Source organism: Pongo abelii, chromosome 9 (genome assembly GCF_028885655.2).
Source record: "Pongo abelii isolate AG06213 chromosome 9, NHGRI_mPonAbe1-v2.0_pri, whole genome shotgun sequence".
NCBI lineage: Eukaryota > Metazoa > Chordata > Mammalia > Primates > Hominidae > Pongo > Pongo abelii.
Window position 1 is genome coordinate 115175337 of NC_071994.2, and position 117103 is coordinate 115292439.

At 41.1% G+C, this 117103-nt stretch overlaps 5 protein-coding genes, 1 non-coding gene and 1 pseudogene across 18 annotated transcripts; 3 read left to right on the top strand and 4 right to left on the bottom strand.

Moving 5' to 3' along the window:
• Nucleotides 1-1101: 1101 nt before the first annotated feature.
• Nucleotides 1102-38658, top strand: DLAT (dihydrolipoamide S-acetyltransferase). Of its 3 annotated transcripts, none has more exons than XM_002822464.5 (14): nucleotides 1102-2705; nucleotides 3150-3251; nucleotides 3794-3918; nucleotides 4071-4224; nucleotides 8688-8814; nucleotides 12045-12232; nucleotides 14012-14165; nucleotides 18241-18308; nucleotides 19950-20042; nucleotides 20672-20779; nucleotides 26021-26136; nucleotides 34666-34828; nucleotides 35817-35953; nucleotides 37186-38658. In XM_002822464.5, the coding sequence occupies exons 1-14, from the start codon at nucleotides 2427-2429 to the stop codon at nucleotides 37313-37315; spliced, it is 1944 nt and encodes a 647-aa protein (XP_002822510.2). In that variant the 5' UTR covers nucleotides 1102-2426; the 3' UTR covers nucleotides 37316-38658. The 3 variants fall into 3 exon arrangements, with proteins under 3 accessions (XP_002822510.2, XP_054381040.1, XP_054381041.1); XM_054525065.2 differs by having other exon boundaries at nucleotides 2468-2705; nucleotides 3235-3251; XM_054525066.2 differs by having other exon boundaries at nucleotides 2468-2578.
• Nucleotides 5124-5656, bottom strand: LOC112135466 (peptidyl-prolyl cis-trans isomerase H-like; annotated as a pseudogene).
• LOC112135568 (U6 spliceosomal RNA) lies at nucleotides 7793-7895 on the bottom strand. Its single transcript, XR_002916834.2, has one exon. It is a non-coding gene; the product is annotated as a U6 spliceosomal RNA (small nuclear RNA).
• Nucleotides 26171-49323, bottom strand: PIH1D2 (PIH1 domain containing 2). Of its 7 annotated transcripts, XM_054525067.1 has the most exons (8): nucleotides 49119-49284; nucleotides 48891-49008; nucleotides 48137-48344; nucleotides 46826-46949; nucleotides 46225-46470; nucleotides 45621-45886; nucleotides 42989-43208; nucleotides 27288-27490 (listed from the first exon to the last, which is right to left on the bottom strand). In XM_054525067.1, the coding sequence occupies exons 3-7, from the start codon at nucleotides 48311-48313 to the stop codon at nucleotides 43074-43076; spliced, it is 948 nt and encodes a 315-aa protein (XP_054381042.1). In that variant the 5' UTR covers nucleotides 48314-48344; nucleotides 48891-49008; nucleotides 49119-49284; the 3' UTR covers nucleotides 27288-27490; nucleotides 42989-43073. The 7 variants fall into 7 exon arrangements, with proteins under 7 accessions (XP_054381045.1, XP_054381042.1, XP_024111242.2 ...); XM_054525070.1 differs by lacking the exons at nucleotides 42989-43208; nucleotides 48891-49008 and adding an exon at nucleotides 26171-26508 and having other exon boundaries at nucleotides 27335-27490; nucleotides 49169-49323; XM_024255474.2 differs by lacking the exon at nucleotides 48891-49008 and having other exon boundaries at nucleotides 49169-49323.
• A 114-nt stretch (nucleotides 49324-49437) lies between these two features.
• Nucleotides 49438-59364, top strand: NKAPD1 (NKAP domain containing 1). Of its 4 annotated transcripts, none has more exons than XM_002822466.5 (6): nucleotides 49438-49548; nucleotides 50758-50834; nucleotides 53729-53829; nucleotides 55924-56073; nucleotides 57500-57553; nucleotides 57978-59364. In XM_002822466.5, exons 2-6 carry the CDS (start codon nucleotides 50766-50768, stop codon nucleotides 58483-58485), a joined length of 882 nt encoding a protein of 293 aa, XP_002822512.1. In that variant the 5' UTR covers nucleotides 49438-49548; nucleotides 50758-50765; the 3' UTR covers nucleotides 58486-59364. The 4 variants fall into 4 exon arrangements, with proteins under 4 accessions (XP_002822512.1, XP_024111246.1, XP_024111244.1 ...); XM_024255478.3 differs by having other exon boundaries at nucleotides 49458-49548; nucleotides 57981-59364; XM_024255476.3 differs by lacking the exon at nucleotides 49438-49548 and adding an exon at nucleotides 49970-50106.
• Nucleotides 59365-60649: 1285 nt separating this feature from the next.
• On the bottom strand, nucleotides 60650-62279 carry TIMM8B (translocase of inner mitochondrial membrane 8 homolog B). Its single transcript, XM_002822468.5, has 2 exons — nucleotides 62148-62279; nucleotides 60650-60967 (listed from the first exon to the last, which is right to left on the bottom strand). Exons 1-2 carry the CDS (start codon nucleotides 62274-62276, stop codon nucleotides 60800-60802), a joined length of 297 nt encoding a protein of 98 aa, XP_002822514.1. The 5' UTR covers nucleotides 62277-62279; the 3' UTR covers nucleotides 60650-60799.
• Nucleotides 62280-62330: 51 nt separating this feature from the next.
• Nucleotides 62331-71306, top strand: SDHD (succinate dehydrogenase complex subunit D). Of its 2 annotated transcripts, NM_001131900.1 has the most exon segments (4): nucleotides 62407-62467; nucleotides 63363-63479; nucleotides 64385-64529; nucleotides 70317-71306. In NM_001131900.1, coding segments are annotated over 4 exon segments (480 nt in total). In that variant the 5' UTR covers nucleotides 62407-62415; the 3' UTR covers nucleotides 70483-71306.
• Nucleotides 71307-117103: the final 45797 nt, after the last annotated feature.

Here is a 117103-nt window from a genome sequence, read left to right on the forward strand (position 1 = left end):
TTAAAATTAAATATGTATATAACTCAAAATCTTTCACTACCAACTAATTTCTCTTTCTCTCAATATCAGTGATATCACCATTCTCTTAAGTATCTCTATTTCAAACCTTTGAGTCTTGAGTCTCCTTTTCCATAATTTCCTTTATCCAATCTGTTTAGTGGAATTCAAGCTTGTTCTCTCAGGACTGATTTGACAAACCTAAGCATTCCTAGCCCACCTCTGGAGTAAGCTTGCCATCTCTGGACTGTTTGAGCTATGCATTCCTATAATTTAGCTACACTTAAGTCAAAAGTATATTCAAGACACAAACTCGCTATTCTTTGAAACATGCAAAACAGGGTTTAAGCAAGCATACCTAAGTGCACAGCAGATCCTGAAGATCACCTCATACTTTATATCAAAGGCTAATTTAGATCCAGTTATTAAGTTCAAATGCAGCAAAAGCAGCGAGATATTTTAGCCAACTCAAAAACATTTTTATAATAATTTATAAGTCCTGGGCGGGCATGGTGGCTCACGCCTGTAATCTCAGCACTTTGGGAGGCCGAGGCAGATGGATCACCTGAAGTCGGGAGTTTGAGACCAGCGTGACTAACATGGTGAAACCCCGTATCTACTAAAAACACAAAATTAGCTGGGCATGGTGGCACGTACCTGTAATCCCAGCACTCGGGAAGCTGAGGCAGGAGAATCGCTTGAACCTGGGAGGTGGAGGTTGCAGTGAGCCGGGATCATGCCACTGCACTCCAGCCTAGGCGACAGAGTGAGACTCCATCCCCAAATAATAGTAATAATTTATAAGTCCTTTCAGTAATTACAATTATTCTTCCATTGCTTCTTCCAATTGTTAATTCATAAGTTGTACATAATTGTAACAATATAATTGCTCTCTTCATATTAGGTAAAATATGCCTTTTCATTCAATCTGGAAATTTTATATTTCTCAGTTATATTGCTTACATATTATTCTGAGAGACAGCTGTACCTGCTTAAACATTCCAATTTAAGTAGGCATGAAATAGTACATCCAATCTGTTTTACTTTTCCAAATTAATTGTTAGCAAGATTAGCCCCCATTTTTTTTTTTTTTTTTTTTAAACAGATGGGAGTCTCATTATGTTGCCCAGGCTGGTCTCAAACTCTTGGACTCAAGTGATTCCCCCACCTCAGCCTCTCAAGCATTGCTGGGACTACAGGCATGCACCACCGCTCCTGGCTAAAATCTTGTTTTAAGTTTTTTCCGTCCAACTTCCTCTTGTGTTCTTGGTGTTGTCTAACCATCTCTACAGTGGGGAAGTGGTGATACACAGCACATGCTTCCTCCTTATCTAATGTCATCTTCAGTTCAGAAACGATATGTTTTCTAATTAAAAGACTACTTTACAAGAGAAGCGTGCCTAACAAAATGTGTAGATGACTTTTTGTTCATTGATTCAAAAGACATACATTCAGCCCCCGCTATTTACTGTATACTAAGCTCTGGGGCTACATGGAAGAACCACGCAGACAACTCTTCCTGCCCTCAACGGCTTACAGTTAAGTTTTTCAAACATTTGAAACATAACGAAGCTTTTGGTTACTTAAAAGAATTCTGTGGTATTAGGGAACAACACAAACCTGTTTTGTAAACCTATATCTTCATACAGAGAATATGCTTAATCTTGCTACAGTATACATTAATGCGGGAATGTATCTTCCTCGGGGCTGCCTTTCGTACCACTTGGCTGGGTGGAACACCTGTTCACTCCACTTTCCACTTGGCCTACAAACCTGAAACGAAATCTTTGCAACCAGTACAGCTCGCGCGGGGCGGGGCCCAGTCCATCCCCCTTCGGATGCGCAGAAGCAGAGGTCACCACGCCGGACCCCTCGATTCCCTCGCGGGCGGTTCCTGGCTCCTTCACCACCCCAGCGCTCCAAGACCCCCGCCTTTTGGCCTGAGGCTCCCATTGCCCTTGCCAGTTCCCGGGCTCACTTCCAGCTTTTCCGGAAAGCTTGGCCACGCCCCTCGTCCCAGACCCTCAGGCCACTCGACCGCAATTAACCCGCGTCTCTGCGCCTTTTTAGGCCCCTCCCCCTCGGTCGTGCCCTTGCCATCTCTTAGGCCCCGTCTCACCCTTTCGGATGCCTCCCCTAGAACCCCACCACTTTCCACCCTTTTCTGTCTGTTATTTCTCCCAAACTTGCGCCCGCACAGGCCCCTCTGGAACACCCCTGCCCCGTGAGTGCTCCTCGTCCCCGCTCCGTAGACAAAGAGCGTGCGTGCCGAGCATTTCTGGCAGGAGGAGCAGGTGGACTAAACTTGCGGGAACCATTTTACGACAACGTGCGGCTGTGCGGCGTGGCTGACGGCAACGCCGCGCTGCTCTTGGAGAGGTCACTCCGGAGACGGCGTTGGTTTTGGGGTGTGGGGGGTTGGTGGCACTATGTGGCGCGTCTGTGCGCGACGGGCCCAGAATGTAGCCCCATGGGCGGGACTCGAGGCTCGGTGGACGGCCTTGCAGGAGGTACCCGGAACTCCACGAGTGACCTCGCGATCTGGCCCGGCTCCGGCTCGTCGCAACAGCGTGACTACAGGGTATGGCGGGGTCCGGGCACTGTGCGGCTGGACCCCCAGTTCTGCGGCCACGCCGCGGAACCGCTTACTGCTGCAGCTTTTGGGGTCGCCCGGTCGCCGCTGTTACAGTCTTCCCCCGCATCAAAAGGTGAGCCCTAGACCCGCCTTCTCGGGACCCCGTTGTCCTTCAGAGCTGACTGGATGCCTGCAGGATCCTCCTTGAGAGGCCTCACTGATCCTCCACCCATTCCCAGTATCTGCTTTCGCCCTTTGTCCAATAGCCGGCTTTGCTGTAGCTCCTTAGCGTCCCTCTCATAATGTATTTCATTGAAAGGAGAGCTTCAAGACTGGGGCTGTATGCAGAATATCTGTCGAGGTTCATGCTTTGTCAGACCCATTGGACTGGAGGAGAAAGCCTGTCACTGGAAATTACTAACTTCTTGTGGACAGAAACTCCCTTGGCATCCCTAGTTCCCGATGTGTAATGGAACTAGATACACTTTGCATGAAATCGAATTGAATGAAATCTTAAGCCAGACTGAGAGTTAGGTAGCCCTTAAAAAATTTAGTGTTTCTTCTTTTTCTCTTTCAGGTTCCATTGCCTTCTCTTTCCCCCACAATGCAGGCAGGCACCATAGCCCGTTGGGAAAAAAAAGAGGGGGACAAAATCAATGAAGGTGACCTAATTGCAGAGGTAAGTTGTTTTAAAATAACGGAGATGAGTTCGAAGAGACTGGCTTTGCCTGACTGACTGAACATTGACTTTCTGGATGTGTAGCTACCCCTTTGTTTAAGAAACTGAAGTGTTTTTCACAACTTGATGTTAGACAAGATTGGTTGGATAAGTTGTCAGCAGCTGGCCAAACTGATGTTTAGCCAAGGCGTTTCTGAAGTAATTTCTTCTTTGAAATCTGTCGTAGTGGCCTTATCTTCACATGAACTGTATAATTCTAGACACAAAGGCCAGGCTGACCAACATGGTGAAACCCCGTCTGTGCTAAAAATACAAGGATCAGCCGGGCATGGCGGCCTGTTCCTGTAATCCCAGCTACTCGGGAGGCTGAGGCAGGATAATCGCTTGAACCTGGGAGGGGGAGGTTGCAATGAGCCGAGATTGCACCACTGCACTCCAGCCTTGGTGACAGAGTGAGACTCTCAAAAAAAAAATTCTAGACACAAGCTAATAAACTACATACTGACAGTACAAACCTGAGCTGCTGCTTTTTGTGTTAAAAGGTTGAAACTGATAAAGCCACTGTTGGATTTGAGAGCCTGGAGGAGTGTTATATGGCAAAGATACTTGTTGCTGAAGGTACCAGGGATGTTCCCATCGGAGCGATCATCTGTATCACAGTTGGCAAGTGAGTGGTGCACTCATAATTTGTGGAACTTCATTGCTTGGTGGAGTATTTTACCCAGAATTGAGAATTAGGAGTTAAAGACTATTTTTTAAGACTACTTTTGTGAAAGCTGAATCTGCCCATTATATTTATGCATTCTTTCTCTTCCTTAGGCCTGAGGATATTGAGGCCTTTAAAAATTATACATTGGATTCCTCAGCAGCACCTACCCCACAAGCGGCCCCAACACCAACCCCTGCTGCCACTGCTTCGCCACCTACACCTTCTGCTCAGGCTCCTGGTAGCTCATATCCCCCTCACATGCAGGTGAGGCTCAGCCTCTGAGTTTTTGCTCTAGGTGATTTATTACTTACTCACTTTTTTTCATAGATGGCTACTACATCTTGGAAACTGACATTAAATGTGGTTAGGTCTTGTCATTTGGGAGTATATAGGTTTAAACATGAAGATTGACAACTTTTCTTCCTGGTTGTTATTTCCAGTTATAAGAACTTGAACAGTTCCTATAACCTTTCTCAGCCTCATTGTATAGTACACAGGGTAATGCGTGGCACTTTTCATTCGAGAACATTACATTACAGATTTTGAGGATGATTTTTACTAACATCTATTCCCTGTATAATTAGAGTTTATAGTAGGCTGTGTTAGTCTGTTTTACTTTGGCTTAAAGAAATACCTAGGGCTGGGTAATTTATAAAGAAAAAAGGTTTATTTGGCTCAAGGTTCTGCAGGCTGTACAAGAAGCAGGGCGCCAGCATCTGTTTCTCTTATGGCCTCAGGAAGCTTACAGTCATGGTGGAAGGTGGAAGGGAAAGGGGAAGGGTGGTGTGTCACATAATGAGAGAGGGAACAAGAGACAGAGGGGAATGGGTACCAGGCTCTTTATAGCAATCAGATTTCCCCTTAAGTCGTTACTATGGGGCATGCAGCAAGCCATTCATGGGGGATCCTCCTCCAATACCCAGACACCTCCCACCAGACCCCATCTCTAACACTGGGGATCATATTTCTTTTTTTTTTTTTTTCCCACATACAAAAAAACTTTGTTTACACAATCTTGGATTCTGAATCTCCAATACTTCCAGGGTCTCTTGATCAAATGGGGCAGCAGTGGGCAGGGAAGCAAACACAGGAGCCAGTCCAGATTATCTTACTCAAGAACACCACCAAGAAGAAGGGAAGGCCTAATTCAGTCTTGGTCTGGACTACATCTCCCCGCACTTTGAGATCACCACAGTAGTTTGGGCTTATTGTTGGGGCCTGTGGGAACATTCTCAATCTTTCTCATCACTAGAAGTCCATCAATGATTTTTCCAAACATTACATGCTTCCCATCCAGCCAATCACACTTAGAGCAGGTGATAAAGAACTGACAGCCATTTGTACTGGGACTGCTGTTTGCCGTGGAAAGCAGGCCTGGAGCTGAGTGTCTAAGTTTAAAATTTTCGTCTGCAAATGTCTCCTGGTAAATACTGGCGACTCCAGTACCATCTCCATTAACAAAATCTCCACCCTAAATCATGAAATCCTTTATGACCCTGTGGAAAGTGCTTCCTTTGTATCCTATTGGAACCCCATCTTTTCTGAATTCTCTAGTGCAGAACTACCCAAAGTTCTCTGCCATCTTAGGCACAACGTCTGCAAAGAGCTCGATCTTTGTGCGGCCAGCTTCCTGACTGCCATTGCTGACATCAAAGAACACCATGGGGTTAGCAGGGCTTGAAGTTGCCACCACCATGGCTCTGACCCGGAAGCAGAAGTCAGGGGGATCATATTTCAGCATGAGATTTGGAGGGGACAAACATCCAAGCTGTATCATAGGTGTCAAGTGCTGTCTGTTGAATGAAAGTCCCCAGTTGGTGTTCTTTTGACATGTGGTGATCTATTTTCCAAGAGTGGGTGACGTAGTCCAATAGTATTAATAAATGAGAAGACTAACAAAGTTAAGTGTAAGATACACATATGTAATAGTGTTGCATCAAAGTTGAAGGCAGTGAATGTAATCACTGTTGATTGTGCTAACTGAATCAGTTTCTAAGAAACTAAGTCAGTTTATTAGGTATTAGGGTTATCTTCTGTATATTTGTGTGCTTTAGATGTTAAAAGTGGACAAAAATCCAGCCATCCTTTTCTAAATAATTCTGACTAGCATTTCTCCTTAATCTAGTTTATTTGTAGAAATTTTTATATAGGAATCGTTTTCTTCTTTGGAAATAATGTTCTACTCCGTGGTGTGTTAGTAACAGTCATTTAGGATTTTTGCCTGGTGTTCAGTTCACACATGTATTACATGCTGTTCAGCAAATTCTATCTCATGATGTAAGACTGACTTAATTTTCCTCTACTTTGTGTCTGTAGCTTTGTGTGCATGTGTTAGGGTTTTACCTTAATTATTCTTTAAAATACTGAATTGGATTCTGGATCTCTGATATTATTCTTTAAGATACTGTATAGAGATTATTGGCTTCACTGTTTTTTAAGAAGCAGATGAAGATGGCAAATTCTGCACAAAAAAAGTACTTAACAATTTTTTTTCTAAGGCTTGTCTTACTTTCCCCTCTCTGGAAACACCTTCAATTGAAATTATTTTCCTCTCTGCATAATCCTGTTGCTAATCAGATACAGAAGACAAAGAGGATAGCAAATGAAACCAAATTCAGTGGACACGCAAGCCATATAAATAGTAAAGCAATTTTAAATTTAGATAGGCATTCTGATGTTTGGATTTTATTGGGGTGGAAATGGCTATTATAAAAACAGGGCTTTTTTTACCCCTGGTTTTAAATTTTTATTTATTTATTTTTTGAAACAGGGTCTCACTCCATCACCTAGGCTGGAGTGCAGTGGTGCGATTTCAGCTCACTGCAGCCTCTGCCTCCTGGGTTCAAGTGATTCTCCTGCCTCAGCCTCCCGAGTAGCTGGGAGTACAGGCACACACCACCACACCCGGCTATTTTACTTTTTGAGATAGGATCTCACTCTTCACCTACGCTGGAGTGCAGTGGTACAATCTTAGTTCACTGCAGCCTTGACCTCCCTGGTGCGAGCCATCCTCCCACCTCAGCCTCCCAAGAAGCTGTGACTACAGGCGCATGCCACCATGCCCAGCTAATTGTTTTTTTGTTTTTTTGTTTTTTTTTTAAGAGACGAGGTTACATCATGTTGCTCAGGCTGGTCGTGAACTCCTGGGCTCAAGTGATCCTCCTGCATCAGCCTACCAAAATGCTGAGATTATAGGCATGAGCCACCATGCCTGGTCTTTCCTGTTTTTTTGTTTTTTTTTTTTTTGAGACAGTCTTGCTCTGTCCCCATGGCTGGAGTGTAGTGGCACGATCTTGGCTCACTGCAACCTCTGTGATTCTCATGCCTCAGCCTCCTGAGTAGCTGGGACTACAGGCGGGTGTCACCATGCCCAGCTAATTTTGGTATTTTTAGTAGAGGGGGGGTTTCGCCGTGTTGGCTAGGCTGGTCTTGAACTCCTGGCCTCAAGTGATCTGCCCCTCCCAAGTGATCCTTGGCCTCCCAAAGTGCTGGGATTACAGATGTGAACAGCTGTGCCTGGCCTCCTGTTTTATTTTTTTGAATGATCATCACGCCACTGCACTCCAGGCTGGGCAACAGAGTAAGACTCCGTCTCAAAAAAAAAAAAAATTATCAAATAAAATTCTGTGTAAGAATTCTATGGACATATATTATATACAAGTTGTTTCGAAATATGTATATATTGTGGAATGGCTAGATTGAACTAATTTATATATGCATTACTTTATAGACTTATCTTTTAGGCCACTTAAAAATCTACTCTCAGGAATTTACAAGAATACAATACATTGTTATTAACTTGTCACCAAATAAGGTTTTTGTTTTTTTTTTTTATAATATGGAATGCTTCACGAATTTGTTGTCCTTGCGCAGGGGCCATGCTAATCTTCTCTGTATCATTCCAATTTTAGTATATGTGTTGCTGAAGTGAGCACAGAACAGTTCTTAATATTACGTTTTTATCTTGGAAAGATATCTGGGAAGGTTGGGACAAATGCAGTTTCCTGTAGGTAAAAAAATAGGTAGATGCTAAGTACAGAGCGCAGTAAAATTTTAACAGAATGGTTTGGACCAAGGTCATTTTGTGAAAATGAAAAACTTCTTGGTTAAAAAAAATGAAGTCTGGGCGTGGTGGCTCGCGCCTGTAATCCCAGCACTTTGGGAGGCCAGGGCGGGCATATTACTTGAGGACAGGCATTCAGAGACCAGCCTGGCCAACATGGTAAAACCCCATCTCTACAAAAATTAGTGGGCATGGTGGCGCCCGCCTGTAATCCAGCTACTCGGGAGGCTGAGGCAGGAGAATCACTTGAAACCAGGAGGTGGAGGTTGCAGTGAGCCGAGATTGCGCCATTGCTCTCCAGCCTGGGCGACAGAGCAAGACTCTGTCTCAAAATAAAAATAAAAATAGATGAAAAGATGCTCCATACTTAGATATTGAGAAATTAATTTTGACTATCTGAAATAAATTTTTCCCATGTGCTTGTTGCATTTAACTTGGAGTGTGTGTCAAGAGTGTGGGTGAGAGTGTAAGAGTATGGGTCAGAGTATGAGATTTGAAGGATGATTTACCTGGTGGGAAGCTATTGAGGTGCGAAGCTTTTGCTGTGATGAGTATTTGGATTATCATAGTCACCATCATTCTATGAAACTATGTAAGTCTGCCAGACTGTTATTACGTAGAAGTCTTCCTGGTATTAAGCAATAATATGTGTTTGTTTCTACAGGTACTTCTTCCTGCCCTCTCTCCCACCATGACCATGGGCACAGTTCAGAGATGGGAAAAAAAAGTGGGTGAGAAGCTAAGTGAAGGAGACTTATTGGCAGAGATAGAGACTGACAAAGCCACTATAGGTGAGATTTCTTCAGCTCTTAATGGTTGAGGCACTGAGTTTCCCAATGAGGAAGAGGATTGCCATTCTTTCCTAAAATGAGTGAGTGATAATATGAAAACTTTATAATTCTTAGGATTCATTTTCTGGGACAGAATATTTTATTTAGTTATACTTATTCTTTAGTTTTTATTTATTTGTTTATTTGCTTATTTTTGAGACAGGGTCTTAATCTGTTGCCCAGGTTGGAGTGCGGTGGCAAGATCATAGCTCATTATAGGCTTGAACTCCTGGGCTCATGCCCAAATGATCCTCTTGCTTTAGCCTCACAAGTAGGTAGGACTGCAGGCCTGAACCACCACACCTAGCTGATTTTTAAAATTTTTTGTAGAGATGGGGTCTCACTTTGTTGTCCAGGCTCGTTTTGAACTCCTGGCTCAAGTGATCCTCCTGCCTTGGCCTCTCAAAGTGCTGGGACTCCAAGCGTGAGCCCCTGTTCCTGGCCCAGCATAATTTATAACAAAAATAATGCATAGTCAGATTTGTCAGTTCCATCCTGTGCTCATTGAATCAAATGCAATCAATCTGTCAATTCACAGATTATTTTTAGGCCCAAGTTTGCTCCTTGGCCTTATTATGTTACTGAGAAGCTATATCAGAATTGCTGCTGTCTAAACTAGGCAAAGGAAGGCAAGAAGAAACAGGAGAAAATCACTTCCATGGCAGGATAATAGCAAAGAATTTAAGATGACTTTGAGGGAAAACTGAAACCAGGGTTGAGATTGTTTTCATAGTTTGAGAATGACTGATAGAATGTATGTGTGTAATATATATATGTTCAGATATGTCATATGTCCACATATCTCCTTCTTAATTCATTTTTAGGCTAAAAAAAACCCATATAGACAATCATATATTTATTATTATTATTATTTTTTTTTTTTTGAGACAGAGTTTCGCTCTGTCGCCCAGGCTGGAGTGCAGTGGCGCAGTCTCGGCTCACTGCAAGCTCTACCCCCTGGGTTCACGCCATTCTCCTGCCTCAGCCTCCCAAGTAGCTGGGACTACAGGCGCCTGCCGCCATGCCCGGCTTGGCCTCCCAAAGTGCTAGGATTACAGGCGTGAGCCACTGCGATTTGTAGTATTATGAATTGCTTCTCCCTGCACCCCCTTTTTTTTTATTTTTTATTTTTTGAGACAGAGTTTTGCTCTGTCACCCAGGCTTGAGTACAGTGGTGCGATCTCGGCTCACTGCAGCCTCCGCCTCCTGGGTTCAAGCAATTCTCCTGCCTTAGCCTCCCGAGTAGCTGGGACTACAGGCATGCACCATCACGCCTGGCTAATTTTTTTGCATTTTTAGTAGAGACAGAGTTTCACCATGTTGGCCAGGCTGCTCTCGAGCTCTTTGACCTCAGGTGATCTGCCTGCCTCGGCCTCCCAAAGTGCTGGGATTACAGGCATAAGCCACCGCACCCAGCCTCTCTGCTTCATAATCACCACCAAAGGGAAGCCTTTCCCAAAGATGTAATGGGAAGTACTGGGCATCCTCTGCCTTGGTTGTTTTCAGATTGTGTTCTTCAAATCCCGTCATTCCTTTAAGGCACCTTGAGGCAAAGGGGGAATTAAAGAGCAGGACCTTACAGCCCTGTCTGCCTCCCTTACTTCCAGCAGAGCAGTTCTTTTCTTTTTGTATTTTGTGCTTCCCCATAAATTTTATTTGAAGAAAGGATTCTGTTTCTTAAAAACACAGAAACTTTGGAAACAGTAGTTCTGCTTCACCATTTAACTTGAATACCAGTGTCACTATAGAGACTAGTCACTAGAGAAGTGTTACCTTAGTTGAACTTTGAAGTCTATTGTGGCCCAGGAGCCTTTTCATTTTAAATGCTTTTTTTTTTTTTTTTTTTTTTTTTTTTGAGACAAAGTCTCGCTCTGTTGTTGTCCAGGCTGGAGTGCGGTGGCATGATCTCGGCCCACCACAACGTCTGCCTCCCGGGTTCAAGCGATTCTTCTGCCTGAGCCTCACGAGTAGCTGGGACTACAGGTGCATGCCACTACGCCTGGCTAATTTTTGTATTTTTAGTAGAAATGTGGTTTCACTGTGTTGGCCAGGCTGGTCTTGAACTCCTGACCTCATGATCTGCCTGCCTCAGCCTCCCAAAGTGCTGGGATTACAGGCGTGAGCCACCACCGCACCCAGCCTTTTTTTTTTGAGACAGAGTCTTGCTTTGTTGCCCAGGCTGGAGTGCAATGGCATGATCTTGGCTCATTGCAATCTCCGCCTCCCAGGTTCAAGCAATTCTCCTGCCTCAGCTGCCCAAGTAGCTGGGATTACAGGCGCCTGCCACCATGCCTGGCTAATTTTTTGTATTTTTAGTAGAGATGTGGTTTCACCATGTTGGCCAGGCTGGTCTTGAACTCCTGACCTCAGATAATCCACCCGCCTGGGCCTCCCAAAGTGCTGGGATAACAGGCGTGAGCCACCGCGCCCGGCCTAAACATATTTTTTATTGGGTAGTCTCAGTTGGGAAATGGAAGGATTCATCAAAGATGTGTTCAAGGAGAGGCACAACAGTACAGAAAGCCAATGGCTTCTTTTAGTTTTACTTTTGCAATCCTAAATGTTTGAGTTCTTTGCAAGGAAGGCAGTAGTTGAATAAAATATAAGTTGTCAACACCGTAGAAATCCCAGTAAAGCTGTAATTCTTCACATTGAAATATTTGGTATAATATCAAGTATAACCTCTTTGAAAAGTTCCAAAGATGCCTTTAGGGCTGAAATCCAACATTAGTATCTAGGTTGGTAGCTCCCTTAATTAGGCATGTATGTGGTTCTTATCTTTAGTGGCATAGCTGACACCATCTTAGAGTCCTGTGAGTCTGCATGGGGACTGTCCTTGGAGATTTTTTAATAACTTTGAGAACTAACCACTGTCTGTAATCTTTCATAGTTTTATTGAACAGATTTTTAATTGGCATTTACTTTGTACCAGGTCGTATTATTTCTAAGAACTTGAAAAATATTAATCTGTTTAAATGTATAACGTCCCAGTACCAATCCAGTCAGATTGGTACTATTATTATCCCCATATTGTAGGTAAAGAAACCAAGACACAGAAGGTTAAATAGGTTGCAAAAAAGGTTATATAGCTAGCTTGAATGAGAAAAATCACTTTACTTAAAACTGTGCTGTGAGTTTGGAGGGATAGTGGAATCTCTTAAGTCCCATAATGTTTTTTCTTTCTATTTAAGGTTTTGAAGTACAGGAAGAAGGTTATCTGGCAAAAATCCTGGTCCCTGAAGGCACAAGAGATGTCCCTCTAGGAACCCCACTCTGTATCATTGTAGAAAAAGAGGCAGATATATCAGCATTTGCTGACTATAGGCCAACCGAAGTAACAGATTTAAAACCACAAGCACCACCACCTACCCCACCCCCGGTAGGTATGCTTCTAGAATTCAGGAAACACTTACCTTATTCATCTCTAAATTAAGGAGTTTTGATTAGAGATATCCTAGGTTCCTTCCACCTCCAAGATTCTATGACTGAGGAGGGAGATAGTTTATTAACATTTGTGGAGACCTATAGTGTTTGTTGTACTGCATTGTTCACCTAATGGTTGATAGTTTGGGCCTTGTAGCTTTTTTCTTCGTGCTATCTAGAGTCCTGCTGAGAACAAAGCTAAGGGACATGTTCTCTTTCTGCTTTAGATATAGATATCATGCTTGTGGAAAGTAAGGCTTCATTGCCCCACCCTTTTTTTTTTTTTTAAAGAGACAAGGTCTCACCCTGTTGCTGAGGCTGGAGTGCAGTGGTGCAATCATAGCTCACTTCATTGCCCATTTTTTATTAAATTTACTGAATAATTTCTGTCACTTGAAATCCTCTTGCTATTGCCGTAGTAGGTCAAGCATGTATTTGTGATACAGTGGAACCTTGACATGACTTGTTTTGCCTAGAATTTATTATATCACCAAATGCTTTATACGCTATATAACTATAACCTGAACTTGTATTAACTCCAACCAAGATAACACTGACAGTGAAGCTTCCGCAGATGCTAGAATCATGTGAGTTTAAACTAGGTAAACATTTCTATAAGAGAAAAGTTGATTTCTGACTACTGTACATTTGTGGGAAGCTGGCAAGTAGCATTGTTGTTGTATTTATTTTGTTGTTGTTGAGACGGAGTCTTGCTCCGTCACCCAGGCTGGCGTGCAGTGGCGTGATCTTGGCTCACTGCGGCCTACGCCTCCCAGGTTCAAGCAATTCTCCTGCCTCGACCTCCCAAGTAGCTGGGATTACAGGTGCCAGCCACCATGCCCGGCTAATTTTTTTATTTTTAGTAGAGAAGGGGTTTCACCATGTTGGCCAGGCTGGTCACGAACTCCTGATCTCAGGTGATCCACCCACCTCGGCCTCCCAAAGTGCTGGGATTACAGGTGTGAGCCACTGCACCTGACCGTGTTTCTTAATATACTTTTCAACATGGGGCCTTCCAGCATAATTTTATATTTTGAAATTAGCTGGCTGCGTGTGGTGGCTCATGCCAGTAATCCCAGCACTTTGGGAGGCTGAGGCGGGTGGATCGCTTGAGGTCAGGAGTTCAAGACCAGCCTCGCCAACATGGTGAAACCCCGTCTCTACTGAAAATACAAAAAATTACCTGGGTGTGGTGGTGCATGCCTCTAATCCCAGCTACTCGGGAGGCTGAGGCAGGAGAATTGCTTGAACCCAGGAGGCGGAGGTCGCAGTGAGCCGAGTTTGCGCCACTGCACTCCAGCCTGGGTGACAGAGCAAGACTCTGTCTCAAAAAAAAAAGAAAAAAAAAAAAGAAAGAAGTTAGGATAATTAAAAATAAAAATCATGTTGGTGATGTAAAATAATGTGAATAAAGAAGTGGTAAGAGATTAAAGTGAAGAAAGGCCGTAGGATACTATACACTGATTGGCAATATTCAATTCTGTGCTTCTTCATGTTGTTATGGAATAAGGTAACTTTGTTCTGTCTTTGATATAGAAGTATATTGTTCTTGCTGTTCATATTACTACATTATGTTGGTTAAGCTGGAGAAAAGTACATTATGGTCTTTGGAAAAATGAAAGTTATTAATATTTAATTAAAAGTTTTTAATTTATTAATAAGATGTAAACTTTTAATCTTTCAGACCAGTCTTTGAAGTGGTGAATTAAAACAATTTGTAATTTTTTTTCAAAAGGTGGCTGCTGTTCCTCCAACTCCCCAGCCTTTAGCTCCTACACCTTCAGCACCCTGCCCAGCTACTCCTGCTGGACCAAAGGGAAGGGTGTTTGTTAGCCCTCTTGCAAAGAAGTTGGCAGTAGAGAAAGGGATTGATCTTACACAAGTAAAAGGTAAATCTGTTTCTATAGAATGGAGTTATAAAGTTAAAATTTAGTTGAATTTCCTCCTTAAGACTTGCAAGTACAACTATGTATAGCCGTACTTATAATTGGGATAGTAAGAACAATCGTTAATAATTCCTTCAGAAGGGAGAAATAGTTCTTTTGTTGCCACCACAGAGTAGGGAAACTTTTACTGAGCTTTATTTACTCTGCCTAGAATCTACCCATACACTTTAGATACCTGTTTTTTTCCTCTTCTATTCATGGAAACTGCTTGTTTGGTGAAAGTATATGTACTTGTTCAGCAAAATTTGGTTATGGGACTTGATTATGTAATAAGAAACCTCTGTTAGTGCTTGGTTGACTGTAGCAATAAGCAAAGCAAAATAAAATTTGAAGTTGGGGTGATTTGGAATGACTTAATAAAATTCATATAAAACAGAACTAGAGCTCCCTGAAGGCAAGGGAAAACGCCTTACTTGTGTGTCTGTCCCCAAAGAAAAAATATAGCTTTGTGATAAGAGCATGGGGCCTGGAATCAGACCACCTAGCATTTAATCCTGGCTTTATAATTTTCTATGTAATATGTTTTCCAGTGAATTACTTAAATTGTATGTCCTTATGTCAATTACTTTTCTATCTGTAAAACTGAGGTACTGTACATCATATAGACTGTGAGAGTTAAATGAGCTATAACAGGTGAAGTGCTTAGAACTGTATCTAGCGTATAAGTACTCAATACATGTTAGTTGTCATACATATTGATATTACTGCCTGGCGCTTAAATAAGTTTTTTTGAATTAAACTTAAGCTGAAATTTAGTGTAGGATAACTAAGGTACTTATTTGGAAAAGGGGGGAAGTTATTATTCTTGGAACTTGGTTTGATGGCTTGTACTATGTGCCAGTCATTTAACTTACCATACTTAATGTACACAACACTTCTTGAAGTAAGAATTATCATTCCTTATTTTCTGGATAAGAAAACAGACTCTCAGACACTTCAGGGTTCTTCCTTCCTGTTAAATAGTAAAGTTGCAGTGTAACTCTAGATTTGTTTAACTCTAAAGCCTGTTTCTTCACACTACCCTATCCTGCCTTCTGTTTTTATCCTCTGCCATCCATAATTACTAAAGAAAAATAGCTTATTTCCCCAATTGTCTAGTTATGGGTACTTAATGGTGGTTATCCCCTATCTGCAATTTGCTGTCTTGTAGTTAGAAGGCAAGCCAATCCCAAGACACAAGAGTAGAATGTTGTAAATTTTTTGGACCTCAGAGATTCTTGTAATATTGGAAGATTCTTTTTTTTTTCCATCTTAATGCCATTTCAGTAGTATATTGCTATTATTTATGTGTATATGATTAGAATCAGGGACAGCACTGTAAGTTGGAATAACTTTTAAAGGGAGAAAGGACTGGGTTAATAATTATATCTAAAGAATTTAGACAAGCAAAGAAGGACCATTTATTAGATATTCAGCAATACTTGTTACCTTACTAAAGATATAAGTGGAAAATCCCTTAGGTATGAGCTGAGAGGAGTGTTAAGAAAAAAAAAGAAAGAGAATCCCACTATTCTTACTATGCAGGCAGAGTTAGGTGATAAATATCATCAAATACTAACTACACATCAGACACTTGTTCATCAGATGGATAAGATTTCAGTTTCAGTTGCTTATATGAGCAACAATAAAGAATTAAATGAACAGAAAGGGAGTATAGCATAGTAGTTAAGAGTGTGAGCTCTGTAGCTGGAATGCTTGGGTATGAACCTCAGCTCCTTATACTAGCTGTGTGACCTTTTGTGTCACAGTTTCTTTGTATATAAAAACAATAGGTTTAATGGTTGTGAGGTTTAAATAAGTTAACCAGTGCCTGTACAGAGAAGGCTTATCTAGGTATTAGCTATAATGATAATATTTTTGTTATTAAATAAGATGATTTAAGTGCTAAGTAAGAAAGAAACTCAGCGATATACTAGTGAGTGAAAGGGTGGATGGATATATGTGCAGTCATGACTACTTTTAGACAGGGTGGTTGGGAGATCTTTTTGATGAGGTGACATTTGATTTGTTTTGAAAGATAAGAAGGAGGCAGCTTGAGCCAACCATGTGAAGAACTGGGGAAAGATCATTTTGGATAGAGAGACTAGCTGTACACAGTCTGAAATGGGAAAGAGTTTAGCATATCTGAGGAACATAAAAGAGGCCAGTGCTGGCTGGGCGCAATGGCTCATGCCTGTAATCCCAGCACTTTGGGAGGCTGAGGCGGGTGGATCACAAGGTCAGGAGATCGAGACCATCCTGGCTAACACAGTGAAACCTCGTCTCTACTAAAATTACAAAAAAATTAGCTGGGTATGGTGGCGGGCACCTGTGGTCCCAGCTACTCGGGAGGCTGAGGCAGGAGAATGGCGTGAACCTGGGAGGCCAAGCTTGCAGTGAGCCGAGATAGTGCCACTGCACTCCAGCCTGGGCGACAGAGCAAGACTCCGTCTCAAAGAAAAAAAAAAAAAGAGCCCAGTGTTAATGAAACATAATGAGCAAAGGGTCTAGTAGGAGATGAGATTGGAAAAAAACAGGGATGAGAACATAAATGACCTTATAGATTATGGTAAAGAGTTTGAATTTTATTTAAAGTACTTGAGGAAGCCACTGAGAAATTTAAGCAAGGAAGTGAAATAAAATGATTGTTTTTAAAAGATCATTTTGGTTGCTCTATGGAAATGGATGAAACATTTATCTAGTTCATGTTTGACAAGATCCCTACTTTTTTTTACCCATAGTCCAGTGTTCTTCCCTTTATACCATATTGCTTTATGATGGCCTGTTGTGCCGCCCAAGAGAGGTAGGGGAAAGGGTTTACAAGTTTCAACTAACTCCTAAGTCAGGAAATTCTTGTGGGTGGCTGAAGCTTAGCATAAGGCAGGTGGTACTATGGATTTCCTCCTCTTGAGGGGCTGTGGTGTCTAGATCAGCCTTGGTTGTAAGGGGCGGTTATGGTTTCTGTCTTTTATAACGGAGAGAAATCTAGCAGGGGTACTACCACCTCTGTTCTAGAGCTCCTAGTGAGGATAAATACAATCCTAGCCAACTCAGTTTTTGTAATGAAGGAAAGGAATTGGGAAGAACTACACACAACAAGAGTCCTTTCTAAAGTCTGCCTTGGGGGAAGATGAATCAATTTGACCAAATTTTTCCTAGAAGTGGGCCAGTGTAAAAGGTATTCTATAATAATAACTAAATACTGAATCTCCGTAGAATTAAAGGTCAAGATTATCTACTTGGGTCCGAAATTAAACCTAAGAGGCTGTAGGTGGGAGGAGGGAGGAAATTGAATATGAGTAAAATTAAACCTACTGAGAGAACTTCGGAGATCCTTCCTCATGTGTGACATTGCATCTTTTTCCTTTATTTCCTTTAACACGGGCCAGTTTAGAGCCTTGGCTACTGTGAAAAAGCTATGAATCATAGAGACCACATAAGGAATGAATGATTCTAAAGATAAGATAATTGCAGTAAAGAGTTATTCATGCTATTTTGGGGTGAAAAAATTGACTTGATTTGTCAAAACAATTATTGTTATACCTGTAAATTCTGTATAAAGGGAATTCTTCATGGTCACATAAATCCAGAACCCAAATGAGATCTGTTTCACGGCTCAGGAATGGTTTTTTGGAGCTAACCAGGAGGAGGCAGCTAGTTTCCCTTTTGGAGATATAAACTGTGCTCGGAATTATCCTTATGCCAGCATTTCCCAATTTAAAAGTAAGGAAGATGAAAAAAATTAAGTACAACTTGGATAAAACTCTAAAAGAGAAATACATAAAGGAATATTTGCAGTAGTTAAAAAGAAAAGACCCACTCCAGATCACACACTGGTACTTTGTGTGGATTAACATTAATAGTTGACAAAAGCTGGTATTCGTAGGTAGAACCTTAAGGGGTAGGGTTAAGGCTGTGAACCTTTCAGAATGTTTTTGGTAGTAAACCCTTAGGAGCTTGCAGTTTAGGCTCACAGTGTTGATCTCCTTGGGGAACCAATGGTATGTCGTTATGTATGTGATATTTATGTCTCTTACAGGGACAGGACCAGATGGTAGAATCACCAAGAAGGATATCGACTCTTTTGTGCCTAGTAAAGTTGCTCCTGTGAGTTATGTGTAGCTCTTACTTTTTTTGCAGTTTGTTGCTACAGCCTGTTAGACCGTTTCATACATTATTTATGAACGAAATAGCTCAACCAAGACTGTTTTCTTCTAATTTCAGTGGTTTAATAATACAGTCATCCCTCGGTACCCATGAGAGGTTGGTTCCAGGAGCCCCCTTGTATACCAAAATTCACAAATGCTTAAGTCTCTTATATAAAATAGTGTAGTATTTGTATATAACTTACCCACATCCTCTCAAATACTTTAAATCATCTCTAGATGACTTATAATATTAAATACAAGGTAAATGCTATGTAAATAGTTGTTATATTTTATTGCTTAGGAAATAATAATAAGGACAAAAAGACTGTACTTGGGCAGTACAGATGCAACCATCTGTTTTTTTTCTGGAATATATTTGATTTATCTTTGGTTGAATCCAGTGATGCAGAACTTACGGATATGGAGGGCCATCCAGTGATGCAGAACTTATGGATATGGAGGGCCAAGTGTATTTAGATATTTGTGTGCTATCGTTTATATACAAGATCAAAGATGATATACTACACTGACATGTATTCCACATTATGTTTTGAGCTAGTTAATCGGTTTTTGCTTTGAAATAAAAGACTTGTTCTTTTTTTCTTTTTCAAAATATTTTAAAGTACAGTTGAATGAGTTGTTTTTGGTGTTTGGTTTTTTTGTTTGTTTGTTTTTGAGACAGTCTCACTCGCCCAGGCTGGAGTGCAGTGGCGCGATCTTGGCTCATTGCAACCTCTGCCTCCTGGATTCAGGCGATTGTCGTGCCTCAGCCTCCCAGGTGGCTGGGACTACAGGTGCATGCCACCACACCTGGCTAATTTTCGTATGTTTAGTAGAGACAGGGTTTCGCCATGTTGGCCAGCCTGGTCACGAACTCTGGCCTTAAGAGAGCCATCGTGCCCAGCCTCCCAACCCCCTTTTCTTAACATTGTTTAGGATAATGGATTAGCTTGTTTACATTTATTTATTATTCCTTGCAGCTTAAGACTGCTTCCATTGCTTTTCTTGAACATAATTTTGCAAAAACAAAATTATTTTGACATAAACTGGTCATTGAACATACTCTGATACAAAGAAAAATGACATTTAAAACATGATTTCAGAATTCTAAGTAAAAAAATTAAAACTCTTAAAACAAGCAGAAGTCTCTTTTGCTCACTGGGGACAGAAATAGGTATTCTATAAAGCTTTGTTTTTAGACTGGACATGGTGGCTCATGCTTGTAACCCCAGCACTTTGGGAAGCCAAAGTGGGTGGATCACTTGAGCCCAAGCGTTTGAGACCAGCCAGGGCAATGTGGCTAATTTCCGTCTCTACTAAAAATACAAAAAAATTAGCTGGGCATGGTGGCATGCACCTGTAGTCCTAGCTACTCTAGGGGCTGAGATGGGAGGATTGCTTGAGCCCAGGAGTTTGAGGCTGCAGTGAACCATGATTGAGCCACTGCATTCTAGCCTGGGTGACAGAGCAAGACTCTGTCTCAAAAAACAAACAAACAAACAAACAAACAAAAAAACTGCATAGTCACTGGCAGTCTTTCCCAGGTACTTACGCTAAGATTGAGTCACAGTTACTAAGAGCTTTTTCTTTCCTCCCATAGGCTCCAGCAGCTGTTGTGCCTCCCACAGGTCCTGGAATGGCACCAGTTCCTGCAGGTGTCTTCACAGATATCCCAATCAGCAACATTCGTCGGGTAAGAGAATTACCATCATCTGGAATCAGCTGTTAGGGGCATCTTTACTCTAGTTGTTTAATTGCTTCCATAGTTTTTAACACATTAACAGAGGCTTTTTAAGTTGGAAATATTAGATGATTAAGGGAAGTTTTGGCCAACTGAATACTTGAATCACTTTGTTCCTATTAGAAGGGCCAGGCGCGGTGGCTCAAGCCTGTAATCCTAGCACTTTGGGAGGCCAAAGCGGGCAGATCACAAGGTCCAGACTTTGAGACCAGCCTGGCCAACATAGTGAAACCCCGTCTCTATTAAAAATACAAAAATTAGCCGGATATGGTGGCGAGTGCCTGTAGTCCCAAATACTCGGGAGGCTGAGGCAGGAGAATTGCTTGAACTCGGGAAGCGGAGGTTGTGGTGAGCCGAGATCGCTCCACCGCACTCCAGCCTGGGCAACATAGCGAGACTCCATCTCCAAAAAAAAAAAAAATCTAGGAGGTGTTATATTATGGTGGAGTCCTCCATCTTTCAATTATAATAATGCTTGAGGTAAGTATTAGCAGAGAGTAAGGTAAAGAGACAAACAGAGCCCTGAATTAGTTAAGGTCTTAACTCAAGATAATTGATTTTTTAAATCTCTTTGGTTTCAGGTTATTGCACAGCGATTAATGCAATCAAAGCAAACCATACCTCATTATTACCTTTCTATCGATGTAAATATGGGAGAAGTTTTGTTGGTACGGAAAGAACTTAATAAGGTAAAAGGTCTGAAAATTCCAACTTTCTAAGTTATAAAAATTTTGTCTTTCCCCACCAAACATTTATATTTTTGTCCATATATTTTGTTACAGTATGTCAGTTGGTGGCTACTTTCTTGATCTTGTCCTTTGAAGCACAAGATTTTAAATACTGGTTATGTCCACTTTTATCAATTTTTTTCTTCTGTGCTTTTGGTATTATATCTAAGAAACTATTACCTAGTCTGAGGTCATGAAGATTTATACTTTTGTTTCCTTGTAACAGTTTTATACTTTTATTTCTTATATTCAGGTCTTCGCTCTATTTTGAGTTAATTTTTTGTAGGTAGTGTGAGATAGGAATCCAACCATTGTTTTGCATGTGGACATTTATTCTTTCATCCCAGCACCATCTTTCCCCATCAAATTGTCTTGGTATCCTTGTCAAAATTAATCATATATGTGAGAATTTTATTTCCAGATTTTTTTTTTTTTGGTAGATCTTGTTATTTTTTGTTTTGTTTTGTTTTATGATACTTTAAGTTCTGGGATACATGTGCAGAACGTGCAGGTTTGTTACGTAGGTATACATGTGCCATGGTGGTTTGCTGCACCCATCAACCCATCATCTACATTAGGTATTTCTCCTAATGCTATCCCTCCCCTAGCCCCCCACCCCCCCTATAGGTCCTGGTGTGTGATGTTTCCCTCCCTGTGTCCATGTGTTGTCACTGTTCAACTCCCACTTACGAGTGAGAACATGTGGTGTTTGATTTTCTGTTCCTGTATTAGTTTGCTGAGAATGATGATTTCCAGCTTCATCCATGTCCCTGCAATGGACACGAACTCATCCTTTTTTTTATGGCTGCATAGTACTCCATGGTGTGTATGTGCCACATTTTCTTTATCCAGTCTGTCATTGATGGGCATTTGGTTTGGTTCCAAGTCTTTGTTACTGGGAACAGTGCTGCAGTAAACATATGTGTGCATGTGTCTTTATAGTAGAATGGTTTATAATCCTTTGGGTCTATACCCAGTAATACTATTCCTGGGTCAAATGGTATTTCTGGTTCTAGATCCTTGAGGAATCGCCACACTGTCTTCCACAATGGGTTGAACTAATTTACACTCCTGCCAACAGTTTAAAAGCGTTCCTATTTCTCCACATTCCAGCATCTGTTGTTTCCTGACTTTTTAATGATCGCCATTGTAACTGGTGTGAGATGGTAACTCATTGTGGTTTTGATTTGCATTTCTTTAATGACCAGTGATGATGAGCTTTTTTTCATGTTTGTTGGCCACATAAATGTCTTCTTTTGAGAAGTGTCTGTTCATATCCTTTGCCCACTTTTTGATGGGGTCATTTGTTTTTTTGTTGTAAATTTGTTTAAGTTCCTTGTAGATTCAGGATATTAGCCCTTTGTTAGATGGATAGATTTCAAAAATTTTCTCCCATTCTGTAGGTTACCTGTTCACTCTGATGATAGTTTCTTTTGCTGTGCAGAAGCTCTTTAGTTTAATTCGACCCCATTTGTCTATTTTGGCTTTTGTTGCCATTGCTTTTGGTGTTTTAGTCATGAAGTCTTTGCCCATGCCTATGTCCTGAATGGTATTGCCTAGGTTTTCTTCTAGGGTTTTTATGGTTTTAGGTCTTACATTTTAAGTCTTTAATCCATCTTCAGTTATTTTTTGTATAAGGTGTAAGGAAGGGGTCCAGTTTCAGTTTTCTACATATGGCTAGCCAGTTTTCCCAACACCATTTATTAAATAGGGAATCCTTTCCCCATTGCTTATTGTTGTCAGGTTTGTCAAAAATCAGATGGTTGTAAATGTGTGGCATTATGTCTGAGGCCTCTGTTCTGTTCCATTGGTCTATATATCTGTTTTGGTACCAGTACCATGCTGTTTTGGTTACTGTAGCCTTATAGTAGAGTTTGAAGTCAGGTAGCATGATGCCTCCAGTTTTGTTCTTTTTGCTTAGGATTGTCTTGGCTATACAGGCCCTTTTTTGGTTCCATATGAAATTTAAAGTAGTTTTTTTCTAATTCTGTGAAGAAAGTCAATGGTTGCTTGATGAGGATAGCATTGAATTTATAAATTACTTTGGGCAGTATGTCCATTTTCACGATATTGATTTTTCCTATGCATGAGCATGGAATGTTTTCCATTTGTTTTTGTGTCCTCTCTTAATTCCTTGAGCAGTGGTTTGTAGTTCTCCTTGAAGAGGTCCTTCACATCCCTTGTAAGTTGTATTCCTAGGTATTCTATTCTCTTTGTAGCAATTGTGAATGGGAGTTCACTCACAATTTGGCTCTCTGTTTGTCTGTTATTGGCGTTTAGGAATGCTTATGATTTTTACACATTGATTTTGTATCCTGAGACTTTGCTGAAGTTGCTTATCAGCTTAAGGAAATTTTGGACTGAGATGATGGGGTTTTCTAACTATACAGTCGTGTCATCTACAAACAGACGATTTGACTTCCTCTTTTTCTATTTGAATTCTTTCTCTTGCCTGATTGCCCTGGCCAGAATTTCCAATACTATGTTGAATAGGAGTGGTGAGAGAGAGCATCCTTGTCATGTGCCAATTTTTGAGACTGAGTCTCACTCTGTTGCCCAGACTGGGGTGCAGTGGCGTGATCTTGGCTCACTGCAACCTTGGCCTTCCAGGTTCAAGCAGTTCTCATCCCTCAGCCTCCCGAGTAGCTGGGATTACAGGTATGAGCCACCAAGTGTGGCTAATTTTAGTATTTTTAGTAGGGACAGGATTTCACCATGTTGGCCAGGCTGGTCTCGAACTCTTGACCTCAAATGATCCACCCACCTCGGCCTCCCAAAGTGCTGGGATTACAGCCATGAGCCCCCATGCCTGGCCTATTTCCAGGTTCTTAATTCCATTCCATTAATCTCTGTATACCCTTAATGCCAGTACCACAGTCTTGATTACTTTAGCTTTGTAATAAGTTGTAAAATCAGGAAACGTGAGTCGTCTTTGTTCTTTTTTCTCATTTTTTTTTTTTTTTTTTTTTTTTTTTTAAAGACAGAGTCTTGCTCTGTCGCCCAGGCCAGAGTGCAGTGGCGCGATCTTGGCTCACTGCCAGCTCCGCCTCCCAGGTTCATGCCATTCTCCTGCATCAGCCTCCCAAGTAGCTGGGACTACAGGCGCCCGCCACCATGCCCGGCTAATTTTTTGTATTTTTAGTAGAGACGGGGTTTCACCGTGTTAGCCAGAATCAAGATTGTTTTGTCTGAGTCCCTTGCAATTCTAGGTGAATTTTAGGATTAGCTTGTAAATTTCTGCATTGAAGCCAGTTGACATTTTGATAAGGATTGATTGGATGTATCTGCTGATCAGTTTGGCAAGTGTTGCCATCTGAAGAATATAGTCTTTTCATCCATGAACATGTAGATGCCCCTGTATTTCGTTGGGTGTTCTTCAGTCTCTTTCAACAATTTTTTTATAGTTTTTCAGAGTGTAAGTTTTGCACTCTAAATTTGCATTTGTTGAACTTATTTCTAGGTATTTTATTCTTTTTGATACTACTCTTAAGCGGAATTGTTTTCTAAATTTCATTTTCAGATTGTTCATTGCTACTATATAAAGGTTTTTTTTTTTTTAAGACTAGTCAGGTATACTAGTGAGAAGGGGGAAAGAGTAGAAGTTAGATTTATAACGGACTCTGAGCAATCAATTGAGATAGCAATTGATTTTTCTATATTGATCTTTTTTTCATATACCTGCTGAAATGGGATCTATATTGACCTTGTATCCTGCAAACTTGCTGAAGTCATTTATTAGTTTTTACAGTTTTTTAGTGTATTTCTTAGGTTTTTCTGTAAACAAGATAATGTTATCTGCAAATAGAGATAATTTTACTTTTTCCATTTTGACCTGTATGCCTTTTATTTCCTTTCTTGCCTAATTGCTCTGGCTGGCACCTCTAGGCAATGTTGAACAGATGTAGCAGAAGTGAACATCTTGTCTTGTTCTTGATCTTTGGGAGAATAAGTCTTTGATCATTAAATAGTTGTGAGGTTTCCCTAGATCACGTTGAGCAAGTTCCCTCCTGTTCCTAGTTAGTAAGAGTGTTTTGATCATGAAAAGGGGTGGTGAATTTTATCAAATGCTCTTTCTGTGTCTGTTGAGATGGTTATGTGTTTTTTGTCCTGTGTTCTGTTAGGACATTATTACATTAATTGATTTTCAGATGTTAATGGAAATTTGCATTCTTGGGATAAATCACATTTGATCATGGTGAATGATCCTTTTTATATATTGCTGGATTTTATTTGCTAGCATTTTGTTGAAGATTTTTACATCTATATTCATAAGAGATTAGTGTGTAGTTTTTTTTTTTTTTTTTTTCTTCTAATGTCGTCTTTGGTTTTGGTATCAGGCTAATACCGGCCTTATAGAATGTGTGGGGAAGTGTTTCTTGCTCTTCTTTGATTTTTCTTTGAAATAATTTGTGAGGAATTGATATTAATTCTTCTTTAATATTTGGTAGAATACTGATGAAGCCATCTGGGTCTAAGCTTTTCTACATGGGTAGTTTTTAAATTACCAGTTCAATCTCTTTGTTAGTTATAGGTCTATTCAGAGTTTTTGTTTCTCCTTGGTTCAGTTTTGGTAGCTTGTGTCTGTATGGTTGTTCATAGTATTCCCTATAATTCTTTTTACTTCTGTAAGATAGATAGTAATGTCCCCTATTTCACTCCTAATTTTAGAAATTCTAGTCTTCTCTCCTCTTCTTGGTCAGTCTAACTAAACATTTATCATTGTGATTGTCATTTGGTTGATCTTTTCAAAGAACCAAATTTTGTTATTGTTGAGATGAAAGAAAATGATGACATAACATACTGTAACTTATGGGATATGCTAAAGCAGTGCTTAGCAGAAAACAGCTGTAAGAGTCTGCATTTAAAAAGATGAAAGAACCAATGTTTTGTTTCATTTCTTTCTTTCCACCTCAGGATATTTGTATATTCTCTTTCTCCTCCTCCTTTTCTCAAGATTATACAGTTTTACTCTTTGGTGAGAGAATTTAGAAACTACAGTTGTCCGGGGAGGGACATCATTAGGAAAATTAGCTAATGCATGTGAGGCCTAATACCTGGGTGATGGGTTGACAGGTGCAACAAACCACCATGGCACATGTTTACCTATATAATAAACCTGGACATTCTGCACATGTACCCTGAAACTTAAAATTAAAATTAAAATTTTAAAAAAAGAAACTACAGGTCTTCTTGTTTTTCCAGATTTTAGAAGGGAGAAGCAAAATTTCTGTCAATGACTTCATCATAAAAGCTTCAGCTTTGGCATGTTTAAAAGTTCCCGAAGCAAATTCTTCTTGGATGGACACAGTTATAAGACAGTAAGTATAACTGGGGAAGATATATATCCATCGGTAGTTTTCTTGTATTATTTAATGTGTGAGTAGGAGTTGAGGGGATAAGGAGAAATGGAATACAGAGAGGCAGATGACTTACATAGGTCAAACAACTTGAAAACAGCACAAAAATGTTTATGAGTTACTGCTTTTTACTTTTTTTTCTTACTGGCTCCAATTTTCAACCTTGTTTTTGTTTTTGTTGTTGTTGTTGTTTATTTATTTTTTAAAGAGATAGGGTCTTGCTCTGTTGTCCAGGCTCATCTTGAACTCTTGGGCTCAAGCAATTCTACAGCCTCGGCCTCCCAAAGTTCTGGGATTTCAGGTGTGAGCCACTGTGCCCAGCCTGCGATATTGCTGGATTTAGCTAGTAAAGGCTATAGATTCTTTGTATGAGTTCAGCAAAGGGAGATTAGTGAACAAATATGTGTGATTAAGTTGATAATGACTGTCACAAAGCAGGGTTAAACAGATGATTTTCATTCACCCATGAGTTCTCCTGAACTTTAGGGGCAAAATTAGAGGTAGTAATTGTTAATAATACAATGGTATAGAGTAGTATGGTACTCAGTGTGTCTCTTTTATCTCATTTAATTCTCATGACCACCTTATGATTTAACTGCTTTCACTTCAATTTCTAGATGAAGAAACTGAGACTCAGTGAGTTAAGTAACTTGCCCTGAGTTAATAAGTTAGTGTTAGGACTGTGATTAGAACGAAGATTCTGACTCCTAAGCCTATTCGTTTTCTACTGTGTAGATGCTTTTATGTTATTCTTATTCTGAAAGGAAAAAAAAAACTTTTCTCCTTTGTACTTTGCTGTCACACAGCACAGCACCACTTCTGTGACCAGATGAGTAGAGGCAGGGGTGGGGAGGGTTTCCCCACACACCAACCAAGCAATTAGTTCTGCAGTGAATTCCTCTAATTCAATTCAATTCAATTCAATTCTGGTGCTGTCTACCTGTAGATAGTGTCAGATCCCAAAGATTGAGGGCTCAGTCCTACAAGACTGCCCTCACTTCAGATGCCAGTCAAAAGTGTAGGCCACTCATACTTGTAACTGACTGGCTACAAACTGGTTGCTGTGACCTCTTCCTTGGGTTTGATTAACTTGCTAGGACAATTCACAGAACTTGGGGAAACACTTTATGTTTATTATAAAAGATATTACAAAGGATACGGATGAATACCAGATGAAGAGATGGCTAGAGCGAGGTTTGAGGTGGGGTGGTGCAGAGCTTCCATGTCCTTTCGGGACATACCACCCTTCCAGCACTTCCACAGTTCAGCAACTGGAAGCTCATTAAATCTTGTTGAAGAGTCTTGATAGAGGGGGCTGGAGAGAAAAAGGAAAGGAAAAAAAAAGTCTTTGTAGAGTTTGATCTCCAGGATCTCCAGCCTACATCTCCCTCCGCTTTCCCTTAGGTCAGTGGGTAGAGCTAAAAGTTCCAACTCTCTAATCCTCTAGTCATTTTGACCCTTCCAGTGACTGGCCCCATCCCGAGGTTACTTAGGGATCCCACCCTAAGTATCCATCATGGAGCTTATTATATAAGGGGCTCATTATAAATAACAAAAGATACTCCTATCGCTCAGGAAATTCTGGTTTTAGGGGCTTTATGACAGGAACTGGCAACATGGGGACAAAGACCAAGTATATATTATACCACACTTAATAATATTTATTAATGTTTTAGGGCCGGGCTCACACCTGTAATCTGAGCACTTTGAGAGGCCGAGGCAGGTGGATCACTTGAGGTCAGGAGTTCGAGACCAGCCTGGCCAACATGGTGAAACCCCATCTCTACTAAAAATACAAAAATTAGCTGGGCGTGGTGGTGCACGCCTGTAATCTCAGCTACTTGGGAAGCTGAGGCAGGTGAATTGCTTGAACCCAGGAGGCGGAGGTTGCAGTGAGCCGAGATTGTGTCATTGCAGTCCAGCCTGGGTGATAAGAGCAAAACTGTCTCAAAAAAAATTTTTTTCTAATAAATATTAAATTTAGGTTTGAATACTGCTCCATGGCTTAGAGTGACTTGTTCTAACCCTTAATCTGAGGTCAGTTCCCAGGAGGCAAACACAACTGTTTGGTTTTTTTGTTTTTTGTTTTTGAGACAGAGTCTCTCTCTGTCGCCTAGGCTAGAGTGCAGTGGCATGATCTTGGCTCACTGCAACCTCCACCTCCCGGGTTCAAGCAATTCTCCTACCTCAGCCTCCTGAGTAGCTGGGATTACAGGCATGCGCCACCACTTCCAGGTAATTTTTTTGTAGTTTTAGTAGATATGGGGTTTCACCATATTGGCCAGACTGGTCTTGAACTCCTGACCTTGTGAACTGCCCACCTTGGCCTCCCAAAGTGCTGGGATCACAGGTGTGAGCTACCACGCCCAGCCCTTAAACACAGCTTTTAAACTATTGTTTCTTCTGGTATTTATTTACCTGCAGATTTCCAAATAACATTTTTCTGTTGCCTTTTATGAGTTTTTCATTTATTTTACTTTATTGACTGACTTCCCGTTAACATTAATATTTAGCTTTAGCTCCAGTCTTGGGACTAGAGAGAAAAAAAAAGGTAGCTTTGTTATGCCCTTCCTACATACACATAACACCATCCTCCCAAATTGATTATAGCACAAATTTGGATTAAATCTATATTTGGGGCCGGGCATGGTGGCTCCCACCTGTAATCCCAGCACTTTGGGAGGCCAAGGCAGGTGGATCGCCTGAGGTCAGGAGTTTGAGATCAGCCTGGCCAACATGGTGAAACCCTGTCTCTGCTAAAAATACCAAAAAAAAAAAAATTAGCCAGATATGGTGGTGCGTGCCTGTAGTCCCAGCTAATCAGGAGGCTGAGGCAGGAGAATTGCTTGAACCTGGGAGGCAGAGGTTGCAGTGAGCTGGGATCACGCATGCCACTGCACTCCAGCCTGATCAACAGAGCAAGACTGCATTTCAAAAAATAATAATAATAAATAAATATAAATCTATATTTGGTTAATTTTTTTAGAGTATGTGTGTGTGTCCAGTGTTAATATTTGAATGCCTGTGACAGTGATTGTGTATGACTAAGACATGTATTATACCATGAATGCTAACCTAATTGATTTTAATAATTGCTTTAGGGAAGGCTAGTTTTCTATGTATATGTGAATTCTTTCTGAAACTCCACAAGCGAGGAGAGGAGATTCAGAAACGATTAAACCATTTCTCAATGTGATCAAACCTATTGGGTAAACTCTTGGTTCTAACTTTTCCTTGGTCGTTCTTCTCTTGGAGAACATCTGGGCATCTAATATTCTTTATAAACTGTATAGTTTTCTAGGGCTGCCATTATTAATGACCACAAAGTTGATGGATTAAAACAAATTTATTCTCTCACAGTTCGGGAAACAAGTCTGAAATCAGGGTTTCAGCAGGGTCAATGCGTTCCCTCCAAAGACTATAGAGAAGAATCCTTCCTTGCCTTTTCCAGTTCTGGTGGCTCTAGGCATTTAGTGGTTTGTGATTGCATAACTCCAGTCTCTTCTTCCATGTTTACATGGCCTTCTCCTCTGTGTCTGTATTTTCTCTTCTTTTAAGAGGACAGTTGGCATTGGATTTAGGGCCACTCAGATAATACAGGATGATCTTATCTCAGGATCCTAATTATACCTTCAGAGACCTTTTTCCAAATAAGGTCACATTGATAGGTTCCAGGGATTAGGACAAAGACTTATCTTTTGGAGGGCCAGCATTCATCCCACTAAACAGACTTTAGTCTTCCTGTTTTCAGCATTATTCATATTACTGACTCGTGGAGAGTTTCCTGGAGCCTGGCAGAAATGGCTTGCTTAAGGCATTGACAGTCTTCTGTAATTCAGTCAAGGCCTTTTTTTTTTTTTTTTTTTTTTTGAGACAGTGTCTTGCTTTGTCACCCAGGCTGGAGTGCAGTGGCACAATCTCGGCTCACTGCAACCTCCGCCTCCTGGGTTCATACCATTCTCCTGCCTCAGCCTCCCGAGTAGCTGGGACTACAGGTGTGCACCACCACGCCTGGCTAATTTTCTTGTATTTTTAGTAGAGATGGGGTTTCACCGTGTTAGCCAGGATGGTCTCGATCTCCTGACCTGGTGATCTGCCTGCCTTGGCCTCCCAAAGTGCTGGGATTACAGGCATGAGCCACCGCGCCCAGCCAAGACCTATATTCAACTATTGCTCCTCTCTAAACCCCTCTTCTTGTGCCATTCTGAGTTAGCCACTGTTACTGAACATACCTTTCAGTTCTCTCCTTCTAGGATGCTGTTTGGGTTTTCCCGTTCCTTGCTTTTAGATGCATTCCTTTTCTGTGCTATGGCCACCGTGATGATCGTCACAGCAGCAAACATTCAAGGAATTTATATTCCTTAAATATAAGTACAGGATACTTAAAATCTAGATAAGAGGCAGGAATTTTTTTTTTTAATATTCCTTTAATTCCCCTCTGTGCCAGCATATAGACACTTTTTTTTTTTTTGAGGTGGAGTCTCGCTCTGTTGCCAGGCTGGAGTGCAGTGGTGCTATCTCGGCTCATTGCAACCTCTGCCTCCCGGGTTCAAGCGATTCTCCTGCCTCAGCCTCCCGAGTAGCTGGGACTACAGGCACACGCCACCACGCCCAGCTAATTTTTGTATTTTTAGTAGAGATGGAGTTTCACCATGTTGGCCAGGCTGGTCTCAATCTCTTGACTTTGTGATCTGCCTGCCTCGGCCTCCCAAAGTGCTGGGATTACAGCATGAGCCACCGTGCCTGGCCGCATGTAGACACTTTTTAACATTTAGTTTGCCATTTTACATATCATAAAATGTACCTGCTCTAAGTGTACAATTTCTTGATTTTTGTTAAAGGTGCAGAATTATGCAGTCTTTACCACAATCTAATTTTAGAAATTTCCATTACCCCCAGAAGATCACTCATGCTCATTTATAGTAAATTCTTATTTTCACCTTCGGCCTCTGGGCAATCTGTTCTAGTGCTTGAGTCTATAGATTTGTATTTTCTAGACCTTTTATAGAAATGGAATCATAAAATATGTGGTCTTTTGCATCTGCTTTCTTTCACTTAACGAAATGTTTTTGAGACTCATCTATGTTGTAGCATGTATCTGTAGTTTAGTCTTTTTTATTGCTGAATAGTGTTTAATCGTATCAGTATACCTCTTTATCATTCACCAGTTAACATTTGTTTTCCAGTTTTTTGCTATTATGAATGATGCTACTATGAGTATTTACATACAATTATTTGTGTGGACATATATTTTTATTTCTCTTCAGTAGATTCCTAGGAATGGAATACCTGAGTCATAGGGTAAAATTATGTTTAATTTTTAGAGAAACTTCTACATTATTTTTCAAAGTGGTTGCACCATTTTACCTTCCCACCAATAGTGAATAAGTGTTCCAGTTTCTCTATGTCCTCATCAATATTTGTTACTGTGTGGGTGTGAAGTGAGAACCATCTACTTGTGAGAGTATCTTGCTTTATTGCACTTTGATTTATTGTGCTTTTTTATAAATTGAAGGCTTGTGGCAACCCGCTGTCAAGCAAGTTGATGGCACCATTTTTCCAACAGCATGTGTTCACTTCCTGTCTTTGTGTCACATTTTGGCAATTCCTAGAGTATTTCAAACTTTATTATTATATCTGTTATGGTGACCTGTGATCAAGGATCTTTGATGTTACCATTGTAATTGTTTCGATGCCCCATGAACCATGCCCATATAAGATGGCAAACTTCATTGATAAATTTTGCATGTGTTCTGACTGGTTGATAGAATTGATAGAATTATCAACCAGCTGTTCCTCTGTCTCTCTCCCTCTCCTTGGGCCTCCCTATTCCCTGAGACACAATAAAACTGAAATCAGGCCAATTAGTAACTCTGCAATGGCCTCTGAGTGTTTCGGTGAAAGGAAGGCTTTCATGTCTCTTACTTTAAATCAAAAGCTAGAAATGATTAAGCTCAATGAGTAAGGCATGTCAAAAGCCAAGATAGGTTGAAAGCTAGGCCTCTTGTGCCAAACAGCCAACTTGTGAATACAAAGAAAAAGTTCTTGAAGGAAATGAAAAGTACCATCCTGGTGAACACATGAATGATAAGAAAGTGAAACAGCCTTGTTGCTGATACGGAGAAAGTTTTGAGTGGTCTAGATAAAAGATTAAACCAGGTACAGCATTCCCTTAAGCCAAAGCTTAATTCAGAGCAAGGCCCTAACTCTCTTCAATTCTTTGAAGGCTGATAGAGGTGAGGAAGCTGCATAACAGAAGTTTGAGGCTAGCAGAGGTTGGCTCATGAGGTTGAAGGAAAGGAGGCCATAATAACATAAAAGTACAGGGTGAAGCAGCAAATTATTCAGAAGATATAGCTAAGATAATTGATATCCCTTATCAGTCGGCAGCCATCAACATCAAGGCAAGATCTACCAGCAAAAAAATTACAACTCACTAAAAGTTCAGGTGATTTTTAGCATATTTTAGCAATAAAGTATTTTTAAATTAAGGTATATACATTGGTTTTTTGTTAGTCATAATGCTATTGCACTCTTAGTAGACAACAGTGTAGTGTTAAGCATAACTTTTGTATGTACTAGGAAATCAGAAAATTCGTGTGACTCGCTTTATTGCAATATTACTTTGGTGGTCTGGAACTGAACCTACAATATCAAGATATTTCTATACTTAGATGAAGAGATTGAGGTCTGTTGATTCTAACCAAACACCATTCATTTACTTGTTCATACACCCATTCAACATTTATTTAACATGTACTGTTTACTGGATTCAGTGGTGAACAATATAGGGAATAAATACTATCCTTACTGTCTCAAAGGGAAGATGATTGAACAAGCAATATTGTAATAATTTAATCAAGAAAGCAGTATTTGCTGTGTGATACCTTGGCTAGAGTCCTGTGGTAATTAATGAGTCACACACGGTATTTTTATTAAAGCAGGTCCCTGTGTTTGTTTGCAAGTGACAAAATCCTGCTCCAGCCAACTTAGGCAAATTGGGGGATTTGGTACCCGTTGATCTTTTTGGAGCTTGTGCCTAGAAAGAGCTGGAGTTCTTTGGAGGCAGAGCTGTGCCTTTGTTTGAAGCCTTAACTTTTTCTCAATTGCAGACCACTAGCAGGGGCCCTTATGCAGACCCCAAGGAGACCATGGATAAAATCCATGAATCCATGAGCTTGTGAACTTCAGTTGGGGCGGGGGGTGGGGAGGGGGAATCACCTTTTTTTTTTTTTTACTAACCTCTACTAACATTTAGCATTTCTTCCTTTTATAAATGTAGAGAACAGATCAAATGTTAACAGTACTTGTGTCTGGTGACCAATAAAAATCAGTTATTTTCATATCACATTGTAGTTGTATATATCTCAAAATGTTATTTTGTTCATCCCTGCTTCAAAATGATAGCCATTATTAGACCTGCAACAAGATCTTATTATTGAATGAATACAGAAGCACATTTGTCATAATTTTGCTTTTGAACCATTTGATAACTGAATTTTAGTACAGTTTCTCTCTTTTTTCTAGTAATTTGAGTATTTTCAGTGTTAAAAAGGTATTCTGAGATAAGATCCAGATGCATAGGGGCACCTTCTGTAGAAAAGATTGGGACTCCTTGATGACAACTGAAGATCTGATATTGTGTAAAAAAAAAAAAAAAAAGATTGGGAACCCTTACTTTTACGTTCTTCTGAGGTACCACCACCCATGTATCCTGAGCACTCCTATTTCTTGCTACAGTGCAGTTCTTTCCCTTCACTCTTCCTTTCATCTGCTCAAACTACTTGCAGAGACTCAACTCCAGCCAATGTACTTCCACTCAAAATCCAAGGAGTTCTGATTGGTGGGGTTTTCTTTCAGCTGCATTCATGTGTGGGTCAAGGCAGACGGCAGGGGATGTTAGACGATATGTGTGAAACCAACCTACTGCTGCTGACACATTTCTCATTCTTTTTTTTTTTTTTTTTTTTTTCTTGGCGGGCGGTGGAGTCAGGGGAAGCGTTGGGGGACGGAGTCTCGCTTTGCTGCCCAGGCTGGAGTACAGTGGTGTGATCTCAGCTCACTGCAACCTCTGTCTCCCAGGTTCAAGTGGTTCTCCTGCCTCAGCCTCCTGAGTAGCTGGGACTACAGGTGTGCACCACCATGCCCAGCTAACTTTTGTATTTTTGGTAGAGACAGAGTTTCACCATGTTGGTCAGGCTGTTCTCAAACTACTGACTTCAAGTGATCCACCCACCTCAGCCTCCCAAAGTGCTGGGATTACAGGCATGAGCCACCATTCCCGGCCCTCTCTTTGACTTTTAATAACTACAAGTCAAGGAGAGGGCACGGCAAAATGTAAAAATTAGGATAGACATCATCTTTGGCTGAACAATAACACACATTGGTTCAAAAAATTTTTGAAGTAAATATAAGAATTCTTGCTTAACCTGGCACATAGGCTCTTAATAAACACTGTTTTTTATTATATTTATTTTTCTTTTAAAACAGAAATCATGTTGTTGATGTCAGTGTTGCAGTCAGTACTCCCGCAGGACTCATCACACCTATTGTGTTTAATGCACATATAAAAGGACTGGAAACCATTGCTAATGATGTTGTTTCTTTAGCAACCAAAGCAAGAGAGGGTAAACTACAGCCACATGAATTCCAGGTAGGGTATTAATTATTGCTTTCTAATTATGTTATTTTTGAGGTTTGCATAATGCATTTATTGCATTTTTCACCTTTTGATTCTGCCACGTAATTTTTTTTTTTTTTTTTTTTTTTTGAGACGGAGTCTTGCTCTGTCACCCAGGCTGGAATGCAGTGGCATGATCTTGGCTCACTGCAAGCTCCGCCTCCCGGGTTCACGCCATTCTCCTGCCTCAGCCTTCCGAGTAGCTGGGACTACAGGCGCCCGCCACCACGCCCAGCTAGTTTTTTGTATTTTTAGTAGAGACTGGTTTTCACCATGTTGGCCAGGATGGTCTCGATTTCCTGACCTCGTGATCCGCCTGCCTGGGCCTCCCAAGGTGCTGGGATTACAGGCATGAGCAACCACGCCCAGCGTAATTCTTTTTTTTTTTGAAACAGAGTCTCACTCTTGTCACCCAGGCTGGAGTGCAATGGCGCAATCTTGGCTCACTGCAACCTCTGCCTCCCAGGTTCAAGCAATTCTCCTGCCTCTGCCTCCTGAGTAGCTGGTATTACAGGCATGCACCACTGCACCTTGCTAATTTTGTGTTTGTGTGTGTGTGTGTTTTTAGTAGAGTCGGGGTTTCACCATGTTGGCCAGGATGGTTTCAAACTCCTGACCTCAAATGATCCACCCACCTCACCCTCTCAAAATGCTGGGATTACAGGTGTGAGCCACTGTGCCTGGCCTGCCACATAACTCTTACTGACACATGGTTCTGAAAATAAAGTAAAATTCAATCATATATCCAAAAGAAGACATTGTCTGAAAATAAGACATTTTCCAGCTGACATTTTTGTTCATATTGTAATGGTTGTATATCTTCAGTAATGTGTATTCCATTCAGGCCTTTCTTAAGACCTTGCACCTTTTTAGCTTAAGGTCTTTTCACAGAACATTTGTCAAGTTTTCTGATTTATGTTGACAAACAATATAATTTATTTTTAATATTTTTTTCCTCTAGGGTGGCACTTTTACGATCTCCAATTTAGGAATGTTTGGAATTAAGAATTTCTCTGCTATTATTAACCCACCTCAAGCATGTATTTTGGCAATTGGTGCTTCAGAGGATAAACTGGTCCCTGCAGATAATGAAAAAGGGTAAGTGCCAAAATGGAGGGGAAGTCGTAAGCTAATTTTTATTACACTATACACTTGTCCTGTGGTATCCTCAGGGGATTGGCTCCAGGAACCCCCTCAAATATCGTAATCCACAATGCTCAAGTCCCTGATATGATATGATGTAGTATTTGCATATAACCTACACACATTCTTCTGTATACTTTATTCTTATAATAATACAATACCTAAACAGCACTTCATTCACATGGATCCAGTGTAGTGCCCAGTGTGCAGCACATTCAAGTTGTGCTTACTGGAAATTTGTGGAATTGTTTACTTTCTGGATATTTTGATCCATGGTTGGTTGAATCTATGGATTTGGAACCCATGGATATATGGAGGGTCAACTATACCTGTTTTTGAGTATCAGTGTTTTGTTTGTTTGTTTATTTGAGATGGAGTCTCACTCACTCTGTCACCCAGGCGGAAGTGCAGTGGTGCCATCTCTGCTCACTGCAATCTCTGCCTCCCAGGTTCAAATAATTCTCCTGCCTCAGCCTCCCGAGTAGCTATAGCTGGGATTACGGGCGTGTACTACCACACTTGGCTAATTTTTGTATTTTTAGCAGACATGTTGTTTCACCATGTAGGCCAGGCTGGTCTTGATCCTGACCTCAAATGATCTGCTCACCTCAGCCTTCCAAAGTGCTGGGATTACAGGAATGAGCCACTGTGCCTGGCCAGAGTCTCAGTTTTATATATAGTTATTGGCATGCTATATTGTATCTTCAAATAAAATTATATATATATAAAAAAGATGAAATTCTTCAAGGCAGCAACTTTTCTTTACTAAATGCAGTTAGTCCTATTTGAGGTGGAAAGCCTTATTTATTCTAGGTGAGGAGTCAGCATGCTTTTTTTTAGTCGTATAGTAAGTATTTTAGGCTTTCTGGGATATATGGCCACTGTTGCAAATACTCTGCCATTGTAATATGAAGGGAGGCATAAACAAGACAAATGAATTGCAGTAAATCTTTACCTAATAAAAACAGGCAGAGGACAGGATTTGGCCCATTGCCCACTCATACTCCAGGTATCTGGTCTGTTTCTTCAAGCTATAAATTTGAGCTAAAGGTATAGGAGACTGGAAGAGTAGATAGGAAATATTACCTGGTTGGGATTATAGGGTAGGAGTGAGCATTTGGGTGGTTACTGGCTGAAATGCAGTCTTTTCTTTCAGAATATCTAAAATGTCTTTTATCTTTTTCTAGGTTTGATGTGGCTAGCATGATGTCTGTTACACTCAGTTGTGATCACCGGGTGGTGGATGGAGCAGTTGGAGCCCAGTGGCTTGCTGAGTTTAGAAAGTACCTTGAAAAACCTATCACTATGTTGTTGTAACTAACTCAAGAATTTCTAAACTCTCCCAGGTCACACTGATTCATTCTTATCAAGATATTTATACGTTATTAAACAGGTGGTTCTTTTTATTTTAACCAGTTATTTTTATTATTGAGTCTGTCCAGATAAGTTATTTATAATGGGCATTACTGAATTTTTAAAATGCCGATTACACCCAAATATTGTGCACATTTAATAATCAGACACCAGATTTTTAGCTCTGTACTCCTAATTACGGGACATGTATGTGGCCTTGCCTAGCCCTTTGGTGATAAGTACTTCCTCTAGGAAATGTACGATAGGTAGAATTGTGGTTCCCTAAAGACGAGTACATAAAGGTGACCACGATGAAACCTTGAAGTTCTGAAATTTAACTGCCTAAAATGTTCTCCTTAGATGTGAGAGAAAGAGAAAGCAGGAAAATTAATTCTCTTGGGGGAAGGGCTTGAATTGAAGCTTTACTTTAGAATTTAACCCTGGTTTGAAATTTTGCATTACATGATCTTGGTTTATCATCGATGGGAAGGGTAGAAAACTTCAAGGAAAATAAGTGAAATTTTAAAAGTCAGCATTTTCTTAGACCTCTTCAGCTGATTGTTTATTTTTCTATGAATCCCTACACATGGTTGTTCGCCCCCCACTTGAGATAATCTAAATATAAACCAGCTACTTGATGTAAATGACAATTTGTGTAGATATTTAAACAAATGTGTAATTTTGAGTACAGAATTCAACAGTTACCTCCAAAAAAGAAACATTCTTAATATAATTTAACAGAAGTTGTGAAACTAAAATTTTCCAAGATTAACTGATAGTTCATTGTAAATGAACCTAATGAACAGAATTTATTACTTCACTGTGGAAAATGCTATCAAATAACTAAGGAATATATATGGAATAAGTGTACATATGTAAAATATTGTTACTAGAGTTAGATATGTGCCAAAGTCCATTTATCCCAAATCCTGTCTGAAAAGGAGGGGTACATTGGTAAACATTTTGGAGTGCTTAAAAATGCCAAAAACAAAATGGTAATTTCTACTTTGATAAAAAAGTTAAATGTGTGTAAAAAAGTGTTCTGTGTCCTTCTACTCCAGCATCGTCTCATGTAAAATAAGAAAGCCCTAAAATACTGTTGGAGAGAAAAAATTAACTAGGTTGCTACCTTATTAGCCTAAATACTTTTTTCCATTTTGTTAGATTTTGCCTTTCTTTTGGAAGGAAGGAAGGAGGTGATATTCTGGATTATAAAAATGAATTGGGAACATTATCACAATTCCAGACTTTCTATTGATATTTATGTGTTTTAATAAACGTTTGAAATTATTTATGACTACTTAAAATGAATCTGAACAGTGCTTCCTTGTATATGTAATATGTGGAGTTAGCCCCTGAAATTTGCTTTAAGTGTTTCAGTGTTGAATCTGTTTCTAAATATTCATTATTACATGGTGCACAAGTGACACTCCATATATTCCACACAGACTTTTACCTTGCTGTATTATTATGAAAATAATACATTAATCTGATTTTTCAGTAATTAGTAATTTTAGGTTGAAGATTATCCAAAAGAAACAAGCTTATCACAAGGGACCATCATCAATATGATCCGAATCTGGTTCAAACATTCAGAACTTCAAAGATAATTCATCTTTCGCTAATGCTTGTGGTTCTGTTCCCTTGAAAAAAATAAAAACAGTTGCCTTCTAGTAAACATTGTTGAGTTAAAAATTAATCTGAGCTATAATCTAAATCTGGATTCAGTCTCTTACCAGAACTGAAAGAAAAAAGTTAGAAATAGTGTTTTTGGTTCATATGTGATTATTTAAAAATTAAAGTATAAATCTTCAATATGTCTGGTTTAATTTTTGATCTGTTGGTAATTATTTTCACATTTAAATTATTTAGATCTAGGGACAGCCATGTATGTATAAGCTCTCAATACAGATAAATTTCGAGTTTATATAATTGGTAAAATATGGACTGCATTTAGGAGAATATAATCTAACACTTTTAAGTTCAAAGAGTTTCTGAAGCACTCCATGTTGGGGTGTGGCACTTATTATCAAGATGGAAAGTGTGGTCTGGTTCTGTTAGGTGATTTATTCCCAATTCTGAAGCTTGTGATTATGAAGTTAGGGTATCCCAAGGCATGATCTAGAAAGGAGTAAAACCAGCACGTTAGATAGGAGGAATGTTCATCATGTGTAACACACAAGTCCTGGAATACATGGGGAAATCATCATCACTACTGGTAAGTGATCTAAAATGAAGTCTAGAAATTCTGGTCTCCAAATTTCTTTTTTTTTTGAGACGGAGTCTCACTGTCACCCAGACTGGAGTCCAGTGGCGCAATATCAGCTCACTGCAACCTCTGCCTCCTGGGTACAAGTGATTCTCGTGCCTCAGTCTCCCGAGTAGCTGAGATTACAGGTGCCCGTCACCACGCCCTAATAAAAAAAAGCTAATTTTTTGTATTTTTATTAGAGACAGGGTTTCACCGTGTTAGCCAGGATGGTCTCTATCTCCTGACCTTGTGATCCGCCCACCTCGGTCTCCCAAAGGGCTGGGTTTACAGCTGAGCCACTGCGCCCAGCCTCCAAATTTCTAATTTTGAGAAAAAGAAATCTTAGTAAGATTCCAATTTAAACCAGTCCATAGTTCATTATTAGTTAATGCCCTTACTGGGCCCCATTTTGTTTTTTGTACAGAGGGGAAGGTAGAGCTGTTTTTATTAATATAAAATGAGTGAGAATATTTTGGAAAATAACTAGAATATAAATTTTACCACTTTAAGTATATTAGGTCTTGATGTGCATTTTAATGAGTATACAAACACAGATACTGATGTAAATAGCATCTAAGTGCTGAGTGCAAGGGTAGAGATTCAATTCTATGTGGTTAGGAGTTTTTAGGAAATACATTTTCGTAGTGATTTTGTAGGAGTAAAGATAAGGTGAAGGTACTCAGTTTTTCTGAGGGGTGAGAATAGGTTTGTTAATTTTAGGACATGATACAGTTCCAGAAATTTTTCAGGAGATAAATTATCCTGTTGCTAGTAGAATTTAAATCCAGGCCAGGCCTTCAAAAGGAGATTTGAGGCAAGGAAAAAAAAAAAAATCCAGACCAGGCTTAAGAAAATATTTGCTTTTAGGCCAGGCCCAGTGGCTCACGCCTGTAATCCCAACACTTTGGGAGGCCGAGGTGGGCAGATCACTTGAGGTCAGGAGTTTAAGACCAGCCTGGCCAACATGATGAGACACAGTCTCTACTAAAAATGCAAAATTTAGCTGGGTGTGGTGGCAGGCGCCTGTAATCCCAGCTACTGGGGAGGCTGAGGCAGGAGAATCACTTGAACCTGGGGTGGGGCAGGGGTAGGGGGCAGAGGTTGCAGTGAGCCAAGATCACACCACTGCACTCCTGGCCAACATGATGAGACACAGTCTCTACTAAAAATGCAAAATTTAGCTGGGTGTGGTGGCAGGCGCCTGTAATCCCAGCTACTGGGGAGGCTGAGGCAGGAGAATCACTTGAACCTGGGGTGGGGCAGGGGTAGGGGGCAGAGGTTGCAGTGAGCCAAGATCACACCACTGCACTCCAGCCTGGGTGACAGAGCGAGACTGTCAAAAAAAAAAAAAAAAATTATATTTGCTTTTAAATGTCATGTATCAGTTACTTCTGTTATACAACATTAGTTTCTATAGTTAAAAAGTTTTAAAAGTAGTAAACTTTGGCCTGTATGTTGAACTAGAAACTTTATTACAAGGATAATTAAAGGAAACTTGTATCTAGAAAAGATAATTAAGGGATGTTTAAAGTCTGCATATAGCTTACTTGATGTATAAATTGGATAGTTGGTACCTTTGTATTTCAGAGCTTAGAAGAGATGAATGATAGTTGAAAGTACATCACTTTTGTACTTCTGATCATTTCTTTAGGGGAAAAGCACTTGTCCCAATGTCAACTACTTTTTTTGTTCAAATATGAGATATATTTTGCAGGCCGGGCGTGGTGGCTTATGCCGGTAATCTCAGCACTTTGGGAGGCCAAGGCAGGCGGATCACCTGAGGTCAGTTCGAAACCAGCCTGGCCAACATGGAGAAACCCTGTCTCTACTAAGTATACAAAAATTAGCTAGGGGCGGTTGCGGGTGCCTGTAATCCCAGCTACTCCGGAGGCTGAGGCAGGAGAAATGCTTGAACCCAGGAGGTGGAGGTTTCAGTGAGCTGAGATTGCGCCACTGCATTCCAGCTTGGGCAACAGAGCAAGATTCCATCTCAAAAAAAAAAAAAAGATATATTTTGTTTGCTGTTACTATGTCATTGTATCCAATCTATCGACAAGTCTATATCTGATACTAAAATGTCTGGCTGGGTAGCTGGGTCTCCTGGCAGAGTTGTTTAACTTAAGTACAGAGGTTAGGGGCTGAGCGCCGTGGCTCACGTCTGTAATCCCAGCACTTTGCGAGGCTGAGGCAGATGGATTACTTGAGGTCAGGAGTTCGAGACCGGCCTGGCCAACATGGTGAAACCCTTTCTCTACTAAAAATGCAAAAACTAGCCAGGCGTGGTGGCACATGCCTGTGATCCCAGCTACTAAGGAGGCTGAGACAGGAGGATTGCTTGAACCTGGGAGGCGAAGGTTGCAGTGAGCCGAGATTGTGCCACTGCACTCCAGCCTGGGCAACACAGTGAGACTCAGTCTCAATGAAGTACAGAGGTTAAATAGGCTTGAGTATTATATTTGGCCCTGTATTTTTATTGTTGGAGGAGACTCACTGATACAGCCCACCCTGGTAATAAAAAACTTCTTGCACAGTCTGGAATTTCTTCCTGATAGAAAAATTTACTAGAGACTTTTTCAAGCAGTAAACCAAGAGTTCTCACTTGTTACTTGGAAACAATTAGAATTTTCCCAAATTATAAGTTACTTAAGATATTTTTAAAACAAGTGTGTCATAGCAATAGTTTTTAATTCTGGTCGATGTTTATTTGAGAAGAAGAAGTGAGTTAAAAAATATAAGACGTGGCCAGGCTTGGTGTCTCATGCCTGTAATCCCAGCAGTTTGGGAGGCCAAGGCAGGTGGATCACCTGAGGTCAGGAGTTCGAGACCAGCCTAGTCAACATGGTGAAACCCCATCTCTACTAAAAATACAAAAAAATAGCCGGGCGTGGTGGTGCATGCCTGTAATCCCAGCTACTCGGGAGGCTGAGGCAGGAGAATCACTTGAGCCTGTGAGGCGGAGGTTGCAGTGAACTGAGATCGTGCCATTGCACTCCAGCCTGGGCAACAAGAGCAAAACTCCGTCTCAAAAAAAAAAAATATATATATATAATATATATATAAATATATATACAATATATATAAATATATATACAATATATATAAATATATATACAATATATATAAATATATACTATATATAAATATATATAATATATATAAATATATATATAATATATATAAATATATATAACATATATAATATATATAAAATATATAAATATATAATATATATAAATATATATATTATATATAAATATATATAATATATATATAAATATATATATAATATATATATGAATATATATATATTTATTTAACAGGTGAAGAGAAAATCTCAGTCAAAATGAACTTAGAAAATAAAGGAATTGGTGTTTAAGATAAACTACCTCTTTAACCTCTTTAGCCAAAATGAAGATCCTTTAATTCACATGACTTTAGCACTGAAAACCCAAAACATATGATGCTCTTCTTCTACACCAAAGGCATTGTGATGATTAGCGTGGATTTTTCTTTGATAAATTTTGCTGTGGTCATTTCAGTATCAATAAGTTTTGGAAGATTCAGATGTAATCTGTACTTCTCAGATACTTCAATCAATAAATCATCCTAAGAATAATAAACCAAGAGATTTATTTCCTACTTAAAATTTGCGATACTAACTTATTGTTCCCAGTTTTATTCACTCCTTTGCCATAAAAAGATCCCATTTGTTGTCATGTGACTTGGAATGAGCAAAAAATTACTGTTGTAAATCCCTTAGATTTTAAGGTGGTTACTGCTGCTAACTACATCACATGTTAACTGATACAGTACCACAGTAGAGTGTTGCCATCCTAAATTATGTGGCTGACCAGCAAACAGCAAGGAAACTTATTGGAGCCTGGAAAGGTAGTGATCCATGTTTCATAATGATGAAGCCTTTAGTGAAACTATCACAGTAATTTGGATGACAAATACTCTGTGCCTAGTTGATTTGTGGCTTTAGGTGAAGAAGTGGGAAAACAGATGGTTGGTAATGTGTTGGTTCTGTTCACTACATTTAACAGGGTATTACAAGAAAGATAAGCTTAGAATGGACCATTTTGCAAGTCAAATTAAAAGGGAATTGGCTGAGTGCGGTGGCTCACACCTGTAATCCCAGCACTTTGGGAGGCTGAGGGCTGGTGGATCACTTGAGGCCAGGAGTTTGAGACCAACCTGGGCAACATGGCAAAACCCCGTCTCTACTAAAAATACAAAAATTAGCCAGGCTTGGTGGCACATGCCTGTAATCCCAGCTACTCAGGAGGCTGAGGCAGGAGAATCGCTTTAACCTGGGAGGCAGAGGTTGCAGTAAGCTGAGATGGTGCCACTGCACTCCAGCCTGGGCAATAGGGTGAGACTCTGTCTCAAAAAAATAAATAAATAAAAAGGACTTTATAGAGTCATTGAGCCATTCCAAGACTCAATGACTGAAAAGTGGAACTAATTTTTATTTTCGGCAAGTAAGGGATAAAATTGAGAAATTCTATCAACCAAGCTGATTAAGGCAATATAGAGGCAAAGATTAAATCTTTATGCTCTTTGTTAAAACCTCTGAATTTTGTTTTGTTTTGTTTTTGGGAGACGGAGTCTCGCTCTGTTGCCCAGGCTGGAGTGCAGTGGCTCAATCTCGGCTCACTGCAACTTCCGTCTCCCGGGTTGAAGCAGTTCTCCTGCCTCAGCCTCCTGAATAGCTGGGACTACAGGCACCCACCACCATGCCCGGCTAATGTTTTTTTTTTGTATTTTAGTAGAGATAGGGTTTCACCATGTTGCCCAGGCTGGTCTTGAACCCCTGAGCTCAGGCAATCCACCCCCACCCCCCGCCCCAGCCTCCCAAAGTCCTAGGATTACAGGCGTGAGTCACCCTACCCGGCCAAAGCCTCTGAATGTATTAAGGTGGACTTCAGTAAATCCTTATATTTGGCTAAAATGACAGCAATTTAAGTCTAAAGAGACAGGTAAGTCTTGAAATATGGGCAATGTCTAAAAAGGAATTATGGGTATCACTGACTGGAATCAAAATGCTTCCAGCCTGGACTAAAAGAAACTGACTTCAAAATTTAAAACAATCCTTTGAGCCCCAAGATTCCATGAGCAGGAACCAGGGTGAAGGGGCTACTTAGCATATAAGAATGGCACATTCTCCAATACTCTTCAGATGTGGCAAAGGTGGATAGTGGGAAAGGGAAAAAAAAGAAAACATCCTCCTGAAGACTGAAACTAAAGGTCGTGGAAAACAATGGAACTGGGGAGCTAGGTAATTACAAAACTTTCTCAAGGAACCTAAGTAAGAACATCCTCTGTCTCCAGAAAAGGAGCCCTCACAATGTCTGCTTACTAGGATTTCAGAATTGCTGTACACCAATAACTGCAGTGTGCCTCATTTCTCCCATTTCTGAATTGAGATGGTTAATTACGGTTATCTTCTCCCCATTCCACATTGCATGACAGATGGGACTGAGGGAGTACATAACTTTTTTTACATGTCTTAGTCCATGGTTCAAGAGGAAGGGAAAGCAAAATTCTGTCCTTTGGGGTCTGATACTGGGATTGGAGGTGTTTTCCTTCCAGAAAGAAGCAAATATTTGCAACCAAGAGTGTAGACTGGTAGACTGTAGGACTGACTCTATTTGCTTTTCTGTAAGAGGATAGTACATCCTTGCCATATGACTTCCTGTGACTGTGAGAATACACTTCTCAGTCCTACTGATGTAGAATTGGCCTTGTGACTTACTTTGGCCAATGGAGCGTGAGTAGAAGTGATATCATGAAGTGCCGTGTCTGAGTAGAAGTATTACGATCCATTGCATGGTTTGATCATTTCTATTTTCCCTTTGCTGAGATGTGAATGGCACATCTCAGAAGGGAATTGCTCCTTCACTGGGTAACCTGAGCAAATCATTGTAAGCCCGTGAAATTATGTAGTTTGTTACTGTGGCATTATATAGTGAATGCTGGCCAATACAAATTTACAGTGTTACCTATTCAACTTACCTCAGAAACACTAAGGTCACAGAGAGAGACAGAATTAATACCAGGTAATTCAACTTTCAACTCAATTTTCAGAGGTTTCTCATTGTGATCATGCACAATTTTTAGTTCATGGGCTGGCATCTTCATCTCCACCTGGATTTCAGTACTGGAAATCTCTTCTATCAGACACACTGCTTTGCCTGAAACTTGGTCTTTTGGCAGTAACAGTTGAGGAAAGTGATCTGGATTGCTCATAGTACTGCTTCGTATCTGTCCAAGAGTTAGTTCTTTATGAAAAAAAGGGTGGAGGGGACATAAAAAATAAATCTACAACATAAAATACTATGAGCTGTAATATATGTGGTGTTAGTAGAGATGGTAGCTAAAGCTGCAGTTAAATTAGTTTGGGAATCTTAAGCCAAAAGAATCTTAAATCAAAGAATTTGATTGAAAACTTTTCAGGATTTAAAAATCAAGGATATGATATTTCTAATATTTAATATTTGCATTTTTCTATCTTAAGTTTCTCACCTTTTAAAATAGAGATTTCCAGTTTGCAAAATGTATACAGGATCCAAAAACATCTTAAAGCAGTTTAATTTTCCATTTACAATCATCAACTTACCCCTTCTCATTTTTTCTCTTAAATCTATGGAATCAGTTTGGATTCCCATCAGATTTTGTTTCATCCTTTGAATGCTTCCTTTTATTCTAAATCTGGTAATATGGTAAGAGTGTGAGAGGGTGAACTGGAATTTTTCCTCAATGCATTTCATGGCCATCTGAATTAACTGATTTTTTTTCACTTGGTCCTTTTCTGCTGCCTGAAGAACATCAGGACTGTAGGCAACATCAATGACTGTGTAAGCATCTGTGTGTGTAATTGAAAGGGTATGAAATGAAGACAAATTGTTGCACTAATGATACTGTCAGGCAATATATTAAACCATATTCCTGATAAAGCTAGAGAATATTCCTGTATTTTTCAGAGGTAATCACAGTAGTGCGACAGCAATTATGACATTTCTTGGCACTTTTACATGGATTAAAACAGCTCATCTTATTACAAAAGTTAAACAGTATTAAATTTGCATAAACGTACACTAATTGTAATTATATTATCACCAAATAAAGAATTTTACTTGAAATGCTCTCAACCAAGTAAGATCTTGTCCATTCCTAATAAAATTTTTACAATGTGCTTTCTCTCACTTAATTATTTGTACCTGATGTCTCAGTTGTATCTTCTGGTTTGCCAACAGTTAGAGGTACTGGATGAGTGGTTGATTGGGGAGCTGGGATCCTTGTCCACTGACACAGGTTGATAAAAAGTATTTTTTCTTTTGGTTTCTGGAAAGCAAATAATTTTGCACATCTCAAAACCTAGTTTAAAACCATTTAAGGCCGGGCATGGTGGCTCACGCCTGTAATCCCAGCACTTTGGGGGTCCGAGGGGGCCGGATCACCTGAGGTCAGGAATTTGAGAGCAGCCTGGCCAACATGGTGAAACTCCGTTTCTACTAAAAATACAAAAATTAGCCAGGTGTGGTGGTGGATACCTGTAATCCCAGCTACTTGGGAGGCTGAGGCAGGAGAATTGCTTGAACCCAGGAGGCGGAGGTTGCAGTGAGCCAAGATTGTGCCATTGCACTCCTGCCCAGGTGACGAGAGTGAAACTCCATCTCAAAAAAACAAAAACATATTAAAAATAATATCCTAAAAGCCACTCACCACAGGAATGAAAGAATTTTAGCCTCCAAGTAAGTCATTTCATGTATTAAAACTGCGTTTGATTATACTGTTGTTATTTGATTTCCCCAAGGCTGCTGGCTTTTAATCAGGAATCCAGACCAGGGTGGTGGCTCACGTATGTTACCCTAGTACTTTGAGAGGCTGAGGTAGGAGGGTTGCTTGAGGCCTAGGAGTTCGAGATTAGCCTGGGAAACATAGGGAGACCCTGTCTCTACAAAAATCATTTAAAAATTAGCCGGGTGTGGTGGTGCCCACCTGTGATCTCAGCTGCTTGGGAGGCTGAGGTGGGAGGATCGCTTGGGCTGCAATGAGCTGTGATTGTGCCACTGCACTCCAGCTTGAACAACAGAGCCAGCAAGACCCTATCTCAAAAAAAAAAAAAAAAAAAAACCGTCTGCCAGGTGCAGTGGCTCATGCCTGTAATCCCAGCACTTTGGGAGGCTGAGTCAGGTGGATCACCTGAAGTCAGGAGTTCAAGACCAGCCTGGCCAACGTGGTGAAACCCCGTCTCTACTAATAATACAAAAATTAGCCAGGCATGGTAGTACACACCTGTAATCCCAGCTACTTGGGAAGCTGAGGCAGGAGAATCACTTAAAACCGGGAGGCAGAGGTTGCAGTGAGCCAAGACCACACCATTGCACTCCAGCCTGGGTGACAAAGCAAGACTCTGTCTCAAAAAAAAAAAAAAAAAAAATAGCAATACCTAAGTGTAAAGTATTCTCTGGTTATTCTGGGATTATTTCATTCAAGACCTCCCCATCCCTGGCACCAACTCGACATACCAGAATCCTGGTCTGTAGACAAAGCTGTGGTTCTGGGGCAGCACAGAGCTGTTTCCCTTCTTTCAGCTGGTGCTGAATAAACTTCTCATAGCGCTCAGGGTCACTTTCAGCTAGATCATCTAGGAGGTTCCAAAACTGAGTAACTTGGGTAAGCAGACCCTTTGAGGATGTCTCCATGACTGATGAGTGGTGAACAATTTTCTTAAGCCTGTGGAAAGACATGACTTCAGGAAGAAAACTGTCTGTGTAATTATTGATTCATTTCTGCTTTGGGGAGGTGGAATGGGCCAGGAATTGTTTTGGTGAAGTTAGGACAGCATTTGTGTCTAAAAGGTTGTGGATCAGCACCACTTTATGTTTTCCTTATTCTTTAATTATCTAGTACCTCTTCCTAAATTCTCACATTGTCCTCTCAGATAAGGCCTTACTTCTACTTGGACCCTGACAAGTCAGAGTAATCATTTTAAGTCTGGGTTTCCTGATCTTCTTGTTCCAACACCTGACTGGTGGCTCCCCAGTTCTGAAATTGCCAGAGGTGTGGTGTGGGGTGAGGGCCACATGAGACTTCCTTAATCCTCAGTATAGTTTAGTAATTCAAAGCATGGACTTGCGAGCCAGAATGCTTACATTCGGGTCTTAGTTCTATCTCTCACTAGCTGTGTGACCTTGAGCAATTAATGTATGTGTGTGTGTGTGTGTGTGTGTATATATATATTCCTCTTATTTGTTCTGTTCAAAATGAAGACGATAATACCTCTATCATAGGATTATTTCGAGATTAAGTAAGCTAATAGAAAGGCTGGGGCACTTCTCTACGTCTTCAGATAACTCTCCTTAGCCTCTTCTCCCACTGGAGAGGTGTCCCACAGCATCTTTAGAATGAGGAAAAGAGGAGGTTTAGATTCTTCAACTACTGTGTAAGGGTTACGCTAAATGGGAAACTTAACTAACGGATAATCATTCCATAGGTCTGCAAACCCACCTCTTCTCTCAGTTCTAATGGGTAATCATTCTATAGGTTGGCAAACCCACCTCTTCTTTCAGTTCCTTGACAAACCGCGACGCCTGTTACCAGGGTAACCAGCCTGGGTACAACATCTAATTGGGTCCGGGGAACTTCAGGGAGAAAAGTCTCTTCATATCTAGTTCCGGAATGTCCCCCTTCTGGTGCCAGGCTTGCTTTTCAGTTGGGCCTGACTCATTTCTCTTCCAGGAAAGCGCCCGCCTTCCTTCTGCACCCGTCAACCTCTGGAGTGTCCTGAAAACCCTCCCTTATGGGAGTCTCTGGGCTGCCTGTTGGTGGGACGATTTCTCAGGAGCACGACTTCCGGCCTGAAAAGGAAGTCTGCTCCTTTTTCTCCCAAACCCGCTTCTTCCCCCCTACCCCCCGCCACGCGAGGCTGCGGCGCACGGTATGGGTGTGTTTGTGTGTATTTGTGTGGGGAGGGCGTTTGGAGGGAAGGTTACCGGGAGCTCCGAGGCCGCTGGGGAACAGGGATCCCGGTGACAAAGATGGGGATATTTCCTCTGTCTTCCACTTCGAAACCTTAACCCCCGCTTCAGGCCCCCTAGATACTTTCTGGGGCCCAACCGAAGGCCGTTGCCATCCAAAGCGTCCCCAGCCTTTCTGGGGAGTGAAACTTACCCCCGGGGTTCGTCCCAGAGGAGCGTGAGCGGGGAATGCCCAGGTCAACTGGGCTGTCCGAATTCCGCGCCGGCTCAGCCTCCGGCCTCAGTCCGGGAGAGAGATCTGCCTGTCGATCTGGGCTGGGGGAAAGGCGGCAGTGGCCTGGGCCACAGGTGAGGGCAGAGTAACCAGTGGGAAGGCTGCGTTTTCACGAAGGACTCGGGTGAAGCTGCAGAGCTGCCTTTGAGCCCTGACTCCTTGGCTTCCTGGGTCGGAGGAGATCTTGTAATGGAGTGGTTCTTCGCCTCACTAACAAGATGCCTGATTTCCTCAGGATCAAGGGGTGAGTGAGCGTTGGGGTGGTTGCACAAAGCTCCTGTTAGCTACACACGAAAATATTCTTGTCATCTAGTTTTTGGAAGCTTCCGTACCAAGTAGGAAATAAAATGCCCCCAAATGGAGAAATTTAGGACATCTTTGCATTTGATGTTTTGAGTCATCAGTTTCTGTTACTGTTGACACCTGTGGTTCCTCACACTCTCAAATCTACGTATTTGCTTCAGTGCAAACTATATTGGGATTGGAGGTTTGATTTTTAATCTAGACAGTGACATACATCATTTGCCTGGGACTATGTGGCTTGGGACGTTATAGCTTTAAGGGAACTTCATCTACAAAATAGAGATGGAGATACTTGCCTCATATAAAAAATAGTTATTATGAGGCGTAAATAAAATGGTGCTCATGAAAGCACTTAATTTTATGTAGTCTTGTGCATTTTCAAAGAACTTTAATGTACATTATCTCTTCATCTCACATTAGTGTGTTTAGGCATTTCCCTCTTTTAATGGTAAAGGGAAAATTATTCTTTAGGATCTCTGACTTCTAGTTCAGTGATCCTTCCTGTACCTCATGCTTCTTTATAAAATTTAAGAAAAGATAAAGTAATAACAGAAATTATTACTAAACGTTATTTGTTGTTGATTCATTTCAGATTGAAGAATGTCCCGGATTCCACTGGGGAAAGTCCTCCTGAGGAATGTCATCCGGCACACAGATGCTCACAATAAGGTGGGAGGTACAACCTAGTTACTCCTCAACGCTTACTGAAGGCAAGCAGTGTGCCAAGCATTATTTTGGCACAACTGGGAGATACAAAGAATATTCTTGTATCTAGTTTTTGGAAGCTTCCGTACAAAGTAGGAAATAAAATGATGAATAAAATAGATAGTTATAATACAGTTTGATAAGTACTGTATAACAGAGATATTTGCAAAGTGCTTTGGAGCACTAAGGAGGAAATAATAAAATCTACTCTGGGGAATTAGAAAAGATTTTACAGAATTAGTGGTATTTGAGCTGCTGATCTTTGAACTGGTTCTTGAATAGGTATACGTTTACCAGGTATGAAAGATCATTCTGGATAGAGAGCATCATGCATTAATATGGCAGCGAGAAAGAGCATTAATCACTTGGGGCATGGCAAGAAATTTATCCAGAAAGCAGGGAAGGTAGGGGATAGTGGCAGAAGACAAGGCCTCAGTGGTAATTAGAGTTGGATTGTGATGTTTGGAGCTGAGACTTTTTCCTCTAGGCAATAAAGAAGCCATCAAATGTTTTTAAACAGGGTGTGGCATGATCATAGTTATATTTTAGAAAGATGGTTTGTCAGCTGGGTAGGGAATGAATCAGATGGGGAGATACAGAAGGGAGAGTAATTAGGAGGCAATTGCAGTATTACAGGTGAAAGATGATGAGGGTTGGCATGAAATTAGTGACAGCAGGAATGAAGAAGAGGAATTTAGGAGATAGAATCCAAAGAAGTTGGTGGCTAATTAGATTATAATGATAAGAATGGAATCTAATTTAGTTGACCCTTGAACAATGCAGGGGCTAGGGACATCAACCCCCTGCATAGTCGAAAATCCATGTATAACTTTTTACTCCCTCAAAATTTAAGTGCCAATAGCCTACTACTGACTGAAAGCCATAGTGATACCATAAACAGTGGATTAACACATATTTTTTATGTTACATGTATTATATACTGTATTCTTATAGTAAAGTAGCTAGAGAAAAGAACATTTTATTAAGAAAATCACATTGAGTAGGCTGAGGAGGAAGAAGAGGGGCTTGTTTTGCTATCTTACAGGTGGCAGAGGTGGAAGAAAATCTGAGGATAAGTGGACCTGCACAGTTGAGATTCCTGTTGTTCAAGGTCAACTGTGTAACCACCTATGTGACTGGGTAGATGATGACAATTCTGTTAATTGAGGTAAAGAAAAAAGGGGACAATTATGATAGGAAAGGTAATTAGTTTGGTTTTCAACATGTTGATGGTGAGGTGTCCAAACAGTTGAAAATTCAGACTTGGAGTAGAGGAGAAAAGTTGGGGCTGGACATAAAGGTTTCGGGATTATTGATGTATAAGTTGATGATAAGAGGTCATGAGAGTAGATGAGGTCACCTAGGAGAGCACATATAATGAAAAGAGGGCCAAGGCCCCTGGTTTAGTTTTCTTCAGTAAACTGTACTACTTTTGGTTTGATCATATTATTATTATCATATCACCTGATTCTTAAAATTATGGGCGAGGGTAAAACTGTTACCTAAGCTGCCTATGCAATTATGTTAACCTGCCCCTAGTTATGTAGTAAGCTTAGATTTAAAATGGTAGCTAGAAAAACATAAATCTAGCACAGATCTAATGAAATTATGCAGGAAGACTTAGAAATAAAATGTGTTCTTCAAACACCGCATATTCTCACTCATAGGTGGGAATTGAACAATGAGAACACATGGACACAGGAAGGGGAACATCACACTCTGGGGACTGTTGTGGGGTGGGGGGAGGGGGGAGGGATAGCATTGGGAGATATACCTAATGCTAGATGACGAGTTGGTGGGTGCAGCGCACCAGCATGGCACATGTATACATATGTAACTTACCTGCACATTGCGCACATGTACCATAAAACCTAAAGTATAATAATAATAATAAAAGAAAAAAAAAATAAATAAATAAAAGTGACAAGTTAAAGCAAAAAAAAAAAAAAAAAAAAAGAAATAAAATGTGTTCTTGTTGTTTGGGTAATCACATTCTGCTTTTCAAGAAATTCTCTAGCAGCCATACTGATTATTTTATTTTATTTTATTTTTGACAAAAATTATAACGTTACCAGAAGAGATTTAGCTTAGGGAGTTTAAAGACCTGTCCTTACTAGTTTTTTGACTTTGTTAAAATCTCTGAGCTTTTGTTTCTTTACAGTAAAATGTAATAATGGTAGCTGCTTTATTTTCCTCATGAGATTGCTTAAGGTTCAATTGAGATGATATAATTAAAATTACATTGCATTTTGGAAATGTGGCATTATCATTTTCTAATCGCAGCATAATTGCAAAATTGGTAAGGTGATGTTTGTCTATGCAGGGGTTTAAAAATTCTATTGGGGAAGAATTCCACATATTTGAGATTTACTGGATTGGACTGTTCAGCTACTTTCTAGAGAAACCAATTTGTTTTCCAGGTTCCTGATCATAGCCCAGTCTGTAGTCCAATAATTAGTGTCAGATTGTATTTTCAGCTAGTTGCTTTTTTTTTTTTTTTTTTTTTTGACACGGAGTGTCACTCCATTGCCCAGGCTGGAGTGTAGTGGCGCAATCTTGGCTCACTGCAACCTCCGTCTCCAGGGTTCAAGCGATTCTCCTGCCTCAGCCTCCTGAGTAGCTGGGATTACAGGTGCATGCTACCACGCCTGGCTAATTTTTGTATTTTTATTAGAGACGGGGTTTCACCATTTTGGTTAGGCTGGTGTCAAACTCTTGACCTCATGATCTGCCTGCTTTGGCCTCCCAAAGTGCTGGGATTACAGGTGTGAGCCACTGCGCCTGGCCAATTAGTTACTTTTCTGTAATGTAAAATTATTTTTAGTAACTTATTTTTATTTCCTTTTTAAAAATTCTAGATTCAGGAGGAATCAGATATGTGGAAAATAAGAGAACTGGAAAAACAGATGGAAGATGCTTACCGGGGGACCAAAAGGAAAATGCTACCCAGCAGTTCAAGGTGAAGTTGCAGCTCTGAGAACTGAAATAATTCTCATCTTTTTCAGAATCATCAACTTTTGTTTAAAAATACTTTGGTATATTAAGGATAAATTCAGTTCTGTGAGTCCTTAAGCCTTCCCTCTTTCGTAAATCTAGACCCAGGCATAAAGATAATGGCTGTGATGCATATGGCCCCACTCTTTGTACTTATTTACAATGGAGAGTTAAAAAATTCTACCTGAACAGTTATGAATGTGTAGGGTTCTGTGGATTCTAACCTTACCTGATAGCTTTTAACTGAAGATTTTCTACTGGAATCTTGTGGTCACTAAGCTGATCAGTCATTCCATTTTCTATTAATCTTTCATTCTTTTAGGCTTTTCTTTTTGTAGCTGGAACTGCAGGTGCATGCCACTATGCTTAGCTATTTTTTTTTTGTTTTGTAGAGGTGGTGTCTTGCTGTGTTCCCCGGGGTGGTATAGAATCCTGGGCTTATGCAGTCCTCCCACCTCAACCTCCCAGTGCTGGGATTATAAGCATGAGCCACTTGCCTGGCCTCAGACTTTTCTTCACCCTGTCTATTCACCCTCTTCACCAGATCAACAGCCTTTTCACATTACCTTAATAGCTTGAGTGTAAATATGAAGGATTATGCAGGCTTAGTTGTCTTCCTTGTGGAGAGGCCTAGGAATGCTTGAATAATTGGGAACATCCTTACATGCTTGTGAGTGTAAGAGCTACATATATAAGAAATACTTAAACTCTTTAGGAGCAGGGCTTGTGATTTTCTCATTTGCTGCTATATTCCTGCCAGCTAGACCAGTGCCTGGTACATAGGAGGCCCTTACAATTTTTTTTCTTTTTTTTTTTTTTTTTTTTTTTGAGACGGAGTTTCACTTTTGTTACCCAGGCTGGAGTGCAATGGTGTGGTCTTGGCTCACTGCAACCTTCGCCTCCTGGATTCAGGCAGTTCTTCTGCCTCAGCCTCCCAATCAGCTGGGATTACAGGCACCTGCCACCACGCCCGGCTAATTTTTGTATTTTTAGTAGAGACAGGGTTTCACCATGTTGGCCAGGCTGGTCTCGAACTCCTGAGCTCAAAGTGATCCACCCACCTTGGCCTCCCAAAGTGCTGGGATTACAGGTGTGAGCCACTGGGCCTGGCCCCTTAAAAATTTTTGATAACTGGTTAGCAGCTTACTGGCTAGTTAGTAGAAATGGTAAACAGAAGCTGGATCAGTGGTTCTCAACTTTTTTCCTACTCCAGTATTCCCATGGGTTAGACCTTGTTCCCACTGTTATTGGGACCTCTCTATAGTAAGTTGCTGGTTTGCACAGAGGGAAGTGTATTTCAGAATCTCTAGGGTAGTTTGAAGTGTCCCTAGCTATGATTATGTTCTGCTTCCCTCTTTGCATGCCCTCCTAGTTGAGAATCAGCGAGTGAACTATCACATGACACAGTCCAGAGTTGATTTCATCTCTCTATGCTTTGCAATAGGATGGGTACTAATTTTTTTCTTTTTTTCTTTTTTTTTTTCCTGAGACGGAGTCTCACTCTGTTGCCCAGGCTGGAGTACAATAGCATGATCTGGGCTCACTGCAACCTGTGCCTCCCCGGGTTCAGGCAGTTTTCCTGCCTAAGCCTCCCAAGTAGCTGGGACTATAGGCGTGTGCCACCACACCTGACTACTTTTTTTGTATTTTTAGCAGAGACAGGGTTTCACCATGTCCCCCAGGCTGGTCTTGAACTCCTGACCTCAAGTGATCCACTCGCCCCAGCCTCCCAAAGTGCTGGGATTACAGGCATGAGCCACTACACCTGGCCTGGTCAGATTTTTTTCCACTGGACTTTACAAATGTACAGAGAGGAACAGATAATCAAAGTGCTGGGATTACAGGCATGAGCCACTGCACTAGGCCTGGTCAGATTTCTTCCACTGGACTTTACAGATGTATGGAGAGGAGCAGATAATGTCTTTACCTTTTTTTTTTAAACAGTATCATGTTGTTTCCTCCCCCCTCAGCTTGTTCCATGAGTTTTGTGCATGATGTTCCATAAAGTAAACTCACAGATTGTTTTTACATCTAAAAGTTCTTCTGCTTTCTCTTTTAGCCGGATGCGCAGTGATGGTTTTGATGAAGAAAGTCAAAGAGACTATTGGAGGCCAAAGAATGAAATTTCTGGGACACTGGAAGATGATTTTCTTAAAGCTAAATCCTGGAACAAAAAGTTCTATGATTATGAAGCAAACATGCCAGACAGGTTTGTGATTAATTCCTGTGAGCATTAATGTTTGGCCTGAGAACATGTACTTATCAAAATTAATTGTCCCCACAAAAAACTTGTGTACAAAAGTTCATACCAGCATTATTAATAATGGCCCCAAAAAATAATGGCCAAGTAATCCAAATGTCTGTCAACTGATGAATGGGTAAACAAAATGTGATATATCCATACAATGGAATATTACTTGGCAGTAAAAGAAATGAAGTACAGATACATGTTACAACGTGGATAAACCTTGAAAACATTATGCTAAGTGAGAAGAAAGAAGCCAAGTCACAAAAGACCACATATTGTATGATTCTATGTATGTACTATGTCCATACATAACTGTATGATTCCATTTATGTGGTAGGCAGTTCCATAGAGACAGAAGGTAGATTAGTGATTGCCCTGGGCTGGAGGCACTACACTTTCAATTCCATGATATGTGAATTATACTTCATAAAGTTGTTATTTTAAAAAAACAGGCCAGGTGCAGTGGCTCATGCCTGTAATCCCAGTACTTTGGGAGGCTGAGGCGGGCGGATCACGAGGTCAAGAGATTGAGACCATCCTAGCCAACATGGTGAAACCCTGTCTCTACTAAAAATACAAAAAGTAGCCGGGCGTGGTGGCATGCGCCTGTAGTCCCAGCTACTCGGGAGGCTGAGGCAGGAGAATCGCTTGAACCCAGGAGGTGGAGGTTGCAGTTGAGCTGAGATTGCACCACTGCACTCCAGCCTGGCAACTGAGTGAGACTCTGTCTCAAGAAAAAAAGAAAAATAAAAAAATAAGGCTCGGCGCGGTGGCTCATGCTTGTAATCCCAGCACTTTGGGAGGCCAAAGCGGGCAGATCATAAGATCAGGAGTTTGAGACCAGCCTGGCCAACATAATGAAACCCCATCTCTACTAAAAATACAAAAATTAGCCAGGCATGGTGGCACACGCCTGTAGTCCCAGCTACTCGGGAGGCTGAGGCAGGAGAATCACTTGAAATCGGGAAGTGGAGGTTGCAGTGAGCTGAGATCACGCCACTGCACTCCTGCCTGGGCAACAGAGTAAGACTCCATCTCAAAAAAAAAAAAAAAATTGTCCCCATGTAGACAGCATGATATTATGAAGTGTTTTTGGAAAAGTGCTTCACAGCTAAAGAGCAGAGTGTAAGAGTTCGTTAGTGTTTCTTAAGGAAAGCAATGGCAAGTTCTCTTACAAATCGACAAAATGATCATGTATGTCTGAAGTAATAGTGTACAGTACAGGAAATGTAGCTGTTACTGAGCTATAATGGGGGCTTGGTTCTACCATATCTCTATTTGTGTTTATGTTTGTGTATGCATGTACTCCAAAGTCTTTCTAATGTTGCTTTAATTTCCAAAAATGTATGCATTGCTTTAACAATACATGTGATGTGTCATATTACAGATGGGGTCACAGTGGTTATAAAGAGTTATACCCTGAAGAATTTGAAACAGACAGGTAAGGAAAATAGACTTACTGAAAGAAACTAAGATGGTACAAAATCTGTATTATAAATTGATTTCCTAACTTTTACAAAGAATATACTTGCCAAAAAAAATGTAGCTAAAGAAACAATAGGTGATTTAGTTAGGAGGTGATCCCTGTTTTCCCATTCTCTGGTTGATGTTTGGCATGTCTGTAAGCATTTTGGTTTTTATATATAGTATTCCATACAGTAACTCAGCATGGCAGCTTAGAATTTTTATCTTCATTTTAAAGATGAGGAAACAACTCAATGAGAATATTAAAGTGTTAAAGTATATGTTAAAGTGCTTATTTAAAATTCAGATGTTAACCTCAATTTTTTTATCTAGAATGCATAATAGTAAAATAATATGCTTTTTTTTTACATAAAAGCTTCTATTTTTTACTTTTTTATTAGTAGTGATCAGCAAGATATTACCAACGGGAAGAAAACATCTCCCCAGGTAAAGTCATCTACCCATGAATCCCGCAAACACAAGAAGTCAAAGAAATCCCACAAAAAAAAGCAGAAAAAAAGGTCACACAAAAAACAGAAGAAAAGCAAAAAGGAAGCTACAGATATAACAGCAGATTCCTCGAGTGAGTTCTCAGAAGAAACTGGGGCTTCTGGTACAAGGAAAAGGAAACAACCACATAAGCGCAAGAAAAAATCCAGGAAAAAGTCTCTCAAAAAACCTGCTTTATTCTTAGAGGCAGAAAGTAACACTTCACATTCAGATGATTCAGCATCCAGCAGTTCTGAGGAAAGTGAGGAAAGAGACACTAAGAAAACCAAAAGGAAAAAGAGAGAGAAAAAAGTCCATACCTCTGTAGCCAACAATGAAATACAGGAGAGGACAAACAAACGCACAAATTGGAAAGTAGCTACAGATGAAAGGTCTGCTGAGAGCTCAGAGGATGACTAAATGGGAAATACTATTGTTTTCCACATGACTGTGGATATTTACAGTTCTTACTCCTTGTGGTTTTTCCAGTGACTCTTGTTCAGCACGGGGCCTGAGGTCAGAGCTATCTTGTGCCATCTGTATGTTCTGACAGACTTCTTGTCTTCTATTTTGGTGTTAAGCTTGATCCCCTTTTCTTGTTAAAAGGGAATCTGGTATTTTGTTATGAAGGTTTCTTGAAGAGATTATTTTTTTGCAATTAATTATGTTTAGTGTAGAGTGCATATACAGCAAATTAAAGGACCCAGAAAGCTGGATCCAATAGTGACCTGGGTACACCAATCGGAATATTGAATTTGGGGAAGTCAAGGGCTGGGATCAAGAGGTGGATTGGAACTAATGCCATGTAGGATGGTATGACAAGGCAACACTATATTGCTCTCTGTTTATATAGCAGGTGTCACAACTGACTTGTCTTTAGCCTTGGTGCTTTGATCCTTCTATATTTTGACCCCACAGGTGTGGTCCGGTTTACTTAATCAGGACATGGGCCTAAGAACAAACCTTTTCCCTTCATGATAACATCCATAGACAACTTATTAGAAGGGACTAGAGTTTCTGCAAATTTCCCTGCTGGACGGGGCCTACAGCTAAGTATACGCCTAAACATGGTAATTGGATATTAAATGGTTTTTTAGTTCCATTGCTGTATATTTGCCTAAATGGACTTGTGTTCAAATTATTTCTTCAGTTGTCATAGATAATTCTGTACCAAATGGGGAAGAATTAGGAAATAATCATGTTGTTTAATGGTACTCTGGATTCAGGGCAGCAACTGCCATTTAAATGTTGTCTTGTTCATTTCTAAATCTGTTAATGAAGTTTAGGTTTTCTCTGAAACTAAGTTGAATTATTTCCAAAATGAAACAGGCTTCTCAGGGACATATCCACTTCTTCCCAGTCTGCCTTTGGATTAAAGCACCAAGCAGAGACCACATTATTTCCCTTTGCTATACTGTGATCCTTAGTATGTTAATTCTTAAGAAACCAAAATATCACTGAAAGAAGGCTGGCAGAACACAAGTGCATTTTTTCACTATGGGAAGAAAGATCAAGTGACATATTATTTTTTCCTGGTTGTCACTTAATGGGCTGAGTAAAAAGCTTGAAAACTCAGACTTTTGGTCTTGGTTCTGCCACTGATTGGTTATGAGGAGGCCCAGAGCAGGTAAGTTCACCTTCCTGGCCTTACTTTCCTGATGTGTAATACGGAATTACTTCACAGTAGCATGACAGTATGACACCAGCAGTAGATACAACTATGATGACATTCCATGAGTTGGTATTTTTAGTTCTAACTGCTAAATTTGTTCTCTTTACGGGACAGATTTCTAATAAAGTGCTTGGTCTTAAAATACATGGTTGGACAGAGGTGCCCTATCCCTTAACTATGAGCAGGTGCTACCTTTTGGGATATTTATTTGAAATTTTAATACTTTGGTACTCAATTGTCAGTGTTCCATGGTGTGTATTTTCATTTTTGGGATTAGTGGGGGCCTAAAGGGAGAGGAATAGTCTCTAATTACTACCTCTTAACCTAAAGCAATTATTTTGTTCCTGGAGCAAGTTAAATCTTTGTTGGAAGGAGCTTTGGCCATATATTTTTTAGCATGCATTGTTTCTGTGCCCTGAAAGTACCTGAAAGGTTTTAAGCACAGACTCAGGAAAATGTGCCAGTAGAACAGGCCATCTCCAGGAAATTGGCTCTATTTGGGTCCTGACCTTCCCTTCCTCCCAAGTTAGCAGGCTTGTTCTTTCACAAGGAATACACATCTTGCCTTTTTTTTTTTTTTTTTTGCCATGTTTTCCTTTTCTTGGTCATGTATAAGCAATAAAGCTGTTTTTTGTTCTTCATCTTTCTTAACCCCATATTTTCTTCTATGCCTTAGGCTTTGATGGTTTTTCCAACCCCCTTAATACGGCTTAGGGTGGTTTTTCGAAACCTACAATCCCCCATTTGCACTACTGGCCATGGAACATTTATTTCTAGTGTTCCTGCCAATCAGAGATCTCTATATTAAATTCTAAAATGGGATTAAAAGAAGAGTTGGAGAATTCACACTTATTGAGTAACTGATGTCATACAACCTGGAATTTCTGAATTCCAAATAAATAAATTTCACTCTTTGAACATTTCATCTTTTACTTTTTAGCACCAACAGACTTGATAACAGCCTGATGCTGATCTGACAGTGGGTTGACAGCCTTCCCCCACTGGCCCTTAAGTCTGCTTAATAACAAGTCCTTTGCTTCTGTCATTCTCCTGGGGGATGGCCTACTGCCCTCCTTTCTGTACAATCTGGGCAAACCGACTGGTGATGGCAAGAGTGGTGTCAATGAAGCGGTCTACACAGCTGGAGAGACAATTTTCAGTGCGAGAGTCTAGGCGATTCCCTGGCTTCTCCACACATTTATCCCAACATAACTCCATGAAGTGATGCACCTAAAAGGAAAGAAAAACAATAACCATTGGGGTCTGCAGATAGGCCTAACTCTTGTTTATTAACTTCTCACTTTTTGACACCTGAAAAAACCATTCTTGAAATCAACCACGGAGTCACTTTGGGCTCTTCTCTTTCTTCATTTCCTAATTAGTCACCAATATTGATCCAGATCCTCGTCCCTACAGATTGTACATTCTCACATAGGACTAATAACCTTTTATATTCCCCAAAGTAGCTAGCACCAGTGTGAACAAACTAGGGAACCAATTAATTTCCCCAAACTATTGCACTCATTTTATTCCAAACCTATCCCCTAGACAAGGTAATTGTTCCATTAACCTTTTGGGGGTTATGGATCCACTCCCCAGAAAAATGCACATACAGGCACAGAAATTATGTGCACTTTCATTAGAATGTTCAGGGCCCAAAGATTTCTAGCCAGGGTTCTTGCTGGTCATCCCAGCACCCTCTTCCTCCCATCCAAAAGGAAAAAAATAACCATTTTACCAAGAGCTTACTATTTGTGGGGCTGGGTGCTAAGAAATCAGTTCTCTCTAAGGTCCTCAAGGATAGCTGTCATCACCTCCCATTTAAGAGGCGTGATTATGTAGTCCAAGGTCATGTAGCCAGCAAGAAGTCAGGCCGCGTTAGAACCATGTCCGAAGGGCTCCAAACCCTTGTTCTAAATCCATAGTCTACAGCGACTACTTCAGAGTCCACCTTCCTCCGATAATGTTCTAGTCGTTTTCAAATACATTGTCGCATATGATCCTCACAATCCAGTGAGGCAGTGAGGTGAAGGCGAAACCAAAACCCACAGTGGATGAGTATCTTTTCTACGGGCACGTGGCCTGCAAGGAGTAGAGGGAGGATGAGAACCCACATCTTTCGAATGCCAGCCCAGTCATGTCGCCGGCTAACTAGGCTCCCGTACCCTTGCGTCGCCCAAATCTTCCCTGCTTTACACCTTTTCTTTTCTCCACGCTACGCTTACATATCCGGCACCTGAGCACTACCGGTCACCAGGGACAGGAGAGCCATGACTTGTCTTTCGTGAGGGGAATGGGATGCAGCCGGGATCGAGCACCAGTGAGCCGCCAGTGTACAGACCTCCGAGCGTGCCCAGGACCACCAAGGAAGGTGAAACTTCCTTTCCCTTTACCCTCCCCGTCCCCGCACCTGTGCAGTAAACTGCGCCTTCTGCTGCTCGGCGGCTACCAGGCGCTGCAACTCCGCTTCATCCGCTTCACCCAGCTCCGCCATTGTTCGCCTCAGGCTCGCCACCTTCCGACAACCGTGTTTGCGCATGCGCGACGGGTGTGCACCGCCTCTCGACTTCCGGTTCACTCAGCATTTCCCTCCTCCCTGTTTTGTTTCGTCGTCGTGGTGGGAATTGTCGCGTAAGTGCTTCCGGGTTGGTGGATGACCTTGAGCCCTCAGGAACGAGATGGCGGTTCTCTGGAGGCTGAGTGCCGTTTGCGGTGCCCAAGGAGGCCGAGGTGAGGGGTCTTCGCGCCCTGAGGTGCTTAGCGCAGCCTCCAGCCAGGGAAGGGGATGGAAGTGAGGACTCATCTGCCGGGTGGGAGATGTCTTGAGGAGAAGAAAATACCGAAATCACAGCAATGGCCACTGTAGTCTAGGGGTCCAGATGTTTACCCAAACGTATATTTCACTTGCTGTGAGCTGACGAGTTGACGGAATAATCAGAAAGAGAGCTCCCTCTGGAAGTTGCAGTCCTAATGAGGCTAATCCGCATAGCAGTTCTGTTTTCTCCCCGTTCACTGTCCCTAGAATGCTCCCCACTCGCTCCCACCCTGAGTCGGGAAAGAGGGTTAGGAGCTTGCCCATTTCTTCTGGAGTTGGTGTGTTTGGGTGTGGGAGTGGAGGGGGGATCAGTTCGAAAATCATTTAACCTGGGCATTTGTGTTACCTCAGGCACTGTAGTAATGCTAGGATACAAATGTGAAGAAAACATAGTTCCCGCCCTCAAAGAGCTTTCATTCTGATGAGGAAAACACTGTCATAGTAGTCCGGGCAAGATGAGGTCCTGAACTAGGAAAGTAGCACAAAGAAAAGAAGATTGTCTCAAGAACTGTTAAAGAGATATGCCAATAGGATTTGGCGATTGAATTTAGGGGAAAAGTCTCATGATTTCCAGGTTACTGAGTTAGGTTAAAGAATGCCTGAGGTGTCATTAAATAAAGTAGGGAACATGCAGATGTTCCCTAGTCTTAACTTCAAAGTAACCCCAGTGAAATAGATGCTATCTTCATTTTACAAATAAGATGATATCCCCTATTTATTGTTAAGTAGCTTACCTATGGTCGTTTAGAAAGTTTGTCAGTCCTGTTAAAGGAGAGGTTCTTATGATCATCCTAATGATTCTTTCCTCAGCTCTGTTGCTGCGAACCCCAGTGGTCAGACCTGCTCATATCTCAGCATTTCTTCAGGACCGACCTATCCCAGAATGGTGTGGAGTGCAGCACATACACTTGTCACCGGGCCACCATTGTATGTTCTCTCCATCGCTGCTGCTTTCTGGGCTCTAGCCATCTTTACCTTCACTAATGGTCATGCCTTTAGCAGGACTTCCTACCTGTAGGGGGCTCTTGTGTCCAACTTTGTCAAATGAAGACCTAGTTTACACCTTTGGGCAGACAGTGCCATTATGGTTGAATGATGCCATTTATAATCATAGAAGACCTTCTAGCCTAAGTCTTTAAAAATTTTTTTCTTTTGTTTTCTTTTTTTTTTGGAGACAGAGTCTTGCTCTGTTGTGCAGGCTGGAGTGCAGTCGCGCAGTCTTGGCGCACTGCAACCTCCACCTTCTGAGTTCAAGCAATTCTCCTGCCGCCGCCTCCCGAGTAGCTGGGATTACAGGCGCCCACCACCACGCCCAGCTAAGTTTTGTACTTTTAGTAGAGACAGGTTTCACCGTGTTGGCCGGGCTGGTCTCAAACTCCTGACCTCCTCAAACTCCTGACCTCAGCTGACCTCAGCTGATCTGCCCACCTCAGCCTCCCAAAGTGCTGGGATTGCAGGCGTGAGCCACCACGTCCAGCCCACTAACTTACATTCATAAGGTATCTGTTCACTTCACTGAACCAAGACTGGCTTAATTCTGTAGCAATACAGCAATTCTGTATTTTATCCATCTTCTTGGATCTGTCTTCTAATCAATATGTAGGCATTGAGATACCCTTGTGCTAAAAGACTTCAAAAAACAGAGATAAAGACTTCAAAAAACAGAGATACCTTCTCTCTCAACTACTATTTTGATATTTTACTTCCTTTGTACTCAGAGTTATATCCTATATGTACACTGCCTGTCAGTTTGGGTTACTGTGTGGCATATGTTGAACATGAAAGATGTGTGTTTCTCACATCGACTTTTATGAATCTGGTCCTTTTTGTAGCTGGCTCCAAGGCTGCATCTCTCCACTGGACTAGCGAGAGGGTTGTCAGTGTTTTGCTCCTGGGTCTGCTTCCGGCTGCTTATTTGAATCCTTGCTCTGCGATGGACTATTCCCTGGCTGCAACCCTCACTCTTCATGGTCACTGGCAAGTATAGCAATTCCAAATATAGTTGTCTGCTCAGTTTGTTTGCTGTGAGCTTGTCTTATGTATTATATATGAGGGAGAAGTTGATTGAAATGCCCTAAATTTGTTGAAAACTTTAAAATATATATAAAATATGTATATGCCTAGATTTATATATCCGCCTGCCTATTCAATGTCTTTCAATTCGATTTCCGTGTCTAATAGCATTTTGAATGTAGCCTGTCAAACTGAGTTTCTGATCTCCCCTAATCTGTTCCTCCTGCACTCTTGCCCCGTCTGAACTAATGGCATTTCCAGTTTTCTCTTTGTTCAAATCTAAACCTGGTAAGCTCCAAACTTGGTCATTATCCTTGACTCTAGTAGTAGTCTCCTAGCTGGTCCCCATTTGGGTCCATTCCCAACACAGCAGACCCAGTGATCTTGTTAAAATGTTAATTAGAATAAGACATTCCCCTTCTCAAAACCCTATTTTGTCTCTTCATGTTACTCAAAGTCAGAATTCTTAGGGTTGTCTGTAGACTGTACATGATTGAACCACCTGTTTCTTCCCTCATTTTTAGCTGCTCTCTCTCTCACTCACACTGCCTTCCTTGAGATTCCTTGAACATGCCAGGGACATTCCAGGTCTCAGGGCTTCTCTTACTGCTTCTGCCTGAAACTCTTTTTCTAGCTATACACTTGGCTTGTTTCTTCATCTCCTTCAGGTCTTGAATGCCATTCTCTCAACAAAGCCTTCCCTAACCACTTATTCAAAATTGCAGTTTCTGTCCTGCCATTCCTTGTCTCTCTTGCTTGTTTTATTTTTCTCAATAGCACTTACTGCCTTCTAATATACTACATTATCTGTTTATTATTTTATATAGTAATTGCTTCCTTGCATTTTATCACCCAAATGTATATCCCTAAATAGTATAGTTTATTCTTGCCTCTTAAAAAAAAAAAAGAGATGTATATGGGTGGATTATTTTGTTATTTTTACTGTATTTGTTTGCTGTTGTGCCTCTAGAGCCTAGAACTACTCTCTGGTATGTGACGTATAGCACTCAGTAAATACTTGCTGAATGAATGAGTATCCAGCATCTGTTTGTTTGTTTGTTTGTCTATTTATTTATTTATTTATTTTTTGAGACAGAGTCTTGCTCTGTTGCCCAGGCTGGAGTGCAATGGTGTGATCTCAGCTCACCACGACCTCTGCCTCCCAGATTCAAGCGATTTTCCCTGCCTCAGCCTCCCAAGTAGCTGGGATTACAGGCGCGCACCACCACATCCAGCTAATTTTTTTGTATTTTTAGTAGAGACGGGGTTTTGCCATGTTGGCCAGGCTGGTCTGGAACTCCTGACCTCAGGTGATCTGCCCGCTTCAGCCTCCTAAAGTGGTAGGATTACAGGCGTGGGCCACCATGTCCGGCCCAGCTTTTGTTTATTTTATCTGGTATAGTTTATATGACTTTGTACGTTAATGAACCTTCTAAAATGAGGGTAAATGACAGGTTGGGTTCCTTGAGTTGTTCGTTTTAAGTTTTGCAGGGACAATATGTTGTCATTGTGGGGAGTAGGGAGGCACTTTCGGATTGTTGAAACTGGAAGTACTTTGAAGAGTATCTTAACCAACTCTTTTATTTTACAAATTTGGAAACTAAGACCCAGGGAGGTTAAGTGACTTGTCAGAATCATTTTCTAGCTAGTGTTAAAGATTTTTTTTTCTTTTTTTTTTGGGACGGAGTCTAACTCTCGCCCAGGCTGGATGGAGTGCAGTGGCGCGATCTTGGTTCACTGCAACCTCTGCCTCCTGGGTTCAAGCAATTCTCATGCCTCAGCCTCCCAAGTAGCTGGGATTACAGGCATGCGCCAGCACGCTTGGCTCAGTTTTGTATTTTAAATCGAGACGGGGTTTCACCATGTTGGCCAGGCTGGTCTTGGACCCCTGACCTCAAGTGATCCTCCCACCTTGGCCTCCCAAAGTGCTGGGATTATAGGTGTGAACCACTGTGCCCAGCCTAAAGGGCTTTTAATTATCTGGTTTTGTAGGACTGGTTAGGAGAATGAGTTGTTGTTGATGTTGTTTTTTAACCACATAGATCTTTCCAAATAAAAGATTCCAGTTGCATATGAAATATTAGATCACAAGTACGGTAAGTAATATTTCTCTAACATATCATCCCTCTTGAAGGAGCTGTCTATAATGTGCTCCACTTCCTCAACACTGAGTCTCTTTTAGCCTGTATTAATTGGGGTCTTATCCCAACTATATAACTTAGGTTATTCTTACCAAGGGCACTGAAGGCCTTCATCTTTCCAAATCCGGTTGTCTATTCTCTACCCTCCACTTCCTTGAAGTCTCAGCAGCCTTCAACTTAATTAACAATTCTCCCTGTAAGTCACTTTTCTATGGCTTTCCAGATGCATAGAAGTCTCCTCTGCCAGATCCTTCTCCTCTTGTCTGACCTTGAGATGACAAAATCTCCAGGGCTGAGTCATGGCCTTCTTAATTTCTCCATCTGTACCCTTTTTTAGGTGAGCTCAGATCTGACCTGTTTTTCTGAGCTGCAGACTTGTTTATCTGATTGTCTAATTGACATCCACTTGGATGTCTGATAGTTATCCCAGATCTAACATTGGCCAAATCACTCTTTTTTCCCCCCAAATCTCCCTTGATTTCTCCTTTAAAACCCCCTTCTCAGTTAAAGCTATGTTCAAACTAAAATTCTTAGGAGTCATTCTAGATATTTCTTTTTGTTCTTACCCCACTTATTCCGTCAGTTCTGTTCTTTCTTTAAAAAATAGTCTGAATCGGCCAGGCGTGGTCTCACGCCTGTAATCCTAGCACTTTGGGAGGCCGAGGCGGGCAGATCATGAGGTCAGAAGTTTGAGACCAGCCTGGCCAATATGGTGAAACCTTGTCTCTACTAATAATACAAAAATTAAGCTGGGCGTGGTGGCACGCACCTTTAGTCCCAGCTACTTGGGAGACTGAGGCAGAAGAATCGCTGGAACCCAGGAGGCGGAGGTTGTAGTGAGCCGAGATCATGCCACTGCACTCCAGCGTGGGTGACAGAGTGAGACTCTGTCTTAGAAAAACAAAACTCTGAATCGGGGTTGGGGGGAAGGGGAGGGAGAGCATTAGGATAAATACCTAATGTATGCGGAGCTTAAACCCTAGATGATGGGTTGATAGGTGCAGCAAACCACCATGGCACATGTATACCTGTGTAACAAACCTGCACGTTCAGCACAGGTATCCCAGAACTTAAAGTAAAAGAAGAAAAAAAAAGGAAAATGGACATTATTAGAAAAAAAAATAGTCTGAATTGTCACTTTACACCCTGTCACCAGCCTAGGTTAAGCCAACAGTCTCACCTAGGCTACTTCGGTTGCCTTCTAACTAGTTTCCTGTTCAGTTGTTGCTCTTTCCCCCACCCACTCTGTTCATTCATCACACTACAGCCATAGTGACCTTTTTAAAACGTAAAAATATATTCCTCCAAAGTAGATATACAAATGGCCAATAAGCACATGAGAAATTGCTCAGCATCATTTGTCATTAGAGAAATGCAAATCAACACCACAATGAGATGCCACCTGACACCCCATTAGGATGGCTGTAATAAAAGATGGACAGTTTTAAGTGTTCCTGACGACTTGGAGAAATTGGAACCCTCGTGGTTCTGCTGGGAATATAAAACTTTTCAATCACTTTGGAAAAGCAGTTACAACAAAAAGTTAACCTTAGAGTTACCATCTGACTCAGCAATCTACTTTTAGGTGTATACCCAAGAGAATTGAAAACATGTCCACACAAAAAACTTGTACAGGAATGATCATAGTGGCATTATTTATAATAGCCAAAGAGTGGAAACAATCCAAATGTCTGTCAGCAGATGAATAGCTAAACAAAATATGGTGTATTCATACAATAGAATATTCAGCCATACAAAGGAATGATGTATTGATAAATGCTATGACATGGATGAACACTGAAAACATTATGCTAAGTTGACACAAAGGCCATATATTGTATGGCTTTTTTTTTTTTTTTTTTGAGACAGAGTTTTGCTCTTGTCGCTCAGGCTGGAGTGCAGTGGTGCAATTTGGCTCAGCATGATCTCGGCTCGACACAATCTCAGCTTACTGCAACCTCCGCCTCTTGGGTTCAAGCGATTCTCCTGCCTCAGCCTCCCGAGTAGCTGGCATTACAGGCACGTGCCACCATGCCCGGCTAATTTTGTATTTTTTGTAGAGACGGGGTTTCTCCTTGTTGGTCAGGCTGGTCTCGAATTCCCAACCTCAGGTGATCCGCCCGCCTCACCCTCCCAAAGTGCTGGGATTACAGGTGTGAGCCACCATGCCCAGCGGTGTATGGGTTCTTTTATATGAAATGTCTAGAACAGGCAAATCCATAGAGACAAAGTAAATTTGTAGTTGGGTAGTGGGCTAATAGGTAGAGGGTTTCTTTTTGGGGTAATGAGAATGTTCTGGAATTAAATAATGATGATTGCACAACTCCATATACTAAAAACCACTGGATTATATACTAAAAAGGGTGAATTTTTTTTATGGCATTTTACTTACATTTCAATAAAACTGTTATAAAAATAGTAAAATTAAGTCACTCCTAACCTCAGGCACTCCCTGCTTAAAACGTATCAGTGGTTTCCTATCATATTTCATATAAAATTCAGATTCCTTATCATGCCCTTCAAGACCCTATGCAACCGACCCCTGCCTTCCTCTGATCTCTGCTTCACCCCTGTGCTCCAGCCACACAAGTCTTACTATTCATTAGAGACGCCACTTTGGTTTGGATGTTCTCATTCATGTCTTCCTTTCTAAAGTGTTTCTTCCCAGTACATATGTATTTACTTTTTCCTTCTCATTCACTAGTATATTCCATAAGGGCAGGGATGCTGTCTCACTTATTATACTCCCAACATTTATGGCAGATTCTGGCACATGATATCTACTTAATAAATTCTTTTTGAATTAATTAAAAATACTGTAGAGTTTTAGTTATTTTTAGTTATTGAGGCGAAAGGATCACTTGCAGCCAAGAGTTCAAGACCAGCCTGGGCATCATAGTGAGACTGCATCTTTAAAGAAATAAAAAACAGGCCAGGCGTGGTAGCTCACACCTGTAATCCCAACACTTTGGGAGGCTGAGGCGGGCAGATCACAAGGTCAGGAGTTCAAGACCAGCCTGGCCAATATGGTGAAACCCTGTCTCTACTAAAAATACAAAAATTAGCTGGATGTGGTGGCGGGCACCTGTAGCCGCAGCTACTTGGGAGGCTGAGGCAGGAGAATCACTTGAACCCGGGAGGCGGAGGTTGTAGTGAGCTGAGATCGTGCCACTGCACTCCAGCCTGGGCAAAAGAGCGAGACTCTGTCTCAAAAAAAAAAATAAATAAATAAAAAGAAATAAAAAACAATTAGCCAGGCATGGAGGCATGCTCCTGTAGTCCCGGCTACTTGGGAGGCTGAGGCAGGAGGATCACTTGAGCTCAGGAGTTCGAGGCTGTAGTGAGCTATGATCAGGCCACTGCACTCCAGCATGGGCAACAGAATAAGACTTTGTCTCTAAAAAAAAGTCACTAGAAATAGACTTACTGACATACACACGCAAAAGGCTATACAGAATCCCCTAAAGAAGCAAACAGTGACAGTGGAGTGGCAAATGGAGACATTGCATTTGAACTTGACAGATCGTTTTTTTGCAGCCAAGTTATCTGTATAGTCTTCTAATTTCACTGTGGTTTTTCATTGATGTTATGATTTTTTCTTTTTCTTTAGGGGCCTTGGACAAGTTGTTACTGACTATGTTCATGGGGATGCCTCGCAGAAAGCTGCCAAGGCAGGGCTTTTGGCACTTTCAGCTTTAACCTTTGCTGGGCTTTGCTATTTCAACTATCACGATGTGGGCATCTGCAAAGCTGTTGCCATGCTGTGGAAGCTCTGACCTTTCTGACTTCATACTTTGAAGAACTGATGTATGCCTCTTTGCCTCTGCTTTGTCATGCCATTAAGCTCACAATAAGGAAGAAATAACAGATAAGTCCATTGGTGGACAGCCTTCTTCTCTTAATCACAAGATTATTTTCAGAATTTAATCTTTGAGGAAAAGGTTTGAGAGGAATTATATCTAAGATGTGAGACTGAGTTCTGTATTCTCGTGAGTTAATGGGGTTGCCTCCCAGCTTCTTATAAGACTCACAGTATAACTAAACATGATATATCAGCTTTTGCCTTTTAATTTATTAATCTCTTAAAGAGAATCCAGCTTTATTACGATTAGTATATGATCAAACTTCCATATTTGCCTTGGGAATAATGGACAAAGGGAAATACTGTTAATTCATGAATAAAAACTTTGCAGAAAATTAGACAGTGTTTAATTTTCGAAAACTTCCCTCTCTAGTCAGTAGATACCACCTACTGATGGTTACATATACTAGGGAAATTTTAAAATCAGGAAATGCTGATATCTCATATTATAAATTTCTAAATCCTAGGAAGAAACGCTTGGAGTGCTTCTGAATATACAGAAGTTCCATTTAAGGGCAAGTTTCCCCGTAGACGTATCAAAATGCTACCAATTGTAAACTGAGATTTAATTCTCAAATGTATTCTACTTGTTTTAAAACAATCTGTCCACAAATATAAAACTGTAAGTAATAAATTGTTATTTTCGCACAATGGGAATCTCTAATGTGAAAATGTATTCTATGAAAATAATTTTTTTAAATAAAATGTTGTATAATAAAAGTGTCTTCTACGCTTTTATGTATTAGCTATCAGTAGTTTTATTCATTAGAATTAGGTGTCTGTTGCATCCACAGCATGAAAACAAAATTGGGTGTTTTTTTTTTTTTTGAGACGGAGTCGCACTCTGTCACCCAGGTTGGAGTGCAGTGGCGTGATCTCGGAGCACTGCAAGCTCCACCTCCCAGATTCATGTCATTCTCCTGCCTCAGCCTCCCGAGTAACTAGGATTACAGGCACCCGCCACCATGCCCAGCTAATATTTTGTATTTTCAGTGGACATGGGGTTTCACTGTGTTAACCAGGATGGTCTCGATCTCCTGACCTCGTGATCCACCCATCTTGGCCTCTAAGAGTGCTGGGATTACAGGCATGAGCCACCCCGCCCAGCCAAAATTGAGTGTTTAAATTTCCTGGGGCTTAACAGTTAGGTAAATCAGACACAAAGTACTGGAAAACAAAAAGGACTTACATGTAATAGGCAGAAATATACCAAGTGTATAAGTAATTTGATATAAATAGAGTATAAGATTTAATATTTAAGTAGGAATAAGAACTATGTCCAGATTATGGTGTTCTGTGAATACCAGCCTTTGGAATTCAGATTATATTCTATGTGTATTTAGTCTGGTCTAAGAGTTGAGTGTAAGGCATGATGCTGTCTTCTATCAATATAGAGTAACTGGGACTAAGCACATTTTACTCACCAAGGACCTTACTGGGAAGCTGAGGCAAAGGAAGAGTTTTTACTCACAAAGGACCTTACTGGGAAGCTGAGGCAAAGGAAGAGTATGTGTTTATGAATGTGTACTAGGGGTTAAAGACGTGCTCTCCTTAATGTGCCTGTGGTCTTGTAGGAGACTCAAGTGTACATTAGGGTTTAGGAAGAGGTGATTAATTCTGTTTCGGGTTTCAAAAGGGGGTGATGCCTGAATAACAGTGGCACACCAACAGATAGTGGTGGTGGGACCAGTCCACCCTGGTGGGAGAGAATATATAAACAATATTCTGACATTGTTTAGAATTGCTGATGCTTGATGATGATAAAAAACAAATGGACTAAAAGTCAATTTTATTGTTTTAAAATTCTCTATAGACAATGGATCCCCTCCCTACCTTGTAGTGTCATTCCTTCCCTCCCCTAGCCCTCAGTATACTGCTGCTGTAGAGTGGAGTGATGAAATGGAGTCTTCCATAAAGTCAAAATGGGGATGGCAGTGACTCTGGATAATATGGGAATCCGTAGCTATCTCCAATACCGTCAGATCTAATACCATCAGATCCTAGATAAACAAGGCTGTCTAGTGCTAATAAGCTTCATTAGATGGTGAACGAAGTTGGAGTGGAGGCTGGTTGGGCACTGTCTGCCCCATGTCCCTGCTGGTTTGGTCATTAGGATGGAGCTGAGCTGTCTTTGGGAAGTCAGTAGGTTGCTGTGAGCTGCTGGAAAATGAGGCAAGATTCCGGAAAGGTGCTGTGGCTCATGCCTGTAATCCCAGCACTTTGGGAGGCTGAGGCAGTAGGATTGCTTGAGGCCAGGAGTTTAAAACCAGCGTGGGCAACATAGCAAGACCCTGTCTCTACAAAAATACGATAAAACAAAAAAAAGATTAGCCAGGCATCACTAGCAGTGGCATGTGTCTGTAGTTCTAGCTACTTGGGAGGCCGAGGTGGCAGAATTGTTTGAGCCCAGGAGTTTGAGGTTACAATGAGCTATGATCATACCACCGCACTCCAGCTTAGGTGACAGAGTGAGACCTTGTCTCTTTAAAAAAAAAAAAAAATCCAAGGGCTAACAGCAATAGCAGTTTCTGATGGTAAGCAGGACATGATCAGAACTGTGCTTTAGAAATAATTTGGGTACCATTAGGTGGGTTAATAAGCTAGAGGCAGAAGGACATGTGAGGGGATAGAGACAGAATAAAGGGCCTGAATTTTGAGAGTAGCAGTGGAAGTAGGAGTCAATCTCAAAAGGTATTGTAGAAGTCAAAAACATTAATTCATTCATTTGATAGATACTAAGTACCTCATGTAATCAGCACTGTGCCAGGTACTGTGGATAAAGATAAAATTTTACCTGTCTTTGAAGGGAATTCATAGTCTAATTGGGGCAACAGAAGAATGACTGCAATACGATGTAGTAAGTGCAGTAATGGTGAAGCACATCATGCGCTGTGATGTAACAAAGGGTGCAGTAAGGATTTGCCTGCAAGTTTCCTGGAAGAGAAGATTTGTAACCTGGGTTTTGAAAGATAAGGAGCTGACAGTGGCCAGGGAAGCTGGGGTGAGGTGTAGGGTTGACTGGAGGATGGCAGATCAAGCAAAAGATGATACGTAGTTTGGTATGACCCAGCAGAGAGAGGGACTGATTGTACAGGACCTTATATGCCATGATAAGTAATTGAAACTTTATCTTTTTTTTTTTTTTTTTGAGACAGTGTCTGACTCTGTGGCCCAGGCTGGAATGTAGTGGCGCGATCTTGGCTCACTGCAACCTCTGCCTCCCATACTCAAGACATCCTCCCACCTCAGCCTCTTGAGTAGCTGGGACTACAGGCACCTGCCACCATCCCTGGCTAATTTTTGTATTTTTTGTAGAGATGGGGTCTTGCTCTGTTGCCCAGGCTGGTCTCAAACTCCTGGCCTCGAGTGATTCACCCACCTCCGCCTCCCAAAGGTCTGGGATTTCAGGCGTGAGCCACTGCCTGGCCTGAGACTTTATTTTGACAGCAATAAGGAGTTACCGAAGACTTAATTATGCGAACGGCATGATCCGATTTTTATTTTAAATAGGTTTTGCTGACAGCTATGTAAAGAATGGATTTGCGGGAGGTAAGCATGGAAACAGATTATTTTAGTGACCCAGAAAAGAAATAATGAATTGTGAAGGCAATTGTAGCTAGAATGAAGGAGAGAACAAATTTAAGAAATATTTAGAACTTAGAATCAATGAGAGTTATACTAAGATGTGAAAGCTTGAGGGAGGAAGGAGCCTTTGCTCAATTTTTTGTTGTAAATAGGTGGATGGGAAGTAGTGTCATTAAAGAAAAATGTTGAAGGAAAATTAGATATGGTACTGGAATCAGTAACTACTGAAGTTTTGGATTTGTGAGATAGCTAGGAAGAGACAGAATTTGTAGACTTCTATTTTTTGGCAATATGGCAGACTCAATTTTGGAAAGTATTTACTTTGATATGAAGCCTGTTAGAATGTTAAACAAGAACACCTTTAAAAATATTTCATTTATTTATTTGGGATGGAGTTTCACTCTTGTTGCCCAGGCTGGAGTGCCGTGGCATGATCTTGGCTCACTGCAACCTCCGCCTCCTGGGTTCAAGTGGTTCTCCTGTCTCAACCTCCTGAGTAGCTGGGATTACAGGTGCCCACAAGCACACCTGGCTAATTTTTGTATTTTTAGTAGAGATGGGGTTTCAGTTATGTTGGCCAGGCTGGTCTCAAACTCCTGACCTCAGGTGATCTGCCCACCTCGGCCTCTCAAAGTGCTGGGATTACAGACCACCGCACCCGGCCAAAACATATTATTTAGTTTGCAAAAAGAAATCCTCTGGAGCCAGACCAAAGTAAGTCTGCAGCTAGGGAGGTAAGCAAGTGCTTAGGGTATCAGTTGCCCCTAAGAGCATCTACTAAGCCCAGGCGGCCCAGAGTTCTAGTCTTCTTCTTCTTCTTATTATTATATATATATTTTTTGAGACAGAGTCTCGCTCTGTTGCCCAGGCTGGAGTGCAGTGGCGCCATCTTGGCTCACTGCAAGCTCCTCCTGCCAGGTTCACGCCATTCTCCCACCTCAGCCTCTGGAGTAGCTGGGACTACAGGCGCCCGCCACCATGCCCGGCTAATTTTGTTTTCATATTTTTAGTAGAGATGGGGTTTCACCGTGTCAGCCAGGATGGTCTTGATCTCCTGACCTTGTGATCCGCCTGCCTCGGCCTCCCAAAGTGCTGGGATTACAGGCATGAGCCACCGCACCTAGCCGTTATTATTTTTTTTTGAGTCAGAATCACGCTCTGTTGTCCAGGTTGGAGTGCAGTGGCATGATCAAACTCACTGCAGCCTTGATCTCCTGTGCTCAAGTGATCCTCCCACCTCAGCCTCCTGAAAGTAGCTGGGATTACAGACTTGTGCCACCATGCCTGGCTAATTTTTTTGATTTTTAGTAGAGATGAGGTCTCACTGTGTTGCCCAGGCTGGTCTCAAACTCCTGAGCTCAAGTAATCCACCTGCCTTTGCCTCCCAAAGTGCTTGCATTATATGCTTGCGCCACCGTGCCCGGCCGGATTCTAGTTTTAAGAAGGTGGCACATAGGCCTGGAGCAAAGCTTTGGGCTCAAACCAGGGAGTTAGAATGAAGATTCCCCTAAACCAGGAACCATAAAGAGTTTTGCCCTCAGAGAAAGGCTGAATTAGAAAAAATGATATTTGGCCAGGCGCGGTGGCTCACACCTGTAATCCCAGCACTCTGGGAGGCCGAGGTGGGCGGATCACCTGAGGTCGGTAGTTCGAGACCATCCTGACCAACAGAGAGAAACCCTGTCTCTACTAAAAATACAAAAAAAAAAAAAAAAAAAAAAAAGGCCGGGTGTGGTGGTGGGTGCCTGCAATCCCAGCTACTCGGGAGGCTGAGGCAGGAGAATTGCTTGAACCTGGGAGGCAGAGGTTGTGGTGAGCTGAGATCACACCATTACACTCCACCCTGGGCAACAAGAGTGAAACTCCATCCCCCCAAAAAAGAAAAAATGATATTTACCTGAAAAAGCAGAGAGCAGAGCAATGTGTGTATCTTGCCTTGGCTCAGGTTGGAGGAAAGAGTCTCTTCTGAGAATGTGTGGCTAAGAGCCAGTCCTCATGCCAGTTTGGAGTCTGAGTTCAAGTTACCTGCATATCTAAAAAGGTTACATGCTGCAAATTTAACTTTGACCTAGGTTTGTAGGGCATGGTAGTCAGCACAAATCCTCACCAGAGAGAGAAGGGTTACCCCAATACAAGCTTCAAAAATCCCCATAAAGTTCCAGTGAACGTGAACTGTCAGCAAAAATCACAGTACTGGAATGTCCTGAACAAGAGTCAGCACAAATAAACAGAACCATACCCACAAAGAATTCAGACCTTGGAATTTTCAGATACACATTATAAACATAAGATGAGATATTAGTCTAAATATGTCAGTTTTCTGCTCAGGGATCAGAAAGTTTTTGGAGAAAGTGGTATACACTTGATGTTATCGTCTCAATCCATAGAATCTTAAAAAGTAGATGTCTACTTAGGAGAGTTTTCTCCTCTGGACACCTGATAATGAGTGTCAGGGTCAATTCCCAGTGGGGCTGAATGTTCAGTTTCTGAGACCTAAGCACCACTGTGAAGCATGTATCCATGGCTATGAGCCTAGAGCTTCAGAACTGTGTCTATGAGATTAAAATACCCCAAATGGTCATTTCCAATGTGGTTCTAAGTCTAACTTTCATCAGTGACTCTTTCTAAACTAGTCTTCCAGGCCAGGTGCAGTGGCTCATGCCTGTAATCCCAGAACTTTGGGAGGCCAAGGCAGGCGGATCACCTGAGGTCAGGAATTCCAGACCAGCCTGGCCAACATGGTGAAACCCTGTCTCTACCAAAATATACAAAAATTAGCCGGGTGTGGTGGCATGCGTCTGTATAGTCCTAGCTACTTGGGAGATTGACGTGGGAGAATTGCTTGAACCCAGGAAGCGGAGGTTGCAGGGAGCTGAGATTGCGCCACTGCACTCCAGCTTGGATGACAGAGTGAGACCCTGTCTCAAACATATAGGGCCTGGCGCAGTGACTCACGCCTGTAATCCCAGCACTTTGGGAGGCTGAGGCAGTTGGATCACCTGAGGTCAGGAGTTTGAGACCAGCCTGGCCAACGTGGTGAAACCCCGTCTCTACTAAAAATACAAATATTAGCCGGTCATGGTGGCTCATGCCTGTAGTCCCAGCTACTCAAGAGGCTGAAGCAGGAGAATTGCTTGAACCCGGGAAGCGGAGGTTGCAGTGAGCCAAAATCATGTCACTGCACTCCAGCCTGGGCAACAGAGTGAGACTCAGTCTCAATAAATAATAATATAATATAATATAATATAATATAATATAATATAATTATAAATAAACTAGTCTTTCAGTTGTAGATTATGCTGGTGATGATGGGAGACACAATGTATCTGTTGATATTCCTTTGAGAAACAGAGTTAGTAAATTGGGCATAAGACTATGTATGTGAGATTCATTTTTGAAAAAATACAAGATTACTACATACCAAGGATGAAATCTGTTACGCGATGTGTCAAGCCCAGCCTCATAGAGTGTTTCTATAATAGTTTAATATGAAAGCTTATGAAGATTTTAAGAAGTAAATTGCAATATCATCAGGCCTAGGTATAAAACTTAAAAACGTAAAACTAAGGGAGGCTGGGCACAGTGGCTCATGCCTGTAATCCCAGCACTTTGGGAGGCTGAGGCGGGCATATTATGAGGTCAGGAGTTCGAGACCAGCCTGGCCAATATGATGAAATCCTGTCTCTACTAAAAATACAAAAATTAGCCGGGCATGGTGTCATGTGCCTGTAGTCCCAGCTACTCGAGAGACTGAGGCAGGAGAACTGCTTGAACATGGGAGGTGGAGGTTGCAGTGAGCCGAGATGTGCCACTGCACTCCAGCCTGGGCTACAGAGCAAGACTCTGTCTCAAACAACAACAACAACAAAACAAAACAAAACAAAACAAAAAAAATAAGGGAAAGCTCTAGTCTACCAGAAATGTTATAAACTATTATTAAAAAGTTTTTTTTTTTTTTTTTTGAGATGGAGTCTTGCTGTGTCACCCAGGCTGGAATGCAGTGGTGCAATCTCAGCTCACTGGAACCTGTGCCTTTGGGTTCAAGAGATTCTCCTGCCTCAGCCTCCCGAGTAGCTGGGATTACAGGCACCCGCCACCACGCCTGGCTAATTTTTGTATTTTTATTAGACACAGGGTTTCACCATGTTGGCCAGGCTGGTCTTGAACTCCTGGCCTCAAGTGATCCACCTGCCTTGGCCTCCCTAAAGATTATAGGCATGAGCCACTGCACCCAGCCTCAAATGGTCTTTAATGTTGGTGTTTCTTTGTATATTCATTCTGGATTATTATAATTAAAATGAGCAGTACATTGATATGATTAATAAATTAATGCATTGATATGATAAATAAAATGAGTAAGCCTCTTAGGTAAGACTTTTTTGACTAGAACTTTATAAAGTTTGAGCCAGTTTGTCCCTGTCAATTGAGCTATTATTATTATTATTATTATTATTATTATTGCAGCATGAAAATTATTGATCTGGAGGTAGTTTGGGAGAAACCAAGCAGTATGAAACAGTCTTGACAAAACCAATGTCTTTCCTCTTATCCACCCTCCTACCCTCAATGAGGGCAGAATGTTGTATTTTAATCCCTCTTATATACAGAAATCAGATTGAACAACTATTGTTATAATACCAATGCTGGTAAAGCTAGAAAGGGCTATTTGTATAAGGTGGCAGCCTTTTTTTTTTTTTTTTTTTTTTTGAGACGGAGTCTTGCTTTGTCGCCAGGCTGGAGTGCAGTGGCACGATCTTGGCTCACTGTAATCTCTGCCTCCTGGGTTCAAGCGATTCCCCTGCCTCAGCCTCTTGAGTAGCTGGGATTATAGGCACCCACCACCATGCCCTGCTAATTTTTTGTATTTTAGTAGAGACGGGCTTTCACTATGTTGGCCAGGATGGTCTCGATCTCCTGACCTCGTGATCCACCCGCCTCAGCTTCCCAAAGTGCTGGGATTATAGGTGTGAGCCACCATGCCCGGCCAAGGTGGCAGGCTTTAAAGCATGACCTTTAGCATGCACTTTATTCTTAATGACTGAAATTTGCTTGGGTTGTTGGAGTATCTTTAATAAGTCATTAGTTTCTTTTCCATTTTTGATTCAGTTGTCTGAGGAAGTTAGGAAACCCCTTTGTTTGCACAATGTGCCGAAATCACAAGCAATCCTGAAAGCTCATCTGTAGACAATATGGATGTTAACTCTTAATCCTTTAGCAAGATGGCATGTTCTTAATAGAGCTATCAGTTTAGCTGTCTAAGCTGTTGCTTATAAAGTATTCCAAAATGGAATATTTCAAAGTTATAGCATATTTGGTGCGAAGTATACCTTGATTTATTTTTAGTTATGAGTCATAATCAAAAGGCAATATATCAGGGTTGTACAGGAGAACATCAGTCAAATCAAGACTGGGCATGCTTACATTTTAAATATTGGACAATATTGAGATTCCTCTTCATCAGGAAGGGGAAATAGGGCAGCTAGATTTAGATTGGAGCAGTATTTAAGAGCTAAAAGGAAGCAGACAAATAATATAGAAGGTAATGAGCTTGTAATGAGTCCCTAGTTTTCAGTAAGCATCACTAAAACAACCAGTCTGTCTTTTCTTTTTCTTTTTTTTTTTTTTTTTTTGAGATGGAGTTTTGCTCTTGTTGTCCATGCTGGAGTGCAATAGCGCGATTTTGGCTCACTGCAACCTCCGCCTTTCAGGTTTAAGCAATTCTCCTGCCTCAGCCTCCCGAGTAGCTGGGATTACAGGTCTGCGCCACCACACCTGGCTAATTTTTGTGTTTTTAGTAGAGACAGGTTTCACCATGTTGGTCAGGCTGGTCTCAAACTCCTGACCTCAGGTGATCCACCCACCTTGGCCTCCCAAAGTGCTATGATTACAGGCATGAGCCACCGCGCCCAGCTGACAACCAGTCTTTCATGTACAAACAATGAGAAGCCTTTAGCATAGTTAGGAAATGCCCAAGTTCGAGATGATTTTGAGAGGTTATTATTTAAGAAAGAAAATGACTGTTGAACATTTGTATACTATGGGCAGAGTTGTGAGATATTAAGTGAACTCATACAGTGTTTTAGTTAATCTAAATATGTAAACTACCAAACATGTCTAATTATATTTATTATATCTCCTTTCATGAGATAATGAAACATTATGGCCATCTGGGTCACTCCAAAGAAAGTTTAGATGTAAAAGGCCTCTTAATAATTCAATCATTCTTCATTTAGGTCTTAAGTAGGAAATTAAGAAAATTGTCAAAGAACATTGGCTTAAATATATGCATAAGTCAGGGTGGGCGCAGTGGCTCAGGCCTGTAATCCCAGCACTTTGGAAGGCCGAAGCAGGTGGATCATGAGGTCAGGTGTTCGAGACCAGCCTGGCCAATATGATGAAACCCCATCTCTACTAAAAATACAAAAATTAGCCGGGCATGGTGGTGCATGCCTGTAGTCCCAGCTACTCAGGAGGCTGAGGCAGACGAATCTCTTGAACCAGGGAGGTGGAGGTTGCAGCGAGCTGAGATCATGCCACTACACTCCAGCCTGAGCGACATAACGAGATTCTGTCTCAAAAAAAAAACAACATATATATGTATATATATATATGTGTATATATGTATATATAGTATATATGTGTATATGTGTATATATGTATATATGTATATATGTGTATATATGTATATATGTACATATATATATAGAGAGAGAGAGCAATGCATAAGTCATAGATACCAAAATACGAGAAAACATCTTGCTTTAAAGTGAAAATATGTACAATAGGAGGCTTTTTTTTAAGAACTGAGGAGCTTTTGGTTAGATTGATTAAAGAGTGTGATGACAAAGATACAAAAACTTTATTTAAAGATTGAACTTATTCTGTATTATGGATTTTCTCTTTAAAAATGGTTTATGAGCTTTTTTTTGGCTACTAATCTTAATATTTCGTTATATGTGTATGGTTATATATATACAAATAGATGGTATTTTAAAGTTTTGACTAGTTTTTTTTTTTTTTTGAGACAGAGTCTCGCTTTGTCACCCAGGCTGGAGTGCAGTGGCACAGTCTCTGCTCACTGAAGTCTCCACCTCTTGGGTTCAAGCAATTCTCCTACCTCAGCCTCCCAAGTAGCTGGGAGTACAGGTAAGAGCCACCATACCTGGCTAATTTTTGTATTTTTAGTAGAGACGGAGTTTCACCATGTTGGCAGGCTGGTCTTGAACTCCTGTCCTCAAGTGATCTGCCTGCCTCGGCCTCTCAAAGTGCTGTGATTACAGGCATGAGCCACTGCATCCGGTCTTGACTTGCTTTAAAATACGGTTAACCTTGTCAGCATAGTATGTAAGCAAGCACATGTATCTTATTGAATTTTTTGCCTTAGTAAACTAAAAATTCTCTTGATAAATAGACAAAACATATCAATTTTCAAGTATATATATGTATATATATATAGCAACAACTATATCTAGTGTAATCTTTTTTTTTTAGATGGAGTTTTGCTCTTGTTGCCCAGGCTGGAGTGCAATGGTGCAATCTTGGCTCACAGCAACCTCCACCTCCCGGGTTCAAGCAATTCCCTTGCCTCAGGCTCCTGAGTAGCTGGGATTACAGGGATGTGCCACCACACCTGGCTAATTTTGTACGTTTAGTAGAGGCGGGGTTTCTTCATGTTGATCAGGCTGGTTTCGAACTCCCGACCTCAGGTGATCTGCCCGCCTCGGCCTCTCAAAGTGCTGGGATTACAGGCGTGAGCCACCGTGCACAGCCTATCTAGTGTAGTCTTAATCATACACATTAGTTACAGTCATTAACCACAGCAATAAATTTGTTTCCTCACAGACAAGAGAAAACCATCAGGCAGGTGACTAAGAGCTGACACACAGAGTACCCTAGTAAACACTAATATCACCCAAAGGCATAGGGACATTCTCTTAAGCATGTTAATTGATGCTCAATATATATAAAAATACAGTTAAAGGCATAATAAAACTAGATTGGTGACCTATGCTTTGTATTCTCTAGCTTACCTAGAAATTGTCCAGGTGTCTAAGGATGATTTACTAATTAACTTAAATAATAGGAGGGGAAAGAGAAGAAATACAGGGTAAATGGCCCCAAATAAGATAGTAAAAATGAAAACCAGATATGGCACTGATCTCTGAGAGAATAAATGGGTTAAATCTACTGGTCAAATTATAGATATCAGGTGAGATAAAACAAAATACAGCTATATACTATATAAGAGATATGATTAAAGTATAAGGATGTAAAAAGGGTGAAAGGGATAAAAATGGATATTCTTTCAATACAAACCAAAAGAAAGCTGGTATATGTGTATTTATATCATTCAAAGTAGACTTTAGGGCAAAAAGCATTATTAAATATAGAGTCAGGCTGGGCGTGGTGAGTCATGCCTGTAATGGCAATTTGGGGGGCCAAAATTGTTTGATCTCTTGAGGCCAGAAGTTCGAGACCAAACTGGGCAACAAAGCGAGACTCCGGTTCTATAAAAAAATGAAAATAATAAAAAATTTGCCTGGTTCAGTGGCACATGCCTGTAATCTCAGCTACTTGGAAGGCTGAGGCAGGAGGATTGCAGTAGCCCAGGAGTTTGAAGTTGCAGTGAGTTATGATCAGCTATTGCACTCCAGTCTGGATGACAGAGTGAGAGCCTGTCTCAAAAAAATAAAAGTCATTACATTACAATAAAAATTCACCAATATGTTATAACAGTCTTGACCTTTATGTACCTGATAATAGCCTCAAAATGTCTAAAACAAAATGACAGAATTCCAGAAGAAAGCATTGAAAATGTCAGGTGTATTTCAGAGATGGACAGATTAGTTAAAAAAGTTAACGACATATTTAAACAATAAAATACTTAACAATAAAAGTAACAAGCTTGATTTAGCGGACATATGTAGAACTTTGTACCTACCCGTAAGAGAATATATGTTCTTTTGAAAAACATACCTGACCTACAAAAAAAAAAAAAAAAAAAGCCTCAACAAATACTGATGAGTATCACACAGAATGACTCGAGGAGGGGCTCAGGATGCAAGATGTATCTAGTACTTTCTTCTTCTACCAAGAAGATCAAAAATAACGAGTAATGGGTCACCTAAGAGAGAACACTGGAATCCAACAGAGAACTAACAGAAACCACCAGCAGCAAGGAAGGAGAACGAAGCGAGGAAGTCTGCTCAGCTGGGGTCATCTGGGAACCTATAGAGGCTCCCTAATGTGGAGAAGGGTAAGTGAAAGACCCCCAAACGTCCACATTCCCACCATGGTCCCCTGAAATCCTAGCTATAGGAGAGTCCCTTGACCTTTGTGGTCCCTGAGACTAATATAGGGAGATGCCCAGAGACCACATAACAGCCTTGCTCCACAGAGGGAGCTCATGCTGAGTCCTACAAACTCCAAAGTCCTTAAGCAGTGGCAGCTGCCAACCCCCAGCAGACTGAATCCTGCCTTAGGGCCCGACAGCCCCTGCATCTCCACATCCCTGGAGCCCCATTGACATTCCCTATCCACAGCTGCTACCCATGGAAATGCAAGCAGGCTTCTCAGTGCCTTTGTGGCAATCTCAGGATATTCTGCCTTGACTTTAATCCAGACTATTTGAAGATTTGAAGTTTTCTCAAACATACTTTTAAGGCCACCGTCATTTGCAATCTCAAGCAGTTGATCCTCTTCTAGCATAGACAAAGTCGATTCACCTGGCTTATCCACAAATGGGTCATGGACCCATTCCTTCCCAGTTTGGGGGGTCTTTAGCGGTTGGGAAGTAACTCTCAAACTCTCTTGAAAGCTGACATAGGTGATCAGGCACCAGTTGGGGGAAAGAAGGCCCTGGCTCGGTCTCTCAAAATCTCCTCTAATGTTTGAAACATGTAAAAAAATCCTAATGTTCACTTATCACCCCCAAAATTTTAATTTGGCTTTGAATGCAGCCGCTTTATCTGCCAACTCGAACACAGTTGTTGTTCTCCAATGAAGTGATAGATTGAGTTCGTTGAGCAGGTTGAATATGTCACACAAGTGAGCAAATTTTGTGACCCATTCTGTGTCACTGAAATGTGCTGCCAGATTTCCTTTTCTAAAAGAAATCTCTGGAGCGGCTCTCATAACTCAAAAACTCTGGCTAGTGATCTACCTTTAGAAAGCCATCTCACTTCTGGCCGGGCACGGTGGCTCACGCCTGTAATCTCAGCACTTTTGGAGGCCGAGGTGGGTGGATCACAAGGTCAAGAGATCGAGACCATCCTGGCCAACACGGTGAAATCCTATCTCTACTAAAAATACAAAAATTAGCTGGGAGTGTTGGTGTGTGCCTGTAGTTCCAGCTACTTGGGAGGCTGAGGTGGGAGAATTGCTTGAACCTGGGAGGTGGAGGTTGCAGTGAATCGAGATCGTGCCACTGCACTCCATCCTGGTGAGAGAGCAAGAATGCGTCTCAAAAAAAAGAAAGAAAGCCATCTCACTTCTGTGTATAAGAGAAGAGGTGTGTGTTCTGCTTCCGTCTCCTCACAGAACTGTGCGAACAGATGTGAGTTAAGGGCATGTGCTTTGATGTTGATAATTTTAATCACATCCTGCAAAATGTTATTACATTCAGGTGACATTTTTGGCCAGCCAGAATTTCTCTATGGATGACACAGAGCGTAGACTCACATTTAGAAGCGACCTCTTTGACCTAAGTAGTGAAATCAGAAAGCCACCCAGTCATGGCCAGCCGCCCCCTCTGTGTATATACTGACACAAAATGACCAATTCAGATTTCCTGATATGTAATCATTCAAATACTTGGATAGTTCTGCAGCTGGGGTGTTGGTTGGCAAGAAAAGCACACAGAACATCCTCGTGCGCATCCTCCTGAAAAATATATTGCATGAAAACAAGCATTGTTGCCTTGTTGTCAACAATGGTAGGCTTGTCAATCTGGATTGTGTACCACAGTGACTCATTAATCCTCTCTAACAATTGTGCCTCGATATCCTCTGCTATTTCATCAATTGGTCTAGTTATGGTACTAACTGGAAGAGGAACATGTGGCACCTTTTGAACTGCAGCCTCTGCTAAAAGTTCGTAACAAATGTCCTTAGCAGCAGGCAGGATCAACTCTTCCCCAATAGTAAAGGGCTTCTTAGCTTTAACAATGCGATTAGCCACTAAGAATGATGCTGTCACTGCAGACACATTTGACAAAGTGGTGGCCTTCAATAATGACCTTCAGTAGTGGTGGCTTCTGTTCTTTGTGTTCACATTTTGTTTTCTTTTGAAAAACTCCAAAACTTGTCTTTTAATGCAGGGTCTTGGCCTCATGTGGCAAAGAAGTTTTGAAGGTTTCATGGCTTTTTTGGATAGTTGGTCACCATATATTATACAAAGCAGGCTTGGAGAATATGAATCACCTGTTGCAATGAACCCATAATTTAAGTAGGACTCTTGGTATTTTTTTTAAATGCAGTTTTCTTTTTGTTGGCAGTGTTAGAGTCTTCTGCTGTCTCCTCATTGGGTCTTTCCCCTTTTCAAAGAAGCTCTCCATTGACATTTGTTTTTCACTCATTTTGGCTAGAGCTAGCCTGTGGGTTTACCAAAACTGTGACTGATACAAGTGCGCAGTGCTCCTGCCTCAGCCTCCCAGTAGCTGGGATTACAAGCCCTTGTCACCACACCTGGCTAATTTTTGTATTTTGAGTAGAGACAGGGTTTCACCATGTTGGCCTGGTCTCGAACTCTTGACCTCAAGTGATCCACCCACCTCGGCCTCCCAAAGTGCTGGAATTACAGGTGTGAGCTATCGCTCCCGGGCTTGATTTGCATTTTTTCTGATGTTCAGTATTGTTGAGTACCTTTTCATATGACTGTTTGCTATTTGTATGTCTTCTTTTGAGAAATGTGTATTAAAATTTTTTGCCCATTTTAAAATCGATTATTAGATTTTTTTCCTTTAGAGTTGTTTGAACTCCTTTATATATTCTGGTTATAAACTTCTTGTCATACGGGTAGCTTGCAAATATTTCCTTTCATTCTGTAGGTTGTCTTTTCACTTTGTTGATTGTTTCTTTTGCTATGCAGAAGCTTTTTAGTTTGTAATAATCCCATTTGTTTATTTTTGCTTTTGTTTCCTATGCTTTTGAGGTCTTATTCTTAATATCTTTTCCAAGACCAGTGTTCTAAAGTATTTCCCCTATGTTTTCTTCTAGTAGTTTTGTTGTTTTGCATCCAACATTTAGGTCTTTGATCAATTTTGAGTTGACTTTTGTATAGGGTGAGAGGTGGGGTGGAGTGTCTAGTTTCATTTTTCTGCATATGGATGTTCAGTTTTCCCAGCACCATTTATTGAAGTGACTGTGCTTTCCCCAATGAGTGTTCTTGGTGATTTTGTAAAAAATCAGTTGGTTGTAGAGATGTGGATTAATTTCTGGATTTTCTATTCTGTTGTATTGGTCTATGTGTCAGTTTTTATGCTGCTACCATACTGTTTTGGTTACTACAGCTTTGTACTGTATTTTGAAGTCTGGTAGTGTGATGCCTTTAGCTTGGTTTCTTTTGCTTAGAATTGCTTTAGCTATTTGTGCTCTTTTGTGGTTCCATACAAATTTTAAGATTTTTTTTATTGCTGTGAAGAATAGCGTTGGTATTTTGATAGGGATTTCATTGAATCTGTAGACTACTTTGGGATGTATGGTCATCTTAAAAATATGAATTCTTCTGATCCATGAGCATGGGAGGTCTTTCCATTTGTGTGTATCCTTTTTATTCATCAATGTTTCGTAGTTTTCCTTGTAGAGTTTTTCACCTCTGGTTAAATTTATTCCTAGGTATTTTATTTTATTGTTTTTGGTAGCTATTGTAGATGGGATTACCTTCTTGATTTATTTTTCAGCTAGTTCATTGCTTGTGTATAGAAATGCTACTGATTTTTGTGTGTTGATTATGTATCCTACAAATTAACTGAATTTATCAGTTCTATGAGTTTTTTGGCAGAGTCTTTAGGTTTTTCTATATATAAGATCATGTCATCTGCAAACAGACAATTTGGCTTCCTCCTTTCCAATTTGAACTTCCTTCTTTCCAATTTGAACTTCCTTTATTACTTTCTCTTGCCTAATTGCCCTGGCTAAATCTGTAAATAATTTTGGAAAGTATTACCATCTTTACTACATTTAGTTTTTTTTTCTTTTGAGGCAGAGTTTTGCTCTGTCGCCCAGGCTGGAGTGCAGTGGCATGATCTCGGCTCACTGCAACCTCCGCCTCCCAGTTTCAAGCGATTTTCCTGCCTCAGTCTCCTGAGTAGCTGGGATTACAGGCATGTGCCATCATGCCTGGCTAATTTTTGTATCTTTAGTAGAGACGGGGTTTCACCACGTTGACCAGGCTGGTCTCGAACTCCTGACCTCAGGTGATCCACTTGCCTCAGCCTCCCAAAGTGCTGGGATTACAGGCGTGAGCCACCGTGCCTGACCTACGTTTAGTCTTCTTGATCAAGAGTATTTCTCTATCTGTTTTAGGGTTCTTTTTTTTTTTCTAAAAAGTTTTATCATTTTTCTGAGTGACTCTTTTGTTACTAAATTAGGTTATTCCCAATATGATCTTTCTATTATAAACGGGAGTCAAAATATTATGCTTTCTAACTTATATCACTTATATATTGAAGTAAAATTATTTTTTATGGATGTATGTAATATTTTGCAATTTTGTAGAATTTACTTATTTGCTGATAAATCTTGAGTTTCAAAAACTTTTATTATATACAAGCCAGGTATGGTAGCTCATTCTTGTAATCCTAGCACTTTAAGATGCTGAAACACAAGGATTACTTGAGCCTAGGAGTTTGAGACCAGCCTGGACAAAATAGTGAGACCCCATCTCTACAAATTTTTTTTTTTTTTTAATTAGCTGGGCATGTGGTCCTAGCTACTCAGTAGGCTAAGACAGGAGGATTACTTGAGGCTGGAGTTTGAGGTTATAGCAAGCTATGATCACACCACTGCACTTCAGCCTGGGCAACAGAGTGAGAACTTGTCAAACAAAACAAAACTTTTGTTATATACAAATGGCCAATAAGCACATGAAACGATATTCAAAATCATTAATCATTAGGTAAATACAAATCAAGACTACAAACAAGATAGCACTTCACACCCATTAGGATGGATATATTTAAAAAAATTAAAAAACAGAAAATAACATGTGTTGGTAAGGATGTGAAGAAACTGGAACCCTTGTGCAATGTTGGTGGGAATGTGAAATACTGTGAGCTCTGTGGAAAACAGTATGATGATTCCTCAAAAAGTTAACGATAAAATCACCATATGATGCAGGAATTTAACTTCTGGGTATATGCCCCAAATAACAGATAACAGAATCTCAAAGAGATATTTGTACACCCATGTTCATAGCAGCATTATTTACAATAACTAAAACATAGAAGCAACCAAAGCATCCACTGATAGATAAACAGATAAGCAAAATGTGGTCTATACATACAGTGGGATATTATTCTGCCTTAAAAAGGATGGTTGTAATCCCAGCATTTTGGGAGGCCGAGGCAGGCGGATCACGAGGTCAACAGATCAAGACCATCCTGGCCAACATGGTGAAACCCCGTCTCTATTAAAAATACAAAAATTAGCTGGGCATGGTGGCAGGTGCCTGTAATCCAGCTACTTGGGAATCTGAGGCAGGAGAATCGCTTGAACCTGGAAGGCGGAGGTTGCAGTGAGCCGAGATCGCGCCATTGCACTCCAGCCTGGGCAAGACTCTGTCTAAAAAAATAAAAATAAATAAATAAATATTTAAAATAGATAAATATATGATATATATGTTTACATATATAATATATTATATATTAGTGGTGTGATCATAGCTCGCTATAACCTCAAACTCCAAACTCTCTCTCTCTATATATATATGTATATATGTAATATTTTGCAATTTTGCAGAATTATTTATTTGCTGATAAATCTTTAGTTGAAAAAAATATATATTTTTATAGAGAGAGAGAGAGAGAGAGAGAGAGAGAGAGAGACCTAGACCACAAGGGAAGATTTTGATAAACTAGTCCTGAAGTATCTCTTTCTTTCCACTAGGGGGAGCAGATTTCTTGCTTCTCATCCAGTCTCTCCTTCACTGGAGGTTGCACCGCTTTCCGAAACCCAACTCCAAAAAAAGAAAAATCACACTTCTATAACTGAGATTTGTTTTCTTTTTTTTCTTTCTTTTGATCACATGAATTTCAAAAAACTATTGGAAGAACTGTCTAATTTTCACTTGTGTGTAAAAAAAAGAGAAAAAGGAAAAAAAATTAAAAATCAAAAAACTGTTGGGCAGAAAGTTTGGGGAAACTAACCAGAATTCAAGCGTAACCCTGGTGTGATTTAGAGTTAGGGGAGAGAACAGGGAAAACCTTACTAGGGCTCCATTTTTTAAAAAATCACAATTCCTCATGTAGTAGATTAGCTGAGACTAACAGAAAACCAGGAAATAGAAGCAAAAGGGAGATGCAGCTTCAGCAGAGCCGAAGTACACCAAGTGAAAAATGGCTAGAAACTGGGAATGAGGCTGGGACACATGCACATGACCTGCCCTCCAGATAGAGACTTTATTTGTTTTGACTGATTGATTGGCACAGGGTCTTGCTCTGTCACCCAGGCTGGAGTGCAGTGGCACAATCATGGCTCACTGTAACCTTGAACTCCTGGGCACCCGTGATCCTCTTGGCTCAGCCTCCCAAGTAGCTAGGGCTACAAGTGCACACCACCACGCTGGGCTAATTTCTGTATTTTTTGTAGAGGTAGATCTTGCTATGTTGCCAAGGCTGCAGATATAGATTTTAAAGGAGGATTCAACCATCCGGCTATCAGACAGAAAGCAGAACCAAAGGAAATCCTCACTCACTCTGCTTGGTAACAAACACTGAATCTGAATAGCTATTACCCTGTTCAAAATTGAGCACGGAGAAAAAAAATCAGCATGGGACCTATTAAAAAAACAAAACTATAAAACAAGTGAAAGAAAAAAGTATAATAGAGTTTCAGAAGTTTTGCATAGGTCCAAATGATTTTTTGCGGAAGCCAGGAAAAAGTTCTAGGAAATTGTTGGGTATCTTAAATGGAAGTGAGTGAGTCATGAGCTCTGTTACAGAAGAAGATGAAGGTAGGCTAAGATGGAAGATAAACTAGGTGTGATGAAAGAGGAAAAAGAAAAGGAAGGGTTGAAAGGAAATGAAAAACACAGGATAAAGAGTAAAAAAGCAAAATTAATTCTGTCAAAATAAAATTAGCAAAGGAAGACAAGTGTAAATAAATTTCTCAGGCCAGGCACGGTGGCTTATGCCTGTAATTCCAGCACTTTGGAAGGCCGAGGCAGGCGGATCACCTGAGGTCAGGAGTTCAAGACCAGCCTGGCCAACATGGTGAAACCCCTGTCTCTAATAAAAATACAAAAAATTAGCTGGGCATGGTAGTGGGCACCTGCAATTCCAGCTACTTGGGAGGCTGGGGCAGGAGGATCGCTTGAATCCAGGAGGTGAAGGTTGCAGTGAGTGGAGATCTCACCATTGCACTCCACCCTGGGCAACAGAGCGAAACTCTGTCTCAAAATAAATAAATAAATAAAAATAATAAATAAATAAATTTCTCAGATGCAGAGGATAAAGACAAAGACCAAAAAAAATGCTCACCAAAAGACAAAGATGTATATTCAAAAACATTCATCAACGTTGTTACTTCTGATAGAAAAGAAAATTGAATCAAGCTAAATGTGTAACTAGAGGACCAATTAAATAAATTGTGGGATATTCATACTATAAGGTAGGTTTCCTTTTGGCTGCAAGCAGAAGAATACACACTCACTATCTCCCATTAAAAGAGTGCTACCACAGAATCGCTCGTAGTAAAAGATGTCTGGGTAGGCAGGTCCAGTTTTGATGCAGTGGTTAAGGATGTCATCTAAGACTAAGGTTCTTTCTGCCTCTCTGTTCTCATCCTCAGCATGTTGGCCTGTCACTTTTAGGCTTGTCAATTTGTGGTCACAGTACAGCTGGAAAGGCTTCAAGTACCACATTCTCCTTTGATTGATTTAAAGGCAGGAAGCAGGGTTGCAGGTAGGTCAGTAAAAGCCTTGGTTGTCAGAACATCTTTTTCATCATTCCCTGCAGACTTCTTTTTAGAGTTCATTGATCAGAGCTGGCACATTTGGCCACCTCTTGCTGTAAAGGCTTAGGGAAAAGAGTGTCTGCTGTTCTCAGTCTCTGCATTAACAAGGGAGAAAGGGGCTGGGGATGGCCTCTGGGTGGTCAACAATATAACATGAGTACTCCATTGCTATTCAAAATGATATACATCAATCTTTGACTGCATCTCTGATTATTTCCTTAAGATAGAGTCTTGAATAGGAATTTCTAGGTAAATCATCATGAGCCTTTAAAAAGCCCTGGTTATGTCATGCAGTTGATTTCCAGAAAGCCAATAAAATTAGATATGTGTCAACATGTGTATCTCCTGATGCCCGCACCAGTACTGAGTGAAAAACTTTGCTGAAGGTTCCTGTTTGTTTGAACTTAAAAGGAGCACATGCATAGAACAAAGAGCCAGCATTTGTTAAAGAGCAAAGGTAAGCTCATCGAAACTAAGATAAAATAGGCCAGGCACGGTGGCTCACACCTGTAATCTCAGCACTTTGGGAGGCCGAGGTGGGTGGATCACTTGAGGCCAGGAGTTCAAGACCAGCCTGGCCAACACGGTGAAACCCTGTCTCTACCAAAACTACAAAAACTATCAAGGCGTGATGGTGCACACCTGTAGTCCCAGCTACTCATAAGGCTGAGGCAGGAGAATCACTTGAACCCAGGAGGTGGAGGTTGCAGTGAGCCGAGATTTGTGCCACCGCAGTCCCCCCTAACCGATAGGGTGAGACTCTGTCTCAAAACATAAAAAGGAAAAAAAACCTAAGATAAAGCAACAATGTTTCCTGTCCTCCCTCATTTCTGTTTAACAGAGATACTAACCATAGAATCATTGGATTTTTTAAAAAATGAGGAACAAATATAGGGAAAAAATAACAATACAGCAGGATTTTTGGATGACATGATCATAATTAGAAAATGCAAGTAAAAAAAAAACACCTAAAAATCTATAAGGGAAATAAGGGGGGAGTGGAGAAATAGAAGAAATGAGATAAGCAAAATGTCAATAATTGTTGAAGCTGGATGATGAGTATTTGTGTAAGTTTTAAACTTTTTATAATAAAAGTTGTTTTTCCAATCTTATTGTGTTAAAATATAAATAACATAAAATTTACCATCTTAGCCATTTTCAAGTGTACAATGCAATGTTATTAAATACATTCATAATGCCATATGGCCATTACCACCATCCAGCTCCAGGACTCTTTTCACCTTGCAAAACTGAAATGCTGTACTCATTAAACTCCCCATTTCCTCCTCCTTCTGGTCTCTGGCAACCACCCTTCTACTTTATGTTTTTATCAATTTGACTATTCCAAGACTTATGTAAGTGGGATCATACAGTATTTGTCTTTTTTGGACTGGCTTCCTTCACTTAGCATAATATCCCAAGGTTCATCATATTGTAGTGTATGTCAGAACTGCCATCTGTATTAGTCCATTTTCACGCTGCTGATAAAGACATACCCGAGACTGGACAATTTACAAAAGAAAGAGGCTTATTGGACTTACAGCTCCACATAGCTGGGGAGGCCTCATAATCATAGTGGAAGGCAAGGAGGAGCAAGTCACATCTCACATGGATGGCAGCAGGCAAAAAGAGGTTGTGCAGGGCAACTCCCATTTTTAAAAGCATCAGAACTCACGAGACCCATTCACTATCATGAGCACAGCAGGGGAAAGACCCGCCCCCATAATTCAATCATCTGTCACTGGCCCCTTCCCACAACGCGTGGGAATTATGGGAGCTACAAGATGAGATTTGGGTGGGGACACAGAGCCAAACCATCGCACCATCCATTTTTTTTTGTTCTGTTTTTGTTTTTTGTTTGTTTTTTTGAGATGGAGTCTTGCTCTGTCGCCAGGCTGGAGTGCAGTGGCGCGATCTCGGCTCACTGCAACCTCTGCCTCCTGGGTTCAAGTGATTCTCCTGCCTCAGCCTCCTGAGTAGCTGGGACTACAGGCACGAGCCACCACGCCCAGCTAATTTTCGTATTTTTAGTAGAGACAGGGGTTTCACCATGTTGGCCAGGATGGTCTCGATCTCTTGACCTCAGGTGATCCACCTGCCTCGGCCTCCCAAAGGGCTGGGATTACAGGTGTGAGCCACCACACCCGGCCTTTACTTTATATATATACATATATATATATATGATATATTTTTTACCAACACAAATATTTTTAAATACCATACACTTAAAAGGAATTTCAATTCATATCTTAGGTGTCATGAATAAAGGAGTGGCACTTTCTGTTGTCTACCAATTTTCCTGTTTCTAATCTGAATATTCTTTTCTAAAAAGATGGATGTGGGCTGGGTGCGGTGGCTCATGCCTGTAATCCTAGCACTTTGGGAGGCCAAGGTGGGTGGATCACTTGAGGTCAGGAGTTTGAAATCAGCCTGGCCAACATGGTGAAACCTCATCTCTACTAAAAGTACAAAAAAAAAAAATTAGCTGGGCATAGTGGTGGGCACCTGTATTCCCAGTTGGGAAGCTGAGGCAGGAGAATTGCTTGAACCTGGGAGGTGGAGGTTGCAGTGAGCCGAGATCACACCACTGCACTCCAGCCTGGGCAACAGAGAGAGACTCCATCTCAAAAAAAAAAAAAAAAAAAAAAAAGATGGATGTGACAGATGGTTGGCATAGTATTAAAGGTGCCTCCTGAGCCATGACTCAGCTATGTCGGTGGCCCTGCTAAATTTGTGGCCAGGGCACCTCCTCCCTATCCCCTAGACTGGTTTCATCTCCCTCAAAGCTGGTTTCTCTCCCTCAAAGCTAGTACTGCAGAATTAGGGGCTTATTTGGCATGGGTTGATTCCTTCCTGTGACTTAGAATCTTGGAGAATTCAATACTTTTTAATTTAGCTTCTTTGTTTTATCTAATAAGTTTAGCAGATCAAAATATTCTTCTGGCCAGGTCAGGGTCTAACCACTATAGGGTATCTTCAACTCAGTGTACATTTTAACTGAAACATACTCAGCATCTCACCTAAACACGATCAATATGGGCCTCTATTGTATCTTTTTCCAAGGTAATATGATCCTGACAATATTCTCTGAAAAAATTTCACTCATAGACTAACCCATAAGTTTGTTTTTCCTCATTCCCACCCTCAAAGGTAATATGAATGCAAATAAAATTTAAAAGAACCTCCTATGGAGAGGAGACATTGCCGTTTTCCGTGCGGTACAGAAGCGCAAGTTTCTAAGTTGGTGGACACAGTGGCAGAAGTAGGAAGTTTTAGTTTTGAGGTTTCCTTCTCCTTCTTAACATCAATGTACTTTGGTTGTCTAAAATGCATTGAAAGCCTTATTTTCTGTACTTTATGTCTCTCACAATGTCATCTAAAAACATTAATTGGCATTACATTAATCTTGCTTTTACATAATTTTAAAAAGATTAATTATATTTTTTTCTTTTGAGACAGGGTCTTGCTCTGTTGCCCAGGCTGGAATGCAGTGGTACAATCACAGCTCACTGCAGCCTCGACCTCCGGGGCTCAAGCCATCCTCCCACCTCAGCTTCCCAAGTACCAAGACTACAGGTGTACACCACCATGCCCGTCTAATTTTTTTTTTTTTGGTAGAGATGGGCTTTCACCATGCTGTGTCGGCCATTATCCAACTCCTGGGCTTAAGTGATCCACCTGCCTCAGCCTCCCAAAGTGCTGGGATTACAAGCCTGAGCCACCACACCCAGCTGTTAATTGTGCGTTAATACATGTGCATCTTCCCCTGTTTCCTGTGTTTGCTTTCATATGTCCACTGCTCCTGCTGTGAAGATGGGTACATTCATCTGTCATAGCTTAATGACACCACCTTAAAATTTGCAAATGGATCCATATACATCTTATTATTCACTCACTCATATATTAAAAAACATTTAAGTATCTACTATGTACCAGGCACTGTGCTGGGTCCTGGGGATACAGAGATGAAAAAGATACCAGGAGCCTGGGCGTGGTGGCTCACGCCTGTAATCCCAGTACTTTGGGAGGCCAAGGTGAGTGGATCACTTGAGGTCGGGAGTTCACGACCAGCCTGGCCAACAGGCTGATGGTGAAACTCCATCTCTACTAAAAATACAAAAACTAGCCTGGTGTGGTGGTGCATGCCTGTAGTCCCAGCTACTCGGGAGGCTGAGGCAGGAGAATCACTTGAACCTGGCGGAGCGGAGGTTGCAGTGAGCCAAGATCGTGCTTGGGCGACAGAGCAAGACTCTGTCTCAAAAAAAAAAAAAAAAAAAAAAAAGACACCAGAAGCTCACAGACTTGATGGAGAGCACACAAGCCAATAAAATGTGTTCAAAGCAAACTTCTGATAATGGCTTGGTTTCTAAAGAGACTTTTTTTTTTTAAACTGAGAAGTAAGTATATTGACTAATGGACACTGGAATTTTGTTCATTTGACAGTTTTATTGTGTGTGTGTGTGCATAAAAAATGAATACATTCATATTTTGGCTTATGTCCTATGTCTTAAGAGCATGGCTAGCACTTAATCTCTAATATGGGTAACTGGACAAATGTAAGGTTGTAACCCTTAAACTTGAGCCCCATATGCGTTCCCCCCTGGCGATCCCACCAAGGCTCAGACAAGCAGGGGAGTCTGGTCTGGTCCGTCGACTGTCCTCTTTTTCCTTCTCAACATATAGAACATCCCATTGGTCACAAATGTCGGGTAAATGAAGGATTGCAAAAGCTCAAACTTTTTTCTTTTTTGCTTGCATTGATGTTGTAATTAACACATAGGAGCTGAACTTTTTCCTGTGCTGACTTGTAATTTTGGCATCATTCAAAGTGGAAACGGGTTCTAATGGTATCAATGTTATTTCCTGGGCAATAAATATCTCAAATAGAGAAGTGAGTCATAGGCCCAATGAAACTTATGAACCAAGATTAGTCACGCGGATAGTGGAGCTGCTTAACATCAATATAACTTTCTCTTCAGGTCATTTCCCACAAAATTGGGTGGAAAAACCCACTCCTATTGCTCAATTGGGCAGTTGCAATGATGAGCTAAATCAATTGTACTCTGGCAGTACTGTAGTAATAGCTGTAGTTTAAAAAATCACGGTAGTTAATCCACTTTGTTTCAAACTCTTCTATATGCTTTATAAAAGGTATGAATTGGCAGGGAGTGGTGACTCACGCTTGTAATCCCAGCACTTTGGGAGGCCGAGGTGGGTGGATCATGAGGTCAGGAGATTGAGACCACGGTGAAACCCCGTCTCTACTAAAAATACAAAAAAAAATTAGCCGAGCGTGGTGGCATGCGCCTGTAGTCCCAGCTACTAGGGAGGCTGAGGCAGGAGAATGGCGTGAACCCGGGAGGTAGAGCTTGCAGTGAGCTGAGATCGCACCACTGCCCTCCAGCCCGGGCGACAGAGCGAGACTCCGTCTCAAAAAAAAAAAAAAAAAAAAAAAGGTATGAATTATTAGGGATATTATAATATCCAATTAAGAAGAAAGATGTTAAAAATGCCTCAGAACTATGGCAAAAACTATTCTATTTTGGAGGTGTTTTGAAATTAATTTTAATTTATGGGTGTTTTGGAATGAAGCAGTCCTGTCCTCTCAAAAAGCAAACAAAAGGGCAGTGTGATGTTGATTGCTTTTGAATGTCAGGAGGACTAGTTAGGCAAAGTCTATTTCTAAAACATACCTCCTTTTCGTCATTGCAAAGGAGAAGTACACTACTTTCAAGGCTGACTCTGGGCACTGAGAACACAGAAAGATGATTTCTTACATTCTTAGCTAATTAACTGTAAGTGTAGCTGGAAGCCTGGCGAGGCAGAACTTGAAGAAGACGCTACTTCTTGAATTTTAAGCAGAGGCAGCAAATCACTTAACAGTAAAAATTACTCAAGGAAATCACTCAATTGGCCTTTTTTGGCTATGGAATTGTGACTTTTTTCCTATAATGCCCTAGGGAAAGAATATAACTGTACCTCCCTTCCTTCCAATTTCTTCAATGTCCATAGCTTTAAAGAAGAGGTCAAAATTTTGTATAAAGGACTCAAGAACCTCTTGAAAGGACAAGCTCTGAGTCCAATCTCTTACCACTCTCAGCATCAAGGTTAGGGCACCTTCATTGGAAGGAAACTGCACGGTCCAGTTCTAGACTTGGGGGCAGATAAGGCTGGGAGTTCCAGTATCCTGCCATAAAATTACCACAATGGCTGGAGATGGAACCAGCTTGACGGCCCCTGCACTGGCGAAGGCAGCAGGAGAAGGGCACAGCTTTTGGCCTGTGAAATGGCTGGTGCTGGAAGCTGGACTTACCCAGCTGTCCTGGGGCAGACTTACCTCCTGAGAAAGTAACTATGTCCACAGAGCTGTTGTCTTGAGAACCCCCGACTGAACTAACAGTGAGACATGAGCTTGTTTTTTTTTCAAGGAACTCTTTAGTCTAGACTGTTGCAGCAAGTGGAAAGCCCCTTAGACCTTCTCGGAACATCTGTGACCCAAGCTCCTACAGTGACCCTTCCAGGAACAACCAGTCTGGTGGTGATGGGGGCATCTTTTGGCCTCAAATGCCAAACAGGCTTGAGCCTCTCTTTCCCCGTCTTCTGACACTTAGACTCACATAGGAGCCTGCAAACCTAAGGGGGATGAAACGCATGCCTTCGGAGATGAAACTGGACTTGTGTGTGGGCGCTGAGCATTAAAGGTTGGGAGGAGAGGGTGTGTGCAGTTGGATATTATAATAACCTCAGTAATGATTTACACATGTAAGGCAAAAATCAGAAGCTCATTTCTTCCCGTTAAAAATAAAGGATGCCGGGCATGGTGGCTCACGCCTGTAATCCCAGCACTTTGGGAAGCTGAGGCGGATGGATCACGAGGTCAGGAGTTCAAGACCAGCCTGGCCAAGATGGTGAAACCCCGTCTCTACTAAAAATACAAAAATAAAAAATAAAATAAATAAGCTGGATGTGGTGGCAGGCGCCTGTAATCCCAGCTACTCAGGAGGCTGAGGCAGAGAATTGCTTAAACCTGGGCGGCAGAGGTTGTAGTGAGCCAAGATGGCGCCACTGCACTCCAACCTGGGCGACAGATTGAGACTCCATCTTAAATAAATAAATAAATAAATAAATAAATAAATAAATAAATAAATAAAATAAAATAAAATAAAATAAAATAAGGGATGTGACCTGCCCTGGTCCCTTTTCTTAGAGCATTTACTTTAGAAAACGTGTAAGTTCTCTTCAGAATACAGAAAATCCTTGTAAAATTTAAATACGAATTTTGCCAGCTTTACAACCCAGGAATGTCTTTCTCAAGGACCCTGGAGCCATCTCTTCTGAATGTAAACTTCCAGGGAAAATCATTTCCCTGTGTCGCAGTTTCTGTGAGAGTGTAGGAGCCTAGCTTCGGCAGGTGCCTGGCACCCAGTGGCAAAACTCCCTGCTGCCAAGAAGATAGCAGAAGTTTCTTTTTCCTTTGTATAAAACCAAGTGACTAACACGGGTGGTCACCCCTGTTACCAGGTGAATTTAGGATGAATGATGTGTTATGAATGGCGCCCTCAAGTCCTCTTCCTTGGACTGATGATTGTTTATCTTGAGAACACGTGTGTAATGGATTGCATCTGCCTGGCTGTATGAAAGGGTGAGATTTCTTTCTGCCTTTGCAATCTTTTAGTGAATTGCTTGGGATGTGCATCACTTTCTGGTTTAATGCTTATTCAATAATATGTGTGTTTTCTTTCTCTTCCTTTGTGGAGAGATTTTCTGGGTTGAGAGAAAAGTTAATTTTTAAGTATATTTCCCCAATTACACTAATGCCACAACTCAACAATATGTGAAAAAAGGAAAATTTATATTGACTTGAATCCTTCAGAAGACCTGACTTTTAACTAATTTATTTTCTCAGACTTTACAAGAAAATGGCCTTTTTTTCCTTTTGTCTCTTCCTCTCCCCCTCATTTTATCCAATTTTCCTATTGGATTGCCTGCCTCTCTTTTATCCTGTTAAAAGATCACTTTTAAAATAAGATAAAGTCATGATTCTCAAACAGACATAAAAATGAACACGGTAAAGATTTTATTGTATTCACTTAATCTATGAGGGAATCAGGAAGCTGTTGCAACCAGTTCAGAAGATAATCTGAAGAACAGACACATTTATAGAGAAGAAATATTGAAATAAATGGGATGGAGGAAAACTGGTTTTCAGAAGGAAGGAGGGAAGTCAATGGCTCTTCCACTACACAGGAGAGAATTGCATGTCTATAGACAAGAATTATTTTGGATTGCTATCAGTTCTATACAACTTAAAGAATAGTAAAATAGCTTCAGCAGAATTGGAATCAGATAACTAGAGGGGCCTCCTCAAGACCATGCATAATATAATCTTCCACTGAAGCGTAAAGTTTCTCCTACAATCTTCTTTACTTTTGGAGACAGAGTCTTACTCTGTTGCCCAGGCTGGAATGTTGGGGCATGACCATAGCTCACTGCAGCCTCGAACTCCTGGGCTCAGGTGATCCTTCTGCCTTAGTCTCTTGAGTAGCTGGGATGACAGGTGTACACCACCATGCTCAGCTAAGTATTCTTCTTACTGTAAAAAAAAAAATTAATAACACGTGTGGGCTGGGCGTGGTGGCTCAAGCCTGTAATCCCAGCACTTTGGGAGGCTGAGGCGGGTGGATCACGAGATCAAGAGATCCAGACCAGCCTGGCCAACATGGTGGAAAACCCTGTCTCTATTAAAATACAAAAATAAGCTGGGCGTGGTGGCAGGCACCTGTAGTCCCAGCTACTCAGGAGGCTGAAGCAGGAGAATCGCTTGAAACTGGGAGGCGTGTAAAGACACTTTTGAGAAGTCGACAATAGGTAGTAATTATTTTCTTTTTCTCTAAACAAGTTTCTTACCTTAAGTGTGACTTAAAATTATCTATTCTAGGAAGAATTCACTGATTAACTCAAGCTGGCTTAGCTCCTCTGTTTACTATCATTATTAATAAACATTTTTTATCTTTAATGTGCTGTTGCTGTGTCTGACAGGTACTGTTTGCATAAATAATTATGTCTGTAAAGCCATGAGTAATTGCAATAATTATTAGGATTACTGGTATAGGTAAAAATAATTAAGAAATTTCTTTTCTTTTTAAAATTATTTTCTTTTTAAAATTTTTTATTTCCTCTATCTGAAGTCTACCCTGAAAGCAGTTGCTTTTCTTCAATTGCAGGATGTCAGAAAACCAGTGTGACAAGTTAAAAAAAAAAAAACCAATTAAAAAATTAATTGACAAATAATTATATATTTTCAAGGTATACAATGTGATAATTTGATATACATTGTTTGATGATTACTACAATCAAATTAATTAACACATCTGTCACCACACCATAGTTACCATTTGTGTGTGTGTCGGGGTAGAGGGTGGTAAGGACACTTAAAATCTGTTCTCTTATCAAATTTCAAGTAAACAGGACAATATTATTAACTGTAGTTACTATGTGTACATTAGATCCCCAGAACTTATATAGAAAACCCTAAAGATTCCACCAAAAAACAGAACTGAGAAATGAGTTCAGTAAAGTTGCAAGATATAACAGGTTAATTTACTAACTTGATGGATGATTTTGGCATATTATAGACCTGGTCTATAGTCTCTTTTTTGTTTTTAACATTTAAAAAATACATACATTTTTCTCTGTCTTACAGATACTCAAGTTCCTTAAAAGCAGGTATTATGTCTGGGTCATTTTTGTATGCCCAGCACCTGGCACAATGCCAATGCCTGGCACACAGTAGGTGCTTAATAATACCTACCAAATGACCAACTCTCTGACTTTAAATTTCTATTTTTCTTTTGAGACAGGGTTTCACTCTGTTTCCCAGCCTGGAGTGCAGTGGCACAATCATAGCTGACTGCAGCCTTGATCTCCCAGGTTCAAGTAATCCTCCCGCCTCAGCCTCCTGAGTAGCTAAAGGCACGCGCCACCACTCCTAGCTAATTTTTTTAATTTAAATTTTTAGTGGAGATGAGATCTTGCTATGTTGCCCAGGTGATCTCCAACTCCTAAACTCAAGGGATCCTCCATGGGCCTTCCAAAGTGCTGGGATTACAGGAGTGAGTCGCTGCACCTGGCCTCTGATTCTAAATGTCTTGAGGGCAGGGATCCTGCTTGCTGTCTCCTTGGCATGCCAATGGATACTGGCTTTATGCTTCTGCTAAGGTCTCAATTAGTCTCCTTATTTTGAAATTATCTTTCTTCTCTCCTTGGGGCCCACAGATACCCAATAGTATAGTGGTTTATTGGAAAATTGTATGTCGTGGTGGAAAGACTAAGGAGCTGGGAGCTCTGGCACTACCAGGGACTAGCGGGGTGATCTTCAGGCAAAACATTTCACTTCCTGAATCTCTGTTTATTTTTTCCTCTGCACCTCAGTGTACCCTTCTGTATAACAAGGATAATAGCTTCTATCTTTTTTTTTTTTTAATTGGAGCATTGTGATTATAAACAAGACCTATTCTGTATGTTGAATTCTATGGAAGCCATGAAAGGACTTAGGAAAATATGAGCTGCAATTTAATTTTTGATCCCAACTAATTTTTAAAGCAGCAAGCATGTGTGTGGGTTGTGTATGTTATGAATATGCATCCAATAGATTTATCTTTTAGGTGCTTTAGAGACTGAAGGTGCATTTCCTTTGTACTCATTGTTTTAAATGTGAGATTTGATAATACGAGGCCTGTCTGGACACTTTTTTTTTTTTTTCGAGACACAGTTTTATTCTGCCTCCCAGGCTGGAGTGCAGTGGTGCAATCTCAGCTCACTGTAACCTCCACCTCCCGGGTTCAAGTGATTCTCGTGCCTCAACCTCCCGAGTAGCTGGGACTACAGGCATGCGCCACCAAACCCAGCTAATTTTTGTATTTTTAGTAGAGATGGGGTTTCACCATGTTGGCCAGGCTGGTCTTGAACTCCTGACCTCGAACTCTGCCTGCCTCGGCCTCCCAAAGTGCTGGGATTAGAGGTGTGAGCCGCCGTGCCCAGCGGAGACCTTCTTAAAGATGTCTGTCCCTATGTGATTCTGAATATGGAAAACTCCATTGCCAACGAGGGTCATGTTTTTGTAGAGAAAGCAGATGGTAAAGGACTCTACCCTTCAGGAATTCAGCTTGCTTGGCAAGTAAGGTCGGATAGGCCAGGTTATGTCAGACCTAAACCAGAAGTCATCCTGCATTCCTCCCTACCCTTACCCTCACATCCAATCTATTGGCCATTCCTGCTGACTCTCCAAAAAGTATCGGAATCAGAGCTCTCTCCTCCTGCACTGCTACATCTAGTCCGGTGTTGTTATCCCTCATCTAGGCTAGCGCACTGCCTCCTAACTGGTCTCTCTGCTTTCACCTTTGCCCAACTCAAACCCATTCTCTTCCCAGTGGCCAGAAGAATCTTTCAGAAACATAAATCAGATTGCATCATTCCCCCAACTTAAAGCCCTGTATTGGCATTTAGATAAAATCCATACCCCGTTCTTGAGCCCACAAACACTCTGACCAAACCACAACTGCCTCTCCCACCTCATTTATGGCCACTCTCCCTTCTGCCAATTCTCCCTTGGCCACAGGAGCCATTTTCTCTGCCCTCCTACACTCCAAGCTTGTTCCAACCTCAGGACCTTTGCACCAGCTATTCTCTGTGCCGAGAATGCTCGTCCTCATAATCTTGGCATGGGAGATCTTGTCTTGGCTTTCACATCTTAGTTTAACCATCACCTCTTCATAGAAGTTCTTTTTTGTTTTTGTTTTGTTTTGTTTTTGTTTTTGAGATGGAGTCTCACTCTGTCACCCAGGCTGGGGTGCAGTGGTGCGATCTCAGCTCACTGCAATCTCTGCCTCCTGGGTTCAAGTGATTCTCCTGCCTCAGCCTCCAGAGTAGTTGGGATTACAGGTGCCTGCCACTATGCCTGGCTAATTTTTGTATTTTTAGTAGAGACAGGTTTCACGCCCAGCCTTCATTGAGGTTCTTAATTTTTCAGATAGCATTTTGTGTTATCTGATTTTTGGATCTTTAAAAAAATCTGTCTAGATGTCATTTTCCCCCTACTAGAATGTAAGTTCCTTGGGAACAGGGATCTGTCTCTGTTATTTGCTGAATACTTAGTGCCTTGAAAAGAGCTTGGCTCATAGTAGGTGCTCAATAAATATTTGTCAGATGCATGAAAGGCATTTTAATACTTCTTGTTAAATTGGGGTCGGTGTGATGGCTCATGCCTATAATCCCAGCGCTTTGGGAGGCCGAGGTGGGTGGATCACTTTGAGCTCAGGAGTTTGAGACCAGCCTGGCAAACACGGCAAAACCCCATCTCTACTAAAAATACAAAAAATTAGAGGGGTTTGGTGGCATGTGCCTGTAGTCCCAGCTACCCCAGAGGCTGAGGCAGGAGAATCGCTTGAACCCCAGAGGTGGAGGTTGCAGTGAGCCCAGATCGTACCACTGCACTCCAGCCTGGGCCACACCATGAGACACTTGGTCTAAAAAAAAAAAAAAAAAAAGATTGGTTTGTCTTCTTCTACCTAAGGGTGAAAATAACATGTGAGCTTCAAGATTCAATGCATGGCTTCCAACCCTGATGGGCTAGCTGGAGAGTGGTGGAGTGAGAAGATAAGGTGGCAGACCCAAGGTGGATTGTCAGATGGCAGAGATGGGAAGACACCAGGAAACCAGGCTCATATTTTCATGGAACCACTGGCTGCTGAAGCCTGTGACTTTGGCAGGCAGCCCAGGGTGAATCACTACTTAGACGAATGAGGAGATTCTGCTTTGTCCCTGACACTTCAAAATGTTATTCCTTCCTTAAGCAATTTATGGGCACTCCCATAGACTCTCTAGCCTTTGGAGCCTTTGCATTAGGAACTTGATTTATGGATATCTGTATAGTTGAAGGAAATAATGTTGTATAAAAGGCATTTAATATGGGGGGGCTTTATGACCCCTTGCTTGGGTGTAACCATCGCTGTCAGGGTGCCAGGAGAGAAGGGTGGAGCTTTTTTGGATGCTGGGAAGCGAGGGTGTGAGGTGTTATCCAGGTGGGAAAGGTTTGCTGAGAGGGAGGGCCACTGTGTGATTCTGAACACTGTGCTCCATCCACACAGCCCTCCTCAGGGGCTGGGTGCAGCAGCTGTTGGAGTTCTTTCTTCACAGTAAATATTTAACCATGTAAGATGCCCAGGCTGCCAGCCACTGCTAAGTGACAGGCAAAATCCTAAGCCATAGATGTTGCCCTCTGGCTCTCAGCTCAGAGAGCTGAGGCTGTTGACTGGAGTCCTCAGAACTTCAGAGAGCTTGGAAGTTTGTGCATTTCATCAACTGACTTGCTTTGTCTGCCAGAAAGCATTAAGCCTCAGAATTAATCCTCAGCATTAAGCCTCAGAATGAAGAAGCCTTCCCTTCTTCATTCATTTGTGTATATTCATACATTGAGCACCTGCTCTGGTCCGGGTTCTGCGCTTAGGTGATTGGGATACATCGGTGAATAAAACAGACAAAGGTCTCTGCCTCTGGGAGCCAACGTTCTACCAAGGAAGAGGGACAATAAACAATGAGCATACTATATACATTAATTATATGTAAACATTATATATTATAAGGTGATGGGCCTATAGATGAAAAATAATGTGGTGTAAAGGGAACTAGAATGTGTGGAGGTGGGACGGGGCAGGTTATGGTATTAAACAGCCAGGGTTAGCTTCACTGAACAAGTGAGATTTCATCAGCATCCTGAAGGAGATGAGGAATTTGTCAAATGGACATCCGAGGGGAGAGAATTACAGGCAGAGAAAACAACTAGGCCCCAAGCTGGAAGTATGCTTAGAGTGTCAGAGCAACAGCAAGACCAGTGTGGCTGAAGCAGGCTGAATGAAGACTAGAGAAGTAGGAGACAAAATCGGAGTGAGAACTGGGAACTGCGGACCAGGCAGTCAATGGGGACCAGAGGTTGCTGGGCCTTGTAAGCCATTATGAGGACATTGGCACTTACTCCAGTGGAAAGAGGAACTTTTGCAGAACTTTGAGCGGAGATGTCTCATGATTTGACTTCTGTTTTTAAAAGGACCACTGCAGCTGCTCTATTGAGAACAGATTGTAGGGAAGCCAAGGCAGGGCCCAAGGACTTGGGAGGAGGGTATGGGGGTGAGGTTGCTGCAGTAACAGATGACATGGCTCAGATGAGGGTGATAGTGGCGAGGACGCTGAGATGCAATTGAACAATCGTATATTTTAAAGGTAGAGCTGACCTGATTTCCTGATGGATTAGATGTGGGGTTGAGAGAAAAAGAGGACTCAAAAAATACTTAAGAAGTTTTTGGCTTGAACAACTAGAAGGATAGAGTTTCCGTCAACTGAGATGGGAATAGCTATGAGTGGAGCAGGGTTTTTGGGGGGAACTCAACAATAAGAAGGACTAAACTATAAATACATACAATGATTTGAATGAATCACAAAGGCATTTTGTTGAATGGAAAAAGGCAGTCCAAAAATGCTTCACAGTGTTTGATTCCATTTGTAAAACATTCTGGAAAGGGGAAAACTATATGGATGATAAACAAACCAGCTTTCGCCAGGGGTTAGCGTTGAGGGGTGGGTTTGACGACAAAGGGGCAGGATGAGGGGATTTGAGTGATTAACTGGTCTGTATCTTAATTATGTTAGTAGGTACATGAATCTATGTCTGTTAAAATTCATGTACTGTAAACGAAAGCAAAGTTTATAGTATGTCAATTTAAAAATTAGCAAATATTTAAAAATTTAGGCTGGGTGTGATGGCTCATGCCTGTAATTCTAGCACTTTGGGAGGCCGAGGCTGGTGGATTGCTTGAGCTCAGGGGTTTGAGACTAGCCAGGACAACATGGTGAAACCCCGTCTCTACAAAAAACACAAAAATTAGCCAGGTAGGGTGGTGCACACCTGTGGTCCCAGCTACTTGGGAGGCTGAGGTAGGAAGATCCCTTGAGCCTAGGAGGTTGAGGCTGCAGTGAGCCGAGACTGTGCCACTGCACTCCAGCCTGGGTGACAGAGGGTCTCACTCTGTCACAGACAAGACCAGAAAAATTAAAAATATTGTGTTGCTGTTTCAGGAAAGTCATATTTTTCTGTGCATGATAATATTTGTAGTATTTGTCAGCTTTTAAAAATTATAACTTGATTTATTTTGTTATTCTACATATACTTTTTTTTTTTTTTTTTGTAAGACAGGGTCTTGCTCTTGTTGCCTAGGCTGGAGTGCAATGGCACGATTTTGGCACCCTGCAACCTCTGCCTCCTGGACTCAAGTAATTCTCCTGCCTCAGCCTCCCAAGTAGCTGGGATTACAGGTGCCCACCACCACGCCCAGCTAATTTTTGTATTTTTAGTAGAGACGGGGTTTCACCATGTTGGCCAGGCAAGTCTTGAACTCCTGACCTCAGGTGATCTACCTGCCTCGGCCTCCCAAAGTACTGGGATTACAGGCATGAGCCACTGCGCCCGGCCATTCTACATACACATTTTTACACCTGATTTTTTGTTCATATTACTGTACTGTTTTTCTTAAAATACAACAGCTGATAGCTACCTCTCTGCTGGATAGGCCTGCAGTCCCACAAACCCCAGATCTGCCCCTGGAACAGACATCAGATGGGGGACCCTGTGCAGTCAGAGATTTATCCTGGGCCCTCATTTCTGTTTGCTGGGAAAGCCTGGCCAACATGGTGAAAACCCATCTCTACTAAAAATACAAAAAATTAGCTGGGCATGGTGGCATGTGCCTGTAGTCCCAGCTACGCAGGAGGCTGAGGCAGGAGAATTGCTTGAACCTGGGAGGCAGAGGTTGCAGCAAGCCAAGATCATGCCACTGCGCTCCAGCCCGGGTGACAGAGCAAGACTTCTTTTTTTTTTTTTTTTTTTTTTAAATCTAATTCAAATGGAATAAACAGATTTTATTGGCTCAGTAATAAAAGCTCAGAGGTGGGAGTGCTGTGATTAGATTCAGTTCATTGTTGTTCTCACATGGGTGTTGGCTTTAACCTCAGGCTGGCTTCCCTCCTAACAGCAAGGTGGCTGAGTCAGCTCCAGGCCTCACACCTGCCTGTTCAGAAAGAGAATGTGTTCTCCCAACCAGGTAGAAATACTTTTCAGTTTGGACCAACCTCAGTCACATGCTCAGCCCTAAAAGAACCACTGTGATGAGGACATGCCATCAAGGCAAGAAGGAGAGGTTATGCCTGAGTCAAGGAGGAGCCACCAGTGGAACTGGTAGTGATGCAGGTGAATCCCAAATTGGGGCTCAGCTTGGGAAGGTTCTTGTGTGCAGGAAAGAATTCAAGAGCCAGCCAACAGATTAAAGTGAAAGCAAAGCAAATTTCTTAGAGCAACAGAGTACAGGAAAATGGCAGCTCCATAGACAGAGCAGGGCTATCCCACAGGCAGAGTAGCGCTTGTGGATTGCTGGCTAGCTATATTTGTGTGTGTGTGTGTGTGTGTGTGTGTGTGTGTGTGTGTATGTTTTGAGGTGGAGTCTTGCTCTGTCACCCAGGCTGGAGTGCAGTGGCACAATCTTGGCTCACTGCAGGCTCCACCACCCAGGTTCAAGTGGTCCTCCTGCCTCAGCCTCCCGAGTACTGAGATTACAGGCACCCACCACCACACCCGGCTAATTTTTGTATTTTTTTTGAAGATGGGGTTTCACCATATTGGCCAGGCTGGTCTCGAACTCCTGATCTCAGGTGATCTGCCCGCCTCAGCCTCCCAAAGTGCTGGGATTACAGGTGTGAGCCACCGCACCTGGCCTGCTAGCTAGCTATATTATTTATAGCTACTCCTTAATTATATGCTAAATAAGAGGTGGGTTATTCACATATTTTCTAGAAAAGGTGTGAGGATTCCTGGGACAGAGGGTTTCTCCCCTTCTAAAGCATATAAGGTAACTTCTGGGCATTGCCATAGCGTTTGTAAACTGTCATGGCATTGGTGGGAGTGTCTTTTAATATGCTAATACATTATAATTAGCATATAATGAGCAGTGAGGGTAATTAGAGGCCACTTTTGTCACCGTCTTGGTTTTAGCTGGTTTCTTTACCACATCCTGTTCTGACCAGACTGTTTTGTTCAGCGGGGTCATGACTGGTGCTTGGGAAGCAAGTCCTGCTGATCTCCTGCCTCAGAAGGGAGGGGTGGTGGTGGATGCCAATCCCACCCCAATCATCTGCCTGTCATACCACCGAGGTGGTGAAATGGATCCTGGGTCAGTAGCTGTGGAAATGGAGAGAGCTATGCTCCTAAAAGGGCTTTGTGGACAATAGTGAGGGTCTGCTCAGTAGCCAGACATCTCAGCAGATTCAGAGGTTGTCAGTATTGACCAAGGATCAGATCCCTACTCACCCTGTCCCTGACACCTTGGTACTATTTACCCCGTGGAACTTAGATACAACTATGTAGAAAGAGGGGCACCCAGCGATTACTCAGATTGAGTTTCCACTACCCTCAGCATAATGAGAACTTGGAGAAGAAATTAAAATATAGAAAATAAAGTTGCATTTCCTACACATCAGTTTGTGGACTTTGACTCATACCTGCTATATCAATTAGGGCTCTGACCTACAGAGAGAACTTCCAACAAATCCAGGTTCCTATGCTTGAAGGAAACAGTCCTTCCTCACATGTGTCTTCAGAAATACTTCTTGTCCTTCATGGCTTAGCTTAAGTGACACTTTTTCTATGAAGTCTTCCCCAACCAGCCACCCAGAAGTCCTCCTCTCCCTCTGTGCTTGCTCTTATCCCTCCTGTTGCAGGGTCCCTGTGGAAGGCCGAAGGCTCTGCCCCAGTGTCTGCCTCTGGCCTTGAAAGGCATGGTGTTCAGAGAAATATGATATTTGAGAGCTTTCTGGACATATCTCCAACCATCTTTTTTTTTTTTTTTAATTAAAGGCTTTAAAAAAGTGAGTTAATGATTCTGAAAATGTCTTGTAGTTCATATTGCAGTCTAAGAGCCAAAAAGAGAAAGTGCTTTCTTTGTATATAAGTTGAGGGATTCTCTGGAGGAAGGTGGAATGTCACAGCATCTTGACACAAATTTGCCTATGCCTTTGATTTTTGTTGTTGTTGTTGTTGTTTTTTATTTTTTGAGACCAGAGTCTTGCTCTGTCACCCAGGCTGGAGTGCAGTGGCATGATCTTAGCTCACTGCAACTACTGTCTCCCAGCTTCAAGCGATTCACGTGCCTCATCCTCTCGAGTAGCTGGGATTACAGGCATGCACCACCACACCTGACTCATTTTTGTATTTTAGTAGAGATGGGGTTTCACCATGTTGGCCAGGCTGGTCTTGAACTCCTGACCTCAGGTGATCCATCCACCTCAGCCTCCCAAAGGGCTGGGATTACACCTTTGATTGTTTTTTACTTCCTAGTTCCCTGAACTGAGCTCTGTGAGATACATTGAATTTAAGTCCTAGACAAAAGACAACGGTCCACTCCTAAGGACCCATCCATGAACCTTTGCTATCACCATCAGAAGAAAAAAATCAAGGCTAAATTTTGAGCAGGACTGCAGATGTGAGTAAAAAAATTGTTCAGTTATATGGGTTTTGTGAATCTGGAAATGATCATAGATGTAGCAAAATTCCAAGCTGTGAAGTGCTATTTTCTGTAGATTAGGTAAAATTGGATTTGTGTGTGTGTGTGTGTGTGCAACAAAATCAAAGGTGTAAAATTTGGAAAACAAACATGCAAAACAAAGCAGGGTTATATCCTGAAGTTTTCTTTCAGTTATAAAGCCCATGTGTTGAAAGATAGGGCAAAAGCAACATATGGCTATGAGTCAGAAAGAAAGGTAGGAGGCAATGGTGCTTTTATTCCTTTAGGGTGGGAAATGAGTTTACACAGTGCAGGAAAGAGAAATGACATAAAACAGGGTGGGGTTAGCTCTTGTAGGGAGGAAAGTCCTCTTTTCTCTCCTACACATGATGTATAGTGTGTGAGGTTTGGTGGGGGTGAGTGGTGGGTGTATGGAGAAGTGTAGGAAGGGAAATAATACTTCTTAGCTATGGTGTTCCAGTACCAGATACCACTGGGAGCTTTATCTCATTTAATCTGTACAGCTGTCTTATGGGGTAGGTATTTCTTATCATTCCCATTTATGTGTAAGAAAACCAAGCCTCAGAGAGATTGTGTCCAAAGTATACTTTGTACTTGGTTTTGGGACAAGCCTTGGGTTATGGAACAAGATATAAAACAAGGTTGTGTGTCTGCAAAACCCATTCTCCTCATTTCATCATTTCACACTGCATCTTTAAATGTCCATATCATATTATAAGAAGTCAAAATATAAAGAAGCGAGACCAAAGAAGCTGCGAAAATGAATGGGGTTGGGTGCAGTGGCTCACACCTATAATCCCAGCACTTTGGGAGGCTGAGGTGGGAGGATTACTTGAGCCCAGGAGTTTGAAACCAGCCTGGGCAACATAGTGGAACATCATCTCTACAAAAAATAAAAAAATTAGCAGGGCATTTACCTTGCACATCTGTAGTCCCAGCTACTTGAGAGACTGAGGTGCGAGAATCCCTTAAGTCCTCAGGTTTGAGGCCACAGTGAGCCGTGATCATGCCGCTGCAGTACAGTCTGAGTGACAGAGTGAGACCCTGTCTCAAAAATAGAAAAGAAAAGAAAGAAAAAAGGAGAAAGAAAGAAAGAGAGAGAGAGAGAAAGTAAGAAAGAGAGAGAGAGAGAAAGTAAGAAAGAGAGAGAGAGAGAAAGAAAGAAAAAAAGAAAGTAAGAAAGAAAGAAAAGGGCATGACTCAATCCTTTAGTTTCCTTCTTTAAATATTTTTTTAATGTAATTTTTTTTTTATTTTAGAGACAGGGTGTTGCTATGTCACCCAGGGTAGAGCGCAGTGGCACAACCATGGCTCACTGCAGTTTGACCTCCTGGGCTCAAGCGATCCTCCCACCCCAGCCTCCTGAGTAGCTGGGACTATATGACATGTGCCACCATGTTCAGCTTCAGATTTAATTTTCTAAGACCCAAATTGGCAAAGACTGATGTCAGATTCTAGCCAATTCAAAACAAAAGTGATCAAACTAACTAATTAAGAGGGAAAGGACATAAAACAGTCTAATCTGATGCTTGTTTTGTATTTTTTTAAAGAAGTACTCTCCCTGTCTATTAGGATCTTAAGATTGGCTCTAACCCCCATCTGAGGAAAGTTCAGTGTTGTTCTCAAAGTTTCTTCAGATTCTCGAGACTCTGGGAAAACTTTGGTTCTATGGCTTGCTGCCTCCAACAGGGATCATCTTGATATTCAAAGCATGCTCCTCTTTAATTCACACTAATTCAGACTTGAAATTCATCTATTCCCCCTAATTTCCACAAAACATCAGCCACACATAGTGTTACATATTTAGCAGACTTTATGAAAGGTTTATGGAGATGGGGGTCATCACATTAGAGTAATGCAAATAGTTCTAAATTGTGTACTGCATTTCATCAATTCCAAGACAGTGACTTTTCACATCTTAGTATCTCTGAAATAAGAATATGCCTTACAGTTGAAGGCATGTCGTAGCTTAGTTGGCAGTATCTTTTCTTTTTTCGTGGTACACAAAATAATGGTGCATCTTACAATCAATGGCATCTTAGATTTGATGAAAAAGGGTACTTGGAAGTAAGTGTAGTGGATGGTTCCATGCCAGCTCATACTAATAATATTGCCTCAAATGTGCAGTGAGTTTGTTCATTTTCTTTCTCTTTTTCTTTCTTTCTTTCTTTCTCTTTCTTTCTTTTCCTTCCTTCCTTTCTTTCTTTCTTTCTTTTCTTTCTTTCTTTCTTTCTTTCTTTCTTTCTTTCTTTCTTTCTTCCTTCCTTCCTTCCTTCCTTCCTTCCTTCCTTTCTTTCTTCCTTTCTTTCTTTCTTTCCCTTCCTTCCTTCCTTCCTTTCTTTCTCTTTCTTTCTTTTCTTTCTTTCTTTCCCTTCCTTCCTTCCTTCTTTCCTTCCTTCCTTCCTTCCTCCCTCCCTCCCTCTGTCCCTCCCTCCGTCCCTCTCTCTCTCTTTCTTTCTTTCTCTCTCTCTCTCTCTCCCTTTCTTTTTTCTTCTTTTTTTTTTCTTTTTGACAGTGTCTTGTTTCGTTGCCCAGGCTGGAGTGCAGTGGCATGATCTCGGCTCACTGCAGCCTCCGCATCCTAAGCTCAAGCAATTCTCCTGCCTCAGCCTCCCGGGTAGCTGGGCTTACAGGCATGCACCACCTTTTTGTGCCAGCTAATTTTTGTATTTTTACTAGAGACAGTGTTTCACCATGTTGGCCAGGCTGGTCTCAAACTCCTGACCTTGTTCGTGATCCACCTGCCTTGGCCTCCCAAAGTGCTAAGATTGCAGGTGTGGGCCACCATGTCCAGCCTGAGTCTGTTCACTTTCCACTGAAGGTAAATCTGCCTGGGTGAGCACAGCTTGGAAGTGTGGGGGTTAACACACCCACAGGCAACCTTCAATGACTGAGTGTCAGGAACTAGTAGGTAAATGCCGTATCTCTCTTCCTGAATTTAGGTGGGCCATTGGGAAGCATTCTGCAGGCTCCTCAGGAGGGGCTGGACAAATCAGGTGCACAGTGACAACCTTGACGCACCACCTTCTACTGATGTTTGCACCGTCGCTCTCTTACTCTTCACCTTTCTCCTGCTCGCTGGGATCGCCTCTCAAATAAATTATGTACACACCTGCACACAAGTCCTTGTTTCAGGCTCTGGTTTAAAAAAAAAATTTTTTATTTTTAATACTGAAGTTAGGACTTTCTTTGTGCCCTCCCTCTCAGAGCACCGCCTTCTTGCTTAGGCAGAACCATTCAGCTCTTTCCGTCCTTGACACCCAGTCTCAGCTCAGCTTTCCCCTTTGCCTGTCCAAAATTGCCTCCATTTGCCTGTTCATATTAAAACTGAAGCTTTGCAGGGATGGTTGTAAAGGTATACCAGATTCTGTCTGGGGGAAGGGATAGAGAGTGTTTTTATTTTTCAACCTACATTCCTATGGAAAGAAAAATTATAAAGTTATATGCCAAAATGTCAAAAATGCTTATCTGAAGATGGAAGGTGGATGGTTTACATTTTCTTCTTTCTGTTTCTTTGCATTTCCTAAAATTTCTTAACAGATGTGTTTTATTTTCATGGAAAGGAAAAACAATAAAAGCTAATATAAATATTTAATTGGCTTTTTTTGTGGAAAAACAATAAAAGCTAATATAAATATTTAATTGGCTTTTTTTGTCTCTTTTAAAACATACTTTTATTGAAGTATAATTTGTATACCACAAATTCACCCATCTTGTGTAGACAATCAATGATTTTTAGTAAATTCACCAAATTGTACAACCATCACCATATGTAGTGGGTTTTTTTTTTTTTTTTTTTGACAGGGTCTTACTCTGTTGCCCAGGTTGGAGTACAGTGGTACTATCTTGGCTCACTGCAGCCTTGATTTCCTGGGCTCAAGTGATCCCATTTTAGCCTCCTGAGTAGCTGGGACTACAAGGTGTGCACCACCATGCTCAGCTAATTTTTTACTTTTTTGTAGAGATAGGGTTCTGCTATGTTCTCCAGGGTGGTCTCGAACCCCTGGACTCAAGCAATCCTTCTGCCTCAGCCTCCCAAAGTGCTGGGATTACAGATGTGAGCCACCATGCCCGGCCCACCATATCTAGGTTTAAAATGTTTTTTTCATCATTCCAATAAGATCATATCTTTTTATGAAGCTCCTTCATATCCGTTAACCCTAGGCAAACATGAATCTATTTTCCTGTCTCCATGGATTTGCCTTTTCTGGACATTTCATATATGTAGAATCATATAATATATAACCTTTCATGCGTGGCTTTTTTCACTTAGCATAATGTTTTGAAGTTCATTCGTGTTATAGCTCATATAAGTATTTTACTGTTTTTGGTTAGGATTTGTCTTCCATTAAGGATCTCCTACATTTTGTTTATCCCTTCACCAGTTTTTAGACATTTGGCCTGTTTCCACTTTTTGGCTATTATGAATAATGCTGCTATAACATTAATGTACAAGTGTTTGTGTTCACATATGTTTTATTTCTCTTGAGTAGATACGTAGGAATGGAATTGCTGAGTTGTATAAAAAATTATACTTAACCTTTTGAGCAACTAAAAAATGGTTTTCCGGCCAGGCGGGGTGGCTCACACTTGTAATCCTAGCACTTTGGGAGGCCTAGGCGGGTGGATCACCTGAGGTCAGGAGTTCGAGATCAGCCTGGCCAACATGGCGAAACCCCGTCTCTACTAAAAATACAAAAAAAAATGAGCTGAGCATGCTGGTGGGTGCCTATAATTCTAGCTGCTCAGGAGGCTGAGGCAGGAGAATTGCTTGAACCTGGGGGGTGGAGGTTGCAGTGAGCCGATATCAAGCCAATTCACTACAGCCTAGGTGAAAGGGTGAAACTCTGTCTCAAAAATAAATAAATAAATAAAAAATAAAAAATGGTTTTCCAAAACGGCTATATATTAACTCACATTCCCACAGGTAAGGAATGAGAATTCTTGTTTCACTACTTCCTTGCTAGGACTTGCTACTGTTTGTCTTTTTGATTATAGCTTTCCTGGTGGATGTGAAATGGTATCTCATTATGTTTCAAATTTGCATTTCCTTAATGACTGACGATGTGAAGCATCTTTTCATTTGCCATTTGTATATCTTCTTTGAAAAATGTCTATTGAAATCTTTTGCGCATTTTAAAATTGAGTCTTTTTTTATTTGGTTTGTTTTTAAGAGTTCTTTGTTATTCTGGGTACAAGTTTTTTTGAAATGTATGTGATTTCCAAATACTTTCTCCCTGTCTGTGGCTTTTCTCTTCCTTCCTTCCTTCCTTCTTTCCTTCCTTCTTTCCTTCCTTCCTTCCTTCCTTCTTTCTCTTTCTTTCTTTCTCTTTCTTCTTTCTCTCTTCTTTCTTTCTTTCTCTCCTACCTTCCTTCCTCTCTTTCTTTCTTCCTTTTCTTTCCTTTCCTTCTTTCTTCTTTTTTTTTTTTTTTTTTTTTTTTTTTTTGACAGAGTCTCGTTCTGTTGCCCAGACTAGAGTGCACTGGCACAGTCTTGGCTCACTGCAACTTCTGCCTCCCAGGTTCAAGTGATTCTCCTGCCTCAGCCTCCTGAGTAGCTAGGATTACAGGCGCCCACCACCATGCCTGGCTAGTTTTTGTATTTTTAGTAGAGACAGGGTTTTGCCATGTTGGCCAGATTCATCTCCAACTCCTGAGCTCAAATGATCCGCCCCCCTTGGCCTCCCAAGATGCTGGGATTACAGGCATAAGCCACCTTGCCTGGCCGTTTTTCATTACCTTAATGGTGTCTTTGGAGGGCAAAAGTTATTTCTTTCTTAAAATACTTTTTATTTTCCACTCCGTGCAACATAGCAAGACTCCCTTCTCTACAATTAAAAAAAAAAAAATTAGCCAGGTATGGTGGCATGTGCCTTTAGTCCCAGCTACTTGGGAGGCTGAGGCAGGAGGATCACTTGAATTATAGCTGCAGTGAGCTATAATCACACCACTGCACACCAGCTTGGGTGACAGAGTGAGGCACTGTTTCTAAAGAAAGAAAAGAATAGCTTTTTATTTGGAAATAATTAAGGGTTCACAGGAAGTTGCAAGAATGGTAGGGAGATGTCCCATGTATCCTTCACCCAGTTCCCCCTCAACCCCAAAATAATGAATTTTGGTTAAGTCAAATTTGTTAATTATTTTTCTTTTATGGATCATGCTTCTTGGGTCATGTCTAAAAAACCTTTGCTGGACCCAAGGTTTTACCATTTTCTTGTATGCTTTATTCTAAAAGTTTTATAGCTTCAGCTCTTACATTAATGTCTCTGGTTCATTTTGAATGAAGTTTTGTATAAGGTGTAAGGTAAGGGTCTAAGTTAATCTTTTATTTGCATGTGGATATCCAATTGTCCCATTATCATTTGTTGAAAAGATAATATTTTCTCTATGACACAGAGTTTTGCTCTGTTGCCCAGGCTGGAGAGCAGTGGCACAATCTTGGCTCACTGCAACCTCCACCTCCCAGGTTTAAGAGATTCTCCTGCCCCAGCCTCCTGAGTAGCTGGGATTACAAGCACATGCCACTATGCCTGGCTAATCTTTGTATTTTTAGTAGAGACAGGGTTTCACCATGTTGGCCTGGCTGGTCTTGAACTCCTGACCTCAAGTGATCCACCTACCTTAGCCTCCCAAAGTGCTGGGATTACAGGCATGAGCCACTGTGCCTGGCCTTATTTTCTCTATCAAACTGACTTGGCACGTTTGTCAAAAATCAATTAACCATAAATATGAGTGTTTATTTCTGGACTCTAAAATCTGTTCCTTTGATCTATATATTTATATCTTGTATTAGTACTAAATGGTCTTGATAACTTTAGGTTTATAGTAAGTTTTAAAATTAGGAAGTAAAAGTTTTCCAACTTTGTTTTTAAAAAATTATTTGCTATTCTGGGTCTTTTCATTTCCATATACATTTAGGGTACACCTTGTCAATTTCTGCAACAACCCTGCTGGAATTTTGATGAAGACTAAGTTGAATGCATGCATCAATTTGGGGAGAATTGTTATCTTAACAATATTGAATGAGTTTTCCAATCAATGATCATAGAATGTCTCTCCAATTATTTAGATCATCTTTAATTTCCCTCAGAATGCTTTGAAATTTTCGATGTACAAGTTTTATAATTCTTTTGCTAAATTTATTTGTATTTTTTTAATA

Bases quoted from the DNA above. Each gene is read 5' to 3' on its own strand.
- NKAPD1 (XM_002822466.5), top strand. From the start codon at position 50,766: ATGTCCCGGATTCCACTGGGGAAAGTCCTCCTGAGGAATGTCATCCGG. The intron at 53,830-55,923 runs GTGAAGTTGCAG...TTTCTCTTTTAG, and splicing joins ATGCTACCCAGCAGTTCAAG to CCGGATGCGCAGTGATGGTT. The intron at 56,074-57,499 runs GTTTGTGATTAA...GTCATATTACAG, and splicing joins GAAGCAAACATGCCAGACAG to ATGGGGTCACAGTGGTTATA.
- TIMM8B (XM_002822468.5), bottom strand. From the start codon at position 62,276: ATGCGCAAACACGGTTGTCGGAAGGTGGCGAGCCTGAGGCGAACAATG. The intron at 60,968-62,147 runs GTGCGGGGACGG...CTTTCCTTTTAG, and splicing joins AGGCGCAGTTTACTGCACAG to GTGCATCACTTCATGGAGTT.
- DLAT (XM_002822464.5), top strand. From the start codon at position 2,427: ATGTGGCGCGTCTGTGCGCGACGGGCCCAGAATGTAGCCCCATGGGCG. The intron at 3,919-4,070 runs GTGAGTGGTGCA...TCTCTTCCTTAG, and splicing joins ATCTGTATCACAGTTGGCAA to GCCTGAGGATATTGAGGCCT. The intron at 35,954-37,185 runs GTAAGTGCCAAA...ATCTTTTTCTAG, and splicing joins CCTGCAGATAATGAAAAAGG to GTTTGATGTGGCTAGCATGA.
- SDHD (XM_009247039.2), top strand. From the start codon at position 62,416: ATGGCGGTTCTCTGGAGGCTGAGTGCCGTTTGCGGTGCCCAAGGAGGC. The intron at 62,468-63,362 runs GTGAGGGGTCTT...TTCTTTCCTCAG, and splicing joins CGGTGCCCAAGGAGGCCGAG to CTCTGTTGCTGCGAACCCCA. The intron at 63,480-70,316 runs GTATGTTCTCTC...CTTTTTCTTTAG, and splicing joins CTTGTCACCGGGCCACCATT to GGGCCTTGGACAAGTTGTTA.
- PIH1D2 (XM_024255474.2), bottom strand. From the start codon at position 48,313: ATGGAGACATCCTCAAAGGGTCTGCTTACCCAAGTTACTCAGTTTTGG. The intron at 46,950-48,136 runs GTATGTCGAGTT...TTTGCTTTCCAG, and splicing joins GTCTACAGACCAGGATTCTG to AAACCAAAAGAAAAAATACT. The intron at 46,471-46,825 runs GTACAAATAATT...TTACACACACAG, and splicing joins AGATACAACTGAGACATCAG to ATGCTTACACAGTCATTGAT.